The 144,179-nt window shown below is 36.8% G+C and overlaps 2 protein-coding genes across 2 annotated transcripts; one reads left to right on the top strand and one right to left on the bottom strand.

The window, feature by feature from the left end:
- Positions 1-43,090: 43,090 nt before the first annotated feature.
- On the bottom strand, positions 43,091-95,609 carry LOC150101349 (U3 small nucleolar RNA-associated protein 25 homolog). Its single transcript, XM_090400444.1, has 4 exons — positions 95,415-95,609; positions 80,926-81,040; positions 61,783-62,961; positions 43,091-45,670 (listed from the first exon to the last, which is right to left on the bottom strand). Exons 2-4 carry the CDS (start codon positions 81,034-81,036, stop codon positions 45,116-45,118), a joined length of 1,845 nt encoding a protein of 614 aa, XP_090256570.1. The 5' UTR covers positions 81,037-81,040; positions 95,415-95,609; the 3' UTR covers positions 43,091-45,115.
- A 26,527-nt stretch (positions 95,610-122,136) lies between these two features.
- Positions 122,137-143,136, top strand: msps (msps cytoskeleton-associated protein 5). Its single transcript, XM_090400947.1, has 2 exons — positions 122,137-122,270; positions 135,986-143,136. Exon 2 carries the CDS (start codon positions 136,002-136,004, stop codon positions 142,107-142,109), a length of 6,108 nt encoding a protein of 2,035 aa, XP_090257073.1. The 5' UTR covers positions 122,137-122,270; positions 135,986-136,001; the 3' UTR covers positions 142,110-143,136.
- Positions 143,137-144,179: the final 1,043 nt, after the last annotated feature.

Raw genomic sequence — 144,179 nt, 5'->3', positions numbered from 1 at the left:
ATCCACCAACTGCAACTACCATTTTTACCTACACCAATGCCATCTAATGCCCACCATCACCACCACCACCACTGGTATTTTTTGTCTGTAAATTGCGTGTTTTCTCGAGCCTGATTTGTCTTTATGCAGGATGAAAAACCTGAGTTTCCAGGATAAAAAACTCCGTTACCTCCGTATGAGATTGGCTAATTCACCTTTAATTGAAAAAAAAAAAAGATTCCTTTCATCATGACGAGAATCAAACTTAGGACTTTTCCAATTCAGGGGTGCATACCATCAATCTTCCATCAACATACCATCATTCTTCCAATTTTGCTACGGAGGCACTTAAAAGCTTAGTAAAAGTTCATCTCATTAGTGACTGGAATTGAACTTAGAATGCTCTTTCTTCGATGTCCTATGTATCATAAGACATCGCCAGTACAATTATCAAACAGCAATAGGAATTGAATTAAAATTTGAGCATGTGCACTACTGCTTTATGATTGAATTCCTGTTGTTGTTGTTCGATAATTGTACTGATGATGTCTTATGCAATACATAAGATAAAATATTACATAATAAAAAAGTTATTTATAGATATTAGAACAGTAGAACCGTGATCCATGGTTAGTTCTGTTTATTTTTTTTTCTTTTTCCAAATAGACCTATTGTCAAGTCTGATTTGATCAACACTTACATCTCTCTTTTCTAAGCATTCCTAATTGGATCGCCCCCACCTGTTATCTTCATGGCCCTCTGGGCATTTTTCTGCTGATTTTGCCTCAAATACTGCTTTGTCTAATCATTCTCCCATTTTCTTTAACTAACTATATTGATTTGCTCTGCTTATTCCTGATTAATAATGTCACGTTCTTTTGTGATATTTTCATTTTTAATATGGTTTTACCCTTGATGTCATCTATTTACTCTCAATTTTTATCAGAACTCTCATATCCTGGTATCCATTCTTTTATCAGCTGTTTTATTTGTATCCAAACTGTCTATTCATATATTATGTTAGTTATGAACCTCATTATATGTGCTACTGGCCTGGTCTTTTGGCTCAGTTCTCTTTTATGCCATGTAATTTTATTCAATAGTTTCTCACTGTAACAGCCTTACTTCATCTATTATCTATTTCCGCATTTAGTTCACTTAAAACTATGCTCAAAATAGTGGCAGTGTGTTACATGTACTCTCAGTGGGAATGCATTTGATCTTTTCCTGCATGTTTTCACTTTTCCTTTTTATTTCTGAATTTCATACCATATTTGTGGTGGAAAGTATCTAATTAAAGACTTGAAAATTTGCAACAAACTTCTTTAAAAGTCATTATCTTCATAAAGTAAAGAACTAAACTTAATATATCCTGTTTCGATATCAGGTTTGATACAGGTGGTTCTCACTATAGCAAATGCCTGGGAACCAAAAGAATAGTTTTTGTTATAGTAGATAGTTTGCTACAGTGAATTGCAGTCAGTATAGCATTGTACCTATCATGATTCCTTTTAATGAGGAATCATAGATAAAAAGTAACACAAAAATTGAAATTAAACATATTCTGGATATATGGAGTAATTACTTTGAAAGACTGAACCACGCTACCGGCCAAGATGTCTATAGACGTCAAAATTATCATGGATACGAAGTGCATATTAAAATTTTAATACCTTTGATATTACATTGAAATATGTGATGGATAAGAAGCGTATGAGAATGCATATTTGATCCATAATGGCCGGTGAGGTGGTTAAATGAAACAAGCAGTGAAAGAATTTACCAGTGCTTCATAGTATAAACAACACTATAAGAAGAAACAATAATTAATGTATTTATTGAACTTGCTAATATTTTGATTTTCTAACCAGTATCATCAGTGCAAATCACGGAGACACTCACCCATTTGGAAATGTTGTGGAAACAATTCAAATTGTAACTGAAAACGAAAATGTCTTAACAAGGTACCCTTTAGAACAGAGGTGGGCAACCTTTTTAAGAGTGTGCACCAAAATCACGAAATCTTTTATGCAAAATTTTCTCATGTGCCAACCGAAATTTTGGGGAACAAATTCGATTCTCATTGTGACGGAAGGAATCTTTATATGGACTTTTTCAATCGAAGGTGAGTAAGCCAATCTCATACGGTGGTAGCAGGATTTTTTCTCCCAGAAACTCAGGTTTTTCATCCCGCATACAGGCAGATCGGCCCTTCAGAACACAAGCAATTTACAGACAAAAAATACTAGTTGTGGTGGAGGGTAGATGTCGATGACTGGTAGTAGAGGTTCGGTGTAGTGGTGGAGACGGAGAGTTGTACAGTAGGTGTCCTCCTGCGACGAGTCTTCGGATTCCTTGGAGGTATCATGAATAATAATAATAATATTATTATTATTTGGTGTCTTTTAAGTATTGGGAGAACCTTTTGAAATAATAAAAAATCACGCTAGAGCAGTAAAATCAAAGAATATTGTAAGTCATGAAGGATTGAATGAATGTAAAAATTACTTAAAAGTCCTTCTACCCTGTTGATAGCCTGGATATTATTTTATTTGCCTTTAAGTATAATTCTAGCTGCCATATACAACCATACAATTTAAATACGCAATTTTTAACATCAACAAAAGAGTAAACAATAATTCTGAATTTTTTTTAATTTTTTTTATAAATATCAAACAAGTTTTTCCAATATATTACAGTGCACAATCTCATAATTGTTTTACTTGACTAAAGAAGCAAAAGAAAAGAAAATATATTATTTTATTAATTCTTAATCTCTTATGAGTAATACGTAAAAATTGCAGATAAAATAAAACATTATTTTACCTACATAATATATTAAACAGATCAGAAATTAATCTTTACCATTTTTTAGCAGAAAATATCAAATCAAAACTAGAGAAATAAAAATAGTGGACGTTTTATTTATTTAGCATCAATGAGACGTCTACTGCTGCATCACTGATGACAGATAATTTATATCAGGTTTATATTTTGTAACCTTTAGAATTCTGCATGCGTTACTAGTTTCATCTGTAAGGCTACTCCTATTATGAGACTTAACAAAGTTCATCACTGAGAACAATGATGAACTCAGTGATGAACTTTGTTAAGTTCATTATTGAGTTCATCATTGTTCTCAGTGAATGATTCATGAGAATATGTAGATACAAAAATGGATAGTAATGCTGTTGCAAGGATTTTTTAAACATACAAAAGTTTCTGGAACAGTACTCAAAATCCTTAGTACAAAATCATTGTTTTCCACACTTCTCTCTGTTAATTCCTTCTCTAATCGTTCCTTTTCAATATTTCCCAAGTCAACTCTGAGGTCAACAAATTTCTGCCTTTAAATTGAGCTACTTTGAAAATCAATCAACTGCATTTCAAAATCATCCATATTTAACCATGAAAACATCTGCAAGTTTAATTCATCCAGTTTTATAGTGTCTGGAAACTTAATGAATTTTGCAGTCTCTTCTAATTCTCTGAACTTAACAAATCAGAGAGAACTGCTCAACAATTGACACTGATGTTTAAAAATCGCGTTTGAAGACATTGGCAGTCTGTTTTGTCATCCTTTTGGAGATCATTGATGCATTTTTTTAGGTTTGGAAAATATCTAAATCTCTCACTGTCCACATCCCTTTTAAAAACTCCTAGTTTCATTTCAGATGCCTTTATGTCATCAAATATAACATGAAGAGTCTTACCAGAGCACTGTAGTTTAAGGTTCTAGACATTTAATTGTTTGCAAAAAACATCAGTTTACAACTCCACACTGACTAAACAAACACACGTAACCACAGTAATAAGTTTTAATAAGTAAATATTTCATCCTACATGTTATAGGATATCGTCAGTACAGTTAATTCAAACAATACTAGGAATAACATACAGTTATGGCACATGATTTCAATGGAATCCCAATATTATCATTGTTATGTGACACCTCCAGGAGGTCAAAGACTCATCGAGAGAGGGCATATACTCTACAGCTCCCTGTCTCTACCAACTACAACACCGTCTACCTCCCACCACCACTTTTGCAGACAATTACAAACATCCATGCCTACGGCGGGATTCGAACCCACAGGCTTTTGGCTGGAGAGCAGATACACTAACCACTTGGCTAACCTGGCCGTCAGTAGCGTGTTATAGAATTAAATTAAAATATATCTGCTGAAAAAAAAATAGATTACATTAAAATAAGATAACATATATAAAAGTTATATTACACAATTTTGTATGACAATTTCCCATACTTTAGTGATAGCAAGAACGTCATTACGGTTTAGATTTGTTCTGTGAACTAGGGCTTCAGCACTTTCTTTATATAAACGTTCATGTTTATATAAAGATTATGTCGAAGTTTGGTCTTTTTCCAATGGATCCTATGGTTTTGGTTTTCAACTCAGTTTTGTGCGAAGCAAGATTTCTGTGGTTTGATAAGATGGATATGGTCTTGATGTTCTGAAATGCATTTATGAAGAGATCTATCTGTCTGTCCATAGTAAGACAATTTACAGGAGCATGGAACCTCGTACACACCAGTTAGCATCAGAGATAAGAGTTCATCTTTAGGAGAAGGTGACAAGTTATAGATCTGGTTGATTGGTTTGTAGGTAGCGAGTTTGTATTTCTTCAAAATTTTTGAAAGACATTCAGTGATGCCGCCTTTGACATAAGTTATAGGAATCCTACGGGCTTGTCTAGGTTGATGTGTGGGGAAGTGACTGATGAGTTTTTGAGTTGTTTTAGGATGAAATATTTACTTACTGTGGTTAGATGTTTACATGTTACATGGTTAACACTCTATTTCCCCATAAACCTTCCAGAAGATGGACATGAACTTCCGCTGATGGTAAAACACACAACCAAATTGACTTTATCCTTGTAAGCACAAGATTTAAAAACTCCATCAACCTCTCAAGAACCAGGATCATTTCCTGGAGCTGGAAAGATGGTCATCACAACTGTGAATATGAAAATTAGAGAAATATTACCTACAAAATCAACTCGTAAAAGATATAATATAAAATTAAGAGATCCCCAAATAAATATACTATATAAATACAAATTCATATATATAAATACAAATAAATACAAACCAAGAAATATAATAATATCGAATCTAAAACCAAATACTTCTCACAAAGATAACTGAGACAGCTGAAGAAATCCTTGGATACAAAAGGAAAATAAATAAACCATGGATAACCAAAAATATTTTGGACCTATGCAAAGAAAGAAGATATTTGAAATCTCATATTAATAGAGGTGATAATAGAGAACACTATAAAAATATTACTAAGATTATTAAAAAAAGAAATCAAACATGCTAGAAACTTATGGATATTAGATGAATGCAAAAATATAGAAGAGGACTTAAATAAAAATAATTCTAAAAGTGCTTTTCAAATTATCAATAAGTTAACCAAACCTTTTACTGCAATTAATTGGAGCATAGAAGATTTAGATGGAACTCCTATCAGGACAACCAGAAAATAGTTGATAGATGGAAATGTTACACAACCAAGCTTTTTCAGAAGGACCCTCAACTGACTGACGATATTTTGGATGGAATTTTGCCAGGAGGTTCGGAGGAAGGCGATTACCTGATATTAAAAGAAGTCATTGCAGCAGTTAGCTCCTCAAAAATAGGAAAATGACCCAGAATTTGTGGTGTTACAATGGAACTGATACGCGAAGGAGGTGACATCATCATAGACACCTTGCTAAATTTATTCCAAGACATATGGAACACAGAGACTTGGCATTCTGATTGGCAGACTTCTGTCCGTGTACCTATTCCTAAAAAGGGAAACAGCAATAAATGTAACAACTACAGAACAATAAGCCTTATTAGTCATCCAAGCAAAATCCTGTTAAAAATATTATTGTCAAGAATTGAAAAGAAAATAGAAAGCAGACTATCAGATGAACAAGCGGGTTTTCGGAAGTTCAGAAGTACAATCGACCATATTTTTACAATACACATATCAGGGGAAAAATACATAGAGCATCACAAAATAATCTGTCACAACTTTTTAGACCTTCAAAATGATTTTGACTCAATATGGAATGAGGCATTATAGAAAATTTTAGAACATTATGGTATTGACAACAAATTCATTAGGTTTATTAAATCTCTTTATTCCTCATCTGATATGAGAATTGAAATTAAAAATTAAATTACAGCAGTGAACCATTCCGGGCAGAACGGGGGATAAGACAGGGATGCATCTTGTCCCCTCTTCGTTTTAATTGTTTTCGGGAAATGTGATGATGAAGCTCTTCATGAATATGACACTGGAATAGTAGTTGGTGAACTAAGAATAAATAACTTACATTTTGCAGACGATATCGATCTTCTGGCAGAAAGTGAAGAAGAATTACAAGAGATAACCAGCCGCGTTTTCGGAACATTAAAAAAATATGGATTATACATAAACTTGCAAAAAACAAAAACAGTGATAACCTCAAAATCAGACATTGAATTCTTAAAGATACAAATTGGCAATAAACAAACTGAGAATGTAAACAAGTTCACTTATCTAAGAAACACATTGGGTCAAGATGGTCCTTCAAAAATTGATATTAAATACCGAATTGCTAAGGCAACCATGGCCCTACAGAAGTTAAAACCATGGTGGGGCGATAGTAGAATAGCAATCACAACCAGACTAAGACTAATTGACACCTTGGTGAATTCTATCTTCTTGTATGGTTGTGAGGCCTGGACTTTACTGAGAGAAGATGAGAGGAGACTCCTGTCTTTTGAAATAAAAACTTACAGAAATGTGAAGCCTTTTGAGAATTCCCTATACGGCTCACGAAACCAATGAAAATGTCCGAAAACTGATTGATTCAGTAGACGGGAGAAGAAGGGAAAATATTCTGACAGTCATCAGAAGAAGACAGATGAAATGGTTCGGACATGTGGAGAAGGCTAATGGCATTCCAAAGCAAACACTAGAAGGAATCGTTCCGGGACTAAGGGTTAGGGGCCGACCTCGATTAAAATGGACAAATTCCTCCCTTTCTCAACTGACATCAAGAACAAGAGACCGAGATGATTGGAGGAGGCTAACAAAGAATATCACCTACCAGCCATGAATGACCCAATGGTCCATTTAGGACTACAGGAGAGAACAGATTACATGTGTTTGTTTAGTCATGAAAACTACACACGATATCATGCATTTCTTTATAAGGCATTCGTTGATTAGTCAAAAATAGATCTATCTCATCCAGGCATTCAACAAATCGTTTCAGAACAGGACCTCGACTAAGCCAACGAACATTGTTAGTCCTTTGTACACCGAATCCACCTAATTCAATAAATTCTGTAATTGTCATTTTTAAGCACATGCAGAAATGTAATTAACAGCCTTCGTTACTCTTTTCATCGCTACTTGAAGTTCTTTTAGTCCAGCTTTTGTACAAAGTCTCCATATGTATGATGCAATGAAAACTTATCAGTGGATGACCAACATGTTTTGGTCATCCACTGGTCATCCGAATAAATAACTCGTTCATAAGTGCTTTATATATTTCAACCCCAGTGGTATGCTCAGGCAGTGTTACAAGGTTAAACAGAGTTACAGTCTTATTATTATTATTATTATTATTATTATTATTATTATTATTTCGGGCAACTCCAGGAGTCCTTAGACTCATCGATGGAGGCCCTAAACATCATGTTCACACAACTATGCGATTACATTCTCACAGTATCTATCATGCCTTTCCTTGAACTCACTCACCGTCATAACACCCACAACAGACTCTGGCAGCTTATTCCACTCATTTACCACTCTAAAAGTAAAGAACCCAGCTCTAACACCCCTGCTAACCACACTCTTGCCCAGCTTCCATAGGTGTCCCCTAGTTCTCCCACCACCAGTCCTGATCTCAAAAATATCCTCTGAATTAATCCTATAGAATCCCTTTAGCAATTTGAATGTCTCAATCATATCTCCCCTCCTCCGCCTATCAACTAATTTCTGCAACCCACAAACCTTCAACCTGTTCTCATATGGTTCATTCCATAGACCTGTTATCATCTTAGTCACTCGCCTCTGGATCCTCTCCACCTCCTCCCCCATCAAGAAGGAACCGAGGTGACCAAATCTGGGCACAGTAGTCGAGATGAGGTCTTATCAAGGCTCGGTACAGAGGTACAATAACTTGCTTGCCTCTGCTCGTCAAGGTATTTTTCAACAACCAAGTGAGTTGATGAGCTGATTTAGCTACTTTTGCAATGTGCCCCCTAAACTTCATCTCCCTATCCACCAACACTGCCAAGTCCCTGGCCTCATCAATCTCTTGGAGTACAGTTCCACCAATGTGGTATACTGCTGCTAATCTTTTCACCCCAAAATGCATAACCTTACATTTTGTCACATTAAATTGACATCCATTCTCCTTAGCCCAGAACTCCAATCTATCTAAATCATCCTGCAAGACTTTGACCTTCTGCATTCACTATTGCCCTACCTGACTTTGCATCATCAGTGAACAAATGAATTGCTCCACTTAGATCCTTCCCTATATCGTTAATGAACAGATTAAACAGCAGTGGTCCAAGAACAGAACCCTGCGGCACACCACTAGTCACAGGCCGTCTTTTGGACTCTACTCCTGAATAAACTACTCTTTGATATCTCTCCAATAACCAACCACCCATCCATCTCACCAACGCTATATCCATTCCCATATGTTGTAGTTTACGGATTAGTATTCCATGTGGTATCCTGTCAAACGCCTTTGCCAGGTCCAGCAGTATCACTGTAAACCCTTTCCCTTATCCAGTTCAGCCGTCACTATGTTATAAAACTTGAGCAAGTTACTGAAGCATGATCTATCCTTCACAAAGACATGCTGTCCCCTGTACAGTATCTCGTTTTCATCAATCCATTCCTGTACTTTTCCCTTGACTACTTTCTCCAAGACCTTGACAACGACTCCTGATATGTTGATCGGTCGGTAATTTGCAACCGTAGTCTTGGATCCTCCTTTATGCAGTGAAACTATTTTCCCCTCTTTCCACACCTTCGGGACTAAACCAGATCTGAGACTCAGATTAAACAACATGGTCAAGGGCACTGATAATTCTTTAGCCGCTTCACGCAAGACCCGTGCCGGTATACCATCCAATCCCACAGATGTGTTCACATTAAGGTTATGTAATAGACTAGTCACCTCCACTTCATTCATCACTATTCCCGTATAAACTAATGGTTCCTTCATTTTTTCAATGTCACCACCTGGATGATATGCTTATGCAAAGTGCGCGCTCAGTAACTCCACTATATCGACTGATTCAGTGACCTCCTTACCATCTTCATTCCTTAAAATCATTTTGCCGTGTACAGTTTTATCTTGCTTGCAGCATATTGAAAGAACTGTTTGGGATTCTCTTTTGCTTGCAAAGCTAGTTTCCTTCCATAATCCGCTTTTGCTTTTTTTACCACTCTCGTTACCTTTTTGGCCTGCACTTTATACCGTTCGTGTGCCTGCAGGTCACCCCTTTCTTTAAATTCCCTCCACAGTTGTTTCTTTTTTTGTAGCTCAAGCTTAATGGTGTTATTCATCCATTTAACCCCCTTACAAGTTAAACAAGGTTAATTCGTCAAGCCTACAAAATTGAGCAAAGATTGTTAGCCTAGCTGATGATGTCTGTGCTCTCATCAACACAAATAGAAAAGAACTTACATGAAGCCAAATCTTTTGTAAATTGTTCTGCTGTATTCCTTCCCAACTTAAGTATCCTATCCTTAACTGTTTTTCTACTCACAGACAAATGTTTAATGCACTGAATAATTTTTACCTCTTCTAACAGATTGTCAAAAAGGAAAGGAGCACATTCTAGCTATGCTTCTTTAATATACTCCATCACTGAGTGCTTTTTCCATGTTGGGCAATAAGTTTTAAAACCACAAAATTAGCAGCAACTAAGTTGAAACTGGGCCTACCAAATAAATTTCATCAAAGTATCAGATATTTTTTTTGTGTCTTGCTCAGTTCATGCGAAATGAATTCTTTTTGTTCTTGCTCACTTTTATTGCTTAAGTTCTTATGAATAGTTTCGAAACGTCCCTTTACAGAAGAAGTCCTACAAACAACTGATTTGGAACATAAAATGCATAATGCTTTATTATCTTTCTTAATCATACCAAATTTTTCAGTCCGGTATTCTTTAAATTCTCTAATATCCTCTTCATTTGAATATCTGTGTTTCTTTGGTTGTGGTTGTGACATTCTGTACAATCTGTAAAGGGCAGGAAGTAAATAAAAATATATGATAATGGTATATTTATATATATAGCATAAATGTGAATATAAAAAAGGAGGAAGAAAGAAAGGAAGCCAAGAAGGGAATAAAGTGAAAGGCAAAAGGAAAAAAGTAAATTACAACTGAATGACCAAAGTTGTACAACCACAATACAAAAAACAATTGCTTTCTTCGTACAGTTTCCAACTTTAATGAAAATTGGATCATTGGTTGTAAAAGTGTGGACAGATGTAAGGACACTGGCAAAAATTATAATTTGGACTCAGAAAATCTCATCATAATCACTCTCTGCATACACCTACCAAGTTTAAGCAAATCAAAAATTAGTACAATTATATGCTTACCTACACACATGCAAATGAAAGAGAAGGGTATGCATGCCATCTAATCACATGCAGATAACACTTCATAATCCTGGATATTGATAATACATTTCACATAGCTTTAACAATAACTTATGTGTATGGCAATGTAAAGAAAATTTGCATTTATATCTAATAAATTAAACATTAATTGACAATAAATACTTCCAATCCATAATTGGATGATTACGATTTAATTAAATCCAAATATATACACACTTTAGAAAAACGATAAATTCTTTAGGAAATACGAAAAAATATATAAAATGATGGTGAAGGAGTCACGCCACATCTAGCTGGCAGGAATGATGCAACAACTGAACAGGACAAAACTTGTATGTCAGTATATCGCGGAGATAGATGTCTTGGAAATAGGATGCTTGTTTCCTTTTCTTATTATTACTAAAACAGTTGATAGTGTTTATTTCTTTATCGTTTTTATTTGGTATCGCTCTACTTAATAAAACTGTATTCTATTAAGTTAAAATACACAACTCAGTGAAGATGTTGGATATGTATTTATTTAATTATTTTAAAGGTGAGCCCTGGTTGCATGTCAGAAAAAAAGTTGTTGGCATTCCACGTGTTCCCCACCCCCGCTCAAAATGCTTGAATAATAGTGAAATTAATTTGGAGAAGATCATGTTAATGTAATCTTAGAATGAGTGTATCCCCTCATATGTTTTGCAAATTAATACAGCCATACTTGTTGAGATTAGGAGAGTGCTCCATAGCTGATATTTATTCTAAACGATATTTTTTAGCTGATTATTTGTGCAAATATCTCCCTATATTTGTAGGTTTTCTACAAACGGAAAAGGATAATGAACCATCAGAAGGCATGCGACTAGTGTATCTAGGAAGGGCAGGCAGTCAGGCATTAGTTTCCTGTTCATTGTGAAGTGGATTTTAGGGTTTTGGCTATTTAAATACACTAAAAATGTGTAACGTGTTGTCCAAATAGTAAACATAGCAAAGCCAAATTACTGGTTTGAGAGTAGCTGTATTCATAACTAGGTTTTCTAAGTATTCTGTATAGAAATTGGTTAAAAATTGTGCCCATTGTTGTCCCATCTAGTTGTTTGTATATCTTCCCTTTCTATGCAAAATAACCTGCATGTACTGTAAATCTGAATAATTCAAATATATCTGGGGGGGGGCGACTTTAGCAAATACTGTATAGGGTTTCAATTAATTGTACACTGGTAAATAATGAAGTAATATTGAAACTAAATATTATGCTTGAAGTTTTTAAGATATGGTTTTTTAATATACTTTTTAGGTGAACATAATTTTTAACAAAGGAGGAAGAATTACTTGTGAGGTTGGCTGGTAATTTAGCCAAAGTCAAAAGCTGGCACCAGAAAAAATATGACATCCTTCAACATCTTAGTGCATGCTATGGATGAACAATTTCTGCACTCAAACCAGTGGTTTGGCTGCACTATGTTGATGATTTTGCTATTTGGATACATAAAAACACATTTTTTGTGTATTTAAATAACCATCACCGTAAAATCCACTTCATAATGGAACAAGAAACTAATGACTGTCTGCCCTTCCTAGATATACTAGTCACTTGCCTTCCTGATGGTTCATTATCCTTTTCTGTTTATAGAAAACCTACATATACAGGGAGATATTTGCACAAACAATCACACCATCATCCAGCTCAAAAATATGGTATCCTCAAAACACTAACTCACAGAGCCAGAACTATCTCTTCCAATGACAATGCCCTTACTACTAATCTCACTTATTTGCATCACACATTTTTAGCCGATGGCTATAATCCCCAAGCCATTTTTAGCCGATGGCTATAATCCCCAAGCCATTTTTAGCCGATGGCTATAATCCCCAAGCCATTTTTAGCCGATGGCTATAAATATTCCCTAGAAATCCTCTCCATTACCCAATACACATGACTACAGCAAAACGTTACCATCCCATACATTCTGGGCACATCCAAAAAGATATCTTGAGTGCTTAATAAATATCAGCTCTGGACTGCATTTAAACCATATGTCAAATTTACAACTCTTATTCATTCCCCTAAGGACAAAATCTCTCCTTTATCACATCCAGGAGTGAAGTTTTTATTTATTTATTCATATAGGGTCCCTCATCTGTCCCCTTAGGACTTGTGGAGCCCGCCTAGTGAGGGATAAGTATGTATTTATGACTATAAATCCATGTATGTTCATGGGCTGGTTTGCCTGTTCTGAGGGATGAAACACCTGAGTTTCCAGGTGAAAAAACCTTCTACCTCCGTATGAGACCGACTAACTCACCTTTAGTCGAAAGAGACCAGATAAAGGTTCCTCACGTTGTGGACTGGAATTGAATCCAGGTTTTTCCAACCAAAGGGCTTCATCTATACTGACTGAGCTACAAAGGCTGTTCAGGAGTGAAGTGTCCTGTACTTATGGACAGACAGCAAGAACTATTGACATCTGCCTTACAGAACATTAAAAATACATTCACCACCAACATTATGGCAAATCGGGACTAGCAGACCATGTCTTGGATACTTCTTCACAAGGATCAGATGGAAGAAAACAAAAGTGCTGAACAGAAGTCGTTATAAATCAGAGAGATTGTTTTAGGAATCAGCAGCAGCTTTAAAACATTCTACAAACATCAAGTATGGCTGTATCAATTTAACAAAAAGATGAGACAGTCATTTTAAGATCAAATGAATACTTGTTTTTTTCTCTCTCTTTATCCAACAATAGGTGGTGCAAAGTAGGACTCTGGTTCCTTACATTGCTCGTTACAATTTTTTAAACTAGTTCCACTGTTATACCAAATTGTAGTTTCATGAAAAACTGTGTGTGCACTCTGAAGATGCTGGATATTATTAGCACATGAGTGAAAATTAGTCTCTTATATTCTGTTAAATAAACTACCATATGTTTTGAAGAGAATAATAGGTTTGGGAATATTTGGGACCCTATATATATATATATATATCAGATTATTTAACATAGTAAGGTTTTAGCTTTTTTTGGTAATTTGTTTAGACGAAGATGTAACTTTTTTGATAATTTATATTCTCTTTTCTTTCGAGATTTTATAGTATCACAATCTGTAATCAGGTATGTAAAGGAATCTTTAATAAGTGTGTTCATTCTTCTCTTATAATAAGTTTGGTCGTTCATAATGACAGTGGTATTATCCTTATGAGCTTTTTATTATAATTTTTTTATAAGTTTTTAAGGGCTCATATTTATGTGAGATGTTGTCACTGATTGGAGGTTCAGATTTTGTCAGAATTCTAGCCATATCTAAACAAATTTTATTAACCTCTGTTTGAGATACATTGATATCATGTTCCATGTTTGTTTGTCCTGAGTTCTAATGAATACTTTCTTCAGAGCGATGGCAAAATTATCTGGTTGAATTCAGAAATGGTTGGAATTATATATCACACAATGCCATGTGTTATGGGAAAGGTCACTAGTGATCATGCTCTGGTTACACTCAAAACTTATGTCATCTCTGTACTTTTTCATGATCATCTGACAGCTGTTCCACAACATAGAAGTATGCTTCTATTCAGCCCATTCCAAACAACAAAAATAGAAAGTCTGCCATCAAACTACTGTCCATCATCCCCACAGAAAGATTATTTGATGTAACATGAAATGTAACAAGGTGACACTATCTCCAATTGTTATTAATAACTACACATACTGGCAACTAAATCAGAAACTTTTATATCATACAGTGGTTTCCATATAGATATGAGACTGTCAATACCGATCCATATCGAAGAGGCCATGACAGTTAGTCTCTTCACACCTGGAAGCCTACCATTTAATCAGCAACCATCAGTATGGATTCACCCACTCAAGAGTGGGTGAATCCATACTGATGTGGGCTTAAGATTTGGAAAAATCTTGTCACTCTCAAAATTTTCAGGGCATTGATGAGACCTGACATAGAGATCTATTTTGAAGCTAGAAATCTTATGATCCTACCTTTATAATTGAATATTCAGTTTCCCCTATTGTCATTCACTATGTATTGATGACTTGCTGTCTGCAGATTTCTCTCCCATTGCTGGTGTACTTCATGGTTCCATACTTTTTCCTCATCTCCTTCCTATACATAAATGACCACATTCCTGTTCATTCAACAAGCCATATGGAGCTCAAACACTGCAAACTTACAGGTATTTTATAACTTATACTTAAAATACTGATTTCCTTAACATTCTTCAGTGGGATGAGGACAACCTCATCAGTGCTACGAAAAGATGTCCTGTCTTTTTTACAAGAAAAATCTCGTTTGACCTCTCCTTACCTTTGGTAATACCAAGATCACCAGACAAAACTAGATTGGTCACCTTATACTGATATATACCTCTAGGTTTTCCATTCACAGATGTATCACATCTATAGTCTTCTCAAAAAAAAAAAAAAATCACTATCATTCTTTGCTCAAGATATATTTCTTAGCTTTATAAATATCAATTCCACCCAGCCCTTAGAATATTGTTCTCACATTTGGTGGATAGGGGGGGGGGATTTCTTGGGCACTGCTTAACTAGCATCATTCCTCTTTCACTATAAAGACCAACATAGTCACTGGTCATCATCCATTCATAATCCAGTTACAAGTTCCAGTGAGCCAACTGCCCTTCTTTCATTCTGCTTCTGAAACTCTTACATGCTATACTCCCCCATGACTACAATTCCACAGCTCAAATAAAAAAATAAATAAATAAAAAATAAAAAATAAAAAAAAAAACATTAATAATTTCCTTGTTTTTTGTCCATATAAGTTCTATAACATTCAATGTATGATTAATGTTGAAAAAATGCATACAGAGAAAAAAAAATCCACTGGCATTGCATGTTTTGGAATCTTACTTATGTCCACTGAAAAATATGCTTGTTTGGAAAATTCTAGCTAAAACCATTGGGAAAGAACTGTGTTTAATTTGGTGATATAGAAATGACCTGTAGAAAATATTGAGTGAGATGTTGCTATGTAGACTCAAAATATGAAAAGGACTAACAGTGAGATGTTAAAGCAAATTAGTTTACTGAGTAAAAGAAGAGTAACCATAATAGTGATTTCAATTATGATTATGACCATATCAAAATAGAGGAAAGAATCATCTAACAAGAGTAAACTGAATTTCTGAAGTTTTTTTTTTATATGTAATTACCTTAGGCACTATGGAATAGAGGGAATGAGGTGAATAGAGTTTTGAATGGTGAAATGCATTTAAGAACGTGATTTTGAATGAAGTGTTAATATTTTCTCTAGTCTGGAAGGGTATCAAAATCATCACCTAGAACTGTGTTCTGCAGAAGGTGAATAAGTGTTCCAAGAGAAGTTCTCCTGGAATTTGTCATTTTAGTGTTCTAAGTATTTTTCATGAATAAATATTCTGAGGAGAATAATATTCGTGAATATGTCGAAAAGCTCAGACCCAGAACGCCTAATAACATCTCTGTATCGTTAATTTTAAAACATCGAAACCTTTCAACATTTGGGAAAGGGGGATATCGCTGTTTATGACCGGTCATAAAAATTGCCTGCAAGCGGATTATAACAATGGGCGGCGTATCCTCTGTTCTCAAAACTGAAGGAAATGACATCTGTGTAGCAAATGTCAGTAACCAAGCAGCATATTTTTAAAAATGGAAATATTCATGAATTATCGTTAATTTTCACACATCGTAATCTTTCAACAATCGGGAAAGAGAATACTGCCGTTTGTGACCGATCATAAAAACTGCCTGCAAGCCGATTAACAATGGGCGGTGTGTTCTCAAAACTGGACGAAATAACGTCTGCGTTGCAAATGTCAGTGACCAATCAGCAAGGAAGTATAAAGATCAAGGTAGTCTGTATCCGGTTCTCAGATCTATTAATACTGAATACTTTCTTCGCAAGTTCGTATTGCAGTGTGTAAGTGCTGGTTCTGAAATCGGAGTGCCGTGATTTTTTTTAAAGTAATAGGAATACAGATTTAAATTCTAATATGAATAAGAGACAAGACACTTTGTTTAATTTTGGTATTAAGAAATCTCTTATTGAAGGTGTTTGTGATGCAACAGATAGTGATTCATCCACCTCCAGCCTACAAAGCGATCTCCAGGATGTACAAAAGGAAGAGAAAACTACCAGCACACAGGAGAAAAAGTCTGCATTCACTTATTATAAGTACTTATAATATTATAAATTTTAGTGATCAGAATAGAATGTCAATAAAAATCAGCACAAATTAATTTAATGATGGTTTAATTAATTATCAATTATTCATTAATAATAAAAATAATCTAAATTACCAATTAATTATTAATTAATACATTACAAAATAACCAAGATGTTCTGTGAAAATTTAAGGATTTGTGAAGTGTTCCGTCGTAGAAAAAGTTCGAGAACCTCTGACCTATAGAAGATGCACAGGCACAGAAAGGTCTCATGTAGAGATATACCCTGAATATCTCTACATGAGATATTCAGGGTACTCTACTGTTAATCGTTGTTTTCTTAAATATTTCACCTCTATTTGTTCTTCTTGTGCCTACTGAGATCTGGCTTCTAAACTGACTTTCTGGGACCGTTTCTCTCTTCGAGCTCTGACGAAATTTATTTGTTAACGCTGTGCCAATCAGAACGCTAGGATAGAAATTCTTATCCGAAGAAACTTTCCCAGAATTCAAGTAATACCTAATATAGAATAAGTAGTTAGGTAGAGTTTTCAGTATACAGAATCTTAAATTCCCATTTTTTCTATAAACATAGGTTCGATATTTTCGTGAGTGGTAAAATTTAATCTCTTACTCAAACTCAGGTATACATGGGAAAGCATATTTACTATATATCTAAACATTACAATTTAGATAACATATTGATGGAAGGAAGGGGAATCATTAGTTCCAGAGCTGTTTTACTATTTATCAGTGAGTACAGACGTGTTTATCAGCGCTCCTTGTATTATTACAGCAGTGATTAAGTTTTGTTTTTAATGAATTGATTGAATGTGATGCCTTCAACTCATCGGGAACTACGAACTGATCTTTCGAATTTGGATTATTCTGCTTCTCTTTACCAAAAGAACTGTTACCAGCGAGATAGCGAAGAGACTCTGAAGACTGCAATACCTATGTCCTTACCAGCACCCACCCAGGTAAAGGTAAGCTTTAAGATTTTTACGAAAGTTCCATGCGAATTTACCATCGTTTTTGAACCCCTACACACACACACACACTAGAAATGGACAACGTTAAAGATTTTCTTCAACACATAAACAGAGACGAAGCCTTAGAACTATTTAAGGTACTCCTTCAAAAGTTCGAAACGGAATGGCCAGGCTACCTTAAACTGTATACACAGGCAGAGGAACCCGAAGAGGAAGAGGACGATATCACAGAACAAAACATTACCCTCCCCACACCCGAGGACAACAGACAGACAGAACCAACAGCAGATGAACACACAAACAAAAGGCGAAGGACCGCGGACGATCCCACGGAAGAAAATGCGCCCACACAAGCAGTATCGGGAAATAAAGAAAAGGTACCCCCGGTAATTCTCCGAGACAAACATAAGTGGACCTCAGTCTCGAAATCGCTCAGAGAACAGAACATCAACTACTCCTGGGCCAGAAACACAGACGAAGGGGTAAAGATACAACCTGAATCAGTCCCAGACTACTGCATGATTACAAAAATGCTGGACAACTCCATGCTGCCTTTTCACACATTTGCACTGGCCAGTGAAAAGAACCTTAAAGTGGTGCTCAGGGGGGGTTGCCGAGGGAATCACGACCGACGAGGTCAATGCCGATCTCATCAACCAAGGCCTGACCCCAGTTAAAGTGAGCAGAATGCTAAGATCGGATAAAAAACTTATGCCACTAGTTCTGGTAGAGATATCAAACACGCAAAAAAGAATATACGAATTAAAAAATATATGTGGGCTCAAAATCACAACTGAGCCACTAAGAAAGAAGGCATCGGCAGGACAATGCCACAGATGCCAAACGTTTGGGCATGCCTAAAGGCTCTGCAAAGCACCCTACAGATGCCTAAAATGCGGTAAAGAACATCCGACTAGCACCTGCACCAAGCCAAAAACAACACCGGCATGCTGTGCTAACTGTGGAGGACCTCACCCTGCCAATTACAAGGGATGCATGTCCCACCGAAGAAATCGTGGGATAACAAAAACTAGCCTCAGACCCCCTCCCGGTAACAACTCCACTACCAAGCAGACAACTCACCCCTCGTCTCAGTTCACACCAATAACACAGCCAACCAACATGACAAAAACGTATGCTTAGGCTGCACGACCTAAGAACCCCACATCCTACGAACAGCGAGGCTCCAACTTAGAAAAAATCTTAACTGCATCGCTTGCCACCATGCTGCAAGAATTTAGCATGATAAGCCCCTCACCTTCCTCCAGAAAGAGATTCCTACAAGGAACACAAACCATCCTAACAGCCCTCTGTCATGAATAGAAAACACAAACCAAACTCACTAAAGATTGTAGCTTGGAATGCAAATGGAATAACAAATAAAATCCTGGAACTCCAAGAATTTGCATCCAGATACAAACCTGACATCATTCTAGTCAACGAAACACATCTCAGACCAGCAAATAACCCAAGACTCCGAGGCTTTATCATGTACAGAAAGGATCGACTTGGTGCAAGAGGAGGAGGCACTGCTGTCTACATAAAAAGCTACTTAAACCATAACACAGTAACTGACCTCCCAACTATGAACCTAGAGGTGACCGGAGTGGAGGTACACACCAGCAACGCAGGCAGTCTGAAGATTTACGCAGCGTACAACCCACCTGGAATCCCACTACTGATATCTGACTTATACTCTATCCTCTATCCAAAGACTCCATAATCTTAGCAGGAGATCTCAACTCCAAGCATACAGCCTGGTTTAGCTCATCCATTAACACCAAAGGACACATTTTATACAACTATGCAATGCACAACTCTGCCATTGTGGTTGGACCTACTGAGCCCACTCACCACAGCCCAACAGGAAGATCAGATGTTTTGGACATCGTAATACTTAAAAATATCCCATACCAATACCAACTAGAAACAATAGAACTATCATCAGACCACAACCCCATTCAGCTCAGGCTAGGCAATCAAGAACAGTTCTCACCCCAGCACTCCTTTATAGCTTGGAACAAACTCGCAAAAACTCTACGAGAATACATTGGTCCACCACCCATCATACAGAAAAAAGAAGAGATAGATATAGCCATAATCAATCTAACAAGCCAAATGCAGAAAGAAATAGCCTCAGTAAAGCAAACCACTCTCCACCACACCACCAACAGGATCCCAAAAGAAATCATGGACCTGATCAGAACCAAGAACAAAGCAAGAAAGAGATATCACAACACTAGAGCACCACAGGACAAAACAACACTAAACAAACTCAACAGAAAAGTCAGAGAAGCTCTACAAAACCACCGAAATCAAGAATGGGAAACCAAATTAACCACACTCAACCCAGAAGATCACTCCATATGGAAATTCTTAAAAATCCTACGCACCAAAAGGCAGCCCTTACCTCCTATACAAACCAAACAAGGAATAGTACACACAGACAAAGAAAAGGCAGAAGCCCTCATAGACAACCTGGAGGGGCAGTGCAGCCCATCGTACAAAAGTCTTAACATTAATCTCATCTATAAAGCTCATCGCCATGTCAGGAAAGCATTAAATCTCACTGATACCTCAGAACCCATCTCCTCCACTACCCCAGGGGAAATAACCAAAATCATAGCACAACTGAGCAACAAATTTTGTTGCTCAGTTTGTTATATTAACAATACATATTGTTAATATAACAAACGCGATCATCAGATTTCAGCACTTCCCGACAACCTGGAAAACAGCAGATATCATACCTATAAAAAAGGCAGGTAAGAATCCTCAACTTCCAGAAAGCTACAGACCCATTAGCCTCTTATCAAGTCTTGGAAAAGTCACTGAAAAGGTTATACTCACAAGGCTACAAGCAATCACTGACAAGCTCGGAATCATCCCAAACGAGCAATTCGGATTCCGCAGAGAACACTCCAGCACAACAAATACACCGTCTGGTAGAATACATAGCAGGAGGCTTTAACTGGAATCTCCAGACGGCTGCAGTCTTCATCGACAAAGCGAAGGCCTTTGATAAGGTATGGCATCAGGGACTTCTCTACAAACTTATACAATTTAACTTCCCAATAAAACTAGTCAAACTAATTAAAGCATACCTAAGTGACAGACACATGCAAATCCAACTAAATGGAACAGTGTCATCCAAACGCAAGATCCGTGCAGGCGTGCTACAGGGTTCCCTCTTAGCACCTCTACTGTACTCGATCTATACAGCTGATATCCCCCCAAACCCGAGAAATATCATTACAGCATTATATGCGGATGACACCGCGATACTTTCAAGATCTCGCAGCCCTCAGCTAGCAATTAGAAGGCGCAAGGCAGCATCAACACACTAGAAACTTGGCTAACAGATTGGAGGATCCAGGTAAACCCCCTGAAAAGTTCTGCTGTGCTGTTCTCCAGAAGAAAAGTCACCAGCAAGGATGACATCCAGCTCCACGGACTCAAGATCCCATGGGTAACAGAAGCAACGTATCTTGGTGTGAAACTGGATAGCAAACTGCTATTTAGTAATCACATCAAACTAACAGGAGTGAAGACATCCAGAGTAATTGCACAACTCTACCCCCTGATCAACCGCAAAAGCAAACTAGATGTAAGAAACAAGCTAACGCTGTACAAAACTGTAATTCGCCTATTTAGTACTAACCTTGATTTGCATTTCGCCAGTTATCACCTACGCCTCTCCAGCATGGAGTCATACCTCAGAAACCAACATACAAAAACTACAAAGGATCCAGAACAAGTGCCTAAGAATGATCCTAGATGCCCCATGGTACATAAGAAACTCTCAGATCCACCGAGAAGTAAACATCCCTTACATCCGCTCGCATCTCCACGACTTAGCTGAGAAATTCTTTTCCAAGGCAACCCTGCTCAAATCCACTGATCAAACAAGCCAACAACTACAGTGAAGTAATACACTGCAAATACAGAAGACCAAAATCTATTCTACTACACAGCGAACATCACTAACTTCAGGCCCCAATAGGGCGAGCAGGTAGCTCAATAATACCTCATTCACAGTATCACGTATAGAGATAAAGGGGAAAAAGAAAAGCATTTTTGCTTCACCCATCCAGCCAGTAACGTTATGCGTTATGCGAGATAACACATATAATCAAGCAAATCAAGGTTAGTACTAAAATACAAGTCAAGCAGGGTAATAATAATCAAACAGACAGGCTATTCAAACACACTTATGAATCTTATGAGATTCATCCATATCACAAACATGGATATCAGTAGTAAACTAGATTACTGCTACTAACGATCCATACATATTAAACTTGGTCTAGACAACTTATGAACGTAGACTACCAGTCCAATTCGATTAACATAACACAGTCAACTGTCTCAAAAATCTCTCTTTCTTCTTTGCTAAACTCTGTCCATTTTACAGCTTCGTCATCAATAGATAACACATAAAATGGGAAGATTTGTACATTACCACGTTGTTAGATGTTTTCTCGATCCTTCCGTCTGCTCTTTTTATAGACTGTCCCTCTGTACGATGGATTGCTGCCACGTGCTCGTCCCGAATTCGCCACTTGTTTCTTCTGGGCTTACGAACTTTTCGCGTCGCCGATTCTAAAACGATTTACCTTCAAAGGAATCCTTTGCTGCTTTCTCATCAGTTAGATCCACACCGATGGTCTAAAACTCGAACCTGGCATCAATTGCTATATTTTCTTCGATTCGCGTCACTCAGCAACAGAAAACACATCTGCCGTTTTGCCGTCTTCACACGTCTTCTCGGGTATCAGGTATGCTGATCCGCTCGTGAACTTTGAGCAGGAGACCCACGGGGAGGGCACACGCGACCGGGGAACATCACAGGAACCAGGAGAAAACGTAATAGGAAGCAAAAAAATACTCTTGCTCAACGCTCAACGCTACTGACTGGATGGGCGAAGCAAATATGCTTTTATATTCCCCTTTGTCTGGGTTGGTGTACAGGTGAATGGGGTAGTTTTGAGCTTTATGCTCTCCCTTTGTGGGCAGTGTAGTTAGTTGATATCAGCTGGGAGCAGAATTGTTTTCGGTCTTTTGTGCTTATTGTAGACTGTCTCATCGTATTCTGAAGCTTGACTGATCAGTGGGTTAGGATGAGTGATTACTCTGGTGAAATACTTCTCTGCTAGGTCGTGTAGTAGGGGTGCTATGTATGGGACTTTAGTCTCCCGATGGATCTGTGCGTTTCTGACGTACCACGGTGCATCCAAGATCATCCGAAGGCATTTATTTTATGTGCTCTGGAGTTTTAGGATATTAGACTGTGAGGTGTGGCTCCACGCTGGGGAGGCATATGTGATTACAGGGCGTACTACCATCTTATATATTAGTAGTTTATTTTGTGTGTGAAGTTTACTTCTGCGGTTGATCATGGGGTATAGCTGTGCTATGGCTCTGGCTGTCTTGCTACAGATGAGTTTGAAGTGACTGTTGAATCTAAGTCTTTTGTCCAATCTAACTCCCAGATACGTGGTTTCTGTTTGCCATGGAATCTTTTTTCCCATAGAGTTGGATGTCATCACTGATGAGTACTTTTCTTCTGGAGAAAAGCATAGCTGAGCTTTTCTGTGGATTGACCTGAATCCTCCAATCTGAAAACCACTTTGCAAGAGTGGAGATGCTATCCTGTAGTCTTTTGCCAGCTTGGGGCTGAGAGATCTGGATAATATTGCCGTATCATTGGCGTATAAGGCAGTGATGGTTGTTCTTGGGTTTTGTGGGATATCAGCTACATAGATTGAGAAGAGTAGGGGGGGGCAGAAGAGAGCCTTGGGGTGCACCTGACAGAATTTTTCTTCTGGATGATACAATTCCATTGATTTTTATTTGCATGTATCTGTCTGAGAGATAGGATTTGATCAGTCTGATGATGTTTATGGGTATGTTGGCTTTTATAAGCTTGTAGAGTAGGCCCTGGTGCCATACTTTGTCAAATGCCTTTGCTAGATCCAGGAAAACGGCTGCAGTGTGCTGGTTCCAATTAAAGCCGACTGTGATGTGTTCTTCCAGGCGGTGTATTTGTTGAGTGGTACTGTGCTCCTTTCGGAAACCAAATTGCTCATTAGGGATGATTTTAAGTTTCTCTGTGGGATCTTGTAGTCTGGAAAGGATAACTCTTTCTGCTATTTTGCCAAGGCTGGATATTAGACTGATGGGCCTGTAACTTTGGGGAAGTTGTGGGTCATTTCCAGGCTTTTTATCGGTGTTATATCAGCAATTTTCCAGGCTATGGGAAAATGTTGTAGTCTGATTATTGCATTTGTTATGTTGACTATATGGATTATGGCCTTTCTGAGAAGAATTTTTATGATTTTATTGGTGATTCCATCTGGTCCTGGAGCTTTTTTTGAATTTAAGTGCTTGATGAAGTTATATATTTCTGTTGGGGTGGTAGGAGTGATGTGGTCTGGGCAGTTCTCTGTTTGCCTTAAAGTATGCTGACCCGCATATGAATATTATATATATGACTAATATTCAGGTTTTCATATGCAGGTCTGCACTGCTCCTCCAGACTGTCAGCCAGTGCATCAGCTTTATCTCTATCCAAGTGTGTTATTCCGTACTTGGTCTGCATGGGGGGTAAAGGCTGATTTTTTCTACGGAGGATCTTCAAAAATTTCCATAAAGTATGATCAGCTTGGTTTAGGGATGTTAACTTCTTTTCCCATTCCTGGTTTCTATGATTTTGTAGTGCATCTCTTACTTTTCTGTTTAGGTTGTTTAGGATAGTTTTGTCTTGTGGGGCTCTAGTCTCATGGTACCTCTTCCTGGCTTTATTTTTGGACTTGATTAAGTTGGTAATCTCCTCTGGGATTCTGCTGGTTGAATGGATGAGTATAGTTCTGGTGACTGAAGCAATTGCTTTCTTGATTTGGTCTGTTAAGCTTTTTTCTGCGGTGTCTATCTCTTCTTTTTTATGTATGATAGGCACTGGGCCAATGTGCTCTGGTAGGACATGGGCTAGTTTGTCCCATGCTAAGAATGAGTGCAGTGGGGAGAATTGATCTAGTGTACCTAGTTTGAGTACTAGGGGATTATGATCTGATGACAATTCATTTACTGTTTCCAGCTGGTACTGATATTTGATATTCTTTAAGACAATGATGTCTAGCACATCTGATCTGCCTATTGGGCTGTGATGGGTAGGCTCAACAGGTCCCACATATTCAGGTTTAAAAAACTCTCAACGATGGGAATCCGTTTTAAACACCACTATAGCGCCCTCTTTCCGCACTCCAAACTTGTCTACGACGCTCTCCTATTTGCTGTCACCGAGTGACGTCAGCTCCTTGCTATACGCGCACGCTTTTTTCGGGGAACGCGAATTTCTTGCGCCTTCCACAAATGGCTACCCATCGCTCGTTACGTCATCTTTGGTGGTCAAAGTGCAACCTTTGAACTTTCGTTTGCATGATGATACACGACTTTATACATGCCATATTTTAACATTGATGTTTTTTGACAAAATTAAGTTTCCATCTATTTTAGACATAACCTTAAACATAGTACAATTTAATGTTTATTTCCTCCTTCGATTTCATTTAATTTGAGATTCAACCTCTTCTTTTATATTTTAATTCCTTTTTAAGCAAAGTTAATATCTGCTGTCTGTTTTGCCAAGAGTACAAGTGTGCTTTTGCTTGATATTGTTCTCTTGTTAGATCTTGAATGGAGCGGTTCTATTCTTGATAGAGCCATCATTCAAGATCTTACAAAACTCTAGTACTGCATTATATTCTTTCTCTGGCGAACGAAATATATCAGAAGAAATTTCATCAACATTGATACTAAAAAAAAAGGCTTTTGTTTCTGATGGTATCCAATCAATGTTCCCTCTAAGCTGTGCGCATGCACTCATGTTTTACAACTAGCACACAAAGCAAAAAATATGCACACACTAAATTTTCAAGATAAAATTAAAATTTATTAATTAAAGTAGTTCCACCTAAACATTAACCTATAAATTCTTTAAAAAATACGGTAACTCGGCAACGCTCAAGCCTATAACCTCGCATTTTTTATTACATTCTCGAAGTTGCACAAAATTATTAACAGTAACCCTATTTGAGGCTAGCGATTTGTTGCCAAAGTGAAAGGGATGTGGCTTAAATGTGTAATTTTTAAGTAGCACATAGGATGGCGCGCGGTTTGTTTACATCTCAGTCCTGACACATGGAAAATTTCCAAATGTGATTGGCTGATCAAATTAAATCAAGATCATGACGAATTAAAACAAAAAACAAAAAAATCAGCAAACGCCTTTTTATTCCCGTATACGAGGAGTAGGCGAGGCCATTTAGCCCTATCTAACTTTGGAGACTGAGTGGGCAGTTCAATCTCCACTGGTACCAATCAGAGATAGATGGCCCAAGGCTATCATTAATTAAGCAGTACAGAGTGAAGAGAGACGGCTCAAATGTGCCGCCATCTCGTGTTCCCTAACCCTAACACAATATATTTAATGTCTGAAATAATGTGTGTTCTACGGTCGATTTTCTTGAGTTTACGGGACGAAAAACCCGCTTATCCGTGCCAGAGATCGACTAACTCGGGAACCGGTCGAAAAAAGGCTTAGAAAAATTTCCTCTAGTCGCCGACTAGACTCGAAACCAAGTCTTCCTTCGTGCGGCCAAGCGCCGTGGAATTAAAAAAAAAAAAAAAAAAAAATCTGCTAACGCCTTTTGATTCCCGTATATACGGGAGTAGGCGAGGCCATTTAGCCCTATCTAACTTTTGGAGACTGAGTGGGCAGTTCAATCTCCACTGGTACCCAATCAGAGACAGATGGCCCAAGGCTATCACTAATTAAGCGGTACGCAGTGAAGAGAGACGGCTCAAATGTGCCGCCATCTCGTGGTCTCTAACCCTAACACAATATATTTTAATGTCTGAAATAATGTGGGTTCTACGGTCGATTTTCTTGAGTTTACAGGACGAAAAACCCGAGTTTCCGGGAGGAAAAACCTGCTTGCCCATGCCAGAGATCGACTAACTCGGGAACCGGTCGAAAAAAGGCTTAGAAAAATTTCCTCTAGTCGCCGACTAGACTCGAAACCAAGACTTCCTTCGTGCGGCCTAGCGCGATGGTGTGCAAACGCCACATCCACTGAGCTACACAGGAATTAAAACAATGGTTTCAAATTTTAATAAAAATAATTAAATTCTTTTAAAAATTTAAATTAGAGTACAATTAAAAATATTGTAGCGTTTCAAAATTCTCTAATTTTTAAAAGGAATTTTAAAATAGTAGACTAAATAATAACATTTGTGTACACGCATTGAGATAAACTAAGTTAATCAAATCTAGCCTCTAGGCGTATCTTTTAGCCCTTGTGTTGCCCTCGGCAATGTTTAGTGTTGGTTCAGCTTTGCTTTGCCAAGTTATTCAGTGAATAGTGTACATTTGTAAATTTATAAAAACAATAAAAAACATTCTTCAAATAACAAAATTGCAAAAAAACTGATGCACCATGTTAAATTCAAAGGAAGCAAAAGGTGTGAAGCGAAAACGAACTGCTAGCTGCTTTAAAAGTGAATGGCTGGATGAAATAGTGAAAACTGCTATGCCAAAAGCTCATGAATTTATAAACATTCAGCTGCGTGAAATATGTATGTATGATGCTACAATTGGTGTTGCTTGTATTTATTGTAGTGATGCCAAGATTGCTGGAAATTTTGCTAATAGGATGAAGTTTGATGTCACTTGGAAGTTGGACTTTTTGAAACGCCATTTGACAAGTAAAATACATCTCGATGGTGTACACAAACTTAGGCAACAAAACTGTTCATTGATAGCTACAGGAGTACTGTGTATGCTACGTGAAAGTTCAGATGACCGAGAGAGAAAACGATCAAACCCAGAGCAGATTAAAGTTCTTATTGACAGTGTCTTTTAAGATGAATAACTCTTTACTTTCAGTTCAACATATTAATGAACATATGGAAAAGCATGTTCAACTCCCAGGCAGTTGGCGAAGCAAAAATTATGCATTTGAATTTCTGGAAACAATCAATTTAATTGTTGAAAATGACATGTTTAAGCAAATTGCATCTGCAAATTTCCACACCTTAACCATTGATGAAAGCACTGATATAACTGTTAACAAATGCCTCATTCTCTATTTTAAGTTTAGACCTAAAAATTGTATTGAATATAAAACATATTTTGCGGAATAATTTAGTTGCAGGCATGTGATGCCTCTTCCATCGTATTAGCTATTAAAGTTTTATCAAGAAAAGAAACTTGATCTCCAAAAAAGTGGTGATGTTTACCTCTGATGGAGCCACAGTGATGCTGGGCAAAGTTAATGGTGTCGTTTCAAAACTTAAATTAGAAGTTCCACATCTTATCCAGCAACACTGTGTAGCTCACCGTGGGGATCTGTGATACGTGGAAGGAAATTAAACTAATCATAGATATTGATACATTAATGAGAACAGTGTACATACTCTTTTCTCATTCCACAGTGAAAAGACATGAATTTAAAGAAATTATCAAGGCGTCTGAAAATGAAGCTATTGCCTTCAGACCACTCAGTGAAGTGCGGTGGCTATCCAGACATTTTGCATTACAGGCAATAATAAGAAACTATGAGGGACTGATCACATATTTTGAAAAAGACAAGTCAAATGATCCTGTGGTTAATAATTATCACAATAAGTTAATTAACGTGACATTCAAAGTAGCTGTTAATGTTTTAAGTGATGTTTTTGAAGAAATGGTTTCCCTGTGCAAAATTTTACAAAGGAGTAACACCTTACACCACTAGACAGTCATCATTTTGCCAGAGGGAAGATTAACAAAATCAGGAATCAGTATTTAGAAGGTGACGCTTTGCTGGAGTGACAGAATAAATGCTTTACTTAAACAAGAAGAGACTGATCCAGTAGATACGAGGCCCCTGTTAAATTTTATAAATTGTTTATGTGCACATTAGAGGACAGATTCCCTGAGAATGAGATAAAAGAATGGTCAGTGTTTGATATCTCCTCTATTTCACATTGTGATTTCTCATTTGGTAGTGAACATGTTAATGCCCTTTGTCTTAAATATCATGATTTTCTGGATGATACTACAGAAATAATTAGTCAGTTTAATGATTCCGTACAAGAAAAAATTAAATGCAAAATGATATCAAATTTTACACAAATGGTTGTATTTGCTCTTCAAAATGAGCAGTTTTGTGATTTGGCAAAGTTCACGGATATTGGAGGAACCTTCCTTGCATCTAGTATAGACTGTGAGCGAGGTTTTAGTCTAATGAATCAAATAAAAAACAACTTAGAAACCGTTTAGGAGAATGTCATTTGGATATGCTAATGAGAGTTAAAAGTTACCAATTATATGGGAATTCAATTAATTTAGATAGTGTGTATAAAGAGTGGGTGAATGAAAAAGACAGAAGGGAGAAAAAATAAAGAGATAGAAGCTAGAACTAAACAAGATGAGAATTAGTAACGGACTTATAATGAATGTTTAACAAGGCATGTTTATGTATGTTTAGAGTTATTTGCAAAGTTAGAAAATTTAATTAAAGGCAATCAGTCACTAGTATTATCTTTTTTTTTTACTTTATTTCTTACCTCTAATCAGATCAATATTAAATACATATAAAATATTTAGGTTAGCTCTGTGATTGATGTCACACAACTTACTTGGTGATGGTAATAATACACACACTTAGAATCCTATCTAGTACAGTCGGTATCGTGTTGGCCTCGCATGCGCGAAGTCCCCGGATCGAGTCCTGCCCAAGGCTTATGAATCGTGATTTCCGACTGTTAACTGGGGAGGCTACTGCCGTGTGTGGTAACACGGTGGGGAGTTTGGGGTGACCTGGCTGACGTCCCATCCAGAAGATAAAGAGTGAACTAAAATCTCTTAACTTTTTTGCTTAAATGATCAGTATGGTGACTCGTATTGGGGCGCACATACTTTTCAAAAGGCAAATTTTGCACACATGCAAATTTCTGCACACTCACAGCAAAAAATTAGAGGGAACATTGTATCCAATGAATTGTGCTCAAACATAAGTGCTCCTGAACACACCTGTTCTTCATCATCTTTGTTATACTCAGCCGGCATCTACCCCACAGCACAGAAGCAAGCCTTTGTACAACCAATTCAAAAATAAATAAGTATCTGCCATCACTTTAGGTAGTACACATAGGACAGTGGTTTGATGGTAGTCTCCAGGCACTGGTGACTACCATCAAACTACATCAAATATCGACCTACTGCTCTCGCATCAGTGCTGTCAGATAATGGAAGTTATCAGCAGTCAACTTCAACATCTGGAGAACTAATTACTCACCACAAATATGAATTATCAGTCAAGAGAGACCTCGCATCTCCCCACCGCATCACCTTCTCTGAATGTGTGCCATGGAAATGTTTGGAGAAGCCTGTAATGTTGCACTCAACATTTCCAGTGCATTTAATAGGTTTAGCATTGAGGACTTCTCTGCCAGTTGCCTTCTTATGTTCTTCCTTCCTCCCTTTGTAATTGGACCAGTATTCTCTCAGGTTGTTCATTGCATGTGATAATGGAGGGTCCCTCTCGTCATATATTCATATTAATGCAGATGTTTCTCAGAGTTCTGTTGTTCACTCTGTAAGGATTTTTGTCACGAAGACTTGCGAATTCTCTTTAAACTGTGTACTGGTGGCAAGGAGGCGCGCCAGTCGTAATTACGGAAGCAGACGACGCTTAGGACTTCTTTTAGCAAAGTTTCCGCCGAGTGGTATCCATTTTTTTTCTTTTTATGTGGCCGAAGTGAGAGAACAAGTAGAACATTAGTGTTTGAAAGCAAATATAATTTTCTAGTTAGATCATATACTACAGTATAATAGTTCATCGGCATTGCAAAAAATACCTATGAGTTAATTTCAGCGAGCATTCATTCTGCGTAATGATCAAGACTTTCACCAGCTTTACCATTCATCACGAGTCCGAGTTTTACTGGCGCAGTCAACAGGATCTACAAGGTGAGAGCAATTCGTTATGTAAATGCATGCTCCCATGTTTTAGAGTTCTATTTTGATTATTTGGGCGAAAGTCTGTTTTAATACAAAACAAAAAAAATGGCGTTCGGTGTTTGTTCCATCCTGGAACAGTAGTAGTTTTGATTTCTCGCCAGAGAAAGAATACATCAGTATTCAAATTTTGTTCTATCCTGGAACAGTAGTACAATAGTTTGGATAAAAGAAAAACACGCCAGTGTTCAAGCTATATTTTCGTCCCAGATAAATCAGAATAGTTTTTTTTTTTTTTTCATTTTAAATTTATTTTGTTCTGTTCTGCATTTACCGATTTGTCCTATTTTGCATGTTTGTTCCATTTTGGAACAGTCAGTACTTGTGATTTCTCGCCAGAGATAACAGTGTTATCTCTGGCGAGAAACTATGATAACAGTGTTATCATAGTTCTTTTTTGCATATTGTTTTGATAGTTCTGTTTCGAGATTTAAGTTATTATATAGTAGCGGTGTAAAATCGAAACTATTTCTTTTTTGTTTTTGTTGTGGTTTTGTTTATATATATATATATATATATATATATATATATATATATATATATATATATATATATATATATATATATATATATATATATATATATATATATATTTGTGTATTTGAAAGTGTAGTAAATTGTGTAGTTGAAGTTTTTTTTTTTATCTGATAATATTGTAAGATTTATCTATGTTTACAAATGATATGTTGAATTTAGTTATGGGTCCCATAATCGCCAAATATATACATCTCTTTCTGGGCATTTAAAAAAAAAAAAAAAAATTGCAATTGATTCCTTTTTAAGGGTGATTTTTTTTTATCAGTAAAGATAGTTATTGTTAAGCACCATGGCTTATTTAACCAAAGGTAGAAAGGAAGATTTACGTAAATTGGCTGAAGAATTGGGAGAGAAGCCAACTGTTGAAATGAAAGTGATAGATCTTAAAATGATTATTACGGGAACTAAATTTTATGAAGAAGAATTTGTTAAAGGGATGTTGGAGACGATTATTAGTACCAGAATCGAGGAAGAACTGATGAAGAAGAATTAGAAGCTCAACGGCGGAAGGAAGAACTAGAAGCCCAATGCCAGAAAGATGAATTGGGAGCCCAACAGAAAAGAGAACAAATGGAGTTCGAGTTGAAGAAACTGGAAATTGAAGCGCGTGTTCAACCAACCTCAACTCTAGTATCCAGTGACAATAAACCATATTGTCTTGAACTAATTAAGCTAATGCCTAGGTTTAGATTACAAGAGGATGACATTTTGATATACCTATTCCTGTTTGAAAGACAAGCTAAGAGAACCAAAATAGATGTTAAAGATTGGATATCATGTCTCTTGACTTTGTTACCATTTGAGATTGTCCAATTAATTGGTAGAGAGTCAGAAGAAAATTGCGAAGATTATGAATATATTAAAACAATTCTACTAAAGAGATTTAGGCTGAATCCTGAAAGTTTCAGAAAAAAGTTTGTGATGCACCAAAAGGTTGCTGAAAAATCTTGGAGGGATTTCTGTTATGAAATAACTAATTATTTCGAAGAGTAGATTGATGGCCTTGATATCAAGGATTTTGAAGGGTTAAAAAATCTAATTATTACGGATCAACTGAAGAAGAAAGTACCACATGAAGTGAGAGAACATCTCTTAGACGACTGGGCAAAATCCGTTTCTCCAACCAAGTTAGCTGACAGATTGGACGAATACGACAGTGTTCGTAGTACATCAAGGAAGCCCATTGGAGCTATTCCGAAGGACAAGGTTACTGAAAAGTTTAGACCTTATACTCCACCTGCTGAGCGAACATTCAAGAATAAGTTATTATCTCCCTCTCAAAGTCCACCGAGATGGTACCAGCTGCGGCGAATTGATGATTCATACAAGCCTCACTACAAACTAACTTGTTTTACTTGTAGAAAGGAAGGTCATATCGCCAAGTTTTGTATGAAAAATAGTCAGCCAAAAGGTACTCCTGCTACAGCACACAGTAACCTAGTTCAAACGTCTACCACTGGGAATGACAATGAATCAGGTGTGTTGACTGCCAAAATTTCCATTCCAGTATCCAAATCAGTGGACATTGGTCGAAACGTACATGATTTGAAGGTCGTCAAAATCAAATGCAGAAGTAGGGTTTTAAATGGAATAATAGATACGGGAGCGCAGATATCGGTAGTGCGCGAAGATTTAGTGGCAGATACGCCCCATGATGGAGAAAGTAAGATAGAAATATCTTCTGCTTTTGGAGAAAATGAAATAACACCCTTGAGAATTTTTGAAATGAAAATTGATGATAATTTACATGGTAATGTTCCAGTCACATGTGCCGTCTCAAGAAGACTGGTTATTGATCTGCTACTGAGCTCCTCTGTAGCAGATCAACGCTCCAAAGGTGTTTTGAATGGGCAAAAAGGCAGAAAAATGCCTATGCGTTTGACAATGGGGTTCTGCTTCATAATGAACATATTTGTGGTGAGAATATTAGACAAGTAGTGCTACCGTGTGTAAAACGAGAAAATGTCTTAAAGATGGCACATGAAATCCCTCTTGCTGGCCATCTCGGCGAAAAGAAAACCCGTCAGCGAATCAAGTACTCATTCTTTTGGCCTACCATTAAACAAGATGGGAAAAAATATTGCGAAAGCTGCAAAGAATGTCAAATGAGAAGGACTGCTACATATTAAGATAGAATCCCCATACGACCTATCGTCAGACCAGAAACTGTTTGAGGTATGGAGTGTGGATTGTGTCGGACCGTTAGAACCTCCATCGGGAAGAGGTCATCGATTCATAATATGTGCTGTTGATTAATGCACTAGATGGGCCGAAGACATACCTGTCAAGGAAATAAGTGCTAAAACTACATGTAATGTTCTGATGAGGATTTTTACTCAGACGGGATTTCCTAAAATGGTCTGTACCGACCAAGGTACGAATTTCACATCTAAACTCACTCAAGCTTTTGAAGATCTGCTAGGCATAGCTCCACGTTTTTCCACTCCAGGACATCCTGAGAGTATGGGCGCTGTCGAACGTTGGAACAGAACTTTAAAAGAGATGATGAATAAAGAATATACAGAAGCATGGAAGAAACTGGGATTTACATCTTCCCTATCTTCTATTTGCACAGCGAGAAGTACTACATAGCACTACTGGGTTATCACCTTTCCAGATGGTATATGGAAGATTACCTCCAGGTCCCTTATCTTTGTTGAAGGAAATTTGGACTGGTGGACGAGGCATCCCAACCACTGCCTCTCGCTCGATTGAAAATTATTTACAAGAGCTTCTTGAAAATCTAAGAAAAGCTCATGAAACTGCATCCGAGAATGCCAAAGGGTCTCAAGAACAATACTCCTCCAGATATAATCTTCGTTCCAAAGAAAAATCCTTCATTGTTGGTGAAAAGGTTTTAGTATTGTTACCTTCATTCTCTCATAAGCTTCTAAATACTTGGACAGGACCTGCTACAGTCGTCCAACTTACTAGACCACATTCTGAGAAGGTTGAGATGAAGGATGGAAGTATCAGGGGGATCCACATAAATAAGCTTCGACCATATATTCAAAGAATTAATCATGTCGGTCTAGTTTTCGAGCTACATGAAGATTTCGGAACACTCCACTATGCACCCGCTGACAAGATGAATAAATCAGTCGAAGATATTAGGAAACACCTTGAGGATATGAAAGCTTTCTTGACGGGAGAACAAAAACAAGAACTTTTTGACATCCTCCGGAAATATGCAGATGTTTTTAGTTCCAAACCTGGTCATGCCAAAGTTGACAGACACTCCATCAAAGTAACAGAGAACAGAACTGTTCCCCTAAGAGACTCAAACCCTATAGGGTGCCAATCACTCTACAAAAGGAAGTAGATCGACAAGTCAAAGAACTGTTAGATATGGGTCTCATTGAGCCAAGTGTCAGTGAATGGGCTCATCCCATGGTTTGTGTGGCCAAGAAAAATGGAAGTGTCAGACTATGCATTGACTTTAGATTGCTAAATAGTTTTACTATTCCAGATGCTTATCCAATGAAAATAGCTAGAGATTTATTATTTGAGGTAGGACAAGCAAGATTTATCACTGTAGTTGACCTCACTAAGGGATATTGGCAAATCCCTATGGTAAAGGAAGCAAAGCCCTTCACTGCATTCGTGACACATTCTGGTCACTATCAATGGACTGGAATGAAGAACGCTGGAAGTACATTCCAGAAATCATTGGATAAAGCACTAGCTCCTCATAAGGCATACTGCGATCTTATATCAACGAATTGGCTATATTTTCTAAAACATGGTCTGAACATCTCACCCATATAGATGAAATCTTCAAAACATTAAGAGAGGTGGGTTTAACAGTAAACCTAGAAAAATGCGAATTCGGGAAAAATCAAGTGAAGTTCCTGGGTCATTTGATTGGATCCGGTCAACATTCCCTGGACCCAGAGAAGGTCGAGGTTATAAAAGGTTTAGCGACACCAGCGACAAAGAAAGAAGTAAGAAGTCTACTTGGGCTGGCTAGCTACTACCGTGACTACATACCACGATTCTCCCAAATTGTATTACCACTGACAAATCTGACTAAGAAAAGTGTCCCAAACAATATTCCTTGGACTACTGATGCTGATGAAGCATTTACGAAACTCAAAGAAGAGCTTATTAAAATGACTTCTTTGCATACTCCAGATCCCGACAAGCCGTTCCAGTTGTATACAGATGCATCAGCAACAGCAATTGGCGCATGCTTAGCTCAAAACAACGAACAAGGAAAAGAATTGCCCATTGCTTTCTTCAGTAAGAAACTAAATTCCTGTCAAATGAAATGGTCAACCATTGAAAGGGAAGCTTTTTGCATCTTGGAGGCGTTGAAAAAGTTTGACACATGGGTATTTGGTGTTGAAATACAGGTAATTTCAGATCATAACCCTCTGACCTATCTAACTAAAAGTGCCCCTCATAGTGCCAAGTTGTCCCGATGGGCTTTAGCCCTAACAACGTTATAATATGACCGTTACATATAGAAAGGGTAGTCATCATGGTGACGCCGATGCCCTTTCCAGATTAAAAACTGATATAATTAATTAATGTTATTGGCTTGTTTCTTAATAATGATTATATATTTTCTTGATGTTTAGTTAATGATAATTATATAGTTTTTTGTTTTGTTTTGTTTGTTTGTGGGAGCTGCATCGCACCATAAAGCTCTCACCTCATTTCTTGTATTTTATAGTCAATTACTCGCCTGAGTTTTCTTTTAGATGCAACATCGACACTCCTGTGATGGATGTGCTTCCCACAAAGGGAGTTGTAAGGATTTTTGTCACGAAGACTTGCGAATATTCTTTAAACTGTGTACTGGTGGCGAGGAGGCGTGGCAGTCGTAACAACGGAAGCAGACAACGTTTAGGACTTCTTTTAGCAAAGTTTCCGCCGAGTGGTATCCATTTTTTTTTTAAATGTGCCCGAAGTGAGAGAACAAGTACAACATTAGTGTTTGAAAGCAAATATAATTTTCTAGTTAGATCATATACTACAGTATAATAGGTCATCGGCATTGCAAAAAAAGATCTATGGGTTAATTTCAGCGACCATTCATTCTGCGTAATGATCAAGACTTTCACCGGCTTTACCATTCATCACGAGTCCGAGTTTTACTCACTCACTCCCTTCATCTATATAAATGACCTCTCACTGACCGCAAATTCTATCCACAATCTTCCTGATGATAAAAGTCTTTGCTTACACCATCACACTCTAGTTGCGTTTTGCTTGGTAGTCATAAGTGGCTTCGTCTTAGGCACAAGTGATTTAAAACCTAATTTATGAAGTCATCTCAACATCGTAGTTTAGACACACACACCTAGTTCTTTCCATCTCCTGTGAAAATACCTTACTTTGGAAGCAGATTTTCATCATCATACTCTTCAATCTCCTCTCATCTCTTGATGGAGTTATTACCTTTCGAATGCTATTACAGCGATTATTTTGAAAACTCCGGTGATTAGAACACTGTCTCAATACTCTACTTATGCTTGCTTGAGAACATTTCAATTCGTTAGTTATAAACTGTTGAGTTTGGCCTTCGTGTAGAGACACCATATGAAACCTCTTAGCTTCCGATGTCACTCATTCAACCCATGTTTAGCAAATGATTAACTGAAATTCACACATAAATAATTCCTCACACACAAGTTAGTCCCACAGCTACTGAAATATATGCTATTTCCATGCTCTCTTCAAAGCCAATCAGAAAAATTTGGAATATTTTAATATTTTGAACCACATTAAAAATTATTCTAATTTTATAAATTAAAGATACCAAGAAGGAATAGGGTATATTGAAGGGGGAAAGATTAGATTATAGAAGAATTATAGTAAGGTTTATAGAGAGGGCATAGTTGTAAGGCCAGAAATGAAAAGATCCCATGGCCCTCGAGTACTCTAATAGCATAGGGGTCATAAAATAAGAAGAGTTGGCTGATAAGGCCTTATAGGAAAGATTAAAGTAAGTGGATCTTTCTCAAAGCAGTAGGAGAGGATAGATCCAGCTAGGGGTTCATGGGAGTGCCGCTTCCCCTTACAATCAAGATGATTGCCCTTATGGCCCTGTTGGTCCAAGAGTCCTTATTCAGTATATTCGGACCATCCCACCATATACACACGCGTGCGCGCGCACGATAGGCTCCCCTATCCGCCACCCAGGGGACGTGCTCTCTAGGAGAATGAAAACAGAAAGATTACCAAAACAAGCCATTAGGAAAAAGAAAACCAGGGCGTCCTCTTAAACGATGACTTCTAAGACCAGAACAGGCCATGCTAGGCCTAAATCCTTGATATGCATGATGATGAAAGATACCAAGAAATTATACACTTGGTTTAATCCTTTATCCAAGTGTGAGCAAACAAAGTTTGCACCTGAAGTATTTTCAGGACTGGGCAACTCATGGTAAAGGTGGTATGACTTCACATCACTTGCCTTAGTATCCTATAATGCAAAACACATCTCCTTGCAGACATGTAAAATGCTATGCATTATGGGAAGGATCACAACCCAGACAGGTTTCGACCTTTATTGAGGTTTCTTCGGTGGGAGCCAGATTCAGAGGTGATACTAAGGTTGAAGTAATGCAGAAGTAATATTTTCCTATACCAGTTGCAGACACGTATAGTTTCCTATACGTGTCTGCAAGGAGATGTGAAGTCATACCACCTTTACCACGAGTTGTCCCAGTCTTGAAAATATTTCAGCCATAAACTTTGTTTGCTTGCACTTGAAAAAAAAAGGATTAAACCAAGTATATAATTTCTTAGTATCTTTAATTTATAGTATAACTAAGTGAAAAAACTTCCAACAACCTTTCTCTAATCCAGAGTAATTTAATATGTGACACCTTTTGGCAACTGGTATAGGAAAATATGATTTCTACATTACTTCAACCTCAGTATCACCTCTGGGTCTGGCTCACACTGAAAAGAGAGCTCAACAAAGATCAAAACCGGTCTGGGTAGTGACTATTCCTATAATGCAAAGCATTATACATGTCCACAAGGAGATGTGTGTGGAGAGGGTTCAGAGAAGAGTGACCAAGTTGGTGAGTGATATAAAAAATGCTCCCTACATTGATAGATTGAGAGCTTGTGGATTGCAGAGATTGGTTGATAGGCGAAGAAGAGGGGATATGATAGAAACATTCAAATTACTAAAAGGTTTTTATAGGATTGATGCAGGGGAAATGTTTCAGCTGTGTGATAGTGATGGAAGAACAAGAGGTCATCTCTGGAAATTAAAGAAGAGTGTGGTTAACAAAGGTGTCAGAACAAGGTTTTTTGCCTGGAGGGTGGTGAATGAGTGGAATTCATTGCTTGACTTTGTTGTGAGCTCTTCATCTGTAAATGAATTCAAGAAGAGATATGACAGATATTGTTTTGCTAGCTTGGGTCTCCCGCGATGAGTCTACTGACTCCATGGAGATACCCGTAATAATAATAATAATGTGCTTTGCATTATGGGATATCACCTCTGGGTCTGGCTCACACTGAAAGGAGCTCAACAAAGATCAAAACTGGTCTGGGTAGTGACTATTCCTATAATGCAAAGCATTATACATGTCCACAAGGAGATGTGCTTTGCATTATGGGATACTAAGGCAAGTGATGTGAAGTTATACCACCTTTACCACAAGTTTCCCCAGTCCTGAAAATACTTCAGGCGCAAACTTTGTTTGCTTACACTTGGATAAAGGATTAATAAACCAAGTGAAAAAACTTCCAACATATTCTAATTTTGTAAATTTTTTTATATAAGTTTTCTTATAATTTATATTACATTTTTATGTGTTTACATAAATATATAATCTACAAATTACTCTTTGGATGTGTAATCTTCTTTTAATCCAAGCATAAGCAAAAAAAAAAGTTTGTACACGAAATATCTTCACAGTTAAGCTATTTGTATATGAAGGCAGTTGACTCCATGTCAGTTTGCCCTGGTATTCCATAATGCACAGTACTCTTTCTTTCACTGTATGTTGTTGAAGTCAACTATCTCCATACAAGTAGCCTAGTGATGAAGATACTTCACATGTAAACTTGTTTGCTTATGCTTGGATAATGGATTAAACAACAATTTCTTATCTATTAGAATTTACTTGATAACCAAGCAAAACACTTCGGAAGAAGTTACTTCAACAGTGATCATGTCATATAATTCAGAAAGCCTAGTAAGAAGAGCAAATTCCAGATGACTGGAGTTGATCTCTATGTAGTGTTCCAAGTAAAATTTATTCGGGCATACTTGAGAATAAGCTAAGAAGAAAACTTTGAGAACAAGCTGGATTCATGCCAAATACAGATGATGAGGATCAGATTTTTAATTTTAAGACAAATCGTGGAAAAATTGTGGGAATATAATAAACCTGTATTTAAGTTTTGTGGATCTGAAAAACAAGACACCTAGAAAAAGCTGTTTCACTCTAAAATTATATGGTGTAACTGGCACATATTGAACAATATTTCACCTATACATAAGTTTTAAATCAGTAATTAGAATTTAAGGTAGTAAACAGTATCACTGCATATGGGTATTCAGGTTATCCATGAAACAAGGGTGCCACATCGAAGGTGACACAACATCATGCACGTTTTTATTATTTAAAAAAATTTTTGTCTCTTTAATGTAACTTTGTTGGCTCCAAATATCGACAACTTGCATATTTATCGCAATAAATTGCCAAAAGATAGAAGGTAAAGTGTCTTGTTCTAACAGGATTAAATCCCTCTATTGGTATTAGTACACTAGTTAAATTGGCATTTCTTATTGCAGTTCATTGTTTACTGTAACAAAATGGTATTGCCAAGTTCCCAATTTAAATCTTCAGGTACTTTCATTATGACTCAAATAACAATGTAATAACTAATACAGACAGACCCCAAGATACATAATTCTTCTTATTCCCAAGATACACAATGTTTATGGACTGCACTTACATGCAAATTGTATGTGCAAGTCGACGCTCAGTCCTACATGCTGCATCGTCCCAGTTCTTGTGTCTCTTGCTGTGAATGCACCTATATAGTGTTGTGCTTATTTTCATGTTTTTTTTCCTAAATGTTATTCACAATGGCGGGTGGTAAACATGCCCTTCACTTTTTTAGTTAATTATTCTTGATTTTCTTCTTTTATTCATAGAATGCGTTTAGATTATTGAAAGACATGAGTTATAAGATAACATGCAGAAACAATTTCCTGTTAATATGTTGTGTTGCCAGCACTAAAGTGCGATTAAATTGCAAAATTTATTTGGTATATTTAATGTTTAAAAATTGTCCAACTGGATATGGTGTAAAATGTATGTATCTTTTATGTATTTAATACACGATAGTTATCATTTTTTTAAACTATTTAATATTTCTGCATTGCATTACATGTATATTTTTGCATATGCCTCTATAATTAGCCTCTAATTCCTTTTAAGCATTCTTTCCTCCATTTCGAGCACAAGCTGACTTATTTGCCAGGAACTTTTGATATGCTTTTTTCTTTTCCTTCACTGCCTCTTTAATTTCCTGTGTCCACCATGGAGTTCTGATTTTTCTATCCTTGCAGACAACCTCACTACATGCCTCTCTGGTTGAATCAGTGTTTTCTTCAGGGCTTGCCATTGAATCTCCAAGGTTTGGTTCCTGTTCTCAAACTCTTTCATTTTTTCTTGAATAATGATCGTGTATTTTAGTCTGCAGTTCACATCTGAGAGCTCTCAACTTTTATTCGCTTTGAAACTTTCTTACATGTTCATCATTTCAATATGAAATTCAATTTTATTCTGTTCAAGACTAAATGGTGATCATTTCCAATTTCAAATCCTCTGTACACTCTAGTGTCCTGCACCAGGGAGAAAACATCACTATCAATAATAACATAGTCAATGAGACTTTTCTTATTCTTTGACCCTTCTCTCCATGTGAATTTGTGCACATTTTTATGTTGAAACATGGTTTTAGTAATAACCAGTCCATGTCCTGAGCAGAAATCCAACAGGTATTTGCCATTGTCATTAGCTTTGCTCTTTTCTCCAAATATTTTTGTATGTCTGACAATCATTTCCTACTCTGCTATTTAGATCCACAACAAGGACCAAATTTTCCTTTTTTATTGTGTCAGTTGTTTTCTCTAAAGCCTCAAAAAATTCCTCCACTTCTACCTTAGTAGAACCTTCTGTGGGACCATAGGCATAAATAAGTCGCATTGTCCAGTTCCCCATTCTGATATTTGCCCACATCACTCTTCTTGAGACTGCCTGCTATTCAAGAAGATTAGCCTTGTATTTATTGTTGAATACTATGGCTACTCCTTCTTTTCCTTGATTGTCATTGCCTGAATATAACATTTTGTATTTATTGCTCAGAAAGATCTCGCCAGTTTTTGCCTTTTTTGTTTCAGTCACACCTATTATGTCGATCTAGTACTTATCCAATTCCTCAGCTAGCTCCATTTCTTTGCCATTAAAGCTTCTTATGTTGATAATATCGATCTTGAACTCTGGTGATGTTGAGTTAGGGAGGAGTTTTAGGATTTGTTCCAGTAGCTGAGTTTTCGCTGTTTGCTCTGGTTGTCTGGCAAAAACAACGGGGACCTTGTTTAATTGGGCAACACCCCAGTCGGCATGAAATTTTGTCATGTTGTACCATCATTTGATATTTTGGGTTAAGCCAATAAGAATACAATTTGGTCGGCTAAATCCCAAATTGCCAGCCCATCCTCGTTCGTTCAGTATCCAGGTAGATACCTAACAGGGTGCACCATGAGAAGGTGAGGATTAGACATTAGGTCAGAAGCCCTGGTATTTATTTGTTTATTATTAATTTGGCATACCATTTTAAATTTAAATGAATGTGATAAGCAAAATGATACAATAAACAAAATTCAGCATACATAATGCCCTAGAAAGCATCAAAGGAATAAATAACTCCATAGAAAAATGAAGCAGTGATGTTTGCATAAAATATATTAGTGATGCTACACAAATTGTAGTCAGTCCCTTAGCATTCAAGCCAATTTCTCCAACACAGAAAATACAAGGAAAAAAAAAAAAAGAAGTCTTATTCAAATGCAAATTTCATGATCAATCCATCTAGGATCCAAAACTGAATTTCAAGATCATCTTTTTTTTTTTTTTTTTTTTTGTTAGATACAACAATATTATCTTTAAAAGAAAGGTGTACAAGCTATCAATGAGCTAACAACTCTTTAATAGTGAAAATCCTCTCATCTGTCTGTCTGTGGTTCACATACTGCTGAAGTACCTTTGATTTCATTATCCTCTGCTGCATAGATTGTGGTGTTAGGAAGCGTCCAGTAGGAAGATAACAGACTCTCACCCCAGGTCATCAGTTAGTACAATACTAAAAGAATATCTTGGTCATATTAGTATCCTAGATGACATTTGAAGAAAATGAAATTGCAAAAATTTGTGATTGAAATTGACTGATGAAACATTGATAATCAAGGAACTAAAAACCTGAAGTTGTTTTTTTTAAAATCTTGTATATCTTCTGTTTAACTTTGCCAATACTGGTCTCCAGTGCAGAACATAGTTTCTCAAAGTTAAATTTATTTCATGCTACTTTAGCCCCAATGTTGCAAGAAAGACTATCAAATGTAGTGACCATCCTGTTGTAAAGAATTTTGTTTCCATACACATTTATTTTAGATTACTAACAATAAGAACCACCAAATGTGCCATCAACACAAAAATACCCTATTTATTATCACCTCCATGACAATTAAACAAAATACCTGTTACAACATGAACAGTGCATAAACATTTAATCTATTAGTAAATCATTTACAGCTTTCAACACATATAAACCACATGTATAGTGTATATGTAGCAGCACTCAATGTTCAAAATGTCCCCCTTTTGCCTTCACACATATCCAAAGTCTGTGAGGCCACGTATCAATGGCAGCATGCACAACATCCAACAGAAAGGCTGCCACTGATCGCTCCAAATTCACCTTCAGGCTGGCAATGCTTGGCGTATCATTTCATGTAAGCTACTCTCTCAAGTTCCGACCACATTTGAAGCCCAACGGATTCAGATCAGGACTTCAAGATGGACAATCAGATGGTGATTTCACTGGATTTCAAATTAACCACTGTTGTGTGGTCCTTTTTTTTGTGTGTGCAGGGGCTGAGTCCTATTGGAAGGTCCAATAAACAAGGTGTTGTTCATGGACTGTACCACAGGCTCCAGCATGGTGTCTTGATACACTTCAGAGGTTTTGACTCCTTTCTTGCAGAAATGCAACAGTCACCCTCACTAAATCATCACTGATATGGGGTGACTGAATTCTGGGTGCTATGGCACATGCTGTGAGACCATCTGAAGCATATACTTGATCGTTTGGCAGTTAAACAACTCTTTAATGGTGAAAATCCTCTCATCTGTCTGTCTGTCTGTGGTTCACATACTTCCGAAGTACCTTTGATTTCATTACCCTCTGCTGCATAGCTTGTGGTGTTAGGAAGCATCCGGTAGGAAGATAACAGGCTCTCACCCCAGGTCATCAGTTAGTACATATAACAATGTTCTCTGCAAAACATTCATCTCTCATGGGATAATCCTGTGAGAATGCAGAAAGTTGGCAGATACGTGCCTTCACAGCCCTCACAAGCTGTTGTGCCCTAACACAGCAATGTCGACCTGTTCTTTGGTGGTCACATATGTCATCTGTATCATTATAACGGTTTTTATAATCTCCCCACTGCACAATAACCTGTACAGCTAAACATCTCTCTACTGATAAACATGTGAATGTTGACTGCACACAGTGCCAATAACAGAACTGAGCTTGTGCAATTCTGTGTGGCAACACAGTGGCATGTGGAACTTTAACAGTGTTTATGGCAAGACTGTGTAAATTGTACTTCAAACCAACCAAACTCATAACACCTCGTACAATAAAAGGCCATGCAGCTGGCTCACAGTTATCTGCTTTACTCATCTGAGAATGTTTTAACGAAATGAAATGGCCAGCATCCATCATGTTTGTTGCTGGCATATTGTATATAATAGGTTTTTATTCTCAGATACACTTTCTATTGAAATCCAAAGTTTACATATTCTTCTTTTCAGTTTTAACTTATTTTTTGTCATTAGATTTAAAATTTTTGTCTACTTCATGTATTTTCTACACTTCTTGCTATCCTGTACCAGCCACTTTAAATTGCATGTCTCGACTCCAATCAAGTCTTTGAGAAGTTTTCACCATTCTTACCTTCAAGTCACATTAATATTAATTAACATCGTTCTTCTTAAAACTTAAATTCAATTGTTTTAGCCTAGTCATTAAAAAAGCTATTTTTGGCTCCATAGTCAAAAATAGATTAGCCTTTTCATTCAGATTGTAATTTTCCATAAAATTTATAAAGGAAAAAAAAATATGAATTTACATTAAAAAATTAGATTTGCTTCTAAAAATATTTATTAATAGCAAGAAGATAAAATAAAAGTTACGTTTAGTGGAATCTGGAATCTTAGAAATTAAGTGAGAAAAGTAAAATGGAAAAAAAAAAAAAAAATCGGGGAAGGGGGGAAGGAGCCAAAACTAAGCAATGACAGATAATTTTGTTAAGGGTTAAACAAAATATTTATGAATTTAGTAATTCATTACCAAGGTTTACAAATATAATTATGAGCACTTAAAGGTACTGATAATTTTGCATTTTATAAAATCATTTGTTAAATTAAAATTATTTATTAAATTTCTCCAGTCACAAACATATGAACATGCTTCTCAGAATTTAACATATATTTAGTTCTTTCAGTACCCACAACTCCTTCCAACAAAGGGGCATCATATCGACAGTATATTACTGTGCACGAGATGGAATTTTCTGCACTTGTATCAGATTTATGTTGCATAGTTCTGTGTAGAAAATTACATAATTCACTATAGAAATTTGGATAACTTGGTATTTGATAAAAGATGAGATGCCTGATCCCTTTAATTTGATAACGGTGAAAGAAATGACATCGTTCTGTATAAAGTAAAAAGTGACGATGACCATGAAAAAAAAGGTCTCTTGCCTTTGCAACCTTGCTATCCTTTGTGTATTCACATATCTGTGTGCAACTTAGCTCTTCTCTCTTAAAATAATTTCTAATTCGTACAAAATCAATGTAGGAGGGAATAAAAATGAGTGTCTTTGACATAAGTGAATCCTTATGACGATCGAGTATCTTTGTAATAAAATACTGAAATCTATCTTCTGCCATACGTTTTACATTCTTGCAATCAAAATATTGGAATACCTATAACAGAAAGAAAATAATTACTAAATTATAAAAATTAGTTTTAGTTTATTAATACAAACTTATAAATAAATAGCAATACAATGATTACAAATATTTGTGTATAAAGTAATGATCATGCAGTGTCAATCAATGTGCATTTACATTAACATTACCCAATTGATCTGCCGTCATCAAAAAAGCATTATCAAACTTACCATTAATCACAGGAGCAGGTAAGATGAAAAAGTTGGATAACTTTTTCATTTTACATGTACTGAACATGTGCAGGATGACTACATGTACACTAGAGAAGAATAGAGATCTGCAAGTTGTCCAACTGTCAAGCAGATTATTATGTCTGTACACGAATGCCAGGAATATCAGAAACAAAGGGATAGTGATTGTTGCATTGGTTGGGACCTCATTAGTGTAGGCATTAGTAAGACCTGGCTATCAGGTCTTACTAATGACTGGTATCAAGTGTAAAGGTTACAGTATACATTAGTATACAGCATTTTCAGAAAGAATAGAGGATAGGAGAGGGGGGGGGGCATGTTGCTAATGATATCGGATGACTTGGATTCAGTTAGAGTCAAGACCTATGATTGAGTACTACTAACATTTCATGTGGCAGTCAGTTTGAAGCATCTTGTGTGAGGTGGAATCTAACAATATCAATAACATAGTGGGACGTTGTTAGAGATCTGGCGGATCGGTTGCTAGTGATGAAGAAATGCATCACCAAATAGAGACGATGGGTGCGTAAAGAGTAATCATAATGGGAGACTTTAATTATCAACATATTGATTAGGTAGCAGTAGAATCTCATGAGAAAAATGAAAATAAATTTATTGTGCTTGCGGGACAACTTCCTCAAGCAGCATGTGACAGAAGGAACTCGAGGTCAAAGAGCGTTAGATTTGATTATAGTGTCAGAGGGCATTTCAAGTTAAAGAAGTAACTAATCTGCTCCAGTTGGTGACAATGATCACGTGGTACCCACTTGGGAAGTGACTAAGTTTATGAATGTTCCATTCAAAAAAGGTTACATGATAAACTACAAAGCAGGAAATTATGACCAACTCAGGAGTATACTGAGTTCAGTGGAATGGGATCGGTTGCTGGATGGGAAGAATATCGACAGTGCATGGGAAGCATTTTAACAATACTTAAATGATGCAAATATCAAAATGTGTTCTGAGAGTTTGAAGAATAAATAGGGGAGGAGTCAAATGGATGTGCAATCTTATTAAGCAACAGATTCGTAAGAAAAGGGTGATGTGGAAAGAATACCATGTGCATAAGGATGATGTCCGTTATAAAATTAGAAGCAGCAAGCTTCTAATACTGTTATACGGAAAGCAAAGTCTGAGTACGAAAAGAAACTGGTGCTGCATGAAAGACAACAAGAACCACAAGAATTCTATTGATATGCTGCAAGTAAAAGAAAGAATGAATATGAAAGAATAACTCTTCTAAATGCAGATGGCATGAAGGTTACAGATGCAGAAGAGGTTATTTAACTAATGAGTACTCATTTTGTTAAAAGCTATCAACTTGGTGTATGCAACACTGAGCTCACTGCTATCTCTTCACTGGATGAAGAAACTCAGGTGTATGAGGTCAAGGTATACGAGCTGTTGGGATATCGGCACGTGTGTTAAAAGAGTGTTCAGCTGAACTAGCTATTCCTTTGACCAGGCTGTTTAATATGAGTCTCAGAACATGGAAGATTCTGCAAGAATGGAAAGAATGTATGGTAATTCCACTGCACAAGGGTGGTGGCAAAGACCGATGTATCCAACTATCAACCAATTAGTATCTCAGTAGTGGTGGTGGTGGTGGTAGTGAAGATTTTGGAAAAATTAGTTAGAGCTCACATTCAGAATGGGTTGACAGTGAATCTCTACTTTGCAATGAGCAACATGGGTTTACTAAGGGAAGGTCATGTTTTAGCAATGTGCTCACATTCTATAACAATGTTACATTGAACTAGACAAGGGGAATGGATGCACCATGATACTTTTGGATTTTGCTAAGGGTTTTGACAGAATACAGCGCATGGTAGACTGTTGCATAAATTGGAGAATATGAGTTTGGCCAATGTTGCAACTTTCCACCAATGTGCAGCAGACATCAAGTGGAATTTGTCTCCATTCCTCCATCAAAGTAGCACCGAGTTCAGTGATAGATTGAGTATGTGCAACTCTGTACCTCAATCGCCGCTCTAATTCCTCCCACAGGTGTTCGATGAAGTTGAAGTCAGGATTCTGCATAAGCCAGGGCTGTTATTTAACACCCAACTCTTCATACCATTCCATAACAGCTGCAGCTTTGTAGCATGGAGCATCGTTGTCTTGATAGTAACATGGGTCCATTCCATAAAAACTCCAGTGCAGGCAGCAACTGATTATTCAGATTATCAAAGTACTGAGCTGCCTTGATACTGTGGGATGCATTCAGCTAAATACATCCCACACCATGAAGGCAGCTCAGTACTCCTCCACCACTAATATTTATTGGGTACAATACACTGTGGTAACAAGCATTCACCAGGCTGCCTCCACACCCACACACTGCTATCAGACTGGAAACAGGTGAACCTTGATTCATTGCTCCAGAGTGCTGTTTTCCACTGGTCAATTGTCCAGTTCACACACTCTTTGCACCAAACAGATGAGCCGCCTTATTCGTTGTTGTGATGTTCAGCTAGTGTGTCACTGCTCTTCCGTGGAAACCCAGGAAATGGAGTTTTTAAAGTATTAGTGCTCACCATGGTGTTACTGGTGCAGCTGGAACTCATCATGGATAGTCTGTGCTGATTGTAGCCAATTTTTGCATGCCACCTATTTTAACACCTTTAACGAAAAAATGACTGACATGTTAAAATAGGTGTCAGTCATTTTCAGCCCACAATGACACCTCTCTCGAAGTCAACGAGTTCACGTCGTGTTGTCATACCACCTATATTCAGCTGCTACAATGAAATACTGCTTCCTACTATCGGTACACAAGTTTTTATGTTATTAACAAACCCAGAATGTTCCATAACTTCAAATAACAGTGGCGTCCAGACAATTATTGGTAGATAGTGTATATGAAGGATTTCATACTAATTTTATATTTGTTTCTTTTGACTTGACTTTCATATTCTTTGGCTACAGCAACACACGATATGCCTACAAGTCAAGTTCATCAAACTACACATCTAATAGTAGACTGCAATGAATTTCAAATGCAATTATTATCTTTGGCAATATGTATTTATTCTGCTAAATAAACAAATAAGGTAGCAGTGTTATCTAGCCATCCCTGAACTAATTAAGTCCGAAGACTGGAATAATCAGATGGGAGAGAGAAAATGAAGGAAGCAAAAATAAAATTATAAAGGAACTAAACCTGGCAAAGATCAAAGACAGAACTGACATCAATATATTTTACTCAATTAAAAGGGAGAACAATAATTGCAGCATGTTCATTTTGTGCTTTATAATTAATATTATAAAGCACAAAATGAACCTACCTGCTCTACAACTCTGTCTCTGCCGCTCAATCCACTAACTGACCGCAACTACACCAACGCCATCTGCTGCCGCCCACCGCCACTAGTATTTCCAAGGACAATCATAAACATCCATGACAATGGCGGGATGTTATTTAATATTTTTATATTAATGTATATTTAATTATACTTTCTCCTTTACATGTTAAGCTTTTTTTAAAAGCTTATCATAACCAAATAACTTGGTTTGCTTGCCTATAACCTGACAGAGGATACGTCTGAATAGATCACAATGTGGTGATTAGAGATAGTATTTTAGATAGTATTAGATAGACAGCTAATATTAGTTAGTATTTTAATAAAATCCAGAGTATTTTAATAATAAGGTGACACATTTTGGCAATTCATATATGAAAAAATATGACTTCTGCATTAACAACCTTAGTATCACCTTTGGGTCTGGCTTCCACTGATGAGACCTCAATAAAGGTCGAAACCAGTATGGGTATACTGACCCTTCCCATAATGCATAACATTATACATACCCGTAAGGATATGTGCTTTACATTATGGGATGCTAAGGCAAGTGATGTGAAGTCATCAGCCTCTATATACAAGTTGCCCTGTCCTGATTATATTTCAGGGGCAAACTTTGTTTGCTTACACTTGGATAAAGGATTAAACCAAGTATATAATTTCTTGGTATCTTTAATTGATTGACTGTATAGTATTGTTTAGTTTGTAATCCTCAATAAATCTTATTACATATGGCAATATGAAGAAACTGTATTCATCATTCTCTTATTCCCTACAGAGATTGTTCAGTTCAGGAATAGTCACTGTTTCAGTTAAAAATGCACTAGAATAAACTTTTTTTTTTTTTTAATGGATTTGAGGCATTAATATTTACTTACAAAATTAATTTCTCGCTGGACTACATTTTTCTATAGTCATCATCATATAGATAGTGATATCAGCAATATCCAATTATCTGCAGCAAATTTTAGTTTAAAATTTGTTGCAGATAACTGGATATTGCTCTATTCCTGCTCTATTGATTCATACAACAGGCAAGAAATCTTAAAGGAGATGTAAAGATAAAACTATCATCAGTTCTCTAATGCCATGACTTAATGGACATTAGCAATGAGATTACAGACAGACATCATCACCTTGCAAACCATAAATAGTTTTATAAAATCAATTTTTATTAATCAAACAATCAAAGAGAATAAAAAAAATGCAATAAAAAAATATAATGCGTAAACAGAAAATATTTAGATACAAACAGGCAGCAATATGTGCTAATTATAAGGAATTAAAACTGATACAATACATGGATCAGAGCTGAGATTAAATTAATGCTATTTCTTTAAAAAAAAAAATACAAACTGAATAAAACACAATTAAATACTTCCTATTTTCTGGAAACTTGAATGCCAAGTCATAAGAACAAAGATGTCAAATAAGTATTTCAACTTATTTTACATAGACAAATGAAAATTTGTCTATTTCACAGCTAGAAACCAGGGAACCGAATATAGAATGGAGGTAGGTAACAACAATACATAACGAAGCTGCTGATCTCCTTTTGTTTCTAAAATTAGTGAAACAGAAATGCAAAATAGCAATGCTTATATACAAATTTGTCAGAAACCAATCAATCACACTGTTTTTAATTGCATTTATTTGTACTATCATCTTTCTGTTTTTATATACCTAATGTATTAAGACAAGTATTTCAAATACTTGACTATTCAAGTACAGGTAACCCTCGTATAACATGGTACTTATACAACACGGTTTCGATAAAAACACGGTCTACAAATTGTAGTAACCCTTTATCTTTTCATACTTTTTCCCTGCGTGACTTGCAAATATAAAAAATTGGCAGGGTCAGCACACACCCTGCCTTGCCCCTTATGGGTGGTTTAAAATCAGTGGAACACTAAGAATTTGACCTTTTTCCATCTGTATGCGAGTTCAGAGGTGTCCATATTTGTGACCACACCCAAGCTTTTAATGTGAATGTGATGCAATGTTTAAATGTTGAAAAGTGTCCTCTTCAGGAAGCATTAGTACACTGTGTTTAATTTTAAGAATTATGCAAAGCCAGGAAACAATTAGGAGAGTTTTTAACAGGAATAAATTCAATAATATAACATTGATGATATTGCTATTCTGTGGATGTGCACAACACACCTAGAACACCCTGAATATACGACCCTGATATATATATATATATAGTACACACATAAAATAAACTAGTTTAAGTTTTAATTCAAATTTTTTTACACGACTTTCATCCAGAAATGAGGAAGGTGGCAAAATATTCTAGAGGCTATTGAAATAGTTTAGATAGAAATGGAAGAAAAGTACTGTAAAAGGAATCAGATAATAAAGGTGCCATGAAAACTGAAGATATTCTAGGTGTTTGGAGTAGTTACTTTGAAAGAGTGCTAAATGAAACCAGCAGTGCCAGCCCAGTGGTAGAAAACTCCCAACAGGAATTTAATCAGGAATATATATCCATACCTAAAGTAGAAAAAGTCATCAAAAACCTGAAATGCAGAAAGGCAGCTGGAGTAGATGAAATTCGACCAGAAATGGTCAAATATGGAGGTATGTTGCGTAGGAAAAAAATGATGAGTCGCCTTTTTTTTCCCCACCCAACATTAAGCTATCTCAGAAGGAGTGGATAAGGACATGCTTATGCCTCCGGATGGGAAATGTACCGACTAATGTCCCAAGAACATGTAAATATCCAAGTGTGTAAGCTCTGAACAGTGTTAAAATAACCCATGAGTTTAATAGAGAATAGTTGTAAATGAATTAGAATATAAAATCATGCATAAATTACCAAGTAAATATGTATAAGCTAGAGCATGTTTTAAGCCATGTAAAAACAGTTCGTGGCCACGGCGTCCAATCGGAAGTCGCCGTATGCGTAACGACACCGTCGAGTGAGGGAGCTGTTTTGAGGTATAAAGGTTTCGGCAGGGATTCGAATCGTCCTCTGTCTCTTGTCTCCGGGTTTCGTCGGCACCTAGTTTCCTGTCGGAGAACTGTGTAGAGCTTGCTGCCATGTGTAGCAAGAATCCCCCCCTTGCTATGTATGCTACGTGGGCTAAGGCTGCAACTACAATGTATTCAGATCCATAAAAAGAAAGAGCCATTGATGAGATCAACGTCAGTGTTCAAACTTGTGTATGAGTGTTTTCGGTTCGTATGGAAACAAAGGAATAGCAAGGCCGCCATTAGTGAAGATGCTGTAAGCAGACCAGAATATCCAGTTCACAGCAAGCGTAAGATTTTCTTATGTTAAATGTTGGATTAAAGTAACCGCGGGGTAAGGAAGCAGAAATTAAGGAAACATACTATTTCCGTGTGGTGCTATAAGAACAGTCTGCGATTGAGAAGAAGGCATATTAGGCTCCAGGCGAACAGGAGGCCAAGGCCCGAACTGTTTATGTGATTTAGGAACAGTAATATTATATGGTCAGAACGTAATTAAATGTTAGCTAAAACTTTTGGAGGGAGGATTAAGTGAGAATAAGAAGTATTACTTTAGAGAAGTTCATGTCAGAATTATTGAGTTGTCTTGTGTACATATGCAATATTACATGTGTGATAATATTAGGTAACTTAGTTATAAGAGTCTGAGAATAGATGTATGTATAGAAGTGAAAAATTTATGTCAAGTAAGGGACTATAACATAGAAGTTTTGGATGTGATTAATTAAGTAAAGGGAACCCACACTCTTTTAAGATTAAGGATTTGATTAACATGTATACTTGTCTTTGTGCCATAATAAATGTGTTTCTTTATATACAATCAAATGAGTTTGTCATCCTTTCTGCGGATTGAGCTACCATTTGAAAACTTGCGTACCGTGCATTAAGGGGGAAACCAATAGTGGTATAAGAATCGGGACCACGACTGCATGCTTCATGATCCCTACATTTTCTTTAAGTATTCTTGGATAATGTATCAGAGTTTAGTTGCCGGTTGGCGCAGTCTTTAATCAATACAAATTTGTTGGCAAACAAATATCTGATATTAAGTGATACAAAAATTTAATGTTAACTGTAAAGTTAAAGTAAAGACAGTTAGAGATATAACAATAAGGCAGTCACATAGTCACACACAGACCACAGGACAATATATAAAAACAAAGAATATAACAATGGCGCAGCCGACAGGACGTGCTGAAAGAGATTAATTTACACACCAAACTGGTCTCAATCCCAGAAACAAACTCAGTTGTGAAAGGTATAATAGTGAAATTAAGTTTTTTGAAATTTATTTGAATTTTAGTTGTGGTAATCAGTGAGCGTAAGTATGTCCTTATCTGAGATAGTTGAAATGACCGACACAGAATTTTTCAGAACAATGAACCCCAAACAAATATGCCCCAGGTTTTCAGGGGAGGGTAATGATGACATAGAATCTTTCCTCAGCCACATGGAAAGAATAAAAGGGCAGCAAACTGGAGTGATCAGCAACTCATAACATTGATACGCAGTGGACTAGAGGGGAAAGCAAAGAAAGCACTATACTCTCAACAAACACTAAACAGAGCAGTAACACTTAGAGACTTCAAGGAGGCACTAATATCGAAATTCAACAAAAGGAGAGGAATTGAACAAACACTTAACAAATTCATCAGATGCATACAAAAGAGAGGGGAAAGGGTAACCAATTTCCTTAACAGACTAACCAAACTGGCACATGATATAAAGACCCACACACAAGACAAAGAGCATATTGAATGGCTCACCTTACAACAATTCAGAACTGGGATCATACCCGAATTGCAGGAGAGCATACACAAAAGGGAAATAAATAGCCTTGAAGAGTGCTGGGCAGCAGCCAGTGAGAAAGAAGAAACTAATAGCAATTATTGCCTAATCCTCTGAATACAGAGAGATGATAACCGATGGAGGGCACAATAGTAGGAGTGAAAGTCATGTGACCATACACCACTGAAGCAAGCCGTGAAGGAAACCTTACCCTAGTCCAGGGCAACATAGACGGAACACATTGTGAATTCCTGCTTGAAACAGGAGCACACATATCTGTCATATCTCACAATCTATACAAAAGGCTTGACATGACCCATAACAAAACACTCATTCCCCTCCAAACAACTCACAAAATAATGGGAATAGCAAAGGTAGAGCTACAATCTTCCGCTAAGCTGAGAGCGAGGTTATCCATCCCTTGCTTCCCCATTGAAGTCACCCATGACATAATGATCTTATCAGAGATACCCGATGACACCAGCAATCAAGTCATTTTGGGACTAGACTTCTTAAAGTCAAACCGGTTCGCCTGCGACTTTGGGAGTCAATCAATATCTCTGTGTGGAAAGATCCACCATCCCAAAACCGACCCCTGCAAAGCATCACTCGAAGATAAGTCACTCGAGACCAATTTGATATCTGCTAAGGAGGTTGAAGAGGAACAGATCACTTACAGGGAGAAGATGGTGAGCAAATCCATAAGTGGCCACAGCTCTAAGAAAAATATAGAGGAGATAAGACAATTTTTTGACACAGCATACAAATTGTACCCCGGAGTCTTTACTGAGGGAATAAGCACCCTCACCTGTACTAATGCCGTAGAGCACACTGTTCAAATAACCTCGATCTCACCTGTGCACATAAAACAATATCCAACCACCCTCAAACACGCAAACAAATTAGAAAAGCTCATGGAAGAATATGAGAAGGCAGGTATAATTGAGAAGTCTGTTTCCCGTTGGAACAGCCCATTCATGCTAGCCGAGAAAGCAAACTGTGATTTAAGATTTGTTCTTGATCTAAGGGAAGTGAACAACGTCACGAAACCTATTGATTTCCCAGTGTGTACTATAGAAGAGCTACTGTTTGGCTTGGAAGGGGCAAAGGTCTTCTCGAAACTTGACCTCAATTCTGGGTACTACCAGATTCCCCTCAGAAAGGAAGACAGACAATATTTCGCCTTCACCATGAAGTGGCAAAAATACCAACTCTGTCGGCTCCCCAAGGGGCCCGAAACTCGGCTATGAGCTTCCAATGCCTCATGAATGGTGTGCTGGCAGGACTTTTGGGCAAAGGCGTTCTATGCTTCCAAGACGACCTACCGATATACTCCACCACCACGGAAGAGCACACTAACATCCTACTAAAAGTACTAAACAGATTGGACAAGGCCAAGCTGTCTCTAAAATGCTCAAAGTGCGACTTTTTTCTTGACAAGGTAGAATACCTTGGACACGTGATCTCAGGGGACGGGATAGCACCCTCATATAACAACGTGAATGCCATTTTAGATGTAAACCCCCCCCACCACAATCAGGCAGGTTAGGCGGTATCTGGGGATGGTAAATTTTTACCGAAAATTCATCCCCCAATGCTCCGAGATAATGATGCCAATAGTGAGCCTAACCAGGAAGGGAACCAAGTTTGCCTGGAAGATAGAGCAGCAGGAAGCATTCCATGCACTAAACAAGGCACTGACCACTGCCCGAGTCCTCATTCATCCAAAGCTAGGGGAAACCTTCTATCTTGCCGCCGATGCATCCAAAGATACTATTGGGACCGTACTTGAGCAAAAGGAACAGGATTCTTTCAAACCTGTTGCGTTTGTTAGCAGGAAACTATCCCCCTCGGAAAAGAATTACTCCGTCATTGAGAGGGAGGCTTTGGCCATCGTGTACAGCCTCAGGAAATTCCGCCACCTATTGTTAGGGCAAAACATCATCCTCAGATCCGATCACAAACCTCTGTCCTTCATGTCATCCATGAAGGATAAAAATCAGAGAATAGTGCGCTGGGCTTTGGAATTGCAGGAGTACAGAATGGAGGTCAGCTACATACCAGGAAAGGCCAACGTAGTGGCTGACTACCTATCCTTATCGCTAACACCCCAGCCTGGTGAGAATTATAGCCACATCAATGAAAACACCCAACAGACTGGGGTCATCCAGGAATATCGGAGAAGGGAAGCACCCGAGAAGTGATGTCAGACCTGGGAGAAAATTGACATCATTCGGGCACAGAAGGCTGACCTGGTATGGGGACCTGTTTACAAGAACTTGCTAAGTGAAAGAGGCAACCATCAGGAAAGGGGAGCCGGTGACAACATATTCATTGATAATGACGGTCTCCTGATATCTAGACGAGGCGTCACCAGGAGATGGAAGGAGAAGATAGTTGTGCCTGAAGCGATGGTACCTTGGGTGCTACACACACACATTCCATGATAATAAATTGGCAGGGCACCAGGGAGTACACAGAGCTTTAAAGAGGGTGACGGATAGGTATCTCTGGAAGGGAATGAGACGCGACGTGGAGGCATACGTCCTCTCTTGTAACATCTGTCAAAGGAAATCCCCAATCACTGGTAAGGCCCCTATTCAGCCATTCCCTCTCCTCTCATGCCCTTTCCAGGCCATGGCAATGGATATTGTAGGGCCACTCCCCACCACGTCAAGAGGGAATAGATACATCCTGGTTGTCATAGACATGTTCTCCAGGTTCCCTGAGGCCATAGCCATGAAGGATCAAATGGCCAAGACCGTAGCAGACATGCTATTTGAAACGATCTTCTCAAGATACGGGACACCTGAGACCCTACTGTCAGATCAGGGCACCAACTTCACAGCCGAGGTGATCCTACAGCTGTGCAGCTCACTGGGGATAAAGAAGATCTTTACCACACCCTATCACTCCCAAGCGAATGGTATGTGTGAGAAAATGAACCGCACGCTGAAGCTCACCCTAGCAAAGCTAGCAGAAGAACAGATATCAGAGTGGGATGTTCGGTTACCTCACACCCTCTTCGCATGCAGGACTGCTCTTCACTCAGCTACCAGGGAAGTGCCTGCCGTAATACTCTACGGGTTTGAGCCCCTCTTCCCAAATGACTTCAGGAGCTCCAGGGCAGAAACAGGCTTTCCCGATATAGATGAATATCTAAACAACCTCATTAGAGACAAGCTAGCATATAAATCAGTGGCAGAAACCAGTGAGGGGTACTCTCTCCGCACAAGATTATACGCAAATAAGCTCAGGAAAACCAAAGGCTTGAAGGAAGGAAGGAAGCTTGGTTCTAATGGACCAAGGTTTTCAGAGAAAGGGAAAAGGGGGGAAGTTCGGTAAGAACACAATTGGACCGTTTGAGATAATTGAAAGAATAACCCCTGTAACTTTCAGAGTCAAAGAAACCAGCCCCCGTGGTAAGACCACCATTGTACATGCTGATCGCCTCAAACCATATAAAACTAGGCCAGCAAGACTAGTCTGCTTTGGTGACTCCTTAGAGAGTCTTAGGAAATACGAGAAACATGAGAGGCCAGAACAGACATGGACCCAGGAAAAACTCCCATCCAAACTCATCCTGCAGCAAGGTGCGACCAAAAGAAGACGGAGGTCACAAAACAAGGAAGGAGGAATCCCCCCCCCCTCCTTCTTCATAAGACATAGGGAAGCCCCATATATTACTAGTGGAAATGATGCTGATCGGAGGAATCATGATGGATTTACTGAGCCAGATGAACAACCGGCACACAGATACATGCTTAGAAGTAGGCAAGGGAACCAACCCTTTCCCAGAGAAAGGAGAGGATGTTGCTAAAAGGAAATTTTGTAATAACTTAGTTAAGAAAAAAATTTTAATTAAAGGGGGGGGCCTTTGTTGTGTCGGAAAAAAATTATGAGTCGCCTTTTTTTTTTCCCACCCAACATTAAGCTATCTCAGAAGGAGTGGATAAGGACATGCTTATGCCTCCGGATGGGAAATGTACCGACTAATGTCCCAAGAACATGTAAATATCCAAGTGTGTAAGCTCTGAACAGTGTTAAAATAACCCATGAGTTTAATAGAGAATAGTTGTAAATGAATTAGAATATAAAATCATGTATAAATTGCCAAGTAAATATGTATAAGCTAGAGCATGTTTTAAGCCATGTAAAAACAGTCCGTGGCCACGGCGTCCAATCGGAAGTCGCCGTATGCGTAACGACACCGTCGAGTGAGGGAGCTGTTTTGAGGTATAAAGGTTTCAGCAGGGATTCGAATCGTCCTCTGTCTCTTGTCTCCGGGTTTCGTCGGCACCTAGTTTCCTGTCGGAGAGCTATGTAGAGCTTGCCACCACGTGTAGCAAGAATCCCCCCTTGCTATGTATGCCAAGGCTGCAACTACAATGTATTCAGATCCATAAAAAGAAAGAGCCATTGATGAGATCAACGTCAGTGTTCAAACCTGTGTATGAGTGTTTTCGGTTCGTATGGAAACAAAGGAATAGCAAGGCCGCCATTAGTGAAGATACTGTAAGCAGACCAGAATATCCAGTTCACGGCAAGTGTAAAATTTTCTTATGTTAAATGTTGGATTAAAGTAACCGTGGGATAAGGAAGCAGAAGTTAAGGAAACATACTATTTCCGTGTGGTGCTATAAGAACAGTCTGCGATTTGGACACTTTTGTCTGCGGTTGAGAAGAAGGCATATTAGGCTCCAGGCGAACAGGAGGCCAAGGCCTGAACTGTTTGTGTGATTTAGGAACAGTAATATTATATGGTCAGAACATAATTAAATGTTAGCTAAAACTTTTGGAGGGAGGATTAAGTGAGAATAAGAAGTATTACTTTAGAGAAGTTCATGTCAGAATTATTGAGTTGTCTTGTGTACATATGCAATATTACATGTGTGATAATATTAGGTAACTTAGTTATAAGAGTCTGAGAATAGATGTACGTATAGAAGTGAGAAATTTATGTCAAGTAAGGGACTATAACATAGAATTTTTTAATGTGATTAATTAAGTAAAGGGAACCCACACTCTTTTAAGATTAAGGATTTGATTAACATGTATACTTGTCTTTGTGCCATAATAAATGTGTTTCTTTATATACAATCAAATGAGTTTGTCATCCTTTCTGCGGATTGAGCTACCGTTTGAAAACTTACGTACCGTGCATTAAGGGGGGGGGGAACCAATAGTGGTATAAGAATCGGGACCACGACTGCATACTTCATGATCCCTACATTTTCTTTAAGTATTCTTGGATAATGTATCAGAGTTTAGTTGCCGGCTGGTGCAGTCTTTAATCAATACAAATTTGTCGGCAAACGAATATCTGATATTAAGTGATACAAAAATTTAATGTTAACTGTAAAGTTAAAGTAAAGACAGTTAGAAATATAACAATAAGGCAGTCACATAGTCACACACAGACCACAGACAATATATAAAAACAAAGAATATAACAGGTATAAAGGTTTTACAGTGGCTGCATCGAATAATTCAGAAAGCCTGGTCAGAGGGTTGAATTCCAGATGACTGGAGTAGAGCACTCATAGTATCTGTCTATAAATATAAAAAGAATAAAGCTGAATGTGAGAATTACTAGTAAGATTTATGCAAGTATTCTTGAGAAACAGCTAAGAAAAATTATTGAGGAGGAGGAGAAGCTTGGAGAAAAACAAGATAGGTTCAGGCCAAATAGAGGTTGTCAGGATCAGATTTTCACTTTAAGACAGTTGAGAAATATTGTCAAGGAACTGTACTGAAGTACAGTTCCTTGCCAATATCCTTGCCTTAAGTTTGTTAATCTGGAAAAGGCATATGATAAGGAGCCAACAGGAAAGCTCTTCAAAACGCTACAGTTATATGGTGTAAATGGAACATTGTATCAAGCAATACATTGTTGCTATTAAGCTGTAAGTCAGCAGTTAGAATTGAACATGATACAGGAAGATGGTTTGATGTTAAATCTGTTATTCATTATCTATATGGATCACATTATGAAGGAAATCAGTATTAAACCTGATATCAAAATTGGAGATGTTAATCTCAGCTCTTTTCTTTATGCAGATGCTGTTATATTTCTAAATAAATCCAGTACAAGTCTGTGAGATTCCCTGACTAAATTGAATAACTGTTGCAATAAATTTGGTATGAAAATCAGCAATAAAAAAACAAAGACAGTAAAAATAGGCAGAAACACTGAAAACTCGAACTGTATCTTGAATGATGAACCAGTAGAACAAGTAAAACATTTCAGTTACTTAGGCACAATTTTTAGTGAAGATGGCAAATTAAATATAGAAATAGCCAACAAAATTAGTAAAGCTGGTATGGTAGGAAGTCAGTTGAATAAATTTATATGGAATAAGAAAGAAATTAGTCAAAACACTAAATTATGAAGACAGTGTTTGAACCAATTGTAACTTATGGATCTGAGAGCTGGGATAGAAATAGAACACTCGATTAAAAGCTGGAGACATCTGATATGAGAGTTCTGAGATAGATTAGTGGAGTGAATAGATGGTATAATAGCAGTATCACATCAAAAATGAGGATATTAGGAAAGAACTCGCCACCAATAGCATTCAGGAATGTGTTAGTAGAGATAATCTCAGATGGTATGGTCACTTAAATAAGAATTGGAAAAGAAAGATTAGCAAAATAAGCGTTCTTTGCCAGGTTGGCAGGAAAAAGACCCAGAGGAAGCCCAAGATGTAGATGGATTGATACAGCAAAATGTGCCTTAAAAGACAGAAATATAAGATCTGATAATATTGAAGTCTTGACAGATAATTTGGAGGAAAATTATTGATCAGAAGTTAGTAATGGTGAACGTTTTCATGTAGTAATATCATAATTATCCGGTATAAGGATATTATGAGATGTACATAATATCCCCCCCCCTGAGGTACATATCAGGAATTTGATGATGACTACCATCCATAAAAGGTTATAAATCTATAGTAGATTAGTACTTTGGGTGAGGTAAGGAATTTTTGACTAATTTTATTAATTTTGCATATATATATATTATTTATTTATTTTTAGTTATTTTTACATAATCCAGAAACCCTGCTCTAAAGACTACACATGGAACTTTTTTGCAGGCCACTTCAGACCAATTAGTAGGGTGGCAGTCTCACACCCTGAATGATGAAATTTACATACCACCTAAAGACATTCAAACATCCATGCCCACAGCCTCTTGGTTGGAGAGAGGATACACTAATCCAGTGATGGCGAACCTATGACACGCGTGTCAGCACTGACACACTTGAGGGTTTCAGGTGACACACCTTGGATGTTGAAAAATATTGGTATTCTGATGAAAAAACTGCGATAAATCGTGTAAGATCGCTCTCAGTTAAGGCGAAGGTAGGTTTGTTCATTGAAAAAACTTTCTACCAGTAGTCAGCAACAGAAAAGTCATTAAATGTAATGTAAGTTTGTAATTTCAGTTTATTAAATTAATTGTATAATATGAATTCATAGATTTTATATCAATGTCCTATTAAATAAATAGCCTAATATGATATGTATAAGTCACCATCTATGATTATGTAGTTACATTTATAATGCATGTATGCAAGTGGCACATCAACAACGTCAATATTTAAAAAAAAAAAAAAAAAAAAAAAAAAAAAAAAAAAAAAAAGTTTGACACACCTGGGTAAAAATGTTCGCCATCACTGCACTAATCACTCAGTCAACCAAGCCAGCAAGTTAATATCATTTAATTTATATTATTAAATACTTAATATTTAATATAGAATATTATTCAGCATTAAAATAGCTAAGGTTATATAATTAAAAGAAACATAATTACACTTACTTGAGGAAGCTGCACTACTACATGGCTGACAGAACATGAATGAATATAATTCCTCACTAGAACACTTCCTGAGTAGTTGTGACAATATTTATTGTAAAGTGCAGATATTGAAGGGACCAAAATGCTACTAAATAACAATGTCTGGCGATAAAACTTTGACCAACCATTTAACATCCACATTCTTACTCTAAAAAAATCACAGTTATGGGATTCTTGGGGTTGCAAATGTAGATGTTGCATCAAATGGATCACATGCTCCCAATTCTGCATAAGAAAAACATCTGCTTGATCTAGAATAAGAATTTCAATAGATGATAAGAAATCATAATCTCTTTTCTTTTCACCTTCAGCACCAATAATTGTTCTTAAACCTAATGGAGAGGCAATTATAATATCTGCAGAATAAAAATCTGCATACAACTTTAATGACTTTCTTGTAATGCTTAGCCCAATACGGAATGCATCATCAGTATTACCTACAAATAGATCCACATAATCTTTAGGCTTTCGGGATGTTCTGTGAAAACCAAATTCTTCAGAACCAAATTCTGTCTGGAAGCGCTTCTTATTCATTACATCACACTTATTTCCAACACTTAAGAGAGACATAAATATCATTATAATCTGACGAGCAGATTCTTTAAATGGAACAATCATGAGAACTTTTGGACGAGTAAAACCCTGATCTCGATATTCTTCTGATGCAGCAGGCTTTGCTATTTTTGCATTATGATGCATAACCCTAGAACGGGCTTTTAGTACATGATTTAGTGCGTGAAGGCAGTAAGCTATACGAATATCTTCTCCATTGTTAAGAGTTTGTTCAGGATAAAACAAATCATGATATCTTGTGATAACGGTCAAAATTTCATTTTGTAACAAAGTTAATTTTTCTGTGTTCTTTGATTTCCTGCATAGCTGAAGTGTTTTTTCTAGGTTATTACAAATTACTGTTTTAAAATGAAATTTAATTTCATCTGTAAAATTCTCTAAGGGCTGTCCATATGGTTTATCTTCTATTAAATACTTTGTCATGTGAACACTACCTAGTGCAGGCCATTCCATTTCATCAGTAAAGCAATTTAATTTTGCTTCAATATGGTTCTTTAAAACCTGTGGAATCTCATTTTCAAAATGTAGAATAAAAGTATCTTCTTGTTTATTGCATTCATAGCCATCCTGCAACACATAAGTAAGAGAATTTGTTACTGAATAATGATATACAACATATATCTGAACTTTAACAAAATGATTAACAGTTATTAGTTATATGACAAGAGCATTTTAATATCAAATTTCATTGACAGTTATCAGAGTCATTAATTACTTGTCATAACTGATGCTTGATATGTTCATGTGAAAGAATAACAAACAAAATCATAATTCTCCCTCCAGAAAACATGAGCCATATTAAAAAAAAGCAAATTACAAAAGAAATCTGAAAAAGCAGCAGAAAAGCTTAAGGAGAGAGAGAGCTGAGATACTTAGCTGGTATGTTTGTAGCAGTACATACTACTGAGGAAAGTAACAGACATGTTCAGCCACACTGTTTTAAATAGTAATGAAGTCATCAGTATCTATTACATTTGTTAGTTACAGGTCTTCTTAGACCAATTTTGTCTACTTGAACAAGGATAAACCAAACAAAATCACTCTATCTACAAATGTAACTCAGCCTTAGTCTAATAATGAAGTTACCTGCATTGATTTTAATTTTGTTTCATTTTAAAAATATCAATACATTAACAACACAAATTAAAAATGATTACAGAAATGACACTAAAATGAATATGTAAATAAAAAAGCAACTTTTTTGTAAGAATTTAATAAGTTTGATATATCAAAAATTTAATTCTTAATTTACAAATTCCATAACTGTAAATTTTTAAAATGCCAGCCAAAATGGCCCAATGAATAGTATCATTACTTCATGACTTCAGCTGTAGGTTAAGCTTGTGTATAACAGTGGTCAGAGGCTCCATTCACAATGGTTTTGATGATATCATATCATTGAGGAAGGGGAGGGGAGGATAATGGGAAAGTCTGTATGTTTACAGACTTTCCCATTACAGACTAATAGGTTTTCTGGAAATGAAAGAGAAAGGGTACCATTGGAAAAACATGTGATCAAATTATCTAGAAAAAAGCAAGATACTGTTACTTTCTTTTTCTATAGTGAACTAGATTCTGGGGTGTTAACTGTTGAGGTGAAAGAGAAGAGTTTAATTATGCCTAAAGGTTTGAGAATGGCAGTATCAAGAGCATGTTTTGCAAAATGCTCCATATAGAAATTGGCTGGAGAAGGAGATTGTACCTATGTAGTACTACCTTCTATGTGTTTATATGGTGTCCTTACAAGAGAAGTAACCAATATGAATCAATTAATTAAATATATCAATAATGTTAGGGGGGGACATTTTTCAGTAAACTTAAATTGTCAGAAAGGGGGGGATTTCATAAATAATGAGGTGACATCAAAGTTTCCATAATATCAGTATTATTTAAAACTCAATTTTGTTTTAAAGATTTGAAATGTGTGGAATTTTTTATATAAGATGATGTGTAGCCAGCGAGCAAGCAGAATTAAAAGATTTAGCTAACTGTTTGGCTAATTTAAAGGAGAAGGAGGTGTTAGTAGCAACTACTACGGGATGGAGATATAATTACCTCTCCATCCCATAAGATTGAAGAGGGGGGGGGGGAATACTAAAAGGTTTGAGTTTTTGATGTTTTTTGCACATTCATTTTGCAATTAATCACTGGTATTGAAGACAACAATAGCATTACCCTTGTCAACTCTAGTAATGATTATGTTGTTGTCTTTGCAGAATTTACAGAGAACACTATTGGAGAGATTTCTTTTAGGTGGCAATGCTTGCCAAAGGATGTTAGCTGCATCAAGCCTGATGTTGTTGTCAATATTTGGAGACAAGCTATGGACACTACTCTCTATGTGCCACATAATTTCTAAAGTACAAACTTGATAAGGTGGTACTCACCAAGGCTAAGGATGTATCAACGTCTCCCACCCAGCATCTAAGGCTAACCAAGAGTATAGGGGATACCACTCATAGGACTTTCGGCTTAAAATAATCTAATTTTATTCGCGTATTGTTATGTGTGTTTTTTATTACAATTTTAATATTGTATTCCAGTCGATGTCTCCATGACAGAGATGAAATACTGGAATGAATTAAACCTGCTGTTTAATTATTTCTCTGTGCTGTATACATTCCATTAAATATAATTATGAGTGTAAACCAGCATATAAGCCTAAATACTAATAGGGAATTCCTCTTTTAATTCTCACATTCAGTTTTATTTCCATGTTTATAGAAGGATACTAGCAGCACACCAATCATCTAGAATTTCACTTTCTAACTTTCACTTTCAAGCTTTCTGGATTACGCAACATAGCATAAAATAAAATGCATGTACCATTGTATTTGAGCATTTGTGGTCTCCATCATCTACTCCAGCTACCTTTCCATACTGAATGTTTCTGACGACTTTTTCTATCTCAAGTACTAATCTACTCCTGATTTAATAATTCTTGAATATTTTCTACAAGTGTTCTGTCAATGCTTGTTCCATTTAACAATCTTTCAAAGCAATTACACTAGACATTCAGAATATGTTTATCTTCAGTTTTCATGTCACCACTGTCATCTCCAATTCCTTTTACAGTATTCTTTTTTCCATTTCTATGCTCTTTTCAATAGCCTCTACAACATCCTGCCATATTTATGATATTTATCTTCCAAATTTTTGAATTTCATATTGAAAAAGAAGAACATATAAGAAAGTTTTAAAGCGAATAAAAGTTGAGCAGCTTTCAGATATGAACTGTAGACTAAAATACACAAACATTTTATTCATGAAAAAATGAAAGAGTTTGAGAATAGCAACCAAACCTTGGAGATTCAGTGGGAATCCCTGAAGAAAACACTGATTGATTCAACCAAAGAGGCATGTGGTGAGGTTGTCTGCAAGGATAAAAAAAAATCAGAAGAACTCCATGGTGGACATAGGAAGTTAAAGAGGCAGTGAAGGAAAAGAAGAAAGCACATCAAAAGTTCCTGACAAATAAGTCAGCTTGTTCTCTTAGAGAATACAGAGACAAATGTAAGAAAGTTAAACACTGTGTAAAACTAGTTAAACAAAAGTCATGGGAAAACTTTGGTAAGAAAATTGAAAATAAATATCAGGAAGGTGGCAAGATATTCTGGAGGTTGTTGAAGAATAGAAATGGAGGAAAGAGTGGCGTAAAAGGAATTAGGGATGTAAAGGTGACATGAAAACTGGAGAAAAAGATATCCTTGAAGTAAGGAGTAATTACTTCAAAAAATTATTAAATGCAATAAGCATTGATAGCACAGTGGAAAAAAAAACACTCAACAGGCATGCAGTCTGTAATACATATCCATACTTAAAGTAGAAAAAGCCATCAAAGGTCTGAAATGTGGATAGGCAGCAGGAGTAGACGATATTTGACCAGAAATGCTCAAGTATGGAGATATAAGTCTTACAGCAGCTGCACTGCTGTAAGACTTATATCTGGATAAAGGGATGAATTCCAGATGATTGGAGTAGAGCTCTCATAAAACCCATATATAAAAAGGGAAATAAAACTGAATGAACTCTGAGAATTACAGAGATATTTCCCTACTGAGTGTTCCTGGCAAGAGTTATGGAGGTATACTATACTTGAGAAACGGTGGAGAAGAATTGTGGAATCAAAGCTTGGTGAAGAACAAGCCGGATTCAGGCCAAATAGAGGCTGTCAGGATAAGATTTTCACTTTACTACAAATAATTGAAAAATCATGGAAATATAACAAAGATCTGGATTTAAGTTTTGTAGATCTAGAAAAGGCATATGAAAAGGTGTCAAGAGAGAAGCTATTCAAAGCTCTACAGTTATATGGTGTCAATGCGGCATTATATCAAGCAATACTTTGCCTTTATTTGAGGTGTAAGTTAGCAGTTAGATAGGAATATGGTTTAATGTTAAATCTGGTGTCAGACAATAATGTACATTATCCCCTCTGTTATTCATTATCTATATGGATCACATTATGGAGGAAAGTGGTATTAAAGCTGATATCAAAATTGGAGATGTTAATGTCAGCTCTTTGCTTTATGCGGACGATGTTATACTTCTAAATAAATCAGCTACAAGTCTACAAGATTCCCTGACTAAATTGAATAACTATTGTAATAGATATGGCATGAAGGTCAGTAATCACAAGACAAAGACAATGAAAATATCAACTGAATTGTGAATGGAGAACCTATAGAACAAGTGAAACATTTCAGATACTTAGGCACGATTTTTAGTGAAGATGGTAAATTAAATGTTATACTTCTAAATAAATCAGCTACAAGTCTACAAGATTCCATGAATAAATTGAATAACTATTGTAATAGATATGGCATGAAGGTCAGTAATCACAAGACAAAGACAATGAAAATATCAACTGAATTGTGAATGGAGAACCTATAGAACAAGTGAAACATTTCAGATACTTAGGCACGATTTTTAGTGAAGATGGTAAATTAAATATGGAAATAGACAACAGAACTGAATAAATTTATATGGAATAAAAGAGAAATTAGTCAAAACACTGAATTAGCTGTATACAAGACAGTATTCAAACCAATTTTAATTTATGAATCTGAGAGCTGGGTCAGAAGTAAAACACTTGACCAAAAATTAGAGACTGCAGATATGAGAATACTGAGAAAGATTAGGGGCATGAACAAATTACATCAATAGTAATATCATATTAAAAGTGAGGATATTAGGAAAGAACTTGATATTATTATCATCCAAGAATGTGTTAGCAGAGCTTATCTCAGGTGGTATGGTCACTTAAACAGAATGAGAGAGGAAAGATTAGCAAAACAAGTGTTCTCTGTCAGGTTGGCAGGAAAAAAACCCAGAGGAAGACCAAGATATAGGTGGATCGATACGGTAAAAAGTGCCTTAGAAGATAGAAATATAAGATCTGATAATGTTGGGGTCTTGACAGGCAACAGACTGATTTGGAGGAAAATTGTAGATAGGAAGTTAGTAATGACGTAAATTTTTCTTGTGGAACTATCATATCCTGTACACCCATTGAGGGTACATGGCAGGAATTTGATGATGATGATCTTCGATTTTGCCAAAATCATCTCATGACTTCTGCTTTCTTATATTTTTCTCTGTACTAAGCATGCCTTCTGACTTACTTGCCAATAAATATGATTTTTTCTCTTTTTCATTACATTCAGTTAACTAGAAAGCCTGGATGTTTTATCTTTGGCAGACAACTTCCTCTGTGGCAAATCAATCAAAGTTTCTTCAGATTTTTGTCATTGGGGCTTAAGTTTTGCTTTTCAAAATGACATTAAACCTACATCAAAATTGGGGATATTCAATTAAGCTCTTTACTTTATGCAGGTGACATTATATTCCTAAATAAATACAATGAAACTCTTCAGGACCCTAACTAAAACTGAATAAGTGGTGTAACATAACAAATTTTGCATGCAAATAAGCAATAAAAAGACATATTATGAAAATAGCTGGGTATGTGGAAAGCATGAAGTACATTCTCAATCAAGCACCTTTAGAACAAGTAAAATATTTCAGCTGTTTTGGCACAAATTTTAATTAAGATAGTAAATTAAATATGGAAACAAATAACATAAGTAAATCTGGTATGTCAGGAAGCCAGTTAAATAAAAATTTATATGGAATAAGAGAGAAATTAGCCAAAGCACTAAACTAGCAGTATGCAAGACATTTTTACATATTAATCTAGGAGAAAACATTGATTGAGCACTACCAACCAGAGAAGTAACTGTCCAGAAAAAAAGTTACCTACAAATAAAGCATACCTAAAATAAGCTACAAAATGCATAACCAACGTCTTAAGCCTTTTGACGAGAATAAGCATACCGTGGTACTACCTGATCTACCATATTCTTTCAAGCTCAGTCAAAAGCAAGTATCAGGTTTAGTTATCTGTATGCTGTACACATTAATGATGTTTACATTTGTGCTGCAAATGTTATGAACTGGATATAGAAGGGTTTTTTTTGTTGTTGTTATTTTTTTAAAGCTTTTTCTGTGCTTTTTTTAAAATATTTTAAGGTAGATTTTTGAGAGATGATAGTGGCTTTCTACAGTGTCATGAGAATGATTTTATTTTCATGTTCATAAAGTTAAATAGAGAGTTAAATATGGAAAGCATCCATCACCATTTTATAAACTGGCTTCAACTGCTCCAGGGAGGTCTAATGTTATGGAAGTGATATGTAGTCATAGATTAGAAGTCTTTCTGACTAGCTGATCAGGAAACTTGCTGGTACATTGCAACATTAGATTCAATTCCCTGCTATCTAGTAACTGGCCTGTAGAACTGATTTACTGTTGTGCATTAAAATGGAGGAGGTTTTCAATTACTCCAACCTTGCAGAATATTATTCACTTCAGGTTTTAGATCAATGTCATAGACTTTGTTATTATAGACTGAACCTCAAAAAAGGTTCATGGACAATTCATTGCAGAGAAAATTCATAATGCGAACTATTCATTGCTGGAAAATTCACTGAAGAAAAAATTCACTGAAAATGTTATTCACTAGAAAATTGAAATGATATTGCATTGATACTGATATATGATAAATTCACACAAAATATAGTTTTTTTTATGTATTTATATATTATTTCTTAGATTTTCATACTATTTTTATTCTTATACAGTGAAAGTAATATTTTATTGATCAGTGAATTTTCTAATTTCTATTTCGTTTTAAAAAGTTATAAATATTCTTTCTTACTTAGATACTACAGGTTTGTTCTGTTGATGGAATATTAATATTTACAAAACTGGAATACAGTAGTTTAGGGAGAAAGGGCATCAAATTTAAGGATATTTATTCTGCGAACCATTCGGTATTTTTCTGCACACTTAGACACCTATCCAGATATGATATGATATATATATATATATATATATTTTATATGAACTAATTCAAAAGATGAGGTGTTTCATTTATTGAATACACAAGCATTTTGAAAATGACTCCACTTTTCCTGCAGAGGAAAGATATGTTGTATCATATTCTTAAATATGGTGCCCTTCCTCCCTAACCACCCTATTCCAAGCTGCATATATTTTATACATCAACAAAGATGTTGATGTATAAAATATATGTATAAAATATCAGGTTATTCCAAAAGTAATGTCATTTTTAGCATTAAGTTTTGAAAGGATATAAAAGATAAATCATTTGCTAATTTAATCAAGTATATATTCTCCATTTGAACCAACAACATTCTTCCAATGTTGTGAAGGGATTGACGAAAATGAGATACTGTACGGGGGACAGCATGGCTTTGTGAAGGCTAGATCATGCCTTAGTAACTTGCTCAAGTTTTATAATACAGTGACGGCTGAACTGTATAAGAGTAATAGGTTTACAGTGATACTGCTGGACCTGGTTAAGGCCTTTGACAGGATACCACATGGAATTCTAATCCGCAAACTGCAACATATGAGAATGGATATAGGGTTGGTGAGATGGATAGGTGGGTGGTTGATGGGGAGATATCAGAGAGTAGTTTATTCAGGAGTAGAGTCCACAAGACAGCCTGTGACTAGTAGTGTACCGCAGGGTTCTGTTCTTGGAACACTGCTATTTAATTTGTTCATTAACGATATAGGGAAGGATCTAAGACGAACAGTTCATTTGTTCGCTGATGATGCAAAGTTGGGCAGGGCAATAGTGAATGCAAAAGATGTCAAAATCTTGCAGGATGATTTGGATAGATTGGAGTTCTGGGCTAAGGAGAATGGATGTCAATTTAATGTGACAAAATGTAAGGTTATGCATTTTGGGGTGAAAAGATTAGCAGCAGCATACCACATTGGTGGAACTGTACTCCAGGAGATTGGTGAGATCAGGGACTTGGGAGTGTTGGTGGATAGGGAGATGAAGTTTAGGGGGGGCACATTGCAAAAGTGGCTAAATCAGCTCATCAACTCACTTGGTTGTTGAAAAATACTTTGACGAGCAGAGACAAGCAAGTTATTGTTTCTCTGTACCGAGCCTTGATAAGACCTCATCTCGACTACTGTGCCCAGATTTGGTCACCTAGGTTTCTTCTTGATGGGGAGGAGGTGGAGAAGATCCAGAGACGAGTGACCAAGATGATAGCAGGTCTATGGAATGAACCTTATGAGAACAGGTTGAAGATTTGTGGGTTGCAGAAATTGGTTGATAGGCGGAAAAGGTGAGATATGATTGAGACATTTAAATTGCTGAAGGGTTTCTATAGGATTAATTCAGAGGATATTTTTGAGATCAGGACTGGTGGTGGGAGAACTAGAGGACATCTATGGAAGCTGGGCAAGAGTGTGGTTAGCAAGGGTGTGTTAGAGCTGGGTTCTTTACTTTTAGAGTGGTAAATGAGTGGAATAAGCTGCCAGAGACTGTTGTGGGTGCTATGACAGTGAGTGAGTTCAAGGCAAGGTATGATAGATACTGTGAGAGTGTTGAATACTTGTGTGGACATGATGTTTAGGGCCTCCCTCGATGAGTCTAAGGACTCCCTGGAGTCGCCCGTAATAATAATAATAAAGCTTCATGATACCATTTGTATAGAATTCAGGATGCTTGAAGGCAAATAAGTTGCATAGGCTCAATTTCGGTGTCTCTAATGTATCGTATTGTTTTCCATTAATGAAATATTGCAAACTTCAAAATAAGTGGTAACCTGAGGGTTCAAGATCAGGAGAATACAGAGGATGTGGAAGCCTTTCCCAGCTGAGTTCTTCAATCTTGGTAAAGGTGATTCTTGCACCATGAGGGCATGCATTATCATGGCAAAAAACAACACCCTTTCAGTTTTTCATTCAATCGATCGTTGTTCATAGTATACTTCAGCAGTGATTATTGGTGTTCAAGAGTTCAAAACCTTCTGAAGGTGAAGGTCTTGGCTGAAGTTTAGCCTGTTTCCCTGAATGAATCTACATTAAGAGGAACTTAACATTCTTATGAAGTATCTATTTTTCATCACCAGTGACTACACTACCTTTTGATTATCTTGATGGACCTGTGTTTCACTCAGGATTTCTCCATGAGTGCAGGTCACAACGATTCCTCCAATGATCTCGATCTGGAGCCTCTCTCTTCCATGTTATTCCCATAGATTTCACTAGTGGATCTTCCCATCTTGTAGGTGGTTTTCCTGCTTTTCTCTTTATTCTTGGTTGCCAGTTGAATATTCTATATGTCCATCTGTTATCCCTGAGTCTGGCTATGTGACCTGCCCATCTCATCTTGCTTTCATATATTGCAGTTACCACATCTTTTATGCCCGATCTCTTTCTTAGTTCCGTGTTTCTAACATGTTCCACTTTGCTGATGTTACAAATCCTGCGTTCTATTGTACGCTGAGTTATTCTGAGAGTTTCTTCTTCTTTTCTTGTCATGTTTCATGTTTCTGATCCACATGTGAGTGATGGAAGTATGTCACAATTAAATAGTTTTGCCTTTGCAGAGATGTCAAGATTTGGATCACTAAGTGTTTCTTTTAGTCTGTTGAATGATAGCCATGCAGCTTTCTTTCTTTTTGCTAGTTCTTCAGATAAATCATTATTCATTTTTATTGTTTGTCCTAAGTAATTGTAGGAGTCAACTTGTTCTATAGGGATGTTATCAATACATAGGTGACTGTCACTTGTGTAGATGTTTTTGATCCATTTTGTTTTTTCTAGAATCATTTCTAAGCCTATCTTACTGCTGTTTGTGTATATTTTTTCACCCATTTCTTCTAGGTCTTTTGGGTTGTGGGATATCAGTACTAGATCATCGGCAAACACAAGGATTTGTAGTTTTTCACCATCTATGCTTATTCCTCTGTTTAGGTCTATTTTTTTCAGAATGTATTTTAAAGTGCTGGTAAATAGATTTGGGGAGATCACATCGCCTTGACGGACCCCTCTTTTTGTATCTGTATTTATAGGTTGATCAAATAGGGTTATTTGTGTGGTCTGATTTTTGTTAATTTCTTTTATCATGTGAATGTAAGTAGAATCTACATTTATTTCCAGTAAGGCACTGATGACTGCATTGTGTTCTGTGGTATCAAATGCTTTTTTTTAAATCAATAAAGAGGAAACATAGAGGGATTCGGTATTCTCTGCATTTTTCTGTTAATTTTGAAATGACCTGGATATGACTACACTACACAACTCAAAAATGGAGATTGAACCTCTCAAGAATGAAGAGCAGTGCAGATGTTGACGTGCTCTCTTTGATTGTTGTTCATTAAAGTGTGAGGAACCCACTTGCCAAGCTTAAATACTATTCCAAGTTCTTGCAAATGACAATGGATGATCGACGACAATAATTAAGATCTTTTGCTAAATCTTCAACAGTTGAATTGGCATTTCTTGCAACAGTAGCTTCCAGCATATCATTATTGAGAGAGACATGGAACTCAAAGAAAGGGGAGTCTTTCAAGCTAAAGTCCCCTTGTCAAAATTTTTGGAGCCATCACTGGTTCCATTTAAAACATTATCACCATACACTTCTTGCACATTTTTTATAGTGTTAGCAGCACTATTGCTTTTTTTTGAACTCATAAAGCATGATGTGCCTAAAGTGCTCATCAGAGATCTCCATAGTAATAAAGAGTTATTTAACACGTTTGCTGCCACGCTCCTCAGGCATAGTTTGTTCCCACAGGCCAAGCACTTTCAGGTCTTCAAGGTCACTACAAGTAATCTCATAGCCAGCTTATCAGACAGAATTTTGTTTCATATGCCAACTACGAGTAATCTCGTATCATCCCCATCTTCAAAGTCACTATAAGTAATCTAGTAGCCAGCTTATCAGAGAATTGTTTCATAGGCCAACTATGAGTAATCTCGTATCACTTCCACCTATATATTACATGCACTGACGACGGTGTTTATTGCATCTAGTCTAGTTTTAGTTTCTAGTCTCTAAGAACCTTCAATTTCGCCATGGCCAGTAAAAGAAAACTTACTGATATAGAAGTAGAAGCTTATGCTAATATGAGCGATGGTGAATTTCATGAAATATTTGGTTCCAATTCTGAAGATGATCCTAAAGAAGACTCTAGCGGTGACTCAGATGATGAAGAAACTTTTGAAGATGAAGTTAGCATCCAGCCAAATACATTTACATCTACTTATTGGGAAAATTCAGAACAAGAGCCCCCACAATTTGACTTTGTTGAAACTGCAGGTTTTAAAATTGACACTGGAAATTTCAGTATCAAAAGGTTAGTTGAACTTTTCTTTTCTGAAGATTTTCTCACAATTTTAGTAGAACAAACCAATTTATATGCTTTACAAAATATTGGGCAAAGCCGAGCGCAGATCGAAAAAAGTCAAAGAATTTCAAATGGAAAGCAACAGACATACCTGAAATGAAATTATTTCTTGGACTTTTACTTCATATGGGTCCTTGTAATTTACCATCCATTGAGCATTATTGGAGTACAAATCAACTTTACAATTTGCCATTTTGGCACTCTAAAATGAGCCGAAATCGATTTCAAATTTTATTGCATCATTTGCATTTTGCAGATAATTCCCAAGCAGCTAATGATGAATTGCACAAATTAAGACCAGTCCTAGATAATTTTAATAGTGTAATGCGAAATAGCTACACATCAGACAGAAACTTATGTAGTGATGAGTCAATGGTGTTGTGGCGCGGTAGACTGGCGTTTCGGAAATACATAAAAAACAAAATACATAAATATGGCGTGAAATTCTATGACCTATGCGAATCAAATGGATTGGTAATAAAAATAAAAATGTATACAGGAAAATCTGAATCCTCTTTAGCGAAAATGGATCACACATATGATATTGTATTCCACTTGATGGAAGAATATTTAGACAGGGGTTATGTATTGCATATGGACAATTTTTATAATTCTGTAGCTCTGACGGAATCGCTTACCGACCGAAAAACGTACGTGTGTGGAACGCTGAGAAATAATAAGAAAAACAATCCACCAGATGTTATTCAGAAGAAACTAAAGAAAGGGGAATTTGTCTGGCAAAGAGGTCCTGTTGTAGTCAGCAAATGGAAAGATAAGAGGGAAGTTCTTTCCATTTCAAATATGCACAAATTTGAAATGGTTGAAGCGCAAAATCAGAATGGTCAATTTCAATTAAAACCAAATATCGTTGGGGATTATAATTTGGGTATGTCAGGCACCGATCTTTCTGATCGAATGCTTTCTTACTATTCCACCTTACGAAAGACAATTAGATGACCAATGAAATTGGCAATACGCATTTTTGAGGTATACATTCAAAATGTGCATAAATTTTATAACATGATTACTGGAAATGCAATGACTGCGTTAAAATTTAGAGATCAATTTATCTCAGTTTTTGTTGGAATGGATGAGCTTACAGCATCAGAAAATATCAGGAGGAATAGGGATTTTCATTATTTGGAAATTTTACCACCAACAGAAAAAAAGAATCGCCCGACAAAGCCATGCTGTTTGTGTGTGTACACGAAACACGTTATTATTGTCCTGTTTGCCAGGAAAAACCACCATTCCATGTGGAAAATTGTTTTAAAATGTACCATTCTTAATTTGAATAAATTTTTTATTTTTTTATTTTTATTGATTTTATTAGTTTTAAATTGATTTACAAATTATGTGTTATACTACAGATTAACTCGCGCTTGGCATAGGAGGTTGGTAATCGACATACGAGTATATTCGTAGTTGGCTTCTGAGGCACATATATACTATACTATATTTTAGTTGAAATTATTTCCCTTCTACCAAGCCCCCAGACATGCTCTCCACTTTATTCAGAATCCCAAGGTGCAAATTAAGGTAATTATACTAATGGTTAACTCGTGTTTGGCATAGGAAGTCACAGTAAATCGACATACGAGTATACTCGTAGTTGGCTTGTGAAGCTCATATACAAACTACGAGTATACTCATAGTTGGTAGCGAACTGTTAAACAATAACTTATGTATGATGTTCTTGCAAGGTGGAATTCATAAGAATGAGGCCGCCTCAGGTTAGCAGTACTTATAAATCTTTAAAATTTCATTTTAGACAAGCTGAAACATGTTTGAACAAGTACAGTATAAAAAATGTCATTACTTTTGGGATGACCTGATATGTACAAAATAAAAATAAAGTGAAGGAGTTTTCAGAGATGACTCACATATATAAATATTAGTCCATTAAAAATGAAAGCAATGAAAAACAAGAATCAAGCTCTGGAGACTCAGTGGCAAAATCTGAAAGAAATGCTGAGTGATTCAGTCACGTAAATGTGTTTCATTTCTTGCAAAGATAAAAAAATTTAAGCTTTGAGGTGAACTCAAGAAGTTAAAGAAGAAATTCTGGAAAAAAAGAAATCATACTGAAAGAAAAATGTAAGAAAAGTAAGCTATATTTAAAAGTAGCTGAACAAAAGTCACAGAAAGATCAATATTAGTAAGGCAGCAAAAATGTTCTGGAGGCTGTTGAAAAAAATTTAGAAATGGAGGAAAGAGTACTGTAAAAGGATTGAGAGATGAAAAAAGTGACAAAATTAAATATTCTGAATGGAGTAATAACTTTGAAAGATTATTCAATGGGATAAGCAGTGAAAGAAAGTGGCAGAAAACGCCATCAAAATGAAATGTGTAAATGCAGCTGGTGTAAGTGATATTCAACTAGAAAATGTTCAAATATCAAATCATGAGAGTTTTATGGTGGTTACACTTTCAGAAGACTAAATTCCAGAAGACTGGATTAGAGCACTCATAATGTTATCCATCTATTAAAAAAAATTACACTAAACTTAATGTGAGAACTACAGACAAATTTCCCTACTGAGCATTCCAGCAAAAATCTCTGCAAGCATGCTTTTTTTTTTTTTTAAATGTAGTTCCCACCCACAAATGTTTTTTCTATAAGCTTATTTTACATTTCATACCATGGGTTTGCAATAAGGATTTTTTCCTATCTTTATTTATATATTTGTTCAGTACTCTTTTTATTTATTTTTTACATAGTGTGAAAACCCTCCTCTAGAGACCAAACATGGAACTTTTTAAGCCTTGTTGGGTTTCCCATAAGTGGGCCGTGGTCTCGCACTGGATGATGAAATTCACCTAAAGACAATCATAAACATCCATGCAATGGCAGGATTCGAACAGCCTGTTCGCTGGAGAGCTGATATGCTAGCCACTCAGCCAACCAGGCCAACAAAGAAGAAGCTTTTTTTGAGACAAAGCCAAGAAAAATTATGGAGGAAAACATGGGGAAGAGCAAGTTCAGTTCAGGCCAAACTGAAGTCACGAAGATCAGACTTTTACCTTAAAACAAATGGTTGGAAAATCATGGAATATAACAGGAACTGTATTTAAATTTTGTAATCTGGAAAAGGCACATGACAAGGTACTAAGCAACAAAATGTTTTTCAAAGCACTGAAACTATATGGAGTAAACAGGATACCTACAAAGCTATATATATATATATATATATATATATATATATATATAATAAATTTTTTAACTTGGGATATTGTATATTAGGATAACCAAGTAATTTTATAAACTTGGTTATTTTAACTCCTAATCCCAAGTATGCAAACAATTAAGTTTGCGCCTGAAACAAAGTTCAAGTCTAAAGATGGTACAACAACAGGGCAACTCATTGTAAAGGTGGGTAAAGTTCTGATCACTATTCTTAGTATTTTCCCATAATGTAAAGCACATCTCACTAGAAGATGTATACTGCAATGCATTATGGGTGGGGTCACTACCCAGACTGGTTTCAACCTTTTTTTTTGAGATCTCCTCAGTGAGTAGCTAGACCCTAAATACCAAGGTTTTAGTAATACGGAGCCTTATCACCTTTACCTATAGAAGTTGCAACAAGGTGTTTTTATTTTTAATAAAAATCTCTGGAGGAGATATAGATGTAATAAATTTTTTAACTTGGGGATATTGTATATTAGGATAACCAAATAATTTTATAAACTTGGTTATTTTAACTCCTAATCCCAAGTATGCAAACAATTAAGTTGCCATGGTGTTGTACCATCTTTAGACTTGAACTTTGTTTCAGGCACAAACTTAATTGTTTGCATACTTAGGATTAGGAGTTAAAATAATCAAGTTTATAAAATTACTTGGTTATCCTAATATACAATATCCCCAAGTTAAAAAATTTATTACATCTATATCTCCTCCAGAGATTTTTATTAAAAATAAAAACACCTTGTTGCAACTTCTATAGGTAAAAGTGACAAGGCTCCGTATTACTAAAACCTTGGTATTTAGAGTCTAGCTACTCACTGAGAAGACCTCAAAAAAGGTTGAAACTGGTTTGGATAGTGACCCCACCCATAATGCATTGCAGTATACATCTACTAGTGAGATGTGCTTTACATTATGGGAAAATACTAAGAATAGTGATCAGACCTTTACCCACCTTTACAATGAGTTGCCCTGGTGTTGTACCATCTTTAGACTTGAACTTTATATATATATTTATATATATATTTGAACTGCAAGTCAGCAGCAATTAGAATTAAAGGTCATACAGGAAGATGTGCTTATGCAAAATTAGATGTGAGACAGGAATGCACATTATTTCCATTGTTATTCATACATTATGAAATAAATTAGCATTAAACATGATATCAAAATGGGAGATATTTAACTTAGCTCTTTACTTTATGCAAATAAGGCTATATTCTTAAATAAATTCAGTACAACCTTTCAGGACTCTTTAAGTGACTTAAAATAACTACTGTGACAAATTTGGCAGATTACAACAACTATAACCATGGAGGCCTGAATAATAATAATAATAACAAATTGCAGTAGAGAAGTAAAATATTTCAGCTATTTAGGTGCTATTTTTAGTGAAAATGACAAATTAAATATGGAAGTAGCCAACAGAATAGAGCAAAGCAGGTATGGTACGGAGCCAGAAATCTATAAGTTAAAACTGGTGTGACCACTGTCTTGTATAATGCTTAGGTCAGTATTCACACCAATTTTAACTCATAGATTTCTGTCTAAAAATAGTAATTTTTAGACAGAAATCTATTATTTCTGTCTAAAATTATTAATATTTTTTATTAATAATTTTAGTACTAATATTTTTTAGTACTAAAATTATTTACAATTATTAATATTTTTTTTTTTTTACATTTGTTTTTGTACATTAAAATTCATATATTATGGTTTTTGATAACCATAATGACTTGCACTTGCCATATGTCTGATTAAAGATTGTGTGTGTGTGTGTGTGTGTGTGTGTGCACGCGCGCACGCGTTTAGAAATTGAAAAACGATTTTCATTAAATAGTACTTACCAGAGATCTGATATTTGTAATAATTTCAATGATATTTCTTTAGTATATGGAATTTATTAAATATATACATCGCTTTGTCATAAAGATATTCTCATTTTGTTAATGACAATGTAGCAGCCATTACTAACTTCTTGCTTAAGGTGTAAGTGAGCAACTGAACATGCATAGCAGGGAAATTCTTGGGAGGTTGAAAAATAGACTTGAAATGTTGGTATTCAAGTAACAGAAGGGCAAGAAAAAACACTTTAAATTCAAGACAAGCCCTATAAATTCAATAAGTTTATCATGCTTTGCCTAGAGTAGGCTTTTTACAAACATCCATGCCCAAAGAAGGATCTGAACCCACAACCTCTTGGTTGGAGAGTGGGTATTCTATCCACTCAGCCAACCAAGGCCAGATTTGTTTTGGAAATTCATATAAGACTTTAAGAATGGAATACAGGAATCTCCAAAAATGAATTTTTAAGTAAAAGTGAACTCTATGACTGATGGATTAATACTAATTAAATGGACAGAAAGGAGAAATTCGATAGGCATTCTATTTCAATATTAAAAAAAAAATACTAAAGGGAAGTTTTCTTTTGTGTCAAGGACACAAGTGATATGATAAATGAATTATTATTATTGAGAAACAAGTAGCATTCATAGTTCTAGAAAAGGCCTTTCAGGGTTGAAATGTGTTAAAGATGCAGGAGATGATCAAATGAAGCAAATATCACATGTATTTTTGTGTTATCCCTACTCACAAAAGGTTGAATAACCACAGCAGACTACTGCCATGAACAAGTCAAGGGATTAACCAGGAAACTTTTTTTCTTTTTTTTTTTTTTGGATTTATGGTTCTTATAATGCCAAACCCCAAAAGGTTGCAAACCTATACTACATTAGTACAGTGGGTGGCTAAGGATTTTTTTTTCTTTCAATTTGCATGAATTACTTTTTTTTTTTTTGTATTTTTATTTTTTTGTTTTTATATAGTCCAGAAAACCTGCTATAGAGACCAAATAGGGAACTTTTTGGAGCTACTTCAAGCGTCCAATAAGCAGAGCAGAGCAGTAGTCTCCCCAGACAATAAAATTTATCTCCCACATAAAGATAATCTCAAACATTCATGCAATGGCAGGATTTGAACCAGCAATATGGGCAGCAGATAGGAGCTAAATCACTAAAGCAACAAATCACTCAGCCTTTTTTATTTATTTATTTTTTTTTTTTAAACACAGTCCAGAAAACTTGCTGTAGAGACTCAACTTTTTTGAGATACTTCAAGCTCCCAATAAGCAGAGCGGTAGTCACACCAGGCAATAAAATTCATCTTCCACATATATGCAATGGCAGGATTTGAACTACTAATGTGTCAGATGGATAGCAGATATGCCTATCACCCAGCCAACAGGCCACTAAAAGGAGGCTACATATTGTTTTATTGCTACTTGAGCTACAGTATCATATCAAAGGTTATGGTACATAATTATATCTTCCTCTCTCAACCATAGCTCACAAGCTAATCAAAATAGCTTGCTAAGCCAGGCCATGGTCTAAATGCTATAGTCTGAAAAGCCTTTCATTAAACAATTAGTCACCAGACTGAGAAAATAAATAAAATAAAATAAATAGTTCTGAGAACAACAACTGCAATCTATGGAGAAAGCATATTTTAAAAGGTGTCCAGACTTTTGTGGATTCTTCAAACAAGTTACCAGGTAATTTAGCATATTAAAATAACACCGATATCAATAATTTTTACCTGCAAAATGTTTGGCTTTTGTTCTCCTAGTTCTGTCTGCATATCATACTTTCTCTTTCTCTTAACTCTATTTAATTCCTGTAAACTTTTCTGGTGGTTTTTATTATCCATTACTCTATAAAATAATAATAAAAAATAAATAAAATAATGAGTAATCAAACTTTCTAAATATAAGAATTTTATACTGAAACTAAAAGAAACAGTTCACTGTCATTAGCTTCACAATAATTCTCCCAATTTACACAAAATGTATATTATACTAAATTAAATGTTCTTGGTCATTTACATTTTCCCTCACGTGTGGCAAAAATAGTCAATGTCTCGTGTATATATATATATATATCACACTGTAAAGGTAGTTTAACATGTACTTATAGCAGACATGGTATTAAATAAATGCACGATTGTGCTATACTGAATGAACTATGTAATAGAAAGTTTTCCTGCTTGGTTTTGAAATAAATTAATTACATGTAATAATAACAGTAAAGTAAATTATGAATTTTTATTCTTGCTTTAATCCATTAGCCATCAACAAATCCATTTAATCCATCAACAAACAAAGTCTGCTTGTCAAGTATTTTCACAAGTAGTGAGAACCTCTGTTGGATCGGTGCCAAGAAGAATCATTCATGTTGAAGGGGGAGAAAGAAACAAGGCGATGTATGAATTGGTCACCAACATGCGAAATCACGTGCTTTATATGTAAAATTTTCCAACTGTTATAAAACCAAAATAGTTACCACTTTATAACTACAATATTCATAAAAGAGAAGTTAATTTTCCGACATGTAATAATAAACAATTCATCCCACAATACGGATTGATTACCCTATTATTAAAATGGATTCTCCTTCTTCTGACATGTGCAGAAGTGTCGAAAGGTCTCGCATCTGTGGGCGTACAGTACTTGTATAGAGAGGCTACTGACTTCAAGTCAACTGCCTTAGTATCCCATAATGCAAGGTACAGTTCCTTTCAAATAAGTATATTGCACCACTGTCTCTAACAGAATATTTTAATAAGATGGTGATATCATTAAAATAATATGGCATTATTCTATTGTACTACTTATATAGAGAGAAAATATGTGACTTCTGCACAGATTTAAACTCAATCTTCCTGGATTTAGCTCCTAATGATCAGACCTCAATAAAGGTCAAAACCATCTTTATATTGACCATTCTCATAATGCATAGCAATATAACACATCAAAAGAGAAGTGTGCTTTGCATTATGGGATAATGAGACAATTGATGTAAAGTCCATAGCCTCAATATGGAAGTAGACTAGTTGTGAAAATCATGTGCAAATTTTGGACCTTTGGTAAAGGATTAAAATAAATTTCAAGTATATTATAATTTCTTATGCAATGCCCTCTTTACATGTTATCAAACAAGGAATATATCCCAGCACCAAAACTGCCCATGTAATGTTGCACAGTGTAATAACCTGACCTACTTACCTTGAGCTGTAATTCCATAAAGAATAACAAGCTACAACAATCTGCATATGCAATTTTATTCATTTTTTATTCAACTAACTTTGCCAGCGCATTTGGCAGATATTTTATGCAAACTTACTGTATAAACAAAAGCATTTCAGGATTAGAGAGAGAGGGAAAAAAAAGCTGGAGACATGGACAAGATGGTAGATGACTGACAGATATTAGAAAGTAACAGAGTGAAGCAGAGCCTAAGGGACTTCGAATGATCTGGTGGCTTTCCACAGCAGTAGCACATTCAGGATTTAATCTGGGACGGGGGGGGGGGAGTTGAGTAGATGATTTGAGAATGCATATTGCATACGACCTATGACTGAGCATCTGCAGTGATCGCTAATTCATAAGCAGTATAGAAATAGAAGACATGACACAACATAAATTTTAAAAAAAAATAATTTTAAGTAGGAAAAGATTTCTGAAAAATTTTCTAGTGTTTTTTTTTTCCTTTTTCTTGGGGGGGGAGCACTCTGGGTGAGCCACTGTTCCATAGATATCTATCTCGACCAATGCTAGTCAATTTTCATGATTATGATATATGGCAGGAATGAATGGAAACATCAAATTGTTTACTCATGATAAATTGAGTGAGGATAGAAGAATATGGAGTTCCTGCCAAATTTGAATGAATAATAGCAAACTTAACAGTTATTAGTGTATTGTTGCCATATGTAATATCAGGAGTTTTGAATTGAAGAGATTCTAGACTCAGTGTTATATTAATGAGACTTTACTGCAAGAAACCGATTGGTTCAAGGATGTGGGATCAAGCGCAAAGGATAGTGAAGTTCAGGAGTCACACTGTAAAACTATTTGAAGAATCACCACTATAATCCTGAGGTAAAATACTGCCTAGAAGTTATGCCTCTTCGTATGGCTGTAATATGACTATATCATTGTGCTTGAATCAGATCACTTGTGTACCAAGATAATAGTACTTTTCCTTTGCAGTAAGCGCTGCAAAGGGAAAGATATATATCATAATATCTATTTTACTTTAATTTTCTACTGTTACGCTACTATCATTACCAACAATCAACACTGTTCATTCTTTAAGGGCTTTCACCTACCCCATAATTACTAATAAATAACCAGTTTTCAAAATTACTGAACTTTAGGTTCATGGGTTCTAGTTACATCTTTTTATTACAAAGTGATATACTGGTCTGTCTCACTGTACATTGAACATTAGACGATAAGTTCATACTTTTACCTTTAATGATTTTTGGAAGTTCAGTTATGTTTCTATACCCAACTGATTAAACATTCAGAACTTTGTCTTTCTCTTAACTAATTAAGGGTGAAAGGTTAGATGAGATGATTGTGATGGAAGGAACAAATGACTTGAGGTAATGTAAATTGGGCAACAAGCGATATCAGATTTTTGTTTGAGGTTATACAAAAGAAGACACAGAGAGGAAAGATAGTGCATGTTGCATAGGTATGATAGTGACGAGCTGAGCAGAAGAGCAGTAATATTGAATAACATAATCGCTAGAATGTGTCAGAAGAGAGGAGTGGAATATGTGGATGCTTGGAGGGCGTTTGAGGACAGAGGAATTGTATGTGAGAGACCGCTTGCATTTGAATGAGGAAGGACATAGGCATCTGGAGAGATTGCTGTTCTGAATGAGTCGGTGTGTCAATGCAGGGAAATTAGAATGCCCAAAGTGGATGGTAGCAGGGGTGGCATCTTGTGGGAATGGGTACTTGGGGAAAGGGGGACAACATCAGATAACGCTGAGCCCAGTGGACTCTAGAAGGGATAATGCTGGGTATAGAAACAGTAGCATTTTCATGCTTTATACTAATGCAGAAGTATCCGGAATACAGGAGAGGAATTGGTGGTGCTGATAGCATCAGCCTGGCCAAAGATCATCGTGATCACCGTGGTTGACAGAAAAGGATATAATAACAGGAATAGAAGTAGCAGGGTACAGCATTTTTCGGCAGGATAGCAAGGTGGTGGAATACTGCTTATGAAAAGTGATGACTTATGTCCTCTAGGAGTGGAGGCTTTGGAAGGCAGTGACACTAACGATTTTGAAAGCATATGGTGTGAGGTAGATATAAGCAAGACAGGATATTTAGTAGGGCGTTGTTACAAACCAAGGAGCACAGAGGGTGGGGACCAGGAGATGTTTAGACAGTTCATCTTGGCAAGCGCAAGAAGAATGATTGTTATGGGAGATTATAACTACAGCAGTATAAATTGGGTAGAGGAAGATGCATGTAGCAATAACGGAATGGAATTTCTAGAATTCTTGAGGGACAAATGTCTTAGGCAACATGTAATAGAGGGAACAAGAGGTTCAAGAGTTTTGGATTTCGTCATAGCATCAGAAGAGTTGATAATAACTGAGATGACATCTCTCCCACCAGTTTGAGAGAGTAACCATGTGATTTTGACTTGGAAGATGAATAGACATGCAGGAGAATCAAAGAGACAGGGAATATATGTGGAATTATAAGGCAGGTGATTATAACAGTCATAGAGGTCAACTTGGGGAAGTTTTATGGAGGGAGGAATTGGAAGGCTGGCATATCATTAGTGCTTGGGAAATTGTGAAGGAATATTTGTTAGCTGCAATAGTAATCTGTATTCCACAAGTGAAGAAGAGGACACAATTTTGAGTTAAGTGGATGACAAACAACATTAAAGAGGAACTGCATCTGAAAAATAGGCTATGGAAGAGATATAAGGAGACAGCTGAAGCGCAGATGCATGAAGAATATAAGACACAGACCAGGAGAGTGACTAGTATGGTAGGGAAGGTGAACCTGAAATATGAGAAGAGATTGGCCCTAATTATTATTATTATTCAGGCTTCCATGAAGTCAAAAGACTCATCGTGGGAGGTCCATCCTAAGAAACACAAAGTCTATCATACCACTCCTTGAACTCACTGACCGTTCTCGCTCTCACCACTCCATCAGGCAATGCATTCCATGGTTAAACCACCCTCCATGCAAAGAAACCACTCCTCACCCTCTTACTCACAGTTTCCTTTCGTGACTTCCAGGGATGGCCTCTTGTCACCACTCCTTCCCACTGTTCAACCAAGCGAAAGAACTCCCCAGTGTCAACCCTGTAATCACCTCTCAACAGTTTAAAAGTCTAAATCATATAACCTCTCATTCTATCCACCAAACTCTGCAGTCCACATTCCCTCAGCCGATACTCATTAATTAACTATCATTCTACAGTCCTGAAACCATCTTTGTTATCTGCCTTTGTACCCTTTCCACAGTTAATTTATCCCCTTCAAATCCTGGGGACCAAATCTGAGAACAATAATCCAAGTGTGATCTGATCAGGGTCTTATACAATGGAATGATAACTGTTTTATCTCTGCAGGTCAGTGCCCTTCTCATTATTGCAGCAATCCTCTGTGTTACCTTCACCACCTTTGCAATATGTCCCCAAAATTCCAGGTTTCTATCAATCCTCAACCCCAGATCTCTTGTCTCCCCTACTTCCTCCAGTATAACTCCTCCCATAGAGTATGCAGTGTCCCATCGATGTTTCCCAAACCTCAAGACCTTACATTTTGCTGCATTAAACCGACACCCCCAATAATTTGCCCATCTATCTAGCTTATTCAAATCCTCCTGCAGGGCTGCCGCCTCTGCACTATTACTAATAATCCCTCTCAGCTTCGCATCATCTGCAAACAATTAAATATCCCCTTGCAATCCACTGACAATGTCATTGATATAAAAGTTAAACAATATAGGTCCCAGTACTGAGCCCTGTGGGACTCCACTTGTAACCCTCTGCTTCCTTGAAACTGCCCCACTATACACAACTCTCTGATACCTATTGAACAGCCAATCCTGAATCCAGTTGACCAATCTGACAATCAGACCCATGTGCTGCAACTTAAATATCAGCTTATCATGTGGCACCCTGACAAATGCCTTCACTAAATCCAAGAAAATGGTAGTAAATGACTTTTCCTCATCTCATGTTCTTGTAACTTTATCATAAAATACTAGCATATTGCTAAAAACAAGAGCGCCCCCTTCACAAAATCCATGTTGACTCTCACAGATAACATTACCCTCATCTGCCCAATGCTGTATACGGTCCTTCACTACTCTCTCCAAGATCTTACTAACTACTGATGACATACAAACTGGCCTATAATTAGACACTTCCAGTCTGCTACCGCCCTTATGCAATGGCACTATCTTACCTTCCTTCCATTGCATGGGCACCTTTCCTGCAGCTAGACTTTCGTTGAAAAGCCAGGTCAAAGGCACTGTCAGTTCCCTAGCACATTCTCTCAAAACTCATGGTGAAATACCATCCAGTCGCACAGCTTTCCTGACATCCAGAGTACTCAGTATTTGAAACACTCTCTCCTCCTATACCTCTGAACCTCGAAATTCCCTATCCCTCTAGCATTAAAACTGACTCCTCCAGGATCAAATACTCCAATAAAGTGTTCATTGAACAATTCTACTATGTCCTCTACACCAGTCACTCTATTCCCATTTTTATCCCACAATATCATTCTTCCACAGTCATTTCTCCTCCTACTGGCCACATATCTAAAAAATTCCCTAGGATTTTCTTTGGATCTTAGGGCTAATCTCCTCTCATATTCCAGTTTCGTCTTCCTTACCATACTAGTCACTCTTCTAGCCTGTGTCTTATATCTACTCCGTAGCCTCTTTTTCGCATGCAATTCCTGTTAAATATTGTTTGTCATCCACTTTACTCCAAATTGTGTCCTCCTGTTCACTCTTGGTATACAACTTACCATTGCTGCTAACAAATATGCTTTCATAATTTGCCACACACTAATGATATCCTGGCCTTCCAATTCCTCCCTCCATGAAACTTTCCCAAGTTGACCTCTATGACTATTATAATCACCTGCCTAATAATTCCACATACGTTCCCATCTCTTTGATAATCCTGCATGTCTATTCATTTTCCAAATCAAAACCATATGGTCACTCTCTCCAACTGGTGGGAGAGATGTCGTCTCAGTTATTATCAACTCTTCTGATGCTATAAACAAATCCAAAACTCTTGAACCTCTTGTTCCCTCTATTACATGTAGCCTAAGACACTTGTCCCTCAAGAATTCTAGAAATTCCATTCCCTTATTGCTACATGCATCTTCCTCTCCCCAGTTTATACTACTGTAGTTAAAATCTCCCATAACAATTATTCTTCTTGCACTTGCCAAACTCAACTGTCTAAACATTTCCGGGTCCACACCCTCTGTATTCCTGGGTCTGTAGCAACACACACTAAATATCCTGTCTTGCCCACCTCTACATCACACCATATGCTTTCAAAATCATTAGTGTTACTGTCTTCCAAAATCTCCACTCTTAGAGGACATAGGTCGTCGCTTATCATAAGCAGTACTCCACCACCATGCTTTCCCTTCCTATCCTGCCAAAAAATGCTGTACCCAGCGACTTCTATTCCTGTTATTATATCCTCTTCTATCAATGATGTCTCAGTGATCCCAATAATTTTTGGCCAGGCTGATGCTATCTGTGCCACCAATTCCTCTTCCTTATTCCGGATACTCCTGGCATTAGTATATAGCATATAAATGCCGTTGCTTCTATATCCAGCATTATCCCCTCTAGACTCCACTGGGCTCAGTATTACCTGATGTCGTCCATCTTCACCCAAGTACCCATTCTCACAGGAGGTCACCCCTGCTACCATCCTCCCTGGGACACACTGACTTTTTCAGAACAGCAATCTCTCCAGATGCCTACCTTCTTCCTCATTCAAATGTAAGCGTCTCTTGCATACAATTCCTCTCTGTCCTCAAACACACTCCAAGCATCCACATATTCCAGTCCTCTCTTGTCACACATTCTAGCTATTATGTCATTCAATATTACTGCTCTTCTGCTCAGTTCGTCATTATCATACCGAGGCAACACACACACTATCTTTCCTCTCTGTGTCTTCTTTCGTACCACCTCAAACAAGAATCTCATATCTCTCGCTGCCCTATTTACACCACCACTCAAGTCATTTGTTCCCACCATCACAATCACCTTATCCACCATTTCACCTGTCTTAAATCTAAGATCCAAAGAAAATTCTAGGGAAATTTTTAGCTATGTGGCCAGTAAGAAGAGAAATGATTGTTGAAGAATGACATTGTGGGATAAAAATGGGAATAGAGTGACTGATGCAGAGGACATGGTAGAATTCTTCAATGAACACTGTATTGGTGTATTTTATTATGGAGGAGTAAATTTTAATACTAGAGGGATAGTGCGGGTTCGAGGTTTAGAGGTGCAGGAGGAGAGAGTATTCCAAATACTGAGTACTCTGAATGTCAGGAAAGCTGTGGGACTGGATGGTATTTCACCACCAGTTTTAAGAGAATGTGCTAAAGAACAGACAGATCTTTTGAACTGGCTTTTTCAATGAAAGTCTGGCTACAGGAAAGGTGCCCAGGGAATGGAAGGAAGGCAAGATAGTCCCATTGCATAAGAGCGGTAGCAGACTGGAAGTGGCTAAAATATATGTCAGTTTGTGTCATCTGTAGTTGTTAAGATCTTGGAGAATACAGCATTGGGCAGATGAGGGTAATGTTATCTGTGAGAATCAACATGGATTTGTGAAGGGATGCTCTTGTTTTAGTAATATGCTAGCCTTTTATAATAAAGTTACAAGAGCAGTAGATGAGGGAAAGGCATATACTGCCATTTTATTGGATTTAGCGAAGACATTTGACAGGGTGCCACATGATAAGCTGATATTTAAGTTGCAGCACATGGGTCTGGATGTCAGATTTGTCAACTGTATTCAGGATTGGCTGTTCAATAGGTATCAGAGAGTTGTGTATGGTGAGGCAGTTTCAAGGAAGCAGAAGGTTACAAGTGGAGTCCCACAGGGCTCAGTACTGGGACCTATATTGTTAAACCTTTATATCAATGACATTGTCAGTGGATTGCAAGGGATATTCAGTTGTTTGCAGATGATGCAAAGCTGGGAAGCATTATTAGTAATAGTGCAGATGTGGTAGCCCTACAGGAGGATTTGAATAAGTTAGATAGATGGTCAAATGAATGGGGAGTGTCAGTTTAATGGAGCAAAATGTAAGGTCTTGAGGTTTGAGAAACATCGATGGGACACTGCATACTCTATGGGAGGAGTTATACTAGAAGAAGTAGAGGAGACAAGAGATTTGGGATTGGTGATTGATAGAAACCTGAAATTCAGGGAACATATTGCAAAGATGGTGAAGGTAACAGAGGATTGTTGCAATAATGAGAAGGACGCTGACCTGCAGAGATAAGAGTTATCATTCCGTTGTATAAGATCCTGATCAGACAACACTTGGACTATTGTTCTCAGATTTGGTCCCCAGGATTTGAAGGGGATAAATTATCTGTGTAAAGAGTACAAAGATGGTTTCAGGACTGTACAATGTTAGTTATGAGGATCAGCTGAGGGAATGTGGACTGCAGAGTTTGGTAGATAGAAGGAGGAGAGGTGATATGATTGAGACTTTTAAACTGTTGAGAGGTGGTTACAGGGTTGACACTGGGAAGTTCTTTTGCTTGCACAGCAGGAAAAAGTGATGACAAGGTGTAATCCCTGGAAATTACAAAAGGAAACTGTGAGCAAGAGGGTGAGGAGTGGTTTCTTTGCATGGAGGGGATGGTTGAACTGTGGAATGCATTATCTGATAGTGGTGAGAACAAGAACGGTCAATGAGTTTAAGGAGCGGTATGATAGACTGTGTTTCCTTGGAGGGACCTCCCACGTTGAGTCTTTTGATTCCTTGGAGGCCTAAATAATAATAATAATAATTGTGAGGATAGCAAGGAGCCAATATGGGATCAACTCTTGGAGAGAAGATAGAACAGCAGGCAATCAGATTAGGGATGGATATCAAAGATACCAAGAAAAATTGAAAGAATAACAAATTCTTGTGACTAGACAAAGGAGAAAGTATACAATAATGACATGTAAGTTGGTAAAAAAAGGATACAAGTGGGTGAAATTTTTCTTGCATATTAAGAAGTATGGGAACAAGGAGTCATCCTCAGAAGTTAGGTAAGAGTGTGGTTACCATGGGTGTTAGAATGCTACAGTTATTCGTGGCAAGTGGTGGGTAAATGGAATGGGTTTATTATTATATCTCCTACTGTATCCCCTACTAAAATCTCCAACTGCACTCAAAGACATTACTACCATCAATACCATCTACTGCCCACCACCACCAACGGCATTATTACTTTTTTTCTGTAAATTGCATGTATTCATTGGGAGAGTGGTGAGTTTATTTGTTCCCTGAACAAATTTAATAAGTGATATGATAATATGCAGAATGAGTGGACCACCTGAATTCTTGGAGGCATCAGTTAATAATAAACAATGCAAATCTCTATGGATATGCTAATTCTTTATGTTAATAATAATAATCACACAAATATGCATCAAATTATAAAATACAATGCAGAATATAGCATTTGTATTGTTTTTGAAATGTTTCTTAAAGGCAGTTATTAAAATGCTTATAAATCAGCAAAGGGGTTAAAATTTATTAGAACAATTTTAATCAGACAAAACTGACATTTTTTTTTATGTGACTCCATGCACAAGGTTGTAACCCTATAGTATATTAGTATCATTGGTGGACTAAAGATTTTTTTTTCTATTTTTATTATTACTTTTTTTTGTATGTTTATTTAATTTTTACATAATCAAGAAACCTTGGTCTTCAGGCCACACTTGGAACTTTTACAAACCATTTAAGAAAAAGGATGAGAACAAGAACAGGCAGGAAAATACTGACATGGAAAGCAAAATATTAATAACAACAAGGTAAGTATTAATACAGGGTGGCCATAAAATAACTTTCCCTCTTTGGAGGCATCTGTAGCTAAAACCAATAAACGGAATGAGACAAAATTTTATATTGAGACTTTTGAAGGCATGGGGGAGATGATTTCTGTGAAAGAAAAAGATTTAGTACCAAAAGTTGCTGATAGGGAAAATTTTGGCATTGGGGGAGCCAAAAACAAGTGGATAATTACATTAAAGGCAGATAAAATGGAATAATAACATTTCGATGGTGTAAGCGACAGCCGCGTCACTCACTCCAGCTGGATATGTGGCGCGTTACAATGATAATAAGAATAATTAAACTAAAACAACAACTTGCGAGAGAGACAGAAATTAAATGTTGTGATTGAACTCACAGGAAATAATGTTTTATTCATCAGAATCAGGGTCCCCTGGACCACATACATGATTTTTAATGTGCTGACCTTTCTTGTGTACAATAAATTGCAATCGGTGTGCGATATGCTCTACAGCTGAGCGTAAGGAGTCTGATTGGATGTTCATAACAGCCCGTTTAATGTTCTCTTTCAAGACATGGAAGATTGGAATGCCACCAACATACACAATGGATTTCAAATATCCCCACAGCCAAAAGTCACATGGAGTGATGTCCGGGGATCGAGGCAGCCATGCTGTTGGAAAGAACCGACTGATAACCCTCTCGTTACTGAAATGCTGGTGTAAAAGGCGCTGTACTGAATGTTCAATGTGTGGCTGTGCTCCATCCTGCATAAAAATTATGGAGTCCAAACATTGTCTTTGCTGTAATGCAGAAATGACAAAATCTCTCCAGTAATGGAGCAGGTTACAGGACCTGTAGGGGTAATACGCTCAAAAAAGTATGGTCCTATTATGAAATCGGCTGTGAAGCCACACCACATGGTTACTTTTGGAGAATGCATTGGTACTTGCTGGATCACTTGGGGGTGTTCAGATGCCCCAATTCTACAAGTTTGGTGAGTGTTGACCAAACCATTCAAATAAAAATGAGCCTCATCAACACACAATATTCTTCATGGCCAGTCATTGTCGACCTCCATTCGGGCAAGAAACGTTAGCGCGAATTTCATGCGCTTATCATAATCTGCAGTAGTCAGTGCTCGCACACAACTGAACTTATATGGATAGAAGTGAAGCATTTTCCGTAAAATTTTCCAGACTGTACCATAAGCCACATCAAGTTTGTGAGCTATGGCACGAGCGCTTGGACCAGTACTGGTCCCTGTGTCGTCGAACACCGCAGTAGCAAAGTCTGCTCTGTCTCTTCTTGCACTGCTTTCTGTCCTCTGCCAGGTCTAACTCCTAGTGATCCAGTTTCTTCAAACTTCTGAATCATAGCTCTCAGTGCTACAGCTGACATAGGACCTGTATGCAGGTTATGAAGCCTTCTAAAAATTCCAAAAGGGCAGCTATGGCATTGCACTGTTCAAGGTAAAACAACTTAACAAGTAAAGAATGCACAGGCAAGGTAGGACGCATATTGAGCATAATTCATCAGTCATTTGAATAACTGCCTAAATGTTCCCAATCTTTTTTAAGTGGAATTGGTGACGCTGCTGTCATGTATGCACAGTAAAATTTGCATAATCCTTTTCGCCTGCGTTTGCTGCAAATATTTGACTGCTTTTGGCTCCGCCAGTGCCAAAATTTCACTCATCGGCGACTTTTGGTACTAAATCTTTTTTTTGCAGAATTCATCTCCCCATGCCTTCGAAAGTCTCGATATAAAATGTGGTCTCATTCTGTCTATTAGTTTTAACTACAGATACCACCAAAGAGGGAAAGTTAATTTATGGCCAACCTATATCTAAGATAAAAGAAGTAATATGGTATGGTAACTCAATTTTAAAATTTGCACTTGCCGAGAAAGTCACCACTTGTAGTTTCACAGGAGCGAAAATTAAAAATGGTGGCGTGTTGTTACAGACCTTTCAGCTCAGTTGTAGGGGATGAAGAAATGCATCGCCAAATGTAATTGAAAACCAAAAAAGAAATGATAGTTCTGGTAGGTACTAATAATTTAAGTGGTGACAAACATAGTATGAGAGAAGATATGAAAGATCTCTTTGAAGAAACGAGAAAGAAATGTAAAAGAGTAAAAATTGTAGGATTATTAACTAGATATGATAGTAATGAGTTAAGAAGGAAGGCGATGATAGTAAATGATTTCATGCACAGGTTATGTAGAAGATATGGATGTGAGTTTTTAGACATGTGGGGTGTGTTTGATGGCAGAAAAGATTTGTATAAGAATGACGGCCTGCACATGAATTCATTTGGCATCAGAAACCTGGAGAAATTACTTCTTGGTATGAGACCCTAATGCAGAGAGTCAGGAAAACTAGATCATCAAGGGAGGAATGGGAAAAATGTGTGTAAAAGTTAAGCTATGATATGCAAACGTGATAAAGATGTGAATGCCTTTGAACATGGTTATGTATGTGGCGAAGGAGTGGAAAATTATGCTTTGGGTTCGGACCTTTAAAGTATGTCTGGGGAGGGAAAAGAGAAAATTCTAGAACAGCACCAAATAAATTGCATATCTAATTATAAGAATGGGACTAGGTTGTAATTTATTATGTCTATACACAAATGCCAGGAGCATTAGAAACAAAGGTGTTCAGTTTGTTGCTTTATTGAATACGATGTGGCCTAAGATTGTTGGTATTATTGAAATCTGGCTATCAGAATCAGATATGGTAAGTGGGATAGAGTGTAATTATTATTATTATTATTCCTGACATCTCCAAGGAGTCCAAAGACGCATCGCAGGAGGATACCTACAACTGTCTCAACTACTACACCGAACCTCTACTACGAATCATCTCCATCAACGCCATCTACCGCCCACCTCCACCACTGCCACAACTAGTATTTTTTCTCTGTAAATTGAGTGTGTTCTGAAGGGCCAATTTGTCTGTATGCAGAATGAAAAACCCGAGTTTCCGGGAGGAAAAACCCTGCTACCTCCGTATGAGATCAGCTAACTCACCTTCGATTGAAATCGTCCAGATAAAGATTCCTCCCATCGCGACAAGAATCAAACTTAGGCCTATTCCAATCGAATGGATATACTATTTTTAGGAATGACAGAAGAGATAGGAGAGGAGAGGAGGAGTGCTACTATGATATCAGATGACTTAAGTCCAGTTAGGGTAGAAATACAAGTAAACAAATGATCGAAACAATGTTCCATGTAGCGATGAGTTTGAGTCTATCTGGTATGTAGTGGAGGTTAAAAGAATGAAATATATGGTGGGGTGTTGCTACAGACCTGGAAGCTCAGTTGTAGGGGACGAAGAAATGCATCGCCAATTTAGCCTTATCAGTATCAAGCGAATGATCATTATGGGTGACTTTAATTTTACAAACACTGAGTGGGTAGAAGAGAAATCTCATGATAAGAAATAACAGGAATTTATTAAATTGTTGCGAGACAACTTTCTCAAGCAGCATGTGAAAGAAGGAACTCGAGGTCAAAGAGTGTTGGATTTGCTCACAACATCAGATGGGATCTCTGTCAAGAATATGGCTATTTTACCACCAATCGGTGAACTATTTTACCACCAATAGAAGTATCTACTTGTATTGAAACTTCGATTAAAACACGCTACATGCCGAACTACAAAGCTGGAAATTATGATCAACTTCGAATACTATCTTTTTTTTTTCCCATGGTATCAGTTACGTGTCGTGTTGTGGCTTCTTTTGCTCCACAACCGATTTTACATCGACATCAGTGAGGTACTGAAAGACTTGAAACTAACAATAACTTAAATTACCTTTATTATTACAAAAGGGAAAAATAAACAATTACGTAACAGCTTGCTGTCACGTAATTGCTTTTTTCTTCTTTTATTATTTTATGAATGAAATTTAAAAACAACAGATATCATATCTAAACTTTGTTTTATGATAATAATAATAATGATAAGGTTTATTAATGGCATTAGCCCAATTACAATTTGTTACAGATGGTTGTGAACTGCACAGTAAAAATAGGTAATATTTTTACGAAACAGAATACAAATTACATGCAAACATACACTACGTAAATTATAGATTAATTAATTTTTTAAAAAATTTTTAATTAAAAAAAGTTTGAACGTGGATTTATCTCATAATCATTTCGCCTACCTGCTCAGTATTTTCTATCAGGAATGGATCACGAAAATAATTTGCAACTTTCAAAACAACAGCTATTTTGATTTTTCATAGAAAAAAAAAATATATATATACATTCCCACACACACACCATGATGAGTATTTGACTCCATGAGGTCTTGGAGTGGTAATAATAATAATAATAATACACTAAGCCTAATACCTGCGAAATCCACTACGCACGCAAGAGGCCAATGCCAAGACAACAACAGTGTTAATTCAACTTATATGACACTTTTTTTTTCATGTGTTATGCATGCCTATAAGACCTAATTATTTTTTTAAAAAATTAGATGCGTTAATTAACAGAAAGTAGAATATTTTATAGAAGAATATCTTTCTAAAAAGTCTCTGGTTATTTCCATAAAGTAACAATTGCTTTATACATAAACATTTCATTTCGTACTATCTAATTTACAAATGAATTTTTTGCACTTAATTAGGTGCGTTAATTAAGAGACAGTGGAATGTTTTTTTCGAAGAATGTCTTTCATCAATATACCAGGATTTTCTCACTAAAAGTCTCACAGAGAAGCAATCGATTTATTCTGATCGATAGAATATAATCCTGATGGTGAAATAAAATAAAATAAAAATGGGGGACAAAATAGGTCGAGATGTGAATCTTCTTTCGGGGACCAATGATCACCTTATGATTCAATCCGTACAATTTTACTATTATTATTATTTTATTTACATAATTGATACACAGTCAAAAACAAGGCATCATTTAAACAACAATTTGACTGGATAAAGAGCAATTCAGATTCTACCATAATCTGAATTGCTCTAATCTAAGATATTCTATCAGGTTGCATCATAAAAAATGGACTGTACCAAGTAATGCTATGTGTTGCAGATCATGAGTGGTCACTTCGTTTATGTTTAATTCTTGTATAGTTCGCCCACCGATTTGAGGTCCCTCAAAACTACTGCGCATGTCAGAAAAAGGAGAATCCATTCCGATAATAGGGTAATCAGTCTGTCTTCTGGGAGGTAATAATAAACAAACTGAGTTTGTTTATTATTACAGGTCGGAAAATTTAGTATTTCTTTTACGAACATTGTTGTTTTTAAAGTGTAACTATTTTGCTTGTATAACAGTTGGAAAAATGTACGTAGAGTGTTAATACGTGCAAATACTGCGTTCTACATAAAACAATGTCACTTCGCTCCATGATAAGGTTCCTTTTATTCTGGGACTTTTTAAAACAAAATCCGATTTCATGAAGTATTTTCCTTAAAGTTTCTCTTTTCCAAGGAAAAAAATTTTTTCTTTAAGCACAGGAATCAATTTCGGAACAGTTGGCACTCTTTTCTCGAATACGTAAAATTCGTGAATAGCTCTTCTTATAACGTCTACATCAAAATCATTCAAAGCTACGGTTTCGATGGTTTTACTCTGGCGCTTTTTTTTTTTTTTTTTTTAGGAGATTTAAATTTTGGCTTACCTTCACCTTTTGATTCCCTACGAATTCTTTTAACAGTCGACCCCGATACGCCCGCAATTGCACTTGCACGTTTTATGACTTGAGAAAGGGGAACAAGAAGACGGCCTTCTGACGATTCTTTTTCGCAGAATGTCAGCACATTATTCATTATTCTTTTGCAAGAGCTACTGAAACGTGTAACAATAGAACTGGTTGACTGTACTGGATCCATCATACAAATTAATAATAAAAAAATAATGCAAAAAAGAGAACAACAAAAATCAAGCTAGTACTAGTACAGCGACAGACAAGAAAGCACGTGATTTCGCATGTTGGCGACCAATTCGTACATCCTTCATTTCTTTCTCCCCTTCAGCATGAATCGACTATTCTTGGCACAAATCCAAGAAGGGATCTAGAAATGGTGGGCGAACTATAAATAGTTAGATAACTTTTTTTTTTAATTTTAATGAATGCCTTTGGTGTGTTTAAGCCACAGCCGGTCAACTTCGATTGCCAGATCTCGATATTTAGTAATTTTTTTTCCGCTTCTTTGTTCTTAATATTGTTATCACTTGGTACAGCGATATCAATAATCCAAACCTGTCGATGTTCAATAATATGGTGTCAGATCTATTGTGTTCCACATGTCGATCAGTTTGTGTGTTCTGAAGTACCAGAGAATTTTTACTGCTTCGATTTATAATATTGTCTCTATTTTATGCTGCCACCAGTTATCAGAAGTAGCAAAGCCATATGTTTTGCATACATGCCAATGAACTATTTTGTCTACTTGATCATGATGGTATTTATAATTAATTTGAGCTATCTTGCTGCAAGCACTAATTAGAGGTTCTACAGTCTCATCTTTCTGATCGCATAATCTGCATTTCTTGTTATTACTGATGTTCAGAATTTGGTTGCATTAGTTTTTAACGCCTGTTCTTAAGTGGCTGGAAAAAATCCTTTTGTTTCTTCTTCTTCTTCTTCTTCTTCTTCTTCTTCTTCTTATTATTATTATTATTATTATTATTATTATTATTATTATTATTATTATTATTATTATTATTATTATAGCAAGGGGATCTCCATAGAATCCTCCACGATGAGTCTGGGGCACCTCTGGAGGAGTGCCCTTGGTGCCCCCAGACTCCTCGTGAGAGACCCAAACTAATAACAGAATATTTATCAGATCTCTCCTTGGACCCATTAACAAAGCACTCACAACTGACTCTGGCAAACCACACAATTCATTCACTACTCTCCAAGCGAAAAATCTAATCCAAAAGTCCTATAAAATTAATCAAATAATCAAATTAATAAAATAAAATTAATCCTATAAAAGCCTTTAAGTAATTAAAAATATTTCAATAATATATCCCCCCTTTTTTGCCTATAAACCAATTTTTCCATCCACAAACCCTCAATATGTAACCATAAGAAGCATTCTACAGATCACTCACCATCTTGTTCACTCAACACTACACCATCTCCACCAATTGCTCATCCCAAAGAAACCCAGCTGACAAGGTTTCAACACAGAAATGGTCATATCAAAGCTTTAAAAAAGAGGATTAATAACTACCTTTGCATTTTTTAGGGTGTTTTTCAATACACAAGTAATACTTTGAGTTACTCTAGCTACATTAGCAACTTGCCTTTTGAACTTCAGCTCTTTAACTACTACTACCCACAAATCCCTGACTTTATCAATTTTCGGGAGAATACATCCCTCGATGTGTTACACAGTTTCTAATCTTCGTACCCCAAAATGCATAAATTGACACCTTTTGATATTAAATTTACATCCATTATGTTTTTCCATTGTGTCAGCCTAGGTAACTCAACCTGCAAGTTCTCTAGATAATTTTGATTACTTACTACCTATCCAATTTTGCATTATCTGCAAACAGCAGAATAGCGCTCTTGGAAATACTTTTATTATTTATGTAAAAATAAAAAAAACAGTGGCACAAGCACAGAGCCCTGTGTCACACGACTAGATGTCACGCAGCACACCTGTCTTCTCCTGAATTCTGGCCTTCTGTACTCCACTTTTTCATATCTGTCCTGCAGCCACTCTCTTACCCTCTTAAACATATAACCAATGTCATATCCATTCCCATTTGTTCTAAATTGATTCCATGCGGTATTGCACAAATGCTTTGACAAAATCATCGTGTAGACATTACCTTTATATAACTCAGCTGTCACCCCATTATACAACGTTAGTAGATTACTAAGACATGAGGAACCATTCAAAGAGTATAATATTCTTACCTACCCATTCCTGAATTCTTTTTTTAACCAACTTTCCCAGTGCCACCACTTTACCACTTTTACTACTCCTCCGGATATATTAATTGGTCTATAATTTTCTACCTATATTATGCATGACCCTCCTTTATACAAAGAAATTACGTTGTCTTCCTTTTCCTCTCTCTCGGTACACTGCCAGAGCTGAGATTAAAATCAAACAGCCTAGTTAAAGAATCGCCAGTTTTCCCGCACATTCTCGTAAAGAACGAGTCGATAACCCATCCAATCCCATAGCTCTATTTGCATTCAGATTCTGCAATATACAAAGTAGCTCAAATTCTTCAACCTCTGTTCTCACATCAGTCCCTGTCACCTCTGTCATAACAATATCATCACTTGTATAATATACCCTTGCAAAGTGATCACTAACAATCCCAACAATTTTGTCTGCCCCCATTTACCTCTCTACCATCTGCACTCATTAAAGTTATCCTTCCATAGTAGTTCTACCTCTTCCTTGCCGCATAAACAATAAACTCTTGGGGATTTCCTTTCACTTGTTTGGCAAATTTCTTCTCATAATCTGATTTTGCATTTCGTACCGTGCTGGTCCCATTTCTTGCCTGATCGTTCGATTGTTCATGAGTTAGCTGGTCAACTTTCTCCTTATATATAAAGAAATTACTTTGTCTTCCTTCTCCTCTATCTCAGTACTAAAGAGAATCCCAAATAGTTTTTTCGATATGTTGCAAGTAAAAGAAAAAATGTATACGCAGAATGATTTTAAGGAATGCGATGGTAGTGAGGAACCGAATCAGTAGTTGATATGGTGGAATTACTGAGCGAACACTTTGCAAGAGTATATCATCCAGGTGGAGACAGCGCAGGAATGAAGGAACCAGCAGCTTATACGAAAATGGTGGTGAATGAAGTCGAGGTGAATAGTCTATTGCAAAACCTCAATGTCAATACATCTGTGGAATTGGATGGCATACCAGCTCGTGTGGTACCTGAAGCGGCTAAAGAATTGTCAGTGGCTTTGACCATTTTGTTTAATTTGAGTCTCGGGTCTGGTTAGTCCCGAAGGGGTGGAAAGAGGGGATAATAGTTTCACTGCATAAAGGAGGTTCCAAGACTGCTGTTGTAAATTACCGACCGATTAGCATATCAGGAATCGTTGTCAAGGTCTTGGAGAAATTATTCAAGAGAAAAATATAGGATTGGATAAATGAAAATGGGATACTGTATTGGGGGACAGCATGGATTTGTGAAGGATAGATCATGCCTCAGTAACTTGCTCACGTTTTATAACATAGTGACGGCTGAAATGGATAAAGGTAATGGGTTTACGGTGATCCTACTGAACCTTGCTAAGGCCCTTGATAGGATACCACATGGAATTCTAATCAGTAAACTGCAACATATGGGGATGGATATAGGGTTGGTGAGATGGATAGGAGGGTGGTTGATGGAGAGATATCAGAGAGTGCCTTATTCTGGAGTAGAGTCCACAAGACAGCCTCTGACCAGGGGTGTGCTGCAGGGTTCTGTTCTTGGACCACTACTGTTTAATTTGTTCATTAACGATATAGGAATGGATATGAGAGGAACTGTTTATTTGTTTGCTGATGATGCAAAGTTGGGTAGACCAATAGTGAATGCACAGGATGCCGAAATTTAGCAGGCTGATTTGGATAGTTTGGAGGACTGGGCTAAGGAGAATGAATGTCAATTTAATGTGGCAAAATGTAAGGTTATGCATTTTGGGGTGAAAAGATTAGCAGCAGTATACCACATTGGTGGAATTGTACTCTAGAAGATTGACGAAGCCGGGGATTTGGGAATGTTGCTGGATAAGGAGTTGAAGTTTAGTGGGCACATCGCAAAAGTGGCTAAATCAGGTCATCAAATCACTTGGTTACTGAAAAATACTTTGAGGAGCACAGACAAACAGGTTATTGTTCCTCTGTATCCAGCTTTGATAAGACCCGACCTAGATACTGTGCCCAAATTTTGGCGCCAGAGTTTTTTCTTGATGGGAAGGAGGTGGAGAGAATCCAGAGACGAGTGACCAAGATGATAGCAGGTCTATGGAATGAACCTTATGAAAACAGGTTGATGATTTGTGGGTTGCAGAAATTGGTTGATAGGTGGAAAAGGTGTGATATGTTTGAGGCATTCAAATTACTGATCGGTTTCTATAAGATTAATTCAGAAGATATTTTTGAGAATAGGACTAGTGGTGGGAGGACTAGGGGCCATACATGGAAGCTGGGCAAGAGTGTGGTTAGCCAGGGTGTTAGAGCTAGGTTTTTTACTTGGAGAGTGGTGAATAAGTGGAATAAGCTGCCAGAGTCTGTTGTGGGTGCCATGACTGTAAATGAGTTCAAGGCAAAGTATGAGAGATACTGTGTGAATGTTGAATATTTGTTCTTGACATGATGTTTGGGCTTCCCTCGATGAGTCTGAGGACTCGTTCGAGTTGTCCGTACGACTACTACTACTACTAATAATATCCACAACATTTTCTTAGTTTGCAGCCCTTGTTTAATGATACTACTCATTAATCTAACTCGTACCCAATTTACTCTCCTGAGCTTGGCTATACACTCATTATTATTTATTTATTATTATTATTATTATTATTATTATTACATATGGACACCTCCACGGAATCGGTAGACTCATAGCAGAAGGTCCACTACATCACTCCAAACAGCAATACCTTTACAACAACTGTCATATTATTTTGAATTCATTCATGGACACATTACTCACAACTTACCCTGGCAATCCATTCTACTTGTTAACCTCTTCATGCAAAGAAAAATCTAAACCTGAAGCCCTTTGCCAACCGCTCTTTTTTAATTTCCATAGCAGACCTCTAGTTTTCCTCATATTATTCATTATTCATGTGTTAAAATGTTTCCTCCACATCAATCTTACAAAAGCCTTCACACAAGTATGATCCGTATTGGAGATATTCATGACTGTAATCCATGTGTTCACGGGACCAGTTTGCCTGCTTGCAGGATGAAAAAACCTGCTAAACTGGGGGGGGGGGGGGGGGAACCCTACTCCTCAGGCCCATGACTGGCTAACTTGGGTATGGCTGAGGAAGAACCTTGAGCTCCTCACGAACCTAGCGCACCTCTTCCCCGGGTATATGGTTGCGAAGCGCACAGCCACTAGGCTAACCGACCTGACTAAGTCTCTATTACATCTTCCATATCTGTCTATCAACCAGCCTCTGTAACTCTCTATCCTCAAATGGAGGTTCCCTCAGACAATCCATCATCTTAGTCACTCTCCTCTGAAACTAATCGACCTCTTCGACAGGATCCGTGTCCAAAACTTTACATGACGCATTACCAAATCCTTATAGGGAGAAGAATAACCTGCTGGCAGAGTGTTTCTTCAATAACCAGTTATGCAATGTAATTTTACACGATTTTGCAATACATATAAAATTTCAACATCCCATCCAGCAACACTCCCAAACCCATAGTTTCATCAATTTCTTGGAGTAGATTCCATCAATGCTGTGCACAGTTGATGATATTTTCTCTCCAAAATGCATAACTTTCCACTTTGTCTCATTAAATTGACATTCGTTCGTTTTCCCCAGTTTAAATCCTCCTATTAAATTTCAACATCATGTTTATATACTGTTCATCTAATTTTGTATTATCCATAAACTATTGATTATTTCTTCTGAGATCATTTTTTATATCAATAATCTCCAAATTAAATAATAGTTACCCAAGTATAGAGCCCTGTGGCATGTCACTAATCACAGACTCTGTTTCTGAATAAGTTACTGTCTGGTATCTTTTGATCGATCATCCTCATCCACATCAGCAATATCATGTCCATACCCATTTGCTGTACTTTATGTAACAAAATTCCAGGAGGTGTATTTTCAAACGCCTTTTCAAAGTCCAACATTATCGCTGAGTAGATATTACTACTTCCACACCCTTGAGACTCTACCAGAGCAGAGGCAAGTGAAACAGTATGGTGAAATGAACTACCAGTTCTGTGTAGTGCGTTCTCTTCTGATGACCGCCATCCAAACCCGTAGTTGCATTCATGTTAAAATTCTGTAATATTCTATATACCTCAACTTCCTCTATCTTTACGTACACATTGACACTTCTCACATATATAATACAGGTGTATCTTAAATTGGATGATGCACTTGCATAGTGATCACTTTTCGATTCAAGTATTTCGTCTACTTCATTAAACCCCTACCATCTACATTCATCAAAATTTTTCTACTATAAACATTCTTTCTATTACTTTTCACATACTACTGAAAGAATTCTTTTGTATAACCCATCTCCCACTCAGTTGATCTCTCATACTCCGATTTTCTCTTCCTTATGATGCCTGTCACGTTTCTGGTCAGTGCTCTATACTGATGAGGTGCTTCCTAATCACATTTCCCTTTCAATGTCTTTCACATGCTTTTATTTTTTTAAACTCTTACTTAATGCTGCAACTCATCCATTTTTTAATGTAGTTCTCCCTTCCATAAAAGGTTACTTAAACCTATAGTATATTCGTACCAAAAACCTATAGTACATTCGTATAGTATATAGTATATGCTATTGTACATACCATGTACAATTAGTTCAAAGAATGAAAACAGATAGATTACCAAAACAAGCCTTAAAGTACAAGCCATTAGGAAAAAGAAAACCAGGACGTCCTCTTAAACGATTCAACGATGTCTTCTAAGGCCGGAACAGGCCATGGTAGGCCTAAATCCTTGCTACGCATGATGATGATGATGTACAATTAGTACATTAAACCTATAGTACATTCGTACCGTGGATATGTTAAGGTTTTTTCCTGTTTATTGATTTCATATATTTTTTAATTTATTTTTACAGATCAGGAAACCCTGCTCTAGGCTGAGGCAAGAAAGTCTTTCTACAGCCTACAGCTATGGATGCAATTGCCTTTTCTATATTGCTACACAAGAAAATTTTTTTTTTAAATTTTTATTTCCAGAGCCCTCCTGGGCATCAAAAAATAATCGAGAGAGGCCACATATCATTCAAACCTGGTGTTTTACCTTTTTTTTAAATTAATTCACACTCTCTGTATTAACCACCTCCAAGTGCAAGCTATTCCAATCAGGATTACTCTGTAAGGAAAACCAATCTACCTCTCACTTCTTTATTGACTGCATTCATTCTCAAAAGTACTGAAGGGATGTACAAGAGAGAGTTAGCAATTCCTCTGAGCCGGTTATTTATCTTGAGTCTGAACACATGTATGAGTTATAGGAGTGTAAAGTAATTCCAACACATAAGAGTGGAGATAAGACTGATATAGAAAATTATAGACAAAGAATTTCTAATAGTTTTATTAAAATAATGCTTTTATTAAGAAATTTGCCTTATAATTATAGTTTATCATAATATTATTACATAAATATTTAGTTTTTAAAGGAAATACTGCGATCTTTCATGAGACTGGCTCACTATCCACACATGTAAAAAGCAGGCAGCTTGTTAAATGCACGTATGGGATGTTAATGTGTGTATTATTCTCTGCCAAGGTTTTCTGTTTTCTGTGATATCGCGCTCGTTTCTGAGAGGGAAAAATCATAGCTCAATTGCATATATACTTCTGTCGATTCGAATAATCTTTTCTGAAATTATTCGAACCCAACAGAACAACAACAACAACAAAAAAAAAAATCAACAAGATGTTGAAAGGATGGTTAAGATTCAAATCCTAATGAAGAGGATAACATGAGTTTGTTAAAGGTCAAATTTGCCCTAGCAATTTTCGTAGATTCATTTCTGTGAAAGAATAACGGAAGATTTGAGACAATGCTTTTGGATCTTGTTAATGCATTTAAATGAATTCGACATGCAAGGTTTCATATAGGAGGAATATGACTGGTGGTGGGAGGACTAGGGGCCATGCATAGAAACTGGGCAAGAGCGTGGTTGACAAGGGTGTTAGAGCTAGGTTTTTTACTTGGAGAGTGGTGAATGAGTGGAATAAACTTCCAGAGTCTGTTGTTGCTATGACCGTGAATGAGTTCAAGGCAAGGTATGATAGATACTGTGTCAATGTCGAATAGTTGTTCTTGACGTGATGTTAGGGCCTCCCTCTATGAGTCTGTCGACTCCTTGGAGTTGCCCGGAATAATAATATAAATTCAGTGATGAGTATATAAAATAAACTGGTAACATGAAAACAGAGTGGCTTACTGATAGGGGTCAGAAAGCTATGCGTTTTATTTTTGTTGTTTGGGTTTATTGCTGAAGCAACTCATACTGAGACCACTCTAAACATCTCCGTTAATTGTATCTATTCTGGTCATTTCGCCTCTTTTGCCATTGAAAATGAAGTTTTCTTGAGGAGAAACTTTTCTACCTTCATATGCGAAACAAATGAGGTTGAAAAGCTCTTAGAAAAGTTTTCATTCCTACAGTATTTGAACCCAAGTATTTCCAACTGTCTGGCGTCGTCAATGCCAAATGAATGAAAGTAATGCATGGAAATGCAGAGTCTAGCAGAAGTTCTTCTTGTGTCTTGGGTTCTGCACTTTGGCCATTGTTATTCAGCTTATATATTGCGATTTTATGGATGGATTTGAGAGTAATATCAAGCTGTTTGCAGGTGAAACTAAGTTGGTCACGGAATAAAGGCCATATTAGATACAATATATCTCTGCAGGCTGACAGAATAGATCGATTCTATGGCCATAAGTTAATTAATGTACTTAATATTAATAAACCAAGGTTTACGAAGGGCGTTTATTGATATATTTATTTATTTGGCTTATGCATTCTGGATAAAGTAGGGCCATCACTAATATGATACTCTAGTCACAGTATCGTAGTAATGCGAATTTGCTGCAAGGAGGCAGTGAAGCAAGAGACTTTGGTATTATGGCAAGATATTTAGGGTAACATTGTTAAGGTCAACAGTCTATTCTGCATCTACAACAAGCATGCTATCTTCATTCCGCAGAATTATTCTTTCATACCGATTCTTTAAAAGAAAGACACCATACAGCTTATCAATTGAATTATTTTAAGTTTTATTCAGATTGCAGAGCAGTTTTCTTTTCATACTCAGCTTTGTGTACAACAGATGTATCTCTTCTGGCTCGCTACTTATAATTTCATTAACGGACGAAAATTATTTTCATAATTTTCATAATCATCCGTATGCACACGGTATTCCTTCCACATTATCTTGTTCTTACGAATCCCTTGCTAATAAGATTACACATTCCATTTCTCACTAAGCTTATTTATTCTACAAACTCTATGGACAAATTTGGATATCGCACCATTTAATTATTTTTAAATGCAAACATACATTGCTGATATCCTTCCCATTTAATAACGATACCATGGGACAGAACCTACAATACTCCATTGTCCCAGCCATTGCAGATACTGAGCCCAGCTACTAATGAATCAAAAGTTTTACGAAGCAAGGAGAGACTGAAGTCATTGTCACTATCATCTGATTATTAATCCAAATAAGCATATTAAATCTAATAGAGCTGTGCTGTCAATTTTTTTAAATGAGTGAAACCCAATTTTCTGAGATAAAAAAAACTACTTGCTAAGAAATGACAAAGATCACCTAACTTAGAGAGCAGAAGGAGAAAACTTTATGTACGTTTTCCCCGAAGTTTCTGTTGTCCGATCCTATAACAATCAGGGCAGTACTTACACTTTTCCTAGGCACTAGAGTGTTCCAGGGGCATTCCCTCATTGTTTGGGCCCTTAAAATTTCCCGAATAATTTGTGCGCCTCCAGCCAGGGCGTCGTGCTAGAGCCTCGTGCACTTGTGCATAAGTATGGCCCCGATAACAGTTTTTCTTCAAGCAGCCTAGCATTATGGGTGTAGACACCAATTTTCAGGGCCATACATGTACACTTTTTTGACAATCATCTTCAGAAAAAATTTTGACTGGTTTGGGCAATGAGTCAATTTCTCTGGCCGCCTACCACATTGTTTGAACTTACCTATTGTTCTGGGAAAATATCAAGAATGTAATATTTTCCTACTTACTTTGATGTTTCTTTTCTGAATTACCATACTTTTCCGTGTATAAGACAATAATATTTTCTAAAAATTTTAGACCAAAAATTGGAGGTCGTCTTTTATACAGAGGAAAAGCAGTTGAGAGACCTGCGGTTGCCATGAAGAAACTGCCGGTACACTGTCTCAGTGAAGAGGCTTCCGCCAATCACTAGCCTTTGTTAACTCTGTCGATTGACGTCTGTAACGGCTGATTCCAAATAAACCTATCAGAATTCTGAAAGCATTCATATGTCTGCTAATTCATATGGCGGGGTAAGTTAATGCATTAAAAATATTTTGAGCACTATCCCAAAAATGTCCTAAAATAAAAAACAATTGTCATACTCTTCAAAATTCAAGTTAAAAGTGATCAATTACGCAAAAGAACATCAAAATAAAGCTTCAGAGAGACAGTTTGAGTGTAGTGGAGAAAACAGGAAGAACAACTACTCAAATGCCAAAAAAGAAGAGGGCCTTAAGAGGAAAACCAGCAAAATCGCCAAACTTGGAGCAGAAGCTTAAGATTTGGATTATGGAGCAGCGCCAGAGTGGGATATATGTCAACTAAGTTTATAAATGTGAGGCAAAAAGGTTTGCAAGAGAAATGAACATTGTTGATTTCACAGGAAAGAAAAACGGTGCGTCAACTTCATAAAGGAGAGAAGGGTTGGCCATGAGAACATGAACCAAGTTAGCCCAGAAAGTGCATCTTAGTATGTATCTAAAAATATTATCTAATTACTAAATATACTTTGAATATTTTAAAAAAGATCAAATGTGTTTTCTATTTTATGTTTAAAATATTGAGTTCTTAATTTTGGATTCGGAAAAGTAGGGTTTGTCTTATACACGAAAAAATACGATACAATTTCTTCAGAATTGCTGTTATACGAATTAAGTAGTATGGGCAATAGAAGCTGTAATCAATTATCTTGGATAATTACTATCTTGGTATTCATTATAATCTAAAATTGATTTGTCCATGAAGTCATAACTGCTGTTAGGAAATTCCTAATATTTATACTCACTTCAAAAAAAAAAAAAAAAAAAAATCAGCTAACGCCTTTTATTCCCTTACAACGTATAACGCATAACGGTACTGACTTGATAGGTGAAGCATAAATGCTTTTCATATTCTCCTTTGTCTGAAAAGGAAAGTTCTTTGAGTGGAGAAATTATTGAGTTTTAAGCTCGCCCTGAAAGGGCAGTGAGATTAACTGTGTTCAGCTGAGCATAGAATTGATTTGGGTCTTTTGTATTTGCAGAAAAATCTGCTTCATTGTAGTCTGAAGCTTGCTTGATCAGTGGGTTCGGATGATTAATTGTCTTGATGAAGAACTTTTCAGGTAGTTCGTGAAGGAGGGATGTGGTGTAGGGAATGTTGACTTCTCTATGAATCTGGGAGTTTCTGATAAACCATGGGCATCTAAACTCATTCTCAGACATTTGTTCCATATTCTTTCTAGATTTTTAATATTTGTGTTCGAGGTATGCCTCCATGCAGGAGATGCGTAAGTGATGACTAGGCATATTACCATCTTGTATATGAGTAGTTTGTTCTGAGTATCCAGTTTACTTTTTCTGTTGATCCTGGGGTAGAGCTGCGCTATTACTTCATATGTCTTTGAATTTATGTGTTTTATATGACTGATGAATTGTAGTTTTTTGTCGAGAATTACGCCTAGATATTTGACTGTATTCTGCCATGGAATCTTAGCTCCTAGTAAATGTATATACAACTTCCTTGATTTGAGGCTCCTTTCTAGTGAACAGTATGACTGAACTATTCTGTGGGGTTTGCTTGGATCCTCCAGTCCATCAACCACTTCTCTAGTGTGTTAATACTGTTTTGGAGTCTTTTGATAGCTAGTTTGGGGCTGAGAGATCTTGCTAATAATGCAGTATCATCTGCATATAATGCACTGATTGTTGAGCTTGGATTTTGAGGGATATCAGCTATATAGATAGAAAACAGCAAGGGGACCAGAAGTGAGACCTGCAGCACTCCCGCCAGGACCTTGCATCTTGTTAACACAGTTTCATTTATTTTGACTTGCATGAATCTGTTTTTGAGGTATGAATGAATTATTTTAACCAGATTAGTAGGCATATTGAATGTGATGAACTTGTAGAGAAAACCCTGACTCCACACCTTATCAAAAGCCTTTGCAGCATCTAAAAAGACCGCAACTGTGTAAAGGTTCCGGTTGAATCCTTCAGAGATGAATTCGATCAGCCTGTGGATCTGCTGAACGGTGGTGTGGTTTTTTCTAAATCCAAACTGCTCATTTGGAATTATACCTAGTTTATCCATTTCAGATTGAAGCCTTGTAAGGATTACTTTTTCTGCGATCTGTTTCCAAGGCTGGACAGAAGACTGATAGGTCTGTAGCTCTCAGGGAGCTGGGTGTTTTTTCCAATCTTTTTATTTGGCGTGACATCCGCTATCTTCCATATTAAGGGAAAATACTTGAGTCTGAGGATGGCATTAATCATGTTGACTAGATGTACAATGGCTTTTCTGGGGAGTAGTTTAATTATTTTGTTTGTGATTCCATCTGAACCTGGAGCTTCATTGTTGTTCAGGTGAGTTATAATATTTAAAACTTCTGTTGAAGAAGTGGATGTGACTGGTTCTAGCTCATCCTTTTGTTGTGTTATGGCCTGCCTGACTCGGCGGTGAATCTTAATTGATGTTCAAATTTTCATAAGAGGGGGTTGCATTGGGTTTCCAAACTGTCTGCCAGAGCCTCTGCCTTTTCTTCATCAGTGTCAGCTATTCCTTTCAAGGTTTGAGGAGGGTAAAAGTTGTCTTTTAGTGCGAAAGGTTATCAGGAACTTCCAAATGCAGTTGCCCTCTGGGTTTAATTTAATTAGCTTAGATTCCCAATCTTAGTTTCGATGTTTTTGGAGGGCTTCTCGGACTTGTCTGTTTAATTTATTCAAATACGTTTTGTCTTGCGGGCGCTCTTGTGTTATGGTACTTCTTTCTGGTTTTGTTTTTCAGTCTGATTAAATCCATGATTTCCTCGGGGATCCGACCACTAGGGTGAAAGACTGTAGTTTGGGTAACTGACTTTATTGCTTTTTTGATTTGACTGGTAAGGTTGTTTGCAGCCATTTCTATCTCATCTTTAGTGTGAATAGTAGGGACTGGGCCAATGTGATCAGGTAGGATTCTGGAGAGTTTGTCCCAAGATATGAAAGAGTGGGGAGGGGAGAATTGTTCTTGTGTACCAAGTTGAAGCAGAATAGGGTTGTGATCCGATGAAAGTTCATTTATTGTTTCCAGCTGATATTGGTATCTGATGTTTTTGAGGACAACTATGTCAAGTACATCTGAACTTCCAGTTGAGCTGTGAGTGGGCTCTGTGGGTCCAGTTACAACAATAGAATTTTGTGTTGAGTAATGGTTTAGAGTTCGACCTTTGTCGTTGATTGTGAAGCTATGCCAGGCTGTATGTTTGGCATTAAAGTCACCAGCCATGATGACGGAGTCTGTGAACCCGAGAATGGTGTCCAAGTCAGATACCAGTAATGGAATGCTGGGTGGATTATATACAGCGTAGATTTTGATATTGCTAGCATTGTTGGTGTGAACTTCAATACCTGTTATTTCTAGGTTCTTGGTTTGTGGATTGGTCAAACCATTGCGGCTTAGGTAGTTTTTAATGTATATGGCCCTTTCTCCTCCACTGATGGTGAGTCTATCTGTTTTGTACATATTATAGTTCCATAAATTGGGGTTATTAGCTGGCCTGAGATGTGTTTCATTTACTAGTATTATGTCAGGATTGTGTCTCTCTCTGAGTGAACTCTTGCAGTTCTATGATTTTGTTAATCAGTCCATTGGCATTCCACCCAGTGATCATGAGAGAGTTGGGATGGAATTTTCTATTATTCATTATTCAGGGCTGTCAGAATTGAGTGGGTACCTTGTAGGAATCTTTTCGTGGAGGATGGCGAAGAATTTGTCATGCTGAATTCTTGTATCATGGTAGCGAGTGAGGCAGTTAATACTGATGTTAAATTTGAGCTTATTTGATCATGAAATGGATAAGCCTTTGTTCGTGCTGCCTCTGCATAAGTATTGGACATTTGTTACCTTTTCTGAGTTTTCGAGTTGGAGATAATTTGGACCGGGGTACGAGCTGAACGGTTGTCTTGAGCATCATTGAAATGTGTTGGAAGGGTATTTTTTGCTGACCCTCGATTCTTTGTGTGTGTGAAATGATCCCTTGTAGTTGGCAGGATGAGGTCCTCCACAGTTGGCGCATTTAGCTGGTGTGTGGATTTTGGCTTCGTACACATGACGGTCTGGTGGCCATCGCCGCATTTCAAACACCTGTAATTAGCCTTGCAAAGTTTTTGGGCATGTCCAAACCTTTGGCACCTATGGCACAGCCCAGCTGATGAATTTTTCCTTAGTGGCCCAGTAGAAATTCTGAGGCCATAGATCGCAGTCAGTTCATATATCTCTTTCTGTGCCTTGTCAATTTCTATGAGCACCAGTGGCATTGGTCATTTATCTGACCTGAGCATCCTGCTCACTTTAACTGGTGTTAGGCCCCGACTCATAAAGCCAGCAGTGATTTCTTCAGAGGTGACACCTTCGGTTACCCCGCAAAGAACTACTTTGAGATTCTTTTCACTGGGTAAAGCAAAAGTGTGATAAAGAGGAATTTTGTTATCCATTAGTTTTGTCAATTGTCTGTAGTCAGTGACTGAGGCTGGTTGGATTTTCACTCCTTCATCTTGATTTTTAGCCCAGGAATATGAGATTTTATGTTCCCTAAGGTATGTTGTGACAGTGGTCCATTTGACCTTGTCCCTTAGTATTAGTGGAACCTTTTCGGTGTTCCTTGGGACTTCTAATGTTGGTGTGTCTTCGTCCATCTGGTCGTCTATGGTTCTTCTTCTTTTGTTAAACTGCTCCTCTTGAGAGATGTTTTGACAGGGGGTTTATAATAACAAAGCAGAAATGAGTTCTTCTTGTGGTATCTCATTCTCCTCCTCTTCCTCCTCTCCATCCTGATCATTTGAGTGAATGTACTGTTTTATAAAACCCGGCCAGTCAGATTCAAGTTTGCCTATTATGAGTTTCAGTACCTCTAGGGACTGCTCGTTATTAAGGATCTGTATCTGCTCTTTGATGTTTTCCATATCAAAGTGGCAATATCCTGTCAGCAGAAATTTTTGACAGCAATATAAATAATACCGCGGGGCGAGAGCCTGCGAACAAAGTATCCTGTAGACCTAGATGGACTACTAGTAATATAAATCCCGCAGGGCTAGGGGCCTGCTAGCAAAAAGTCCTGTAGACTGAGTTGGTCTACTAGCAAAATTTAGTCCTGCTGCGACCTACTAATTGGGGAAAGTTGTATCAGTAGCCCATTTGGCCACAGATTGGAAACCTACCTCCCTATAAAACCTTAAATTTACCACTGGTCCTCATTACTGGTGGGGCCTGCTGGCCATTTGACCTCTTGCATGTTTCGTGCAGAGGGGAGACAGTAGGAATCAAATTGTGTCAGTGAAAGTGCAATGTGAGATTACTGAGAAACATTGTATGCAAAGTAATCAGGCTCAGTTCTAAAATAATACATCCGTTCTCATCAAAAGCCAAAAGCAGAAGCCATTTACATCAGACATGATCACTAACTTCTAAGATAACAAGCACACACATTAGGCAAAAGAGGAGGTTTATTCTCTTATAGGGAGTAAGCGAGGCCATTATACCCTATCTAGCCTTTGGAGACTGAGTGGGCAGTACAGCATCCACTGATTGCAATCACAGATAGCTGGCCCATATCTATCACTAATTATAGGCGGCCACCGATGAAGAGGATGGGAAACAAGTGCTGCCATCTCTTGGTACGTGACCCTAACAAGATATTATTATTTTTTGGGGGGGGAGAGTGAAGCAAATGGAGAATATACTTTGAGGGACTTTTGAATGAGGAAAATGCAAGGACTCACAGAGAAGATGGGCAACCGTCTGAGGGGATGGTGCAGAACATCAGTAGAGTGCAAGTGATGGAGGCCATGAAGAGGATGAGGAATGGAAAATCAGTTGGCCCTGACAGGATTCCAGTGGAGGCATGGAAGGCACTGGGGGGAAGAGGAAATTGACCTGCTGTGGGATCTGTTCATGAAAGTTTGCCGATTGAAAAATGTACCCGAGGAATGGAGGGAGAATACTCTTTTCCCCATCTACAAGGGTAAAGGGGATGCACAAGACTGTAAGAATTACAGAGGAATAAAGTTGATGTCCCACACAATGAAAATCCTAGAAAGGTTCTTGATGGAACATTGAGGAAGGAGGTGGAGATTGCAAAGGAACAATTTGGCTTCATGCCTGGTAGATCAACAACAGATGCTATCTTTGAGTTACGACAGATGATGGAAAAGTTTCAAGAGAAACAACGGGAGCTACATCTATTATTTGTTGATCTGGAGAAAGCATACGTTAGAATGTCAAGGCAAGAAGTCTGGAGGCGTGTGAAGGAGAAGAAGATACCAGAGAAATATGTCAGGTTGGTGTGGGAGATGTACAGAAATGTGAAGACAAGATTCGGACCTGTCTGGGACAGACAGAAAGTTTGCAAGTAACAGTTGGCTTGCATCTAGGGTCATAATTAAATCCGTTTCTGTTTAATATTGTGATGGAGGTGTTGACGGAGGAGGTGAGAGAAGATGTGCCTTGGACAATATTGTATGCAGATGACATCTTGCTGTGTGCAGATTCAAGAGAAGAAGAGGGAACTAAACTTGAAAGATGGAGAAAAGTACTGGAAGAAAGAGGTATGACAAAAGTATTGAGCAGAAATAAGACAGGATATATGTGTTCCACAGTGGGCAGCAGACAGGAGAGAGATCTGGAGCTCGAAGGAAATGTCATCAGGAAGGTGAGGGACTTTAGACACTTAGTTTCAACAGCGGAAGAAGTTGGAGGGGCTGAGAAGGAAGTTAGATGCAGGATACTAGCGGGTTGGAGGAACTGGAGGGAGATGGCTGGAGCGTTATGCGATAATAGGGTGCCGATCAATCTGAAAGGCAAAATCTATAGGACAGTAGTGGCTCCAGCTATGACATATGCTATAGAAACTGTGGTCTGAGGAAAAATAACATCAGCAGGATGGAAGTAGCAGAGATGAGAATGCTTAGGTGGATGAGCGGTGTGACCAGAAAGGATCGTCTGAGAAATGACTGTGAGAGGAACAGTGAAAGTTACGAATTTAGGAGCGAAGATACAGGAGGCAAGGTTGAGATGGTTTGGTCATGTGATGAGGAGGGAGGACGAATATGTGGGAAGGGTCATGCAGATGGATGTGCAAGGAGGAACTGGAGGGAGATGGCTGGAGTGTTATGCGATAAAAGGGTGCCGATCAATCTGAAAGGCAAAATCTATAGGACAGTAGTGGCTCCAGCTATGACATATGCTATAGAAACTGTGGTCTGAGGAAAAATAACATCAGCAGGATGGAAGTAGCAGAGATGAGAATGCTTAGGTGGATGAGCGGTGTGACCAGAAAGGATCGTCTGAGAAATGACTGTGAGAGGAACAGTGAAAGTTACGAATTTAGGAGCGAAGATACAGGAGGCAAGGTTGAGATGGTTTGGTCATGTGATGAGGAGGGAGGACGAATATGTGGGAAGGGTCATGCAGATGGATGTGCAAGGAAAGAGGAAGCGTGGGCGGCCAAAGAAGAGATGGAGGGAGCTGGTAGAAGAGGACTTGAGGATGAAGAACTTGGATGTGGTGACAGCCCAAGACAGGATGATGTGGAGGAGACTCGTCGTCAACAGTGACGCCACTTAAGTGGGTGAAGCTGCAGAAGAAGAAGAGGAAGATTATTCTTTGGACTTCAAGGAATCATCATGGCAGAGCACACTACTTTACTTCATTAAATACATCTCATCCTCTCCACTACTACTACTTAATTCTCCCACTATGACACTACTACCATAAAAGCCATCTATCGGCCATCATCACCAGTAACAAAAGTATTTTTTTGTCTGTAAATTGCGTGTGTTTTGAAGTCCGATTTGTCTATAAGCGGGATGAAAAACCCGAGTTTCCGGGAGAAAAAACAATGCTACCATCGTTTGAGATCGGCTAACTCACCTTCATCTGAAAAAGTTCATATAAGGACTCCAATCATCTGAGGGGAATATCTTACTCTCTGAGATAATGTGGATAATACGGTCGATTTTCTTCAGTTTACGGTATAAAAAAAACTGAGTTTCCGGGAAACTTCATTTTCTCAGCGCCATAAATTTCCTGATAAAATGTCCCTCGAAAATTGTCTATCACTTGTGAGTATAGTATTGTTAGATCTTATATTTCTGTCTTCTACAGCACTTCTGCCTGCATCAAACGGTCTACATCTTAGTCTTCCTTTGGTAGATTTTCTGTCATGCATCCATCGAACACCTGATTTTATATTTACTTTCTCGTTCTGTAAAAGGGGCCATGCTACATTAGATTACATCAGCTTACCAAACTTAAATACTAACAATATCAACATATTTCCCAATGTATTTCCTAATTAAATATCATTCTTTTACTAATGCCATCTTTTCACACCCCTAATTTTTCTCAGAGTATCATACTGGTGATTTTAATCTTTGGCTAACTGTTTTATTTCCAACCCTTCAGAGGTCCGAAACTTACAGTTTGTTTCCATATTGTCCTGTATGCTACTAGTTCAGTATTTTGATCATTTCTCTCTTATTACATAAAAATATATTTAATTGGCTTACAATTTCTAGCCTTCGTATCTATTTGCTATTTTTATTTCAATATTTTATTTGCCATCATCACTTAAAATTGGAACTAAATAGCTGAAATATTATTCTTGTTCCATAGATTTCATTAAGAATGCAGTTGAAAATTTCCAAGTTATCGCTTATATTCTTAGTTTTGGTCTTTCTTATTTCTAATTTTCACACAACATTTTTGACAACTGTTACCCGACTTATTCCGAAAACTTGCACTGTTTTTAAGGAATATAACATCATATCAGCTTCGCGAAAGTGGGGTTTCCATCATCTTTTCTCCCGGAAACTCGGAGTTTTTTCCCGTAAACTCAAGAAAATCGACCACACAACCCACACTATTTCAGCCATTAAAATATTGTGTTAGGATTAGGGACAACGAGATTGCGGCACTTGTTCAGCCGTCCCTTCACTGTGCGCTTCTTATTTAGTGGATATCACAGTTAGCCTTCGGTAATCAAATCAAGGTAATTGAAGATGGTCTTGGGCCAGCTATATTTAATTGGCTACCAGTGGAGATTGAATTGACCACTCAGTCTCCAAAAGTTAGATAGTGCTAAAATGGCCTCGTTTATATACGGGAATAAAAAGGCGTTAGATGATTTTTTATCACAAAAAACGAGATAAGCTTGATGTCTCCGATTCTGATAGTAGGATTAATGCCAGTTTATTTTATCATGTGACCCATAGAGATGATGAATAAGAAAGCTGACATGGATGTAGATAACTAAGTGTTAAAGGAAGAGTGCGCACTTGTCTGAAAACTCATTTTTACATCCTGACACTTCGTAATCTCTCTTAAATTCTAACTACTGCCTTATCGCCCAGTTATACACAATGCACTGATCTCCGTGATGTCACATATAATTGTAACGTTTTCTGATCATGTTTTCTCTTCGCATCCTCTCATATAGTTTTTCAAATATAAAAAAAACTTATGTATATTTAAAATTTTATATTTGAAGTTTTGTGTTAGAATGTAATGTATTCCAGTTGTCTCTTCTCATTTCAGACTTATAATAGCTTTTACTGGCTCAAGTAGTGACATATACTTCTCACTGCATAATTCTTCATTATAATTTATAATTTTTCCCTCACTGCTTTTTCGCTTAACTTATGATTAGTTTCCATTTTCATATTACTTTATATGGGGAATATATATATATATTCTCCTTTAAAGCTTATATATTCCCTAAAACCTTTTTGGAGGTTTAATTGGTTCCCATGTGCAAGGAAACATCATGATATGTAATTAGTCATGTGTTTCTGGAGGAACATGATGCTCCCAATTCATCGCAACTATGTCTAGGTGATATGGCCGAGAGAAGAGAACTGAAAGTTTCAAAGAGGCCTGCCAGAAATTTGTATGCTGTTTTATCGAGTTTTGTGCGGCTATCTTGCTTCTTCTTCTGGCAAATAGAAATCGTATATTACATACTTTATTTGTTTTTGTGATACCAAGACTGCATTAGGGGCACTCCAACTTTGGTGTTGTTTCTTGCTGGTACATGTGCCACTTGTACCAGAAAGAAATAAGTCTCAGTGCGGTGCATGAAAGTAACTTCCAAAGAAGTTATCCTCTTGCTTGGTGTTGCTTGCTTTCGCTACTACTTCATTTCCTTGATCACTGTATACTGCAATACAACATTGTATATTTATCATCTGGCATCTTACCTGTTTTATTATTATTCGTCTTAGCAACAGCTATGATCACATGCTAGCTCTCTAAATATTCTGCTCTTTGGACCTCTTTTCTATTGCTACCTCTTATATTGATGGTGCCCATTTTCAGTTCTGTTGATGAAAGTGTTTCAGTGACTGATTTTTCGCTGTTCTTCCTAATTTTCTATAAAACTCTGTGAGGTCCATGCTCATCCTGGTGAAGTCACAGCAAGTATGAAATATCATGTTCTACCATCATGATGAAATTTCAAATTGCTTTAAATCTTTTTAAAATCTTTCGTTTATAACTTTTTAAAATCACTTTTGCATTTCACAGTTAGTTTCTCTGGAAATTATGCAGCAGCTCCATTGTTCAATAAGCAGAAGTTGTGTGGGGTAAATGTTGACTAATCAAACCAGTTAGAAATCTAGTTAATAATTGAAATCCTGACTTGGTCGCATCTTGACTGCTCTGCACAAATTTAGTCGCATGGGTTTCTTGTGGATCAGGACTGTCGAACGTTCTTTTCGGTCTTAAAAAGAAAAAAAAAATTATTTAAGAAATAATTTCGGGCAGACTCATTTAAATGATTTCTCTATAATGTTTATAGAAAATTATATAGTTAATATGTTAAATTATGATAACATTATCGATCAATTTGCAGGTAAAAAGGACGAAAGGTAACATTATAAGTTGTAATAATAACTAGACAAATGAAATAAATAATCATAAATAAACAAAAAAACTTATTATTTAAAGAATTATTGTCTTTTTAATGTAAAATAAAACTTTTACATAAAGGATCTTATTACAAAATTGCGCCTAGCACCTCAAACGAACATAATCCGCTACTGATTTTAGTTTGATTCTATTTGCTGAAAGAGAAACTTTTTCTAGGCCTTTCTTCTTAAGTTGTAATAATAACTAGACAAATTAAATAAATAATCATAAATAAACAAAAAAGTTGTTATTATTTAAGGAATTATTGCCTTTTTAATGTAAAATAAAACTTTTACATAAATGGTCTTATTACAAAATTGCGCCTAGCACCTCAAACGAACATAATCCGCTACTGATTTTAGTTTGATTCTATTTGCTGAAGGAGAAACATTTTCTAGGCCTTTCTTCGGCCGTTTTCCGAGTTAGTCGAGCTCTTGCACTGCAAGCGCGTTTTTCTTCCCTTAAACTAAAAAATCTATCTTAGAATTCACACAATTTCAGACAATGACATGTTGTGATATGGACCATGTGATGCCATCACTTGTTAGCTGTATCTTCATGGGATGTCTTTTATAATTTGTGATATTCTTAGACCAGCTATCTCTGATTGGCTACTTTTCGAGATTGAACTTCCCACATCCCAGTTTTGAAAGTTAAATAGAGTTAATAATGTCTCGCCTATACCCTATATGGGTATAGAGGAGCAAGGCCCTTTAGCCCTATTTAACTTTTGGAGATTGAGGGACTGATTTTTTAATAATAATAACAATACATCAACAGCAGATGCTATCTTTGGGTTACAGCAGATGATGGAAAAGTATCGAGAGAAACAAAGCGAGCTACATCTGGCATTTATTGATCTGGAGAAAGCATGCGATAGAGTGCCAAGGCAAGAAGTCTCGAAGTGCCTGAGGGAGAAAGTGCCAGAGAAATATGTCATGTTGTTGCGGGAAATGTAAAGAAATGTGAAGACAAGTGTTCGGACCTGTCTGGGACAGACAGAAAGTTTTCAATTAACAGTTGGCTTGCATCAAAGATCAGCATTAAGTAGGTTTCTGTTTGATATTTTCATGGAGGTGGTAACAGAGGAGGTGAGAGAAGATGCGCCTTGGACAATGTTGTATGCAGATGACATTTTACTGTGTGCAGATGCAATAGAAGAAGGGGGAATTAAACTGGAAAGATGGAGAAAAGTACTGGAAGAGAGAGAGAGAGAGAGAGTTATGAGACTGAGCAGAAGTAAGACAAAGTATATGTGTTGCACAGTGGGCGTCGGACAGGAGAGAGATCTGGAGCTGCAAGGAAATGTCATCAGGAAGGTGAGAGACTTTAGATACTTAGGTTCAACAGTGGAAGAAGATGGAGGAGCTGAGAAGGAAGTGGGATGAAGGATACGAGCGGGTTGGAGGAACTGGAGGGAGATGGCTGGAGTGTTATGCGATAAAAGGGTGCCGATCAATCTGAAAGGCAAAATCTATAGGCCAGTAGTGAGGTCAGCTATGACATCTGCTATAGAAAGTGTGGCCCTCAGGAAAAATAACATCAGCAGGATGGAAGTAGCAGAGATGAGAATGCTCAGGTGGATGTGCGGTGTGACCAGAAAGGATCGTCTGAGAAATGACTATGTCAGGGAAACAGTGAAAGTTACGAATTTAGGAGCGAAGATACAGGTGGCAAGGTTGAGATGGTTTGGTCATGTGATGAGGAGGGAGGACGAATATGTGGGAAGAAGGGTCATGCAGATAGATGTGCAAGGAAGGCGGAAGCGTGGGCGGCCAAAGAAGAGATGGAGGGAGCTGGTAGAAGAGGACTTGAGGATGAAGAACTTGGATGTGGTGACAGCCTAAGACAGGAATGTGTGGAGGAGACTCATTATCAACAGTGACCCCACTTAAGTGGGAGAAGCTGTAGAGGAATAAGAAGAATAACAATAAAAAATTTTTGACTATTCGAGAAGGGTAAGTAGTACTAGTGATTATTCTTGGAAATTATGTAAGAGTAATTTTCAAATGCATGAGGAATAGATTGTTTGCTTGGAGAGCGGTGAATGATTTAAATGGATTGCCGGAAGCAGTCAGAGTGCTTTGTCAGTGTATGAGTTCAAGATGAAGCGTGACAAGTATTGTGAGAATCTTAGTCAAATGTTAATGGTTTTCCTGCTATTTATTTATGGACTCCAATGAGGTTTCCATATAATAACTTTATTATGAGATTTTTTAATGTTCAGCTACTAAACTATATGAACCTTTACTAATTAGTTTTTGTTTTGTAAGATAAACGGTTGCAAATTGAACACACCCTTGAAGCATCTCTTACGTTATAAAATATATGCGTAAGTTTGGTAAAACTCAGGATTTTTGTTTACCCTATTTTTCGGACCCTAAGACTCACATTTGTACGTAGAGAAATCGATTTGGAATTGGAATGCGTCTTATGGCCCGAAGGTAGGTGATACCGGGTAAGTCTTGGATTCTCACGTTTTCGATGTGTGCCAAACATCTGTCTCGCTGTATATGTGGGAATCCCCGATTTACATACGAAAACTTCACCGCTCGCCCAATAGTAAATGGGCGAGCGTATGCGGTTTTATTTAATAATCGACGAGATGATTAAGTAAAATAATCTCGACGACATTATTTTACGAGACGATTATTAAGTCTTAAAAAATGCCGCATAAGTAACGTGATGGATGGTACTGAAGATGACTTAGTTTTTGAAGAGAGTCAGTGGCGTACCCAGAGGTACGGCCCTGGCTCTCTCAAAGAAAAAGAAAAAAACAAGTAGAAAATGTTCCAGAAATCGTTTCCTAATAAATAAAATTCATTGTTTTTTATTTATGTTGTGTCATATCTTCTATTTCTATATTACTTATGAATTAGCGATCATTGCAGTAGCTCAGTCATAGGTCGTATGCGATGCGTAGTGTGTATTCTCGAATCGTCAACTCAACTCTCTCCCACCCCAAGAATAAACCCTGAGTGCGTTACTGAAGAGAGTGATGACAAGAGTTCAGAATAATACGAAAGTGACAGTAACGAGATGAATAAAGACGAACTGAATGCCGCTGGTACAAGTTACGGTAATAATAATATTTTTATACAATAATTTTTTTTCTAAAAATTGTCTCATAAATTTGGGTGTATCTTCTCGTCCGAAAAATACGGTATTTATCGATGCTCCAAGTAGGAAAGTTTTAGGAAGGAAGAAGTGGCGTAACTAAGATTCCTCCCCTTCCTTGTCAATGGCAGTTTCGGGACAAAGAGCTTTCGTCACACACAAAGCATTCATATTGCACTGCATTGCGCAATTCAGAGAATCGTTATCATACAATGGGTGTCCTCCCGCGATGAGTCTTCGGACTCCTTGGAGGTGTCACGAATAATAATAATAATTTCTGAGTGGAATGAAACTTGATTCTATCTTGATTCTTGATTTTCTTTAAGATTCCAAAGCGCCCTGCTTTTTTTTCTTGTAGGATTTAGTCATCTTGTTATATTGGAGATAATCTGTGTAAATATTTCGTTTGAATTTCGATTTCTCACTGCTTACATAGGTTGCGTTTCAAGTTGTGGTTAGTTTTTGTTGCTATCTACACTCAGAAACCTAGGGGAATAAAAATAAAATACAGTACTGTATACAGATCTATATTGACTAAATTAATTTGAATTTCCCGAGTTCGTCTGTAGATATTTGCTTTTAGGGATAGTAACGCTACCTATAGTGCTGTTTGTTGTGACGTTAGTTTCAACTGTCGGTTGAAACGTGAGTGGAAATTTGTCTACGGAAAGTATGTTGATCTTGTAGGATCTACCTTTAATTTTAATGCCGCGTATTGTTGTGGGCTGTCTCACAAAGCAGGTGCTTCAAGTGTGGTATTTTTTATGAGAACTTATTAATCGGGTAAGTGGTTTTGGGTTAGGTTTTTCTGGGTAAATAATGTCCCTTTTTTTAATGTTTCGATTGCTAAACAGCAGGATATTTATGAACAGTTTACTGGTTGTTTACCTTAAAATTTTCAGGTTTTGTTTTCTCGCTACTTGTACAATTCTTAGCTCTAATACACTGATCTATTATATCGTATTATTATTATTATCATTATTAAAAAGAGGTGAGCCCGGATCGAGTAATATGTATTGTTTATCCGGCTCACTCCTTATAATGAAATGGAATCAAAGAGAAGGCAGACCAGTGCAGTGGCAGAGGGATCTACTTGGTGCCGCTTCATTTTGTACGTTAAAAAAAAAAAAAAAAAAAAAAAAAACTGTTGTATAAATTGAAATACACTTAAAGAAATTGATGTGATGGTGGGGATTTAGGAGTATTGGTGAACAGAGAGTTGAAGTTGGAGGACATAGTAAAAAAGTTGGGCAAAATATCATCGAATATCACTTGAATGTTAAGAAACTCACTGACATGTAGGGATACAGATGCTATTATCCTTCTTTGTATAGCTTTGATATGATCACATCTGGACTGTTTTGCCTGTTTGTTTGACATAAGTTTCTTGTGATGTTTAAGTGGTCAAGAGCATTCAGAGGTGAGTGACTAAAATGATAACTGTTTGTGGAGTTTCCAATGAGAATAGACTGAAAGTTTGTGGGTTAAAGAATTTAGCTTATAGGCAGAAAGTAAAAGATATGATAAACATCTAAGTTGCTAAAGGGGTTTTATACAGTTGATGCTGAAACTTCCAGAAGTGACCTCCATGGTCACTTCTGGAAGTTTCAGCAGGTCTTTTATTAAGAAAATTTGAGTTTTTATATCTTACTTCCCAAGGAATTATACTAGTTAAATCCCATATCTGTATTTAATTCCTCTCTTACCTTTCAGAAATGTTCCATCCTTCCCTGTCATGTATTGGAAAATTTCACAAATGAACAGTTCCATGTTCCATCCTTCCCTGTCATGTATTGGAAAATTTCACAAATGAACAGGAGAGAACAAGGATGTCACCCCTGAAAGTTGCATAGGAGTATGGTTAGTCAAGGTATAAAGACTTACTTGGCTTTGGAGAATGGTAAATGTGGAATATGCTGCCTGAGGTAGTCATAGATGTTTTGTTGGTGAACAGCTTTAAGGAGTAATGTGATAGCCATGGTGTCAATAATGGTTAGTGTGGGCTTGTCCATGATCGGTCTTTGGACTATCTTCGTGTTATATAATAGTCTGAACATCCCTCACATTTACTGATTTCTGGAAACTATAAGATTGTGTAGTTCATGTGAGCTTCCAGTGTTACTTTTATTTGTTTGCATAACTCTATGATCCATTTAGAAGAGTGATATGTGTTGACTGCTTAGAAAAACTGAAATTTTAATTCTGTGCATGGACTTAAAGTAAATTATTTATTTTCATACAGCGGTTACAGTGATTTTCTTCCTTCGGAACAAACTGGTAGAACGAAATTGACACTCAGTGCTCTCACATAACTTCAGTCCTATTGATTCAATTCCAAAGAAGAGCAAGGATTTACATTTGCTTATAACTTACATAGCATACCTCCCACTGTGATAATTACAGATGATGCACTTTTCCTTGACCGTTTACCTCAAATTTAGAAACATAACATTGGTACTGGAAAAGAACCATGAGCATGTCATGATTAAGGGCTTTAGCTATAATAAGTGCACTAGAAAGATAACCCACTGAATTTTAATTTATTGAACATAGGTGAAAGGAAAATTATCTATGCACACAAATGTCAACACCAGTGCACTGATTAGTCTGATTTCTCAATTTTAAAGTTGAGAATTTTCATTACTCTAGACGTAACTGGACAATGCTATAATTTGAATAAACGATAACTAGATGTGTAAAAACAAATAGCATGAGGAGAAACAAATTATTTAAAATATGACAGGTGAAATAACCATGTACTCTTCATGAATTCATTGAAACCAACATATGACATTAGGTGCATAGGATGACTATGAACCATTAGTCTTTAGTCATAACATTGCCATGATGTATCGTTGTGACACATTATCATTGACAATTTATATGATAATCATATTGAAGATTTATTGGTGAAGAACATCTTCAAGTGAAAAATACCGAAATCATGTGAAAAAGACTCACTTTGACAGAATAAACTACTACAACAGGTCTTTTATTAAGAAAATTTGAGTTTTTATATCTTACTTCCCAAGGAATTATACTAGTTAAATCCCATATCTGTATTTAATTCCTCTCTTACCTTTCAGAAATCCCATAGAAGTATTTTTTCTAAATTTTCAAACATGAGTAAATGGTAACTTGACATGATATTAGGGTTATTGTTCTCAGCACTTTTGTACACCATCCTCATAACAAACAAACTGTGAGCTTACAGTCACTGATATTATACACACATCTCGTAGCTGTCTTGTGTTAATTCTAAACAGTCTAGTTCTCCCTAGAATATATCACTGCAGGAACACGAGCTTGAAAGTTAATATACATAAATCAAGAGTCATGACTATTGTAACAAGAAAATCTTTAAGATATTTAAACCAAATTTTGGAGGTAGCAGAAAAATTCCAGTAATTGCTAAAATTTTATATATAATATACATGTGAATAAGAATGTGTTATATTCTGCATTGAACTTAAGAGAAGAATTATACATAGAAATCCAGTACTACTTTTGAATACAAAATTATGGCTTTTTATATGATTTCTAGTTATGTAATATATCAACCCAAAAGAGTGTAAATAATGTAAATACTTCAAAACAGCCATCTTAGAACAGACTGGGTTTTTTTTCTTGTTCCAGAGGCGGAACCCCCTTTCGAGGTCTTCAAAATTCGAGTCATATGAATTCAAAGAGAACTGGCCTACCAGTTGGGAACTGGGGTGGGGACCCCTTTCGAGTCAGAATTTTCAAGGAGAACTGGCCTACCAGTCCGGAACTCAGGGGGTTGGGTGCTGTAGGCGCTGGAATTCCCCCCCTTTCGAGTTTTCAAAATTCGAGTCATCAGAATTCAAGGAGAACCGGCTTACCAGTCCGGAACTTGGGGGATTGGGCGTCAGGGGAACCCCCCCTTTCGAGTCTTCAAAATTTGAGTCATCAGAATTCAAGGAGAACTGGCCTATCCATAACTCAGGGGGGGAAGGGCGCTGTAGGCATCAAGGGGGAAGAGCTCCCCCAGTGTATATATATATATATATATATATATATATAAAAATAAAACCTTTGCTGGAATACAAGATTTATCCCAACATTGGGCAGCAGTAATAAGGCGCATTGGAGATTTCAGACCTATAAATGTGTTTAGTTAAAGAAATGTTTAATTTAACAATGAGAGTGCATCATATTGAAGAAATCAATCATGTAGTTAAAAAGTAAATCTGTTAATTCCAAGTTAAACAGTTTTTGGACAGTGAAGGGATGGTTGTTGCAGACAATACACCAAATCTTTCTTGCAGCAAGTGCCTCTAAGGCACATCATGTATATGGGATTGCTTTCAGCTGTGAAATATTTTGTTTACATCCACAATTTTCTGCAATTTTTTACATTTGTTTTCTTGATATTCATCCTGATGATTCTATTGCCAAATGCTTGACAGCAAAACATAATGATGTTCTATTTAATGTGATTAAAAGTTTTCTAATTAGAGTATTTCCATTATTTTACTGCTTTATCTTGCCAAATTCTTTACACTTCATAGAATTGGCATAATGTGCCTGTCATGCAGTCAGTACTTATCCAAATTCTATTTCTTTGAAATTCCTTCACTTTTGTGATTTGTTTTATGCCCAAGCTAAGAAACTTTTGGTCTGCTCAAATGTCTTACTGGATAGCAAAAAATGGTGCTCTATTTCTGATTTCTTTACACTTCATTGATTTGAGGATCATAAAGTTTCTTATGTGGATTGGCGCAATCTTCCTTTTCAGTTCTCATAAACAGACTTACAAGCAAAAAAAAAAAAAAAAAAAAGAGTACCAAACTTTTGGTCTCTCGCCAAAGCAATCAGTCGTAACTTCTGCCCAACACTCTTCCCACCTCTATCATACCCAGATGGCTCCATTGCATCATCACCTACAGAAAAGGCCAATCTCCTGGCCTCACACTTTGCTTCCAGTGTATGCATAATTATTATTATTATTACGGCCGACTCCAGGGAGTCCTTAGACTCATCGAGGGAGGTCCTAAACATCATATCCACACAACTATACGACATTCTCACAGTATCTATCATGCCTTGCCTTGAACTCACTCACCGTCATAACACCCACAACAGACTCTGGCAGCTTATTCCACTCATTTACCACTCTAAAAGTAAAGAACCCAGCTCTAACACCCCTGCTAACCACACTCTTGCCCAGCTTCCATTGGTGTCCCCTAGTTCTCCCACCACCAGTCCTGATCTCAAAATTATCCTCTTAATTAATCCTATAGAAACCCTTTAGCAATTTGAATGTCTCAATCATATCTCCCCTTTTCCGGCTATCAACTAATTTCTGCAACCCACAAATCTTCAACCTGTTCTCATATGGTTCATTCCATAGACCCACTATCATCTTAGTCACTCGCCTCTGGATCCTCTCCACCTCCTCCCCATCAAGAAGGAACCTAGGTGACCAAATCTGGGCACAGTAGTCGAGATGAGGTCTTATCAAGGCTCTGTACAGAGGTAATTGACAATGGCAAATGTCTCCCTCCCCCCAACCATTCCAGATGCCCACTATATCCTTTTGCCAGAAAGAGATCAGTAAAATACTGTCTAAATTAGACACAAAAAAGTCTCCTGGCCCTGATGGCATTCCTCCAATAGTCCTGAAGGTTTGTGCACCACAACTGTCTCCTGTCCTATGTTGCCTATATATACTGTCTTACTCCACTGGTATCTATCCCAGCCTGGAAATTGGCCTATATTTGATCCATTCCCATGAAGGGCGACAAGCCACTGCCATCCAACTACCGCCCCATCTCGCTCACGTCAGTTCTGTGCAAAGTAATGGAAAAAAATCATCAATTCTAGAGTCCTACACTACCGTGAAGCTACCTGTCTAATAAACAAACGCCAGTATTGATTCCGTCGCTGCCGATCAACAGGAGATCTGCTCACATGTCACCCATCTCTGGACAAATGCCATGGAGAAGTTTGGCGAATCTCAAGCAGTTGCACTTGATATCTCCAAGGCTTTTGACCTGGTCTGGCATAAGGGCTTGCTAATCAAGCTGCCATCGTTTGATCTTTCTCAAGACCTATAGTTGGATTGCCAGCTTCCTGTCTGGACACATATGCTGTATGGGATGGTGGATGGCTCCTTATCCTCTCACCATACTCTTCCTACTATATATCAATGACCTACTTCAGCTTACCTCCACCCCAATACACAGTTTTGCAGACAACAGCACATTGCACTCTTCTCTTTCTTTTGATAAACCTTACTCCACACAACTCACCTCAACCTACAGAACAGCAACCCACTGCCCTCAATTCAGACCTCCAAACTATCCTCCAATGGGGTTCAAATAACCTAGTCAATTTCAGTACTAATAAAACCAGGGTTTTATTAGCATTGAAAACAGTATTGTCTCATTTCTCATAAAAAAAAAAAACAAACCATTTTCCCGCAGTGTTATTTTTGACAACACCCAAGTTTCCAGACAATTTGAGATTTCCCTTCTTAATTACCCTGACGTCATGCCTCTCCTTGCATAAACACACAATAACATCCATTGCATCCTCAGCTTCATCCCCTAAACAGCTGTTAACCTTATACAAGTCACAAATCCGCCCAACCATCAAATACTGCTCTCACAATATGGGGTGGGGGTCCCCCAAAAGCTCTCTCAAAATGCTCGACTCAATACAGAGGAGGGCAGACATATTAATGACCCATCTTTTACCAACTCACTTCCTCTCCCCACTTTCGCACAGACGTTTTGGTCTCTGCACTATGTGTTTTCTACAAATATTTGAATTTGGAAAATGATCATCTGAAATAACATCAATAATTTCCCCACCTAGTACTAAGCTCATTGGAACACATGCAGTTGCTGCTCAACACCCTTACACAGTGCACCTTGAAACCCACAGAACAAGTTTCTTCTCCTCCTCCTCCTTCATCCCTGCAACTGCTGTACTATGGAACAGCCTTCCCCTTGTTGTGTTCCCTAAGGAATACAATATACAGTCATTCAAATCAAATGTGAACAAGTACCTTCTTTCCCAACTCATACACGGTACTAATGTGCTCTAGGTTGATCTACCAACCTCTCGTGTATGGGCTCAGCATTAAAAAAAAAGGGGGGGGACAAATTGCTGACACCAACCTTACTATAAATTAAATACCACCTTAATATTTAAAATTTAAACATGTTATAAATTAATCTTTATGCTATTTCAGTGTAAAAAAACAAGTTAGAATTTGGCATAATTTAATTTCTTTATATTTTGGTGTTATGCCAGCACTGTCTCATATGACACTTGCCATAGGTTCACCACCATGAGAAAAGTTTTAAAAAATGTGATTTTCATTTCCTTTTTTGGAAATTATCATGTTTGTTAATTCTTACCATTTTAGGGTTAAATGAACATTGAGAGAGAAGTGATGCAGTTCCACTCAATTCTGTGATCTCTGCCTGCCAGCTCTAACTGGTCATGATAAATGGAATATATAATTAATGTCTCTCCTCTTACTTTGTAAGTCTTTCTGTTTGCAAGGTTATTTAAGTGAAAAAAAGGTGATAAACATAAACACCTGATGGGAATGAAGGAATGAAGCTTGTCTTTAAACAAAAGTAGAAGTAGATTTCTTCATAAAAGAATGGGGGAAATCCAAAAGATCTTTTCTTACCAGTGTAGTATGTGACATTAATTGTCATGATGATTGATCTTTACTCACGTTAGAGGCTTAATAGAGTAAAAAAGCAACACTATGAAATAATTAAAACCGATGTTTAATATTTCTAGTATTTTGTCAGTTACCGTGCTACCTTCAAGGAGTATAATATAAAATTGTAACACACACCACAAATGACGCAATAGACTCAAGTTTAGGATCTTAACTAGGTGCTGAGTGCTGCTCAGAAGCTTGGGTTGTAATACAGGATCCCTAACATCTAACAGTTTAATGTTTAAACTAACCTAATTTAAATAAACATTCATTTAAAATAGGTTAGTTTTTAAGGGAAGCTGTAGATTCTAAAAAAAAAGTCTTTCACTTCTGAACTTGCTGAATTGGAACATAGATGGTTTTATTCCATCTGATTTTGTGCATGTGTGTGTCATTCAAAGCATGGTCTGCTAAACCTGACTGCCCCATAGTCTGTATTACAGATGTATTTTTTGTTTTTCCATACAGATGGTGGCTGAGTTCGTTTTGTCCATGGTGGGTCAACTTAAGGAATAAGGAACTCTTTACACACCAGGAATTAAGAGAGATGGGAGTTTGCTCATGAGGAGTGCATAAAGGCATCTACTTTCAAGTGAAGCTTGAAGACAGGGAATGATAAAATAACATTACTACAATCTTCTGAAGAGAAGGTTAAGGATTGGAGAAATGACTATATTGATTATATAGGAATTGTAACTATTAGATGGCACATGTGGTGGAGTTCAGCAGAAGAAAGGGCTCATTGGAACAATCTTTATTGGCTCTACTGGTGAGTTTTAATAATACAGTACTATTGAGAAGAATGATGGGAAAGTTTGTGAATGTTGGATTTCTTTTCCAGTGGAAAATGGATTCTTGACGGTGTTCATTGTTAAGATGGAGGAAACAGTCTAATGTGTCTAGTCCATGAAATCAGATAAGAGAACCGGGAGCATATATTCCGAGTGTGTGTGGTGCACACCCACAGAATAGCAGTATCATGAATATTATATTTTTGCATTTATTCCTGTTGCTCCTAATTATTTCTGGGCTCCCCTAATTATTTCTGGGCTTCATGTAATTTCTAAAATGAAACACATTATACTAATGCTTCATGAAGAGAATACTTTTTGAAGCACAAATTGCATCACATTCATGTTAATGGCCTGGGTTTAAGCATCAGATGTATGGATAGTGCAGCAGGTCAAATTATTAACATTCTGTGCACTCTTAAAACTTTTAAAGAGTGCACAGCATAGTGTTGCATAATCCACACAACAGCACACCCAACCTGAATGGGCATGTGACGCCACTGTAGAAGACATATTTACATATCTTAACCATATAGAAGACTTAAGAAGGACTGAGTCAAGAGCATATTTTTAATGAAAAAATTGGCAGGAGGAGTGGAAACCCATAGCTGTATCCTCTATCTGTTTGTAAATTTGGTTCTTCCAAGAGAAATAACCAGAGTGGATACCAAAGGAGAAGGGATCTGTGATATTAGGATGAAAATATTTTTTTACATAGCGTTAAGGTGTCATTCAAGGGAATATTAAACAGAGAGATAATCTCAGAGCTGACCAATATACCAGAATTATTTACAAATAAAATTGTTAATGGACATTTAAAAATTGGTAGAATTTTTAATGTAAGAAAAGGAGTAGGGATAAGAGATTTAGGTAATAATTTGGGTAATCTGTAAGAGAGAAAATCAGTATCATCTTCTATATGTCTAAGGTGATAATTAGGTTTGTTGATTTTTTTTTTCGTAAAAATCTATGCCATTTTCACTCCATTAAGCTTCTAACATGAGTTCTACCAGTTAGGCTTAAATGCCTAAACACACAAAATAGTTTATCTTGGGCTTACATGTAAACAGTGTCCTCTCACTAACCTGTGTACTTGTTGGATCTTTAAACTTCTGGTTTATTGTTTGCATATTAGAATACTGAAATGTATGCACTACCTTGGTCAACACCATTTAGTCTGTTGTTGGCCTTTTGGTCTTCTCTGAATTTCTTGATTGAAGTGGCTTCTGACATTTCCATAATGTAAATAAAATATCACCTTATGTTAAAGAAAGGCTTAAGTGTCGCATTGCTTAACAGTATAAATAACACCAGGAGGGGAAAAATGCATTTATTAAACTCACTAATATTTCACTGGCTTTCTACTTAGAATCATCAGAACATAATCATAGGCCACTAAACTAATGTCCTTAGATCTTAAAATTATAGTCTCCAATATCTTTGGTAAATTAATACAACCACACTTGCTGGGAGAGTACTTCATAGCTGACCATAATTCTAAGAATAGCCTCTTAGACCTGTAATGACTTCTTCACAGCCACTAAATTAGAAACTTATTTAATACTCCTTTAGCTTGAATTACAGCACATATGCAGTTTGACATAGATTCCACAAGGATTATATTGAATTGCATCTACAACATACCAGGCATTCACATACAGTCCTTTAAATAACTGGCTCAGATTTGAAGGAAGAGGACTTTGCTCCCGGATCTCTTTTTTAACATGTCCCATGCATTTCCAATGGAGTTCAGATCTTGGCTTTGTGGTGGCCAGGGAAGATGGTGGAAGTTGTCGTCATGCCTGCTGAACAATTCTTGCATGATGGACTGTAACCTTACCTTCCATGAAACTCTCATCACCTGCTGGATAAAAAAAAAAGTCAACATTGTAGGATAGACTTGGTCAGCAGTAATGTTCAAATATTCCTTGGAGGACACACAACCTTCCAGCAATATCAGAGGACCCATTCTGTACATACAGAACATGTCCCACATTATAACACTACCTCCAGACCCTTGAGTTGTGTTTACAAGGCCTTCATTGGGCTTGTCGGAAGCCCAATGAAGCAATGAACATTGCTTCATTGGGCTTCCGACAAGCTCTGATTACTATCGGTACAGAACAAGGTGTATCGTTACTTATCAAATTAAATTACTTTTTCCACTGTCCAGTCATGGTGTTCCTCACACTACTGTAGGTAAACTTTCCAATTCTTCATAGAAATCATTGGTTTCCATATAGGCATGAAACTGCCAATGCTGATCCTCTTCAGTTCTCTGCAAATAGTTCAGTGAGATGTGGGTTGGGAGCAGTCTTCATTAAATGCTTCAGTCAATTGCTTCACACAGGAAGTTCTGTTTGTCTATACAAGCCTTTTCACAGCGATTCCGTAATCCGCACGATTAGCCTAGTGGCTATGTGCTTTGCAACCATATGCCCGGGGAAGGAGTGTCCTAGCTTCGATTCCTGTTGACGACGTGAGAAGCTTAAGGATCTTTCTCAGCCATAGCCAAGTTAGCCGGTCTTGGGCTTGGACAGCAAGTTTTTTTCTGCCAGTTCATCTGGGATCTTTCATCCTGCAAGCAGGCAAACTGACCCCATGAACACACAGGCTGCAGGCATAGGATATAGTACTTAATCCCTCATTAGGAGGGCTCAACCAGTCCTGGGGTGGTGGTCAAGGAACGGAGGGGATAAACAGCGATTCTGTTCTTGACAGACTGTTTTAGGACCACAGTTATGCCTCTTAGACAAACAGTATGGGTTATTTTTCCATTGATTAAACACCTAGGATATCTCGCCTTTTGAAAGACCAGTCATTTCTGCTGTTTTCAAAATTGGGGCTCCAGACAGACAGTACTCACAATAAACCCTTTATCGAACTCCATTGTGATCGATCAATCAGTCCTGTTGACAATTACTGATCTGCAGCATTCTTAAATGACATTTACATACATCTGCATAAAGGTTTCTAATTCAGTGGTTGGTATAAATGTTTTTTTTTTTTTCAATCTGATCCTATGTGAAGGAGTATCTAGAGCATAGTCTGCCTATCCCAACTTGCCATACAAATGATCTCAGTTCTAATTTTTATGTTCTTCAAAGCAGATGTTAACTGATTTGCTAGTGTGTCCAAAGTGGGACAGTGTTAGGACACTGATAGTTGTTGCTGTCACATTCTGTGGCATTACGTGTGTCGATCCTAGGTTCGTGGCAGTTAGATTTTTAATGAAAGCAGACCATACTTGGTGTAAAGCCTTGATTTTTGTTACATTCTGTGGGGGTCCTAAGCATTTGTGAGGCTTCCTTAAACTTTATTGTAAACAGTTATGATCAATATGTGGCATTTTCACATAGGATCAGATGAAGAACATCTGTTACAGTTACAAGTCTGAGAGGCTATTCTTAGAATCAGCATTAGCTATGAAGCACTCTCTCCCAAACCTCAACAAGTATGGTTGCATTAATTTACCAAAGATCTGGAGACTGTCATTTTAAGATCTAATAGCCATACTTCTCTAAACTAACTTTAGAGAGGTACCAGTAGTGGTGCTATCCACTTGTTCAATAAACTCATTAATGTATGTGCACTTATCATAATCATGGAAACAGGTTTAGGCGTAATTTGTAAAACTTTAATTGGAGATTCTGTACCTTGTGCTGCACAGTCCTGATCTTGCCAATGTTGTAATTTACATCTCTCTTTGGACTACTAAAGGAGCAACCTGGCCAGGTGATTTACAACCGGTGGTAATTGGTTGTAAATCAGGATATAACAAGCACTATTATATCCTGATATTAAAGACACCTAACACCAATTCCTTTTATGCCAGGATATGTCTTATATTCCTTAGTACCAGTGTGTCATATATGCATCTGTCTGAATGAAGTCTTTCACTTAACAGTGCTTGTTACCTTTTTGAAACAATAATTCCATACATGATTTTGGTCTGAAAATCCTGAAGGAAGTTATAAACAAAATGTATCTCTTGACATGTGTGGACTGACTTCTGTTATGAATGCATCTGGTCAATGGAATAATTGCGTTCCAGCCACGTGGTTCAAACTTCTTGCATTATAAGTTTAAATGCAAATAGCTCTTACCATGTGGTTGGTTGGAACTCTTTGCTGAATTTCATATATCTCATTCAGGTTTTTTTTTTTTTTTATTACAGGAAATTTGAATTTCATAATTTTTGTTTCTACTGTATATATATTGAATTTGTATAATTAAAATTTTTCAAATGTATGTAATTTATTAAAACCGAACTGTTAAAAAAATGCGTTTATAATTATTCATGCTTGAATGAAATATCATAACTTCACCGCAATTGCCAGTGTTTGAGGGGAGATACTCCGGTGCTACTAAATTTTTAACAATGGCATAGATGGATGCTGAAAGTTTGGGAAACACTGGCTTAGTGGATAGGACCGCACTCTCCAGCCAGTTGGTGGGTTTGAATTCCATTGCAGCATGACTTTGTGAATGTCTAAATGTAGATGAATTTCATCATTGATGTGAGACTGATTTCAAACTATTGAAGATCCCCCTAATCTTTACTGATTGGTGGGCTTTGGTAGCTTGAAAAAAAAAGTGTTATGTCTAGAGCAGAGTTCCAGATTATCTAATCCTTAGCCAGTTCTCCATCTTACATGGGTGTTATTACACAACCCCCCTGCCCCGAGCTAAGTACATTTAACAGAGAAAAAAAAATTAATTCTCTTAGTCAGATATATCATATTATTATTATTATTATTAAACAAGACCTCATGGAGTCAAAGACTCATCTAGGAGGTCCTTTTATCTCACACACATCTCATCATACCGGGTCTTAAACACATTCAAACTCCTTGCAGACACCACACTCTCAGGCAAGGCATTCCAATCATTCACAACTCTGCACGAAAAAAACCTGCCTCTCACTCCCCTAAAAATAAATATATATAAGCTTAAACTATATGAAATAGTTTATTTCATATAGTTTAAGTTTTTATGTATATATGCATCATCTTATTTCATGAATGCCTGCTATAGGATTAGTGCAATTTTCTATCTTATTAATTCATAGAAGTAATATATATATATATATATATATATATATATGGCAAGTTTTTTTACCTTGGGTATAATATATGTTAAAGATACCAAGTAATTTTATAACCTTGGTTTTAATCCTTTTTCCCAAGTAAGCAAACAGACAAGTTTGCACCTGAACGTAGTTCAAGTTTCATGGTAGTGCAACACCAAGGCAACTCGTGGTAAAGGTGGAGCAAGCTCTGATCACTATCCTTGATATTTCCTATAATGTAAAACACCATGAGACTTGAACTACGTTCAGGTGCAAACTTGTCTGTTTGCTTACTTGGGAAAAAGGATTAAAACCAAGGTTATAAAATTACTTGGTATCTTTAACATATATTATACCCAAGGTAAAAAACTTGCCACATCTTTCTCTCATCCAGAGACTCTTACAATAAGGTCAAAGCACCTTGTGGCAATTTGCATAGGTAAAATTGACAAGGTCTGTATTACTAAAACCTTGGCATTTCAGGGTCTGGGTAGTGACCCCCACCCATAATGTATAACATCATATATCTCCTAGGAGATGTGTTTTACATTTAGGAAATATCAAGGATAATCATCAGAGCTTGCTTCACCTTTACCACGAGTTGCCTTGGTATTGCACTACCATGAGACTTGAACTACGTTCAGGTGCAAACTTTCTGTTTGCTTACTTGGGAAAAAGGATTAAAACCAAGGTTATAAAATTACTTGGTATCTTTAACATACATATATATATATATATATATATATACACACACACATACAAATGTAACTTTTGCTGGTATACATTTTCACTCATTTCATGATAACTTAGCAATAAAACATGTTCGATGAAAAAGATACATAATAATTTATAGGAACCTGTCAATTTCGATAGGTTTCTTAAATCAAATGACACCAGGTGTTTAATATGCACTTTTTTTTTTAAGGTCAAGAAAAGCTAAAATGGATGAAGATGACTTCATTAAACTTCCAATTGAAGAACGATGTCAGCATAAATTATGGAAAGCTCGTGTAAGTGGCTATGAAGAAGCCACAAAATTCTTTCAGCAACAGGATGAAAAAAGTTCAGAATTTCTAAAATATTTGGGTTTGGTTAAAAAATTTGTGATTGATAATAATGCTGTTGCACAAGAAAAAGGCTTAGCTGCTGTATTAGCATTTGTTCAAAATGCAGCATGTGCTGGAAAAACTTGTGGAGATGTTATCAATGGTATTGTAACAAAATGTTTAGGTGCTCCAAAGGCAAAAACAAAGGAGCTTGCATTGGAAATAGTTTTAATGTATATTGAGATAGAAAAGCAGGAAATGGTACAAGAAGAATTAATAAAAGGATTAGATAATAAATCGCCAAAAGTTGTAGCAGCATGTGTGGTTGCCCTTAGAGAATCTCTTAGAATGTTTGGGCCACAAGTTATTACCATTAAGCCTCTTGTCAAGCTTATCCCCAGACTTCTGGAAGACCGAGATAAAATAGTAAGAGAAGAAGCCAAAGTGCTCTGTGTTGAAGTGTATCGTTGGATCAGAGATGCAGTTAAACCACAGTTGCAATCACTAAAACCTGTTCAGTTAACAGAACTGGAAAGTGATTTTGAAAAAGTTGCTCATGAAAAACCAGTTGTTATTCGTTTTCTTCGATCTCAACAGGAGGCTCATTCTAAACTGACTGCAGATACTGGAGGCACAGAAGAAGGGGTGGATGATACTCCACTTCATCCTGAAGTTGATCCTTATGATTTAATGGATATAGTAGATATACTTTCAAAACTTCCAAAAGATTTCTATGAACAGTGTGAGGCCAAAAAATGGCAGGAACGAAAGGAAGCTTTAGAAGGTCTTTATCAGTTAATAACACAACGTAAATTGGAGCAGGGTGATTATGGTGAACTTGTAAGAGCCCTTAAAAAGATTATTGTAAAGGATACCAATATATTGGTCGTATGCCTTGCAGGAAAATGCTTAGCAAGCCTTGCCCTTGGATTACGTAGAAAGTTTCAGCCTTATGCAAGTCACTGTGTTTCAGCAATTCTTGAGAAATTCAAGGAAAAAAAACAAAATGTGGTGCAAGCATTGAGAGAGGCAATTGATGCTATATATCAAACAACATCCTTGGAGTCAATACTTGAAGATGTTCAAGCTGCTTTAGAAAACAAAAATCCTCAAGTAAGGGGAGAAACTGCAGCATTTTTAACAAGGTGTTTTACACATTGTTTACCTACACAGTTGAATAAAAAATTGCTTAAGCCTCTTTGCACTTCATTAATTAAAACTTTGAATGATACAGATGGAAGTGTGAGAGATGCATCAGCAGAAGCTTTAGGGACAGCATTAAAGGTTGTTGGAGAAAAGATTCTTGGTCCTTTTCTGCAAGAAATAGATGCTATTAAAATGACTAAAATCAAAGACTGCTGTGAAAAAGCTGTAGTGATTGTTGTTAATAAAAAAGCTGTTCATGCTGCTCAGCCAAAATCAGCTTCTTCGGTATCAGCTGTTGAATCGGGTGGTAATGTAGACAGTAAAGTTCCAATGGTGATGGCACCTAAAAAGACTGCATCAGCTCCTGCTTTGTCTGCTAAACCTAAATTAGGAATTTCATCCAAAACAGCTAAGAAAGGTAGTGCTTTAAAAAGACCTCCAGATGTCCCAGCCACAACAGAGTTTACGGAAAAGGAATTGACAGATGAAGAAGTGGCATCACAGGGCTCCACTTTATTAACAGATGATGTTGTAAATGGATTGGGGAGTGCTAATTGGAAAGAACGTTTATCTGCCACTGAAAAGTTCCTAGAAATTATGCAGCAGATGGACAAGAGTTTTATTCCCTCTCAAGTTTTAATTCGTATTCTAGCTAAGAAACCAGGTTTCAAAGAAAATAACTTTCAGATTTTAAAGCTGAAATTTGAAGTACTGACATATATAGTTGAAAATGCACGCATTTCACATTGCACAGCAGAATGTTGTTTGTCTGATTTAGTAGACAAAATAGGTGATCCAAAAAATGGCATTTCTGCTGGTGCAGCTTTGACAGCATTTGCTGAAGCTACTAATCTCGAATATGTTAGTCAAGAGGTTTTACGCTTAGCATTTTCACAACGAAATCCCAAAAATCAATCAGAATCTTTATTGTGGTTAGCAAATGCAATAAAGGAATTTGGACTTAAACTGCAAGTAAAAGATGTAATTGATAATATAAAAAAAGCTTTCTCCTCAACCAATCCCACTGTACGCAATTCGGCATTAGCTCTTTTAGGAACATTATATTTATATGTTGGAAAACCAATAAGAACATTTTTTGAAGATGAGAAACCTTCATTACTACAACAAATTGATACAGAGCTGGAAAAAATTAAGGACTCTAAACCTCCACCTCCAATTAGAGGTTTGGCATCTAAATCTGCCATTTCAACATCTGCTGAAGCAGCTGAATCAAATGAAACTTTGTCAGTCAATTTAGCAGACTTGGTACCAAGAATGGACATTAGTTCACAGATAACATCTGGATTAATATCTGAAATGGCAGATAAGAATTGGAAAGTGAGAGAAGAAGCACTTCAGAAATTATCTGGCATTTTAAATGAAGCAAAATTCATTACTCCTAATTTAGGAGAGCTACCTTCTGCACTAAGAAACAGACTTACAGATACAAATAAAAACCTCTCAATCCAGGCACTTACAATATGCCAAACAGTAGCCATTGCTTTGGGACCTCATAGTAATAAACATATTCGTACATTATGCCCTGCAATGTTAACAGCTCTGGGAGACAGCAAAGCTAATGTAAGAAATGCTGCACTTCAATGTCTTAATTCATGGGTTGAACATTGTGGTGTTTCAGCAGTATTTGAAGGGGAAACTGTTAGCACAGCTCTCCGCTCAGATAATCCATATCTGCGAATTGAATTGCTAGGTTGGTTAGCAGAAAAGCTTTCAAAAACATCATCACTTCCAACTGCCGAACTAAATCTCTGCATAACACCAGTATTATCATGTCTAGAAGACAGAAATAATGATGTACGTAAGAAAGCACAAGAAAGTTTACTTCCATTCACGACACATGTTGGTTATGAAGCTGTTTCACGTGCTGCAAATAAACTGAAACCTGCATCTAAGAATATAGTAATGAATCATTTGGAGAAAATTAAACCTAGTCTTCCTGAGAAAGCTCCATCTAAACCAAAAAGTGCTGTCAGAGGTGTTATTAGCAGTGCTTCACCTCCACCATCATCTATGACAGAAAATGACGATAATGTTCATGTTGCATCAGGAATTGGAAGAGGGAAGCTAAATCGTAGTACTTCAAAGTCAAAACTCGCTCTAAAAGCAAGTACTGCTCAAACTTCAAAAGGAAGTAAAAAGGAAGAAGAAGTAGACACCTCACCACCTCTAGTAGCAAATAACCTAAAAGAACAGCGCCTGAATGACGAAAAGTCATTACGTGTTCTGAGATGGAACTTTACAACTCCCAGAGAAGAATTTTATTCTCAGCTAAAAGATCAAATGATTACTGCATGTTGGGGACATAGTCTTGTGGCTAGCTGCTTCCATAATGATTTTAAATATCACATTAAAACTATTGATATTTTAGTTGACTGTATCTCTGCTAACTTAGATGCCACTGTATCTAATTTAGATTTGATTCTGAAATGGTTAGCTTTGAGATTTTTTGACACTAATCCTAGTGTTTTGATCCGAGGAATAGAATACCTTCAGCAATTATTTGAAGCATTAATAAATTGCAATTATCGTCTCTTAGAGCCTGAAGCAGCTTCTTTTATGCCATACCTAATACTTAAAATGGGTGATCCAAAAGATCCTGTAAGAAAAGGTGTACGTGAAATAATCAAACTTATGTGTCAGATATATCCTTCCAGTAAAATGTTTTCATACATAATGCAAGGTCTTACTTCCAAAAATGCTAGACAAAGGGCTGAGTGTCTAGAAGAATTGGGATATATGATAGAATCATATGGCCTGTGTGTGTGTCAGCCCTCTCCTGCAGTAGCTTTGAAAGAAATAGCCAAGCAAATTGCAGATCGCGATAACAGTGTTCGCAATGCAGCTTTAAACTGTGTTGTTCAGGCATACTTTCTTGAAGGTGAAAAAGTATATAAATATGTTAGCCAGCTGGCAGACAAAGATATGAGTTTGTTAGAAGAAAGGATTAAGCGATCCTCGAAAGTTAGAAGTGTAACACAGAAAGAATTCCAAAAAGATAACTCTTCTCCTCAACTTAATAAAAGCCCTCTCCAGCAAATTGATTCAGCAGAAGTATTGCATCGAACAGCTCCCAAGGGTCGAATACCACGTCCGCATTCTACGGGTCCTCTGACTTTGGAAGTAGATGACATCGAACAAATGTTTAAATCAAAAGAGCCAGAAACTAAAATTCCAGATCATGTAGAAGTAAATGCAGATGAAATACTCAATCTTCCTGATATTCAGTTACCTCAGACAAGACTGAGACCTCCAGCCTCTGCTGTAAAACTCTTAAATAATTCAGCAGAAGTAAATACTGCTTTAAATTTGGTCATGTCTCAGCTTGCTGCACAAGAAATTCCTGTTGTTGTGGAAGCCTTTGCTCAAGTTGATGAAGTTCTCAGACAAGATGACAGAGCTGAAGCAGTGCTGGGAACCAGAGTAGATCAATTACTAGTAATGGGTGCACTTCAGTATCGTCTTGCTCATAACAAACACATGGCTGATGAAAATATCTGTAAAGCAGAAGTTTTAAAGCTGTACAGATGTGTTACAATGACTCTTTTATCCTTGTTTGATAACAAGTCATTAGCTAAAAAAGCTAGCCGTGATGTCTTGCGTGATTTGATACCTCACCTTATTACAGTCATGCAAGATGCACGTCTTAATGAATTGCAAGAAGGGCCCCAGATTGTTCGATCAATTAATGTTTTAATTGTTCGCATTTTACAACGATCAAATCCAAGCCAAATAATGAGTGCACTCATCAAATTGCTCCATGACTGTGTTGGAAATATGAATGCTTCAGAGAGATTCACAGAATTAGTAATGAAATGTTTATGGAAAATGCTTCGCATGATGAATCAATACATAGATGAACTAGACATAGATAGAATATTACTTGATCTTCATGTTTTTTTGAAAACATATCCTTCTTCTTCTTGGCGAGACCGCCCATCCGACACACCTATTAGAACTATAAAGACTACTATTTATACCCTTGTAAATTACAAGGGTGAGGACATAATGAAACACTTGATGTTAATTCCAAACAGACAAGAGTCAGATCTTGTGAATTATGTACAGAAGATTCTTCATTTACGGAAAGATGGAGACAGGAGAAAAGAAAGAAAAGGATCCAGCACATCAAGAGGACACCATCAAAGCCATGAACAAGATGGTATTTCAGAACCAGGCAGTGGATCAAAAAAGTCAAAGAGCTCACCACTGAAATTATCAAAATCTACACATGAAGCTTTAACTGAAATTTTTAAAAAGATTGGTTCAAAAGAACATACAAAAGAAGGACTTCTGGAACTGTATGAATTTAGGCAGCAACATCCAGAAGCAAATATTGAGCCATTCCTTCAGAGATCATCAGAATTCTTTAAGAATTATATTCGTGAAGGAATCAAAGGTATTGAACAAGAAAAAGCTGCTCAAGGCCATCAGGCTGATATATCTAATCCTTCTCCTGATAGGTTTGCTTTTAAATCTGAAACTCGCATAAGTAGTTTTGGAATGTCAGATCATATGTCATCCAATAGGGAATTAAAAAATTCTGTTACAGATAACTGGATCCAAGGATATCCTCCCATACCTCCAAATTCAGAAGAAACAACACCAATGGATTGGATTGAGTGGCTAAAAATTTTTGTAGCTCGCATAGGAATGGATACCACCAAATATGATGATCCAGCATTTCTTCAGCAGTTATTGGGAAGTGTTCCTGCAGTTAGTGAAAACAGCACTGGAATGTTATCCAAAGAAGAAATGGAAACCCTCTTCCAGGATGTTGAAAAACTTAAACGCATTTTAGAAGACATAAAACAGCAAAACAAGATACATATAAAGTGATGTATTTGCTCATTTTGTTTACATCGCATTGAAGATGAAATGTAAACAAAAGAAAAGGAAACTTCAGGTTTGTTGCTATTCTTAGTTATTGTCTGTACAGATGGATAATTTTATGTGGTACTCCTATCAGAGAATTTATGTATGGAACATAATTTTAAAACATGCTGAGCCACTTAGGATAGTATATGTATTTGTAATATATTTTTCTTCATGTTTTGTTTTTGTAAGTTACTGTTTCTTTGTATGTTATAATGTAAAAAATGTTCTAAATGTTACTGGGCCAAAAACAAACTACAAGTTTATAATTTATATATAATATAGTATCTACTGTTTGGGAATAATCATTCCTCATTTAAGTCAGAATGCATTCCTTTATAAGGACATTTACATCACTAGGGAAAAAAAATAATGTTCTTGTATAAAAAATGAAAAAATATTTTTCATAGCATTAAATTATATTTGCAGTGTATTAAAATGTGATAGATAGAAGAACATTTCAGCTGTAATTTTTCAATGATCTTTTGTTCAAATTGGTGAATTTAACATAAAAGAAATTTTTATCATGATCAGTAAGCCTACTTAAGATTTTTTTTTTCCTTCAAGTTTTGACTGTAGTCATCTTATATATAATTTTTAAGTGTTCAAAGAAGAGTTTGATTCTGCACATTATTAAAACAAGAAATGTTGTTAGTTTGGACCATGATTATGTAATAAAAAATGAGTTACTTTCTTTTCAAAATTCACTTGTAAAAAGCATCCTCCTTTGGGAATCTTGTTGGTAATAGTAATATCACATAGTTCATACATTATATATATGTTTCTTTTTTCTTTTCTTTTTTTTTTCACTTGAATTCGGTTTGCAAAACTATGGTGCTTTCTTGTACTGAAAGTGTGAGAAATCCTCTGATTAATAGTAAAATCAAATTCTATCATGTGAAGGTGAAGTTGTTTATTTTGAATTGTTAATGCAGCATAAAAGTAGCCTTTTTGTACATATAAATAAACTAAATCATTATTGCTCCCTTTTCTCTTCCCCTGCTTCCAGGTACCATATTCATTGTACTGATTAAAATCTCTAGTAATCATTTATGGTATTGATTCACAGAATTAGTCATTTTGCAATCCATCATGTCAGCTAGAAAAATGATTAGCTGGTTTAAACTTAGAGGGAATTTTTAGTCATAACAGCTGTTGTGTTTAAATGACAATTCTATTATGAATGATTATTGGTAGCCAACATTAGGGAATTGAATAAAATTGTAGTATAATCATTTATCTTCTTTGATAGATTGCAGGAAGGTAAGAGTGCACCTTGTATAATATAACTTTCTGAAGTTTTAAATTGTGTAAAGCAATAATAACAAAAAAAAAAAAAAAAAAAATCAGAAAAGAAAGTGACATGAATTTCATCAAGCTGGAAAATTTTGGCTAATGTTATACATTCATTTGTTGACTGTTTTGGAGATGTATCAGTTAACTCGCTTAACTGGCACTCAAACTAGAGTGCCTGATTCAAATTGACATCGTGATTAGTTAGCTTGAAGGACAGCTAGTTAAAGTTTGGATAATTGAGAAATTCTGTACTTCATTAATTGTAAATCACTCTGATTTTTTTTTTTTTTTTTTTTTTTTTTTAACATTTTTATTTGGTTAATTTAGCATTTAAAAAAACTCTGGAAGCAGGTCCTGATGAAGTGGTATATGCTTGGCTTAAAGATAAACTGCACTAAATTGATCGGTTTAGGATGAGAGATGTTTATAATGAAAAATATTAACAGAATCAGTTTTCATTTCCAATAAGTATCTTATTCAGGTTTGACTTTGCTGCTCACTTCATGATTCTCTTTATGATTTTATTTATTGTGCCATCTTCATAACTAAATGCTGCATTTTGAAAGGCTGTTTATTGAAACGACAGATTTGAGAGGTATTCTTCATCACATGGTTAAAATGCATCCAGTGTTTTTTTTTAAAAAAAACATTCAGCCATTTTTGTGGCATCTCACAATTTCTAGGAATTTTTTTCAGAAGGCTTATCTCGGGGCAAATGGTAGTGGTACCCACTAATCT

This window comes from Typopeltis vanoorti, chromosome 11 (assembly GCF_054136105.1).
Source record: "Typopeltis vanoorti isolate ZY-2024b chromosome 11, IOZ_Tvanoo_1.0, whole genome shotgun sequence".
In the NCBI taxonomy this organism is placed as follows: domain Eukaryota; kingdom Metazoa; phylum Arthropoda; class Arachnida; order Uropygi; family Thelyphonidae; genus Typopeltis; species Typopeltis vanoorti.
The sequence above is the reverse complement of the archived record's forward strand: the minus strand, read 5'-3'. Positions and strand labels throughout refer to the sequence as shown.

Coding starts and splice junctions, on each gene's coding strand:
- LOC150101349 (XM_090400444.1), bottom strand. CDS start 81,036: ATGGATAATAAAAACCACCAGAAAAGTTTACAGGAATTAAATAGAGTT. Junction 62,962..80,925: donor AAAAGCCAAACATTTTGCAG/GTAAAAATTATT, acceptor TATGTGTTGCAG/GATGGCTATGAATGCAATAA. Junction 45,671..61,782: donor TAGTAGTGCAGCTTCCTCAA/GTAAGTGTAATT, acceptor TTTCTGTTATAG/GTATTCCAATATTTTGATTG.
- msps (XM_090400947.1), top strand. CDS start 136,002: ATGGATGAAGATGACTTCATTAAACTTCCAATTGAAGAACGATGTCAG.